We start from the raw sequence: 144179 nt of genomic DNA, 5'->3' as shown, positions 1-144179 counted from the left end.
AAATAAAATAAAAAGGTCATTTTTCCGTGAGAAAAACGAAGGTTTGTCCAGTTGAGACATTAGGAAGAATGATTGACATTTACTTTGAATGGATGGCTGCCTGGATCATGGTGCTATCTTACTCATAAATAGCATAGGTGTATGTAGACAGAGTAGACAGTCACTGGATGAAGTAAGTGTTACTTTGAAGAGTATGTAACACCGCACCCGCACGTCCGTTCCAGTGTAGCAAAGGCGATGAAAATAAGTTGTCATTTTTCAGAATATTACCATGACTAGTAACAGTAGGTTGCAAGCACAGCATATATCCTGCAATTACGGGGGCCACTCACTATCTCTGTTAATTATTTTATTACAACTCTGTCATTCATGTGTGGCCTATCAGTGTTCACTCAATAAAAAACAAAGCACCTAAAGTCATCCGATATGTAAGCAAATATCCTGTGAAGGGATAGATAATCATACATTTATTTATCTTCTTCATTTTCCTTTTCTAGTAGTCATTGGCACTGCAGGGTGAAAGTTAAATTAATGAAGCAGTAGCCCTTGTTACAGAGTATGGCCAGTGCCACCCGTAATAGAAAAGTAAGAGCTTCACCACCTGCATGTACTAGAGTGGTACAGTAACGCAAGTCTGTGTCATCATGGCTTGCGTCTGTTTTTCTCGGGTGCAAGTCGACTGCGCTGGCATTATGCCAGCTTCCAGAAGTTTACGTACCAATTTCGCTAAACAAGAGAGAAGAAGAAGACTGGTGTACTGTCTGAGTCTAATGTAGTGAGTGCTAGTAGAATTGATTCCTGAAACTCCCACTAATGTTAGAGCAGAGGCCGATGAAGTGGGAGGTTAGATGGATACAGGCCACAAATGTTATGTACTGTGCTTGCAAGTTGCTAGTGCTACTGTGACACAACTTTCTGCTGAATTATTTTGTGTTAATCTTAAAGAGCATTGGTTACAGTATGTTTTTCTTTCTTCATATAGATGCTCCTTCCAAACCAACACGGAAAGAGCTGGCTAGACGGGCCCGGCAAAGGAAGATGGAGGCGATTGCCGCCGAAAATCGGCGGCTGGTGGGCCAGGAGGAGGAGGACACGCAGTCTCAGTCCACAACATCCACCATGACAGCTGCATCCTCCTCCACGCACCCTGGGTCAGCCAGTCAGCGCAAGCCTCCAGCGGTACGGAGCTGTGGTACCGCACCCACCCACCACCGCCAAGCAGCCAAAAAATCAGCTGCCCCCCACAGCAGGTGCAAGGCACACATCCACCGCCTAACCCTCATGGTGTCCAACCTTGAGCAGGAGATGGAGAGAGTTAAAACCTTGCAACCTTGCTCAAGAACCTCCGCAGGGAGCAACAGGACCACCTGGCCAAAGGACACCGCCGGCGGCAGTAGAGGAGGAGAGACTGTTGCTTGCCCCTTTTTTAAAGACTTTTGGGGGGGTGGGAATTGGGAGTTGGGTTTTTTGGACTTTGGGGACTTTTTATTTCACGGACATTCTTTGGGGTTAGGGAGGGGGGTGGGTCGGGTCTTGCGGGATAGTTCATTTTTGTTAGGGATAAAAATAATTATTTACTTTCAACTTAAACATAGCATACGCGTTTTTACTGTTTTGTGGGGAGGCGGGGGGGGGGGGGGTTAACTGTACGTTAGTTTTCCTGAAACTTAACTGGCTGCTTGCTTCAAATTGTCTACGTAATCGCCCAAATGTTTACAAAAGTAAGTGCCACTCACAGAATTAGTGAATTCAATTGTCCTACTACTTTACTAGTACTACCGTCAGTCTCTCCTCTCTCCTTGTGGCGTTCTAATCTAGGACCCAATCAATACTGTGACCTTATGCCCCTATACGGCTATAATCCATTCATACCCCTATAATGGCATAAACGATCAAGAGTGATATTTCAGAAACTCATCTCTGGCCTAACACGATCAGAGCCACATTTCAGAATCTCTTCCTCTGCAGCTCATTAGAGCAAATGACACAGCAGAAGCCACTATCTAAGATTCATAGATTACACTCCGAGTTCTTCAACAAGATAAAACTCAGCAACCTGGGAATTTATTTATTTATTTATTTTGTCAATTTATAGGGCGCAACAGCTACCCAAGAAGGGTTTCCCGGCGCCTAGACACAGCTAGAAAAAAGACAGAAACGGAGGGAGATTTTGAGGTGGTTATTGTTCGTACAGCCAGGTCTTTACAAGCTTTCTAAAACTATGGTAGTTATCTTCCTTCTGAATGCCTGGAGGAAGTGTGTTCCACAGGGAGGGTCCAAGGTAGGCAAAAGATCTGCCCCCTGATCTTGCACGTTTAAATCTTGGTATACAGAAGCATGCTGCTGTCTGGGACCGGAGGTTTCTCTTTGGCGTGTAGAGGCAAGCAAGGGATTGGAGGTATTTTGGGGCTCCTCCTGTTTTTATTTTGAACATGTAGTTCAAGGCCTTGAAGCGAACTCTGCTCTCTATCCTGAGCCAATGAAGGTCTCGGCGATGGTTCGAGACTCCAGCGTTCCTAGGAATCTTACACAGGAGTCTGAACGCAGCGTTTTGCGCTACTTGTAGTCGTCCAATGGCGGATTTATTTGCGCCTAAATATAGGATGTTGCCGTAGTCAAGCCTTGATGTGATAAGGGCATTGACTACGGTCTTCTGTGTTGACATAGGCAACATCCACAGGATTTTCCTCAACCATCTAGCTATGGTGAGACACAATCCAGTAACTTTGCTGGCCTGCTTGTCCATGGATAAGGCGTTGTCTAGTACAAAGCCGAGATTTCGAGCATGGGACACTGGGGTAGGAAGGATGCCCATCTGTTCTGGCCAATGCGCGGGGTTCCAGAGATCTTTGTCTTTACCCAAAATCAGAATTTCCGTCTTGTCGCCGTTCAGTTTTAACTGGTTTGCTGTCATTCAGTTCAATATTTTTAGTAATCCTTCCTTGAGTAACGACGGGGAGTGGGGACAAGAATTCGACAGGGAAAAAATGATTTGGGTGTCATCGGCGTAGTTCATGAGCGTTAGCCCTAGCTTTTCAACAAGTTCTACCAGCGGTTTGAGATAGATATTAAAAAACAGAGGGCTCAGGATGGACCCCTGCGGCACTCCATGAGCTGCAGGTAAGGTGTCTGACTCGGCCTGTGCTGATGCGATCTGAAAGGTTCTGTTTGCCAGGAAGGATTTGATCCACTCCAGAGCCTTTCCTCTTATGCCATTTGTGTGTAGTTCTCTAATGAGCGTTTCGTGGGAGATGGTATCGAACGCCGCACTTAGATCCAATAGCACGAGTGCTACCGTCTGGCCTTGGTCAAGAAGTTTTCTGATATTTTCAGTGACACCTAACAGGGCGGTCTCCGTCGAGAACCCAGCCCTGAAACCAGATTGCGAAGGATGGAGTAAGGAGTTTTCTTCTGCAAAAGTGGCTAACGTGGAATGAACGTGTCTCTCGAGGCACTTTGAAAACGCAGGAAGCAGAGATATAGGCCTATAGTTGGCCAGTATTTCTGGGTTAGCATTTGGCTTTTTCAAGAGGGGTGTCACCATGGCGTGCTTCCATAAGGCCGGGACAGTGGCGAGGTCGAGGGACAAGTTTAGGAGGTTGGCTATGATATTCAAGGACTGGTCATCCAGTTTTTTTATAATTTTAATAGGGATGGGGTCCCTAGGGGAACCAGATTTAACAGATTTTAGGATTCCTTTGAGATTCTCTAATGAGAGACTCGGCCAGGATTCCAGTAGGTTTTCGCCTAAAGCAGTAGGTTGAGGCAGGATAGGGTTAGATGGAGGGGGTGGGTCAGCGCCAGATATTTTAGTATTGATGTCTGAGATAATTTTGTCGATTTTCTCAGTAAAGAAGCAAGCTAACGCCTGACATTGTTGAGCGCTTAGGGGGGGTGTAGCGGCTGTAGTATGTGCCCCGCTTGCTATGTTTTGATTAGTAATAGAACTCTAATGAGCACTGAGAGACGATCACTTCCTAGTGACATCTTTATTGACGTCTTATGTCCAAAAACCTACGTCAAACAAGGCACCTTTCAGGTATAAATATTACCAACCTTGCCCTAAGCAAACGCTGCCTCAACGACATCGATGATAGCGATGGTGTGGTGAATACAGGAGCAGAACAGCTGTCCCTTACAGAGCCCAGCAGATGCAAGCTGCCCACGGACGCTGCCCCTCCTCCTCCTCGACGCGCTGAGAGAGACGCTGTCTTTTCTCCTGCCGAGAGAATCCAGCTCCGGCGTTTCCAGCCTACTCTTGCGAGTGACTGGGATATCGAGTCCTGGAAGGAGATACAAGACCTCCAACATTCTATTCCAGAGGTATGGTGTTGACTAAACCCTTGGAGAGAATTCTTGAAGCAAACCTTGGCAAAACCAACCTAACGTAAACTGCTACTTCCTTACTCCCTCCCAAGTATTAGGCTTAGGTCAGGTACACTGGGGTAGGCGTAGTTAGAAGCACCAGTTGAGTACGTTAGCTAAATGTATATATGAATGTATATATTTTATTCATTTTAACCATTGTATGGCTAAGAAACCATATCAATGATTTTACAGTATTATTTCGCAATCCTCATTTTACTGTACGCACTTTTTATAATAACAAGTCTTGCAATTGTGGCAATTCATTTCTCTTGCATGAGAAGAAAGACTGTTCAATAAACAATACCTTTTATTGAAAACGCCCGTCTCTCTGTTCTCTGCATCTTGGTGAAAGTAATCTTCACAACTGACTGAGTAAAATAACTGTCTATTGTTTCACACGACTCTAGAGATTGACTCTTATTCTAAGGAGCAAGGTTGTCATGTTTATGCGGTTGTTGGAAAACTGAATCCCTTCTTGTCTGTACCAGGGAAGCTGATCACTTCCTATTCAGTCAAGAAAGTTTCCAGTGACCTCTGAGCTAGTTGGTAACAAACCCAATTAAGTTTAGCATAGTCAGTAGAGACCTGGAAGACCGCACTTCTACGTCAAAACTGCTGTTTATGTTATTCCAATGCGCAGGGCCTATTGGGAAAATAGGAACTACACTACATGGCGCCCAACGATTGGTAAGGCGATAAAACTAACGCAAGACGTTAGAGTAACTCAGTCGTGCATTTTTCACACAGACCCTTTCTACCGTAAATACTCCAATAGACGTCTGGAGTGGGTGAAAGGTTAAAATCCGCCCGAACTTAGTAGGAAGAGATTCCTATGTAAAGCTCTGGTTTATTCAACGTTGAAGGATACAGTGTTCCAAATTATTGTGCACCTAATCTTTGTCTCCTTAAAGACCTGCTCTGCAAAACCTTTCTGACAATAAAATGTCAGACACTGAAAACGGAATCGTTGATGCCGCAGTAAATGCGACTCAGCAGGGTCCCGGCGAAATTACTGAACCGGGTGCAATAATCATTCCGGCACATTTAACAAAATCTATAACGTTAAAGCTTATAGAAAATGGACTGACCACACAAGGTGGCACAGTCGTCTTCGTGATAGAGGCACACGAATATCAGCAGACAGAGGTATTCTATTGTTGGATAAAATTTCCAGCGGCAAACACCGCAACACATGAGTTCCACTATTACAAAATAGGGGATCCACCGGAAGAGTATGCTCCTTTCAAGGAGATTGAAATCCCATTAAAATTCCAAGAGCATCTGCTCTGGTTTAAAGGCGCCCTAAAACACAATAATCATATTACCAGGCTCCGTCCACTAGGTAGACCAGGAGCAACGTGGCCGGTTCTAGCCAGCTACACACCACATCCGGACATTGCAAAAATGTCTAGTGAAGAACTCTTAGTTAAAATAAGAGAATTAACAAAGGCATATAGAGAGTTAGTTCAATTGGCAATGGAGGATAAAACGATCCGCCAGAAGTTGAAGGAAACAGATATAACAGATCAACCAATTGAGCTTGCCAGAATTATAGAAAAATGTTATGAAGAACTAGGTAGGGACAGCTTGGGTGGAAAACCAGTAAAGCCCCAACTGCTCGAAAATCCTGAAAAATTATTTATTAAAAATAATTCAAACACTCCTAAAAAGAGCTGGGATGGAAATTAGCAATCCACTCCCAAAGAAAAAGTTTTCCAGCCCAGAGGAAGGTCTCCTCGATGGAGGGAAAGAACTCCGACTCGAGAACACCAGTCTCCCCAGAGGGAGCCCTCTGAGAAAAGATACAACCTTAGAAATAGGGATAATTTGAAGAAACCTGATAGATATCAAAGTATTGATACACGTCCCTCTCGATCTTTTTCGCAGAAATCGGAAAGAAGAGGACGGTCAGACCCAGGAGAGCACACCAAGTCCAAAGACAAGGAACCTGCTCAAAGTAAAAAATCTCAATTTCCAAGAAAGAAGGTAGCCAGTATTAGAGTAATCGAACATGCCGAGAATACTGAGGACACAGTTGAAAAACAGGGAGTGGGCACAGACAATGCTAGACAGTGCAGCAGAAATCACCATAGCTCGCAAGATCCTGATGAGTCATCTGGAGACAGTGGACACGAATGAATACATTCAGGTAGAAACTGCCGACACCAGAGTTAGCGAACCTCATAAGATATACGAAATAACATTGCGTATAGAGGGTGATAAGACTAGGAAAATAAGGGGTCTATTTTGGGATAAACTCTCAAAAGGCTATAACATTCTGTTAGCTGAAAAAGATTGGCCCCCAGAGTTTGTCAGGGAGTGCCCTCGTGGCGAAGAAATGATTATGCCTGCCTTCTCGAATCACATTCCGATTCACAAAAAATATACTTATGCAAGGAAATGGGCAGTAGCCCAGGCACCGGCATTATATAAAAATCATGTAGGATGGGATGAGGACTCTCCTCCTCACAAAATCCAGTTAAAAAGCCAACCGACTGCACAAAGGCAGTATCCAATTAAGCAAGAAGCTAAAAAACAAGTCAGGGAGATTTTAGATCAACTTGAATACCAGGGGGTGATTGAAACATGCACCTCTCAAATGAAAAATCCTTTGTTTCCTGTCTCCAAACCAGACAATTCATATCGTCTAGTTTTGGACTACAGACACCTTAACGCATGTTGCAAAACATTTGCAGTACAAAATTCGCATAGTGCTGCACTAATGAATAACATAGTTAGGAAAAAATATAAAACAACATTAGATATATCTAATGGTTTCTTTTGTCAAAATATTGCACCAGAAAGCAGATACTTGACCGCTTTCTCAGTAATGGGGTCACAGAAAAATTTCTGTAGGCTCCCACAGGGATTCAAGAACAGCCCAGGACTATTCTCAGCCAGAGTAACAGAGTTACTACAAATGTATGATGATGAGGCATTATCTTATGTAGATGATATCTATCTCACAGACGACGACTTGGAGACTCACTTGAAAAGAGTGAACACCATTATACTTGGGTTCGCAGCAGAGGGTTACAAATTCAACTTTAAAAAGTCTTGAATTGCCCATCTAACAGTATTATTTTTAGGATACGAATTATCAAGTGATGGAAAAAGCCTAGCGGACAACTTCTTAGAGAAGTGCGCTGTACTCCAAGCACCAAAAACGCTGAAGAACTTACAATCGATTCTAGGCTTCCTGAAATTCGGTAGAACTTACATTCTAAATTACGCAGAGAGGGTTAAACCTCTCTACGAACTAATTAAACCTGATTTTAAACCAATCAACTGGACTCAAAAACACACAGAAATTTTGAGATCACTGCAAACAGACATGTTAGCAAAAACAAAATTAGATACACGTGACAACACACACAATCTTGTAATCCGAGTCATCCCAGGAAGATGCGGATTCGCGTACCTGACCTCTAATGAGGGAGAAAAGGTACCTATAGCTTACAAATCACACTTGTACACACAAGCAGAAAAAACATTCAGTCCAACAGAAAATACTGTGAAAGCAGTAGAAACTGCATTAGCGAATGAACGAGAACTAGCACATGGCAAAAGGATCAATATCCTCACAGCGGAATCCGCCTTCGAGGCGCTATTCAGCCCAGTAAACCGGCCTACAGTGTCACTGGATCCGAAATGGATACAGTGTGTAAATTCTCTTGGAGCGGAAGATGTGAAATACTATTTCGCCCGCAATTCGAAAAACTGAATGATTTGACTTATGAAGAAGAATATCCTCTGCCAATCGAATTTCTGCCTCTCCAACAATACTCCTGTATAATCTATACAGATAGATTTGTACAGCATTTCAACGTAGAGAACAAATCCTACGATGCAGCCTGTGCGATTGTTAAAGGTCGTTGGCTGTGTGGTAAATGCAGACCGAAAATAACAAAAACTGAATCAGTAAGAAACTGTTCGGCTCAGAGAGCTGAAATCAGATTTTTAAAGATGGCGCTTGAAAAGGCAGAACGTGAATTCCCGACACTAATCGTGTGCGATTCGCATTTTTGCGTCAACTCTTACAATAATAAGTTGCAGAGCTGGATTAAAAATGATTACAAACATGACACAGGTGCCACAATCAAGCATAAAATGCTTTGGAAACAAGTAGCTCTTTTACAGAAAGAACTACAAAAGACTCACGTGATACACACTCTGAGTCATCAACGTGATGGCGTTCACGTTGCAGGGAATTCATTGGCTAAAACAGCCACAGCGGAAGCAACTAAACAGGCTTCCGTAGCCACAAAAAAGCGTTCAGAAAAACACATAGACGGGGAAACCATGTTGGCAGTAAAAATGTCCGTAAAAGGCGACTGTGCAGCGCTACCCGTGAATTATCCACTCAATTATGCATACGTAATTGATGCAAACTCTGTTCCTTTTGCTCGAATCCCTGGAGTGGGGGATAGGGTAATTCCAAACACGAACCGGAGAGGTTTCCTTACACAGGAAGCACATATGGGGTTGGGTCTGAGACACCAAACAATCAGGGACTCTCTGAAAGAATTACAGTCAGAGAACTGGTGGCCGGGAATGAGCATAGATATTCATGATTTTGCAAAAAATTGTGAAGACTGCAACAGAGATCGCAGTGGAGAACCGGCCAGCGTAGTGTCAGGAACCCTAATAGAAAGCATAAGGCGATCTATTCGCATAATCAAAAAAGTGAAATGCGTCCCATTATATATAATTCAAGACTAAACTCACTTAAAAAATGTGGCCCCAGCGCTCGGCTGACGCCAGAACTGTTATAAAAGATCTGCGAGTCTTTATCGGCACATACGCAATTGCCATGTTCCATTCCGACCAGGGTCCTGCTTTCAGCTCTCGAGCTTATAAGGAGGCCATTGCCAGCATGGGCGTTGGCTTGCGGTATTCTTGTCCGTCACACCCCGAAGGGAACAGAGTGGGAGAAAGAAAAAACCGGGACATAAAGCAATCTATAACAGTGAAGGTATTAGGTTCGGGTGATGGGTGGGTCAAACATTTAATAAGTGTCCAGTTAAGTCTTAACAATTTGCCAATAAATTCTCTAAAAGGTTTCAGCCCATACAAACTATTGTTCGGAACTAGAATGCACATTCAGGACTTAGATAGTCAGGTATCAGTGGTAAAAGATAAGAATACAGACTTTGACACCAAAGATCGTTTGGCTGTTTTACAGGACTTGAATGAAACAAGAAAATCCTTAAGCAACATAAAGTTAAAGCAACAGCCAACTACCACTGACGAGGCACCACCAGCCCCAGCAAGGCCTGTCTGGATTCCAAAGATTGGAGATCTAGTCACAGAAAAAATAGCGGTGAAGAAGGAATTTGGGCCTTCTTACAGAAAAGCAGTACCTGTCTTAGCAGTCAACGGAACAAGATCAGTAGTACTACCGCCCCTTGCTGGTAAAAAGGAGAACAGAGTTGTATCAATAGACCTGGTAAAACCACAAGCATGTGGCCTATAATCAACAGTAGGCCCAGTGGACTCCCGAGAAACAACAGAATACCCAAACTTGCAACAATCCAAGAGGTTCAAACTGAAAGACTAATCACATTTGATAAGCCTGCAGTGCGCAGAGAGGGACTATGCAATAATGCCATGGAACTCGTGCCTCTTGAAACACAGATTGAAACAGTTTGTTAAGAAACACCAGTCTACAATGATGTGGCATCAGAATGTGCTACCGAAAGACAAATTGAGAGAACAATCCCAACAATTGACAGAACTGCCTCTGGCTACTTCATCAATTTCGATAACTTTTCTGAAGATCCAAACGACCCCGAAGTGATGCCAGAAACAAAAAAGACTTTTAAAGAAAAAGCAACAGAACTCTTTCATCAACTCAAGGAAATTTACCTTGTTTCTCCATGGTTAGAGTTCTGGTTCAGTCTAGGTGTATTTTTCCTCCTGCTTTGGCTCATCATGGTACTTTGTTTGGGAAAATTCATTGAGGGAAAATACAGTTCAATGGAACCGGCAAGTCAGAACATCAACTTAGTCCTAAAACCACACAGATCATCCCACGTGAAGAAAAGAGAACTGTCAACAGTAAATGTCACAGCCATTCCAATACCCGGCGGGGTAGTATGGGACAAAACTGACTATGAAGTATATGGTCCGGTCGAAATCCTGAAGTATCCTCACCAGTTCAAGGTTTCATTAAGTGACTTTGTAAAACCTAGTACATTCTCTGATGATTGGGATTTTGAAAGTATTAATAATATGATGTCTGATTTAGTGTTGTCAGCAAGATTTACAGATCATGATTATTTAAAGGTTCATCTAGTTATGAACAGATGTATTGCTTCTCACATTATGGAGATCATTACTTGCATAAATCTGCACAACCTAGAAATGTTTTTAAATATAACCAATGGGAACATTGTGCTACTCCACCTAAAAGCAGTTCTAAAACATTCTATGAGAAATTTCAGTACTTCTCAGGGTTTAACACCAGTGATGCAGAAACATTTTATTATAAACTGTTAGATAAAACAGGGTTGAAAACAATGCTGACAAATACTAAATTGATATATTCAAAAGCATTTTTATGAAAAAAAGGATGACATTAGGTTTTGATTATTGGAAAAATAACATTGAAACAAAAACCATCTGGGGTACAAAAGATTGGCAGGTACAAGGCCTAGAAGCATTATTTCGAGCCTGCATGATCCCAGAGCAAATAATGTTTTTAAATGACACAATTCACCAAACAACCTGTCTTGGCATAGCTAAGATTAAAGACCTTAACAAACTGTCTATTCCAAAGCCAATACCTGATAATGCAACAACAGATATTGAAATAGACGTATCGAAAATTTTACATCTAAACAGAACACATCCTGATTGGAAAAAGTGGTTAATCTGGCCTATTGACACAAATAACTGTCAAGATAGATTCCTGAATAAAACACAGGGGTTAACAATGACCAGACCAGACCCTAGATACTCCCAGAGACAACATCCAGGGATAGTAACAACATACAGTGTAGGGAAGCTGTGCCTTGAATGGCTAGAAACATCCACACTGGCAGAAATTAAGCAACACTTATCTTTACTTAAAGATGGTGCTGATTTGCGCGATTTCATTCTGGGACCACGCAAACAGCGTCAAAAAACGTTTCATAGCGACCAGTATATATGCAGCTTACAACGAGGCTTTGAAAGTAACTCAAATTGAAACAGCTGAAAAAATACGAGAAATTGATCGTATTAATTTGGAAAAATCACTTTCTGTTGTGGACAATGGGTTAATGACTCTGTCCTCCAGAATATATTCGCTGGACAATATTGTATCATCTGCCATAGATATAATAGACAAAGACTTGCTAATGTTACAGCATGGCCAGTCACAATTGCGTTCTATTGTACAGTTAGGCTGGACGCTGCAAAATCTTCGTTCAGGCTATGCGCCATGGCGTTTAATCAATACAACGTCATTGTTTTCCATCTTTAACCTTACTGATAAACAAATCAGCTTGGCACAGAAAGGAGCAGACTATACAATCCTGAGCATCGAAAAACTTGAGAGATTATCTTTGACAATGTCAGAAAGTCCTGTCATTGAATGGATAATACACGGGATTATCACAATTCCGATAACAACTTTCCGATTTAAAAATTGCCTTGAATACATACCTACTGGCCAGTATGAACGATTGGTTAAAGGGTACATTAAGTCAGCATGGAAATTACCATACACACACACATGCTATAGTGACAGCAACAAAAATGTATTTCTTAGTGGTGAAAACTGCAAACATTCACTAAGCGGTATACTTTTGTGCCAGGTTATTAATTTACACGGAGCCTGTGAAGGAAATTCAAACAACCTTTCATGCCACCAACATGTCACACCTGCAACACAGATAGAGCCTTTCTTTAAGCAACTCTCGAACGGGAGTTACATTCTAATAACGGATCACAGATGTTGTGGCCTTTTGCCAGGGAAAGCATATCTCGCAAGCGTAACTTCCATGGTCAAATGCTGTATGCAAGCATTGTTTCCAAACGGCCCTGGAGACACGGAGACTCCCATATGGCCTCGTTTGAATGTCTCTTCTATACGAATTGATACTTTAAGCAGAATGAAGTCTGTGCTTTTGCAGACAACAGTGCCCATCAATTCATCATAAGAGACGTATGATCTCCTAGTTGCAAGGACAACATCAGAGATTCATGACCTTTTATCAACAAATTGCCCCGTGCATTTCACAGAAATGCTTAGCCAAATTCTTAACATGTCTGGTGCCATAGGCATCCCAGGCATATTTAAGACCATTTTTACGGGACTGTTAACACCATTCAAATCAATTCTAGGAATCATTCCTAATTTTGTCCATTCAGTCTTTGGCGGCATAACCCTACTTTTGGGACTTGTAGCAGGCATTTTATTTTTGACCCTCCTGCTCCGATATGGCAAGCCAAAATACAAACCTGACTCCGGCAGGAATGGAAGAAACGTTCCTAGCAATACGCTACCGGGACCGAATAACTACAGTCCTTGGATTGGCCAGGCTGAGAGATCTGAACATGACCTGGTTTCTTTCATTCAGACCTATATGGCAGACCTGCATCTTACCTGTGCTTCGATGTATGCTATGCAGAGATGAGTGCGTGTTGGACATCTGTCTTGCACTTCCATCAGCAGTACCAATGGATATCGATACTTTGCTAAGTCCTATAACGGCTCACGCATTGTGCTGTCCCCAGCGGCTACCAATCCTGATGACGGCATTCGTTGAGACTCCTGTGCTACGACTAGGTGGTAACAGTGGAGCGAGAAATAAAAGCAACATCACCCAGGTACGACCTTCTGTGAGCATTGCTGATCCAGACTTTGATGATAGCAATCATTCTCACACCTGCCAAGTTACAGCACTATCGAACTTGGTCGAACTGTCACCTGATTTTGTAGACCAATTTTTTGAGAGCCTGTCTGATATGATGTTCTCCCCTGAACAGAAACAATAATTTTTGAAAAGCATTCCGACACAGCGTTCCCATGAACTCTAAATTCGGCCTTCAGTTTTGATCAACAAAAACTACTGAAAATCGTTGGAACTCTATTCCCCCGTTCGCCAAGAATTTTTTTTTTTTAATTGAACATTTTCTCAAAATATTTACCTTTTTTCTGGCACTAAAATTCTTTGCTTAAAGTAGACCTATTCATAAAGAACAGAACTTCTATTTTTAGGTAATTCTAGAGACATAATAACTTTACATCAGCCTCTAGCAAATGTTACAGCAATTGCATTTCTATGTGATGAAATTATCTCGCCCTTCTTTTCTGTATAAAGAGATATTTCATGTGTAATTTTTTGCAAAATCGTTCACTGATTACATATGCTATAATTTTTAATGATTTCTATGCTTAAAGACGTACAGTACAATCCATGTATTTCAAATACGCCATTTCAAATGCGAATATGTATTTTGGGGTGGGTAATGTTACACATGCATCTTTTGCTATAGTTTTTAGTAATTTGATGGACATAAATTCGTGGAGTGGGTATCACGTTCTAATCTAGGACCCCGATCAATACTGTGACCTTATGCCCCTATACGGCTATAATTCTTTCATACCCCTATAATGGCATAAACGATCAAGAGTGATATTTCAGAAACTCGTCTCTGGCCTAACACGATCAGAGCCACATTTCAGAATCTCTTCCTCTGCAGCTCATTAGAGCAAATGACACAGCAGAAGCCAGTATCTAAGATTCCTAGATTACACTCCGAGTTCTTCAACAAGATAAAACTCAGCAACCTGGGAAAACCCCGCTTGCTATGTTTTGATTAGTAATAGAACTCTAATGACCACTGAGAGACGATCACTTGCTAGTGACATCTTTATTGACGTCTTATGTCCAAAAACTTACGTCAAACAAGGCACCTTTCAGGTATAAATATTACCAACGTTGCCTTAAGCAAACGCTGCCTCAACACATCGATGATAGCGATGATGTGGTGAATACAGGAGCAGAACAGCTGTCCCTTACAGAGCCCAGCAGATGCAAGCTGCCCACGGACGCTGCCCCTCCTCCTCCTCGACGCGCTGAGAAAGACGCTGTCTTTACTCCTGCCGAGAAAATCCAGCTCCGGCGTTTCCAGCCTACTCTTGCGAGTGACTGGGATAGCGAGTCCTGGAAGGAGATACAAGACCTCCAACATTCTAGTCCAGAGGTCTGGTTTTGACTAAACCCTTGGAGAGAATTCTTGAAGCAAACCTTGGCAAAACCAACTTAACGTAAACTGCTACTTCCTTACTCCCTCCCAAGTATTAGGCTTAGGTCAAGTACACTGGGGTAGGCGTAGTTAGAAGCACCAGTTGAGCACGTTAGCTAAATGTATATATGAATGTATATATTTTATTCATTTTAACCATTGTATGGCTAAGAAACCATATCAATGCTTTTACAGTATTATTTCGCAATCCTCATTTTACTGTACGCACTTTTTATAATAACAAGTCTTGCAATTGTGGCAATTCATTTCTCTTGCATGAGAAGAAAGACTGTTCAATAAATAATACCTTTTATTGAAAACGCCCGTCTCTCTGTTCTCTGCATCTTGGTGAAAGTAATCTGCACAACTGACTGAGTAAAATAACTGTCTATTGTTTCACACGACTCTAGAGATTGACTCTTATTCTAAGGAGCAAAGTTGTCATGTTTATGCGGTTGTTGGAAAACTGAATCCCTTCTTGTCTGTACCAGGGAAGCTGATCACCTCCTATTCAGTCAAGAAAGTTTCCAGTGACCTCTGAGCTAGTTGGTAACAAACCCAATTAAGTTTAGCATAGTCAGTAGAGTCCTGGAAGACCGCACTTCTACGTCAAAACTGCTGTTTATGTTGTTCCAATGCGCAGGACCTATTGGGAAAATAGGAACTACACTACATCCTCCTACTCCATTATTCTTCCTACCCCCAAACGCTTATCTTACCTGTGATTCATGTTTGAGAATAGGGCTAGGCACAGGACTGGCTGCATGGCAAATGGCGATTAAGGTTGGCAATCCTGGGCGGATAAAATGGCATCGTTGTGGTGGTAGTAGTGGTGGTACACAGTGGCAGTAGCAGCATATGAAAAAAAAGAAAATGAAACCTTGAGTGGCCTGAGTGGAGCATTAGAACAGTACGATAAATAGCACAGTACACAAGAACAGTGTCAAAATTTAGCCTAACAAATGCTAAAGTATTTAAAGTATAACTACTAGTTGCGTGGAGTTTGGCTTTGGCTACTACAAGAAATAGTACTGAAGGTGAAGGACACAGCAGTGTAATCATTCGCCACGTGTAGGAGGAGGATGCTCTTGATGATCAATCCAGTTGATGGCGCCCATGAAAATCAGATTTGATTTGCAAATAGTCAGTGGTCTGTGTCAAGCTGAGTAAGAATATATCCTCGGATTCCTTCACCAGCCTTGAAATTGATTTTCTGTTGCTTTGACCTTATCCTCCCCAGCAAGTGTGTGGAATTATTGTTGTCATTTAGTCACACCTCAATGAAAACCACACAGCCCAGGGGAAGAGGGTTAGCGTTTGAAAATTGGATGGGAATGGAGTTTTTAGGGAGAGTTTTGTGGAGAGAGGAAAAAAAACACAGCATGGACCAACAACAAATGAGGATAAACAAATCTTTGGATACAAAGATATCCATAAATCTTTTAAGGGACATAAATGAAGTGCATGCACTACTGCATGCATGAAGTTGATTGCTAAATGGATGGTTAGGTTACTTAAACTAAGTAGTACTTTCTACAACTTACTAACTATGAAGAAACAATGTGACAGTACAGGGCTGCAGTAATTACGCAATTTCACTTGCCTATCTGCCCTCAGAGAGAATAAACAACACTTAGAACATGAAATTAGTTTTAAAAATAGCATAGAAAAACGTATACAATGGCTGAAGGGATGAATTTGAAGCAGAGAGAAAACAAATGCAAAGAGTCGCACTCATAGAAGTTCACAACAATAACATTATTTAAAAGATAAGGAGAAGTGAAGAGGATACTGTAACTGCATGTTGTAGTTGTCCTGTTGAATTTGGGAAATTGCGTGCATCCAGCCGTTCCTCTTATTCGCGGTACTCCTCCATTCCATCAAACGCTCCATCATTAAATCTTGGTGACCAGACACACTGTCCACTGCCTGACTGGCGGATGCGGAGTTGCGGATCGCTATTGGTAAGCCTGAGTTAATCGTTTTTTCAATCGCACAGGGTAAAAGCCTGCCTGTAATTGTTGATGGAAAAACAGGAAGTGATATTGAAACACCACGGAGAAAAAAATATAAGGTACGCTGTGTAGTGCAAAAATAACACTTTCCGTTTCACAGAGGCGACAGTATTACATACAAGCATCATTTCTAAAGTGTGTACTCTGAGTCTCCTTTTCAAGGATAGTAATTAGTAAGTATGGGCAAATTGTGCGGATCTGCGGTCCGTGAATTTGTGCGAAATCGCAAAAAAAATGTGAATTTGCGGATTTTCCTGCAAACTCGCGGATTTTTTTTATATTTGCATAACTATTATTGGAGTACTTTCTACTGGCTAATTCAGTAAGTGCTACCTCGTTGGGTAAATGTATAGTACTTTTCCTACAATACAGCTGCGTAAAGTGCCAGAAGAGTTGTCTCCAGTGACATCTGCAATAACGCATTACCGGCAATGTTAGCCTATGGGCCAGAATGCACCTTGGAAACAGGACCAAATCACCTTTCCCCTCAACTTACAGACAAACTACTATTTTTCCCCTAAATGAGACCTTTCCACCGTGCCTCCCAAACCCCTAAACCCAGCCCCAAAAATCTAGAACACCCTCAAATAGCCCCCCAAAAACATGCAATACTGACCTTGCAGGCCGCCAATGTAAGCCAATGGTGATAATGCACCTCAGAAACAGGGCCTAATTCCCCTTTCCCCTCAACCACAACCAAACTGCTCTTTTGACACAAAATTATACCTTCCCAGCAGTGCTCCCAGACCCCTAAACCCACTCCCCAAAATCTAGAACACCCCAAATTACCCTCTCAAAAGCGTGCATTACCGTGACCTCGCACAGGCCTAAGTTAAAATTGTGCCAAAACGCACTCTGAAACTAGGCCCAAAACACCCCTTTTCCACCATGCATTTTCTTCAAACCACTTGCAATCAAAATTAGACCTTCCCAGCAGTGCTCCCAGACCCCTAAACCCACTCACAAAAATATAGAATACCCCCAAATAGCCCCCCAAAAACATGCAATACTGCTACCTTGCAGGCCGCCAATGTAAGCCAATGGCAAAAATGCACCTCAGAAACAGGGCCTAATTACCCTTTCCCCTCAACCTACGACCAAACGGCTCTTTTGACACAAAATTAGACCTTCCCAGAAGTGCTCCCAGACCCCTAAACCCATTCCCATAAATCTAGAACACCCCATATTACCCTCCCAAAAACGTGTATTACCTTGACCTCGCAGAGGCCCAAGTTAAAATCGTGCCAAAACGCACTCTGAAACTAGGCCCAAAACACCCCTTTTCCACCATGGATTTTATTCAAACGACTTGCAATCAAAATTAGACCTTCCCAGCAGTGCTCCCAGACCCCGAAACCCACTCCCAAAAATCTAGAACACCCCCAAATAGCCCCCCAAAAACATGCAATACTGCTACCTTGCAGGCCGCCAATGTAAGCCAATGGCAAAAATGTACCTCAGAAACAGGGCCTAATTCCCCTTTCCCCTCAACCTACGACCAAACTGCTCTTTTGACACAAAATTAGACCCTCCCAGCAGTGCTCCCAGACCCCTAAACCCACTCCCAAAAATCTAAAACACCCCACATTACCCTCCCAAAAACGTGCAGTACCGTGACCTCGCAGGGGCCTAAGTTAAAATCGTGCCAAAACGCACTCTGAAACTAGGCCTAAAACATCCCTTTTCCACCATGGATTTTCTTCAAACCACTTGCAATCAAAACAATAAATTCCCAACTCTCATACCAGCTAAGCAAATCCACTAAGAACCACCTACAACACACTCCAATTGTACCCTAAAAACACACAATAATCGAAAATTAACATAGGCGCCTATGGCAGCGGTTTCCCTTCCTCGACTTAGCCTAAACACACCCTTCCCATCAATCAATTCCTCCCAAATTTCCTGCAAAACCACCAATTCCCCCTCCCTCGCACTCACAAAAGCCTCGTTCCCCTAGCTCAATTGGAACACCCCAAACACACTTTCTCCTTTTGCCCCCAAACCGCCCATTGGATAACATGGCAAATCGCGCCTTGACAAAAAATTGCTGTTTTCAGCACTTCCACTACTTCGATCCTCTTAAAACTGACCAGGACACTTGTTCCAGCTATCCCAAGAATCTCAGCAAGGCAGAACAAAATCGATCCACTGGAAGGTGTACAACTTTACCCGAACACAAGCGCCTGCAAAACACAAAAAAAGGCCAAAATTCTGCCAATTCTGGACCAAAAAACGCCAAACCCCCTAAAACCTTGCCAACATCATTATGAACAAGCCTGCATCGGGCCCTGAGCCCTAGACTCCGGGAACCCTACCAAATTCAACCCAAAAACCCTAGTACACAGCACTGAACCCCCAAAACAGCCTTAAACCCTAAAAAACACCCAAATTCCCGCAAAACCTAGCCCTCAACCCTACACTGAGCTGGCCTAAAAAAAAAAGTATTTTTAGAAAAAAAGCAAAGTTAGCACCGGGTTTTGTGCATATTTTAGCACATCTTATAGACGTCTATATGTGTTCAATGTAATTCAACTGACACTAATTATTTCTGATTACCGTTTTTTTAATATAAAATATTTTTTCTTTTTTCTTATTTCTTATATCTTATATATTGTTATTTGTTCTGTGCAAATTATCAAATCTTAAATACATTTCCAAATCCAGAATTAATTAGATACAATACTTTTGTTCACAATTATATACAGAAAAATTTCTTTAGACGCGTTTCGGCAGTGCCTTCCTCAGGAATTCTGTATATATTCTGTATCAATGATAACTGTGCATTAATGATATAGAATCCGACTCCACAGTAGGCCAAAAAACGCCTTCGTTACTGCGTGTTAAAAGATGTATTCTTATTTAGCCAGGGTACATGTGAATATTAACATCATATTAGAATCTATGACGTGAAAATACGGATACGTCCTCACTACGCAAAAATTGCAGTGCAGAAGCGGGACTTTTAATATTCCTGCCGGCCTTAGTTCCTTGTTCAAGCTGTTGATCACTCAGTTGATGCCCATTAGTCCAAGGTTATTTCAAATTCAAAACGTGAAACTTTAATGTTGTATGTTTTAGTTGGAAATGGATGGATTAGCGTCCCGAGGCATAGCTGCGTATAGGCGTCTAAAAAAAAAAGTATCCGCAGATTGCGACTTTGTCGGCGAAAATCCGCTATTTTCGCGAGCGGAACGGATTTTTGGCCCATGCTTGCGGCAGGGCCATGCAGACGGTCAAGGCAGGCACCACTGAGTGAAGCAACCTAATGTAGCATACCTAGCCTCTATGACACAGACAGACAAAGCATATTTAATTGTATGCAGCAAGCCACATAGCCCCAATTTTACATGAACTGCTGTCTGGACGCTGTTTGGCATAACAACACTACACTGCCTCGACTACTCCATACCACGACTAGACAGACATGTAGTTCTGCTGTAGTAGTTGTTGTAGACTGGTTTACCTGTTTGCCACTCATGAATTGGCCATAGCTCTTCCGTAAATCGACGATGATGATCCATACATCCCAGTGAGTGACTGTAAAGAAAAAAGATATATTATTTAACTTTGATCATCAACACTCATCATCAATCATCATGGTATATTGGCAAACAGTGAGTCCAAGGACATTTTGCATATTGGAAAATGCAACGTAGTGGCCCCTGCAGTTGAAGTACAATTAGAATTAAACAAGGTAAAAAAAGCAGAGTAGACTTGAGTTACATTTAGTGTGTAAAAGATTAAATAATAACAGAAGATATATGATTCATTTCATGCACAACAAATAAACAGCAATTGCTTTCATCAGAGCCAGACAGCCATTGCTGTCCACTGCATGCCATCTTCTCATTATTCATTACCTGTTCCACTTATTGTCCGAATCTTCTTCTGAAAGTGAAGGCCCACAGGGCAGCCTCTCCTGTCAATTTTCAGAAGTAACTCTCAGCAATCAGCATGTAGTCAGTAATTCCAGTCCCACTTGAGGGGACTCGTCTACGAAGACAAAGTTTCTTGATTCTGCATAATCCAGCCATCTGCCTTGAGGGAAATGGATAGGAGGAGTCTGGAGGAGGAGGATAGAGGAGCATGATTGAGTTGTGAACTTGTGAACCTCAGGAATGCAGACTGCGGCACCTTCAAATCAATAAGGAAATAAATGAAGACAGTGCTGCTGATGGACTTGTTGTGATTAGGTGATTAGAGTTTTGTTGTGGTAAACGTTCCATAACAACGAAAGACACACAGTAATAAAAGTGAATAAGGACGGAAAAAAAAACGAAGTCATTTTCAGACCTCTGTGTCGGGGAAGTAGAGCCCATCCTCAAACTCTGTGAATTGAGACGGAAGTAGGTTAGCTAAGAGAAAAGAACTTCCGTCACCTAAGTCGGCGTCCTTTTCTTCCTGCGTGCATTCACGTATTTTGTAATCTGGTGGTATGAAGTGCTGATTAATCTTGATCATTGTTAACCTCTCCACATTTTTGGGCGAGAGGCGGGTCCTTTTTGAAGTTACAATGGCACCAGCAGCACTGAAAACACGTTCAGAAGACACGCTTGCGAGTGGGCAAGACAAATAATTTAGAGCCAGGTTGGTGATCAGTCGCCATAGAGGCCTTTTCCCATATCAATACAGCAATGGGTTCTGATTAACAAAGACCTCTGTTGGGTCATCCAGATAGGCCTGCACCATCGACTCAAGGTTCTCCAGGGTTGCTCCACTTTGCGTACCATCTGTGGCCTTTGCATCACTCGAAGGAGCAAACCCTTGATGATCTGGCCAATCCGCTTCCGACAATATTATGGCTGGGCCTGGTGCAGATGAGGATGATGATACAGTTGCTGGTGTCGTTAATAGCTGTGAGGGAAAGTGACTCCCTTCGGCCACAGATTCAGAAACAGACCTTGACGCCGGATGGCCTGCTGATTCAGTAGTACATCTGCCGGTTCCTTCAATATTCTGCCGCTCTTTTTCGAACCGAGTGGCTGAAAGAGCTAGCCAATGTTTGTACTTTGAAACATCTGCTTCATTAAAAGGAATGAATGCTTTGCTGGCCACCGCCTTTTTGTACCGTGGATCCAGATTAGTGGCACACACGTAATGTTCTGTATGTATTTTTTTAAGCCTTTCATTGTCAACTAGGCGGCTTAATAACCTCTTCACCAACTGATATGCATCTTGCTTTTCAGCATCATCTCGGAACGTTGAAGACACCACCTTCAGTTGGTGCTCTAGCATTTGCAACAATGGGATAGCTTTGCCCAAAGTACAGTCCTCCCTGCTACCTTCATGCGTGAAGACCTTAAAAGGACGAAGCATGTCTGTCAGGCTTTTAACTAGCTTCCATTCCTCCAACTCTAGCCACATGTCTTTCATAGTAAAACCCAGTGCAAAGACATACTGATTGATTACCACCCACTGGTCAGACAGACGCTCAAGCATGTAGAAGGTTGAGTTCCAACGTGTTAACACCTCCTAGATGAGTCCTCTGACTGGCAGTCTACGTTCACGTTGCATGTTCCTCAGCTGCTTCCGGGCCTTAAAAGAATGGCTGAAATGTGTGCAGATTCTTTGGCAGGTTGTCAGTAACTTGCTGACTGTGTTTTATTTTTTCAAGAAATCTTGCACAACAATGTTAATACTGTGCGCCAAACACGGCACTCTGAAATAGCCACCCTCAAGCATGGCCTTCACTATATTACTGCCATTATCCGAGGAAACGTAACCAATCATGCACTTTCTTGGATGCAGCCATTCATAGACCTTACTCTGAACTCATCCAAAATGTTTTGTGCAGTATGAGATTTCTCCATGGCAAACATGGCTACTGTTGCATGTTTCCGAGTAGCTTGAAAAACTGTGTCCGGGTCAACACCTGCATTTAACTTGTCTCTAACCCCTGCAAAAGAGACCCAGTGTGCAGTGATGCACATGTAATCAAGGGCTTGGCAACTGGTCCACATGTCTGTTGTCAGGTGGATAGTGTGAACAGCACTCTTCTGCAAAGCTGCCCCAATCACCTCAGCACATCTTGATGTAGTGCTGGAACCGCAACTCTGGCAAAATAGGACCGGCTAGGAACCTTCCATTTAGGGCAGACAGTTGCCACAAATTCTAGAAAACCCACCCCTTCCACGAAAGTAAAAGGGAGAAGGTACAGCGCTAGCATTTTAGCAAGCTTTGCGTTATACAGATGTGCCGTTAGGTGGTTGCGTTCAAATGGCGCCTCCGACCAAAACATGCTTCTAATGGTGGTCTGGACCGTTTTACGTGATGATGATGATGATGCAGACTTCTTCAAACCAGTTAGGCTCATTGATGTACTTTTTCGCATTGGTGTCTCTCCCAGACTCTTAGTGTGGCTCATACATGTTGCTGGGGTAGAGGGTGTGGGCGCTACCACTGCAGTGCTGCTGCCAGGGGTACTGGGTGTACCAGAAAACATGTCTGTCGCTTCTTCACTTCCCCTGCACGATCAGCCCCTCGTCATTATCAGATGCAATATGAATGGATACATTTCGATTTGTTGTACTTTTGCATTCCCGGATTTTCCTTAGGTGCACCTCTCAAATGATAGTGTGGTGTTTTTGGAGCTGACCTCTCTGGCCTCCGGTACCATAGTTGGTACCAAGCTTACCCCGACTAACTACAGTTTTACAAATCGAACAAACGACCATGTTTTCCGCCTTTGTGCTAACACTAAAGAAGTCCCAAACTGGAGACTACAGATCTCTGCTGGTGGTGGAGGTGCTACTTTCAATGCCAGATGAAGTGGAGGATGGCCGTGACTGAATTTGACTCTGTTGTGCACTTACAGCACCACTACTTGAGGTAATGGAGGTCGAGCTGGATGGAGGTCCCTGCCGGCCCTTCTGACGAGAAAATATGGAAGCTGTAGGTTGTATTGGTGTAGTAGTTAACTGCGTTGGTGGTGGTACCAGTGCCACGCCGCCCACATCCCGCTGAGCAGCAATTCGGGATAGGGTAAAAATGTCGGTCTGCTGCATACCTGCTGGGGCTGGAGTGACGACTGTGATGACTGGGTCGTCGTCAGACTGTTCATCAGCAGCAGAATAATACACCACTTCTTGTTCGTCATCATCATCACCCATAATTGAAAGCCTTGCGGGAACCTTCCTTTTAGGCTTAGCTACCTTTGTCGGCTCATGGCGTGCCTCCCTCTCAGACTGCATTGCTGGGTTCCAATCAACATCAAGATCATCAGAAGGAAGGGGGCTTGAAGAAGAACTTGTAGTAGCCCTCTTTGACCTTTTTCTTGCTGGGGATCTGGAAGACAATGGATCATCATCAGGAGGAGTGGCCTCCTCGGCTGATACCTCTGCTTGAATCTCGATTTCCTGATGTGCCCCTACTTCTGGAGGAACAAGCATTGTGGGCAGTTGTGCCGCTCCATGCGCCTCTAGTTGCACCTCTCCATGCGCCTCTCCATGCGCCTCTCCATGCGCCTCTCCTTGCGCCTCTCTTTGCGCCTCTACTTGCACCTCTACTTGCGCCTCTACTTGCGCCTCTACTTGCGCCTCTCCTTGCGCATGTACTTGCGCTTGTACTAGTTGCACCTGTGGTTGTCGTTGCGGCTGTGGTTGTTGAACACTCGTCAGATGAGTTACACCCTGCATTGCTATTTTCTTTCTATGAGCCAACATCACTGGTCGATGTTGATTGAGCAATTAAAGTGGCTGCCGCTGCAGCACTCATTGGCTTGGACCTAACTCGGTGTGGGGGCACTGAGCCCAATGAAGCGGAGGTGCTGCTCCCAGCTTGGTCCCTGGCGGACACCGCTGCTGCTGCAGGCATAGTTTTTTCCCAAAACAGGTGTCTGTGGGCACACCAGTCTCCTTGCTAGGTAGTGCCACTTGCTTCTTCTGCTCCTTCTTACTGGCAGTGGCACTGGCAACTTTTTTCGTAGAGGCGCTCCGGCCACCTTTCTTTGGGCCCATCTTCTTCAGATGTCAGAACAGCAGGCCGCAGTTGCACGAGTTGCAGAGTTGTCTGTGGCCACACGTGACATCACGTGACGTTGTGCTGCACACACAGCTGCAGGATTTCTTCCTGGCACTGATGATGAACGATGACTGAGGTGATTCTCTTGTGCACCTAAAAGCAAAGGAAGCCAGAGGAACATCAGTTAAATAAATGTTGCATATGTTGTGCTTCAATTAATATTTTAAGTAGGCATTGCATTTATTATTATTACAACAACACACCCAAAAACAGAAAGACACAAAATAAAAATTGCAAATCTAATCCAAAATGGATGTTTAAATTAATAGAAGAGAGACCACACAGCGACAGTTGGTCCATGCACCAGTGAGTACCCCTGGGCCTAATGGATGAAAGCAAGTCAAACTGGGTGCAGGCCTGAGCACACTGCCTGGCTTCAAAATGGCCCCTTGACCCCCACCCACATGGGCAGGCCCTGCCTGGACCAGTCCTCAAAATGGCCCCCACCCACATGGCCTAGCCCCAACACCACCCCAAAAAGTTGAAAAACGCACAAAATTCACTACAATCCTATGCCATCCATGCCCTCAATGATGTTTAAATTCAAGACACCCCACAGAAAGACTTGGTCCATGCACCACTCACTACCCCTGGGCCTAATGGATGATAGAAAGTCAAACTGGGTGCAGGCCTGAGCACACTGCCTGGCTTCAAAATGGCCCCTTGACCCCCAGCCACATGGCCAGACCCTGCCTGGACCAGGCCTCAAAATGGCCCCCACCCACATGGCCAGGCCCCAACACCACCCCAAAAAGTCAAAAAACACACAAAAATCCCCACAATCCAATGCCATCCATGCCCTCAATGATGTTTAAATTCAAGACACCCCACAGAAAGACTTGGTCCCTGCACCACTCCCTACCCCTGGGCCTACTGGCTAGTGTGGCTTTACAGGCACCCCAAAATTAAAAAAGATCCACATATAGTGAGCTAAAATTCAATAACATAAATGAGATTTAAGTTCAACAAAACTCACAGAAACAGTTGTATCATGCGCCCACGACTAACCTGGGCCTACTGGATACTGTGGCTACGGACAATATATTTTTTTAAAGTTGTGAAAAAGTTTTAAAATTGTAGTTGCAGCAACTGCAATGCCTCAAACAAACAACACCAACTTACTTGTAAAATCTCAAGTCCAAAAGTGAATCAAAGTCCAAAAAGTCCTCAAATACAAATATCCAGCAGCAGCCACAAAGAATAATCCTTCCAGCTTCAGATCCAAATGAAAAGTGACCAGGACATGGACAAAGCACTGGGAGGAGCCTGCTGGACACAAACAGGAAGTTGGAGACTCTGGGGCACTTCCTTCCTCCCACCCCACCCCCCAAAAATGGACTCCTTGCACCAAGAATTGCAGCCAAATGTCAATCTGAGGAGTTATTCTGATCAAAATCATAATTTTCAGAAGGTTTATGCTGCCTGTGGTGGATTTCTTGTGCAGAATTGCAATTTTTGCAAGTTCGGGAAAGCGAGCTGTTCAAATCTCCCGTCGGAAGTCAGCTGCGCGCCGCATCTACGTGTTCGCAATTGTTTACTCCCGCGATACGTGGTCGCGGGCCCTTAAGACGTACTCGCGTTGTCAAACTCTCGCTGTGCAAGATAGCGGGCTGCGATGACGTGCACGCGGTCGAAAAACTCTTGCGCGATCACGCAGCAAGATCCAAAATGGCGCAACACACAAACCGGGAGAAAAACAACTCGGCGGACTCAGAATCACAGTAAGTCAATGCAGCGCGCGCGATATTGTATTTTTTAAGCGCGACCAAGCAAAAAAATCTGACAGCTTGCAAATTGTGGGTTTTTGAGCAAATTTGCGCGATTCGCGAACCGCAAATTTGCCAAAAATCCCCAAATTCCACGAACTAAAGGGATTTTCAGCCTATACTTAGGCTGAAACCACCAATCTAAGTAATTTGCCACTCCATAATCAGGAACCAGACTTTTGGGTATGTGTATCTTTTCCTCTAAGTGTACTGAAGACATGCTGCCACATATGTGCTGGATTCAGCCCTTATTGTTTTTAAACCCAGCTCCTTCATGCTCAGCTCCTAAGCCCAAAGCATTTTCCTTTTCTCCATAGCCATTTTATCCTTTTCCATTGCCAGCTTCTGCTTTTCTACATCCAGATTGAGTTTTGCCAGGTCCAACTGGAGCTTCATTTCTTCCTGCCTGTGTTTCAACTCTGCTGCAGGCTCACTTTTAGATGAATCTAATGCAAGCTCTGGAGGGAGCTCTTCCATCGTTCAGGCTGGCCCCCTGCCTCATGGGCAATCCTGGCTCATCCAGACATTCCAGATGCAAGTGTTGTTCCTCCTCCTCCTCAACAACATTCTTATACTCTGGGTGCACAGCTTCATCCCTGGCTACTAACCAGGCCATCAACGCCTTTAGCTGCTTCTCCCTTTTAGTGAGGTCTTTAAAAGAACATTTGAGCTCCCTGCAGAAACCTTTGAGCTGGCACACAGTGTAGGTTTTCAGCTTCTCCTGCTCAAACTCCAGTACTGCATGTACAGCTGATAGCTCTCCAGAATGAGACTTGGTTGTTGTCAGAACTCCAAAAGGTTGCAAAATATGAAATATGAAAAAAGACAAAAACAGTATGCTGGTACATAATAGTCTCAGATATGGAAGTAGTGTACACCAATCAGTGTATGTAATGCACAAATTCATGTCCTATCCTCAACGCTGATCACCAGTGTTAGAAATGGGGTCTCTTGTTGTCAGAGGTATGCACCCTGTCCAAGTGGTCTAGTCAGAGTAAGTGTACTACACATTAAGTTTACCTGTGTTCACCCTATGGTAGCTTGGCTTAGAGCAGTCAGGCTAAACTAAAGAGGCAATGTGTAAAATATTTGTGCACATACACATACAATAACACATCGATTGCTCATTTGTGAATTTAATTATTGTTGCCTTGTTGTGCCTGTGCCACTGCCCACAGCGTGATCCCAATTTGTGCCCCCAGCCTGTTTCGGTTTTGCTTTTGCTGTCATCCATTTTGTTTGTTGTGCCTCGGAGCCCCTCCTCTCCACCCCGCTCCCGCCTCCCAGCTGCTCCTCCCTCGCTCCGCCCCCCCTATCCACTTATGTTAGAACAGCTGACGCGCAGCGTTCACGTGCAGCGGACGCGCCCCATGCGCGCCGAAGGTGCGCCAAAGGTAAGCCCGTCTACGCCCGTCCGCGCCTGGACCGCGCCCAGCACCAGACCCCCTGGCCCCCGCAAATTCCACTCCACCCGCATAACGTACAACGCCGCATCCCTCTCAGCCCTTAACCCCGGCCGAACACCAAACTGCTACCAAGCTGCCCCAGGACACACCCATGGACACTTCACCTGCCACTCCTGCAAGTTCGACTGCATCATGACCCACACCAAATCCATAAACTCCAACCAAACAGAGCTCCGACACTAACCACCTGAAGTGCATCCTACTCAACACCCGCTCGGTCCACAGTCACGCCATTGAACTTTGGACCACACGCCGACATCGCCTTTCTTACAGAAACCTGGATGAACGCCTCATCAACGCCCGACATCGCCATAGCCATCCCGGCCGGATACAAAATTATCCGAAAGGACCGCATCAACCAAACAGGAGGAGGCATCGCCATTGTCCATAAGAATACCATCCGCATCACGACCAGTTCCGACGATCACCTTGCAGCCGCCGAACACCTTCACCTCCAGATCCACACCGACCCCAAGACCACACTCAGAGGCACCCTCATCTACAGGCCACCAGGACCCCGCACACAATTCAGCGAAGACATCACTTACTTCATCAGCCCACATGCCCTCCCCTCCGAGGACTACATTCTACTGGGAGACCTCAACTTCCACTTGGAAAAGAACAATGACAGCAACACCACCACCCTTCTGGACAACCTCGCCAATCTCGGACTCAAGTCAAGTCAAGTCAGATAATTTATATAGCGCACTACCTACCCAGAGGGTCTCAAGGCGCTTAGAAATGGGAGGAGGATTACTTGTCAAATATCCACGTTTTAAGTTGCTTTCTGAATGCTAGGTGGTTCTGGGTGAGGCGAAGGTAAGCGGGGAGTGAGTTCCATGTTTTAGCAGCCAGGTATGAGAAGGATCTGCCTCCCATGGTGGTCTTGTTGATGCGAGGTACAGTGGCGAGGGCTTGGCTGGAAGAGCGAAGTTTGCGGGAGGGGGTGTAGAAGGATAGTCGTGAGTTGAGGCATTCTGGTCCGATGTCGTAGAGTGATTTGTGTGCGTGGGTTAGCAGTCGGAAGGTGATTCTCTTATTGACGGGTAGCCAGTGGAGGTCTTTCAGGTGACCAGAGATGTGTTCGTTGCGCGGGATGTCTAATATGATCCTGGCTGAGGCGTTTTGGATTCGTTGGAGTTTCTTCTGGAGTTTAGCGGACGTACCTGCGTAGAGGGTATTTCCGTAGTCCAGTCGGCTCGTGACTAGAGCATGGGTGACTGTTTTCCTTGTTTCGGTGGGGATCCAGCGAAATGTTTTTCTGAGCATGCGAAGAATGTTGAAGCAGGATGAGGAAACGGCGCTGACTTGTCTGTTCATTGAGAGTGAAGAATCCAGGATGACGCCTAGGTTCCGTGCGTGGTCTGTCGGGATGGGTGCTTTTCCAAGGGCTTCCGGCCACCAAGAGTCGTCCCATGCAGAGGGGGATGTACCTAAGATGAGGACTTCTGTTTTGTCTGAGTTCAGTTTCAGACGGCTTTGTTTCATCCATTCGGCAACTTCTTTCATTCCTTCGTGTAGGTTAGTTTTGGCGGTGCTAGGGTCATTGGTGAGAGAAAGGATCAGTTGAGTGTCATCCGCGTAAGAGATGATGTTGAGGTTGTGTTGGCGGGCGATGGCCGCGAGGGGGCTCATGTAAACGTTGAAGAGGGTGGGGCTGAGTGAGGATCCTTAAGGTACGCCACAGATGACTTCAGTGGCCTCGGACTTGAATGGTGGGAGGCGGACTCTCTGGGTTCTTCCGGTGAGGAACGAGGTGATCCATTCAAGTGCTTTTCCTTGTATTCCGATGTTATTGAGGCGTTGTAACAGGGTGCTGTGGCAAACTGTGTCGAATGCTGCCGAGAGGTCGAGGAGGATGAGGGCGACTGTGTCTCCATTGTCCAATAGAGTTCAAATGTCGTCTGTTGCTGCGATGAGGGCGGTCTCAGTGCTGTGTTTTGCTCGGAAGCCGGATTGTGAGGGGTCGAGGGATTTGTTGGCTTCGAGGAAAGCGGCGAGCTGGTTGTTGACGGCTTTCTCGATGACTTTGGCCGGGAATGGAAGGAGCGAAATGGGGCGGTAATTTTTGAGTTCGGTGGGGTCCGCTGTGGGTTTTTTCAGAAGGGCGGTGAGTTCAGCGTGTTTCCAGCTTTCCGGGAAGGTGGCGGAGTTGAAGGAGCAGTTGATGACGTCTCGGAGGTGCGGTGCTATGACGGAGTCTGCTTTGTTGAGGATGTGATGAGGACATGGGTCTGTGGGGGAACCTGAGTGGATGGAATTCATAAGGCGGATTGTGTCCTCAGTAGAGATTGGGTTCCAGTCGTTGAGGGTGTTCACGGGGGGAGAGTGTTCAGCAAATGGTTGGGTGGGTTGGTCTCCGGGTTGGTTGTCGAATCTGTTGTGGATGTCTGCAATCTTGTTGTGGAAGAATGAGGCTAGGGAGTCGCAGAGGGCTTGAGAGGGGGTGATGTCGTTGGAGTTGACTGAGGGGTTGAAAAATTCCTTGACGATGTTGAAAAGTTCCTTGCTGTTGTGGGCGTTGTTGTCAAGTCGATCCTTGAATGCTGTTTTCTTGGCCTTTCGGATTAGTTGGTGGTGAGTGCGGGTGGCGTTTTTGAAGGCGTCCTTGGTGCTAGTGGTTGGGTCTTTTTTCCAGGCCTTTTCAAGGGAGCGGCAGAGTTTCTTGGACTTCTTAAGATCATCGTTGAACCATGAGGCCTTCTTGCTGCCAGGTTTGCTTTGACGTATTTTCAGTGGTGCTAAGGTGTCGGCGGTGTTGGATAGCCATAGGGAGAGGTTGGCGGCGGCTTGGTTTGGGTTAGAAGAGTGGGCTGGGGTGTTTAGAAGGAGCGAAGCGGAGGTCTGGTCGGTGGTGATCTTTTTCCAGTTTCTTTGCAGAGTTGGTTGGAGGTGGTTAGTGGGTTTTGGCTTGCTGTAGGTGAAGTGAACGCAGCTGTGGTCAGTCCAGAGGAGATCCGTAGTGTGGCTGAAGGAGACATGATTGCTGGAGGTGAAGATGGGGTCGAGTGTGTGACCTGCGATGTGGGTGGGGGAAGTGACTAGTTGTTTAAGTCCGAGGTTGGCGAGGTTGTCCAAGAGGGTGGTGGTGTTGCAGTCGTTGATCTTTTCGAGGTGAAAGTTGAGGTCTCCCAGAAGGATGTAGTCTTTGGAGGGGAGCGCGTGTGGAGTGATGAAGTCCGTGATGTCTTCACTGAATTTTGCGCGGGGTCCTGGTGGTCTGTAGAGGAGGGTGCCTCTGAGTGTGGTCTTGGGGTCGATGTGTATTTGGAAGTGAAGGTGTTCGGAGTTGGCGAGGTTGGTGTCAGAGCTGGTTGAGATGCGGATTGATTTCTTATGGACGATGGCGATGCCTCCTCCTGTGTGGCTGGTACGGTACTTGCGTGTGATCTTATAATCTTCAGGGATGGCAATGGTGATGTCTGGGGCGGAGGAAGCGTTTATCCATGTTTCCGTTAGGAAGGCGACGTCTGGAGAGATGGTGTCTAGTAGGTTCCATAGGTCAATGGCGTGCCTGTGCACCGAGCGGGTGTTGAGAAGGATGCATTGTAGGTGGTTGGGGTCGGGAATCTGTGGTGTGGTCGTAGCGGAGATGTTGACGGTGCCGCTGAATTTGCAGGAGTAGCAGGAGAAAGGTGCATGGGTGTGTCCAGGAGCGGCTTGGACGCAGTTGGGGGCGCGACCGGGGTTGAGGGCTAGGAGGGTGGCGGCATCGTAGGTGATGCGGGAGGGCTGGGCAGTGCGAGGGGCAGGGGGTCTGGCGCTGGGCGCGGGCCAGGCGCGGACGGGCGTAGACGGGCTTACCTTTGGCGCACCTTCGGCGCGGATTGGGCGCGGTCGCTGCGCGTGGACGCTGCGCGCGGGAACTACTGTCATATATGGAGAGAGGAGGGGGAGGGGCGAGGGCGACTCAGCTGGGAGGCGGGGCGGGCACACGAGGACAACAACAAGCAAAATGGAGGCGGAGGGGGGAGCAAACTAGAGGTGAACGCGCTGGCAGACTTTCAATAGCGCTATAACATACACAGAGCGCAAATTAAACAAAGCGTTAAAGCAGCACACAGTAAGCAAAATTGAATGGCAATATAGAGGAGAAGCAAAGGAGGCAATGCAGCGTTACGATACCAGATACACTGGGAGCGACCACTCAGCTCTGGCGAGAGGAGCGAGTCACGGCGCTTACAGGGAGAGGAGCGCTATTTCAGCTCAGTGGGAGGGCGACTCAGCTGGGAGGCGGGGCGGGCACACGAGGTCAACAACAAGCAAAATGGAGGCGGAGGGGGGAGCAAACTAGAGGTGAACGCGCTGGCAGACTTTCAATAGCGCTATAACATACACAGAGCGCAAATTAAACAAAGCGTTAAAGCAGCACACAGTAAGCAAAATTGAATGGCAATATAGAGGAGAAGCAAAGGAGGCAATGCAGCGTTACGATACCAGATACACTGGGAGCGACCACTCAGCTCTGGCGAGAGGAGCGAGTCACGGCGCTTACAGGGAGAGGAGCGCTATTTCAGCTCAGTGGGAGGGCGACTCAGCTGGGAGGCGGGGCGGGCACACGAGGACAACAAAAAGCAAAATGGAGGTGGAGGGGGGAGCAAACTAGAGGTGAACGCGCTGGCAGACTTTCAATAGCGCTATAACATACACAGAGCGCAAATTAAACAAAGCGTTAAAGCAGCACACAGTAAGCAAAATTGAATGACAATATAGAGGAGAAGCAAAGGAGGCAATGCAGCGTTACGATACCAGATACACTGGGAGCGACCACTCAGCTCTGGCGAGAGTAGTAAACACCCCCACCCACTACGCCGGACACACACTCGACCCAATCTTCACTTCCAGCAAGGACATCTCCTTCAATCACACCACAGCTCTCCATTGGACAGACCACAGCTGCGTTCACTTCAACTACAAAAAGACTATGACCCACAACCACCCACAACCAATTCCCCGCAGAAACTGGAACAAAATTACCACCGACCAACTCTTCACATCGCTTCACCAAAACCCTCCTATAAAATCATCGGACCCAAACCTTGCAGCCACCAACCTCACACAATGTATCACTCATAGCGCTGACGAATTAGCACCTTTGAAAAAACATCAAATAAAGCAAGGTAGCAAAAAAGCCCCCTGGTTCAACGATGACCTTAAGAAATCCAAGAAGTTCTGTCGCACCCTCGAGAAAGCCTGGAGAAAAAACCCAACCACTGACAACCTGGCCACCTTCAAGAACGCCACCCGCAAACACCACCAACTAATCCGATCCACCAAGAAATCAGCATTCAAGGATTGACTCGACAACAACGCCCACAACAGCAAGGAACTATTCAACATCGTCAAAGAATTTACTAACCCCACCGCCGGCACCAACAACATCACTCCCTCCCAAGACCTCTGCGACTCCCTAGCCTCATTCTTCCACAACAAAATCGCTGACATACATAACAGCTTTGAAAATCAGTCCGGAGACCAGTCCACCCCACCCACCTCCGAACTAAAACCCCCCTCCAACAACCTTTATGCCTGGAACCCAATCACCACTGAAGACACCATCCGCCTGATGAACACCATCCACTCAGGATCGCCAACCGACCCTTGTCCCCACCACATTTTCAACAAAGCGGACTCCATCATCGCTCCCCATCTCCGAGACGTCATCAACTGCTCTCTCAACTCCGCTACCTTCCCGGAAAGCTGGAAACATGCCGAACTCAGCGCCCTTTTGAAGAAACCCACAGCAGACCCCACTGAACTTAAAAACTACCATCCCATCTCGCTCCTCCCATTCCCTGCCAAAGTCCTTGAGAAAGCCGTCAACAGTCAGCTCGCCGCCTTCCTCGAATCCAACAAATCCCTCGACCCTTCACAGTCCGGCTTCCGAGCCAAACACAGCCCCGAGACCGCCCTCATCGCAGCAACAGACGACATTCGAACACTACTGGACAACGGAGAAACAGCTGCCCTCATCCTACTTGACCTCTCCGCAGCCTTCGACACAGTCTGTCATAGCACCCTTATACAACGCCTCAGCAACGTCGGAATACAAGGAAAAGCATTGGACTGGTTCATCTCGTTCCTCGACAGAAGAACCCAGAGAGTCCGCCTCCTTCCTTTTAGATCAGAGGCCACCAAAGTCATCTGCGGCGTACCACAAGGATCATCACTCAGTCCCACCCTCTTCAACATATACATGAGTCCCCTCGCATCCATCGCGCGCCAACACAACCTCAACATCATCTCCTACGCAGACGACACCCAGCTGATCCTCTCCCTCACCAAAGACCCAAACACCGCAAAAACCAACCTACATGAAGGGATGAAAGAAGTAGCCGAGTGGATGAATAACAGCAGTTTAAAACTGAACTCAGACAAAACGGAAGTCCTCATCTTAGGTTCATCCCCCTCCGCCTGGGATGACTCATGGTGGCCACCGGCCCTAGGAAACGCACCCATACCTACGGACCACGCACGTAACCTGGGCTTCATCCTGGACTCCTCCCTCTCGATGACCAGACAAGTCAACGCCGTCTCATCATCATGCTTCAACATCCTACGCATGCTCAAAAAAATCTTCCGTTGGATCCCCACCGAAACTAGAAAGACGGTCACCCACGCTCTGGTCACAAGCCGACTATACTACGGAAACACCCTTTACGCCGGAACCACAGCCAAACTACAGAAAAAACTCCAACGCATCCAAAACGCCTCAGCCAGACTCATACTAGACATCCCCTGCCAAGCTCACATTTCCGGCCACCTGAAAGACCTCCACTGGCTCCCCGTCAACAAGAGAATAACGTTCCGTCTCCTCACCCACGCACACAAAGCCCTCTACGACCTAGGACCCGAATGCCTCAACACGCGCCTGTCCTTTTACAGCCCCACCCGCCAACTTCGATCGTCCAATCAAGCCCTCGCCGCAATCCCACGCATCCATAGATCCACCATGGGGGAAAGATCCTTCTCCTACTTAGCGGCCAAAACCTGGAATTCTCTCCCCACCCACCTCCGCCTTACACAGAACCACCTCTCCTTCAGAAAACAACTAAAAACTTGGATATTCGATAAGTAAAGTTCCCCCCCCCCCCAAGCGCCTTGAGACCCTCTGGGTGAGTAGTGCGCTATACAAATGTTAAACTTGAAACTTGAAACTTATCTGAGCAAAACAAGACCAAAATTACAAAAATCAAACATACACATGTCAAGATATGAATTTATTAAAGATGACATCAGAATGCAATGCTTAGAAGTCTATAGCTCCAACTGGGGTTATCCGGTCGCGCCTGACTGGGACAAATCTAAAAGTACAGTCCGGAGTGCAGGCTGAATACAGAAATCATGCAGGCCCCCTTACAGTACCTTGGATGCGTAGGAAATCAAAGACGATGATTGGCGCAGAGGAGGCGAGGTGTTACGAATGCAGGTGATGCGTCGGTTCCTTATAGCCGGTGCAAGGTCGTTGAAACTTCAATGCCCTGGGATGATGCGTTGCACAGAGGAGGTGATGCGTCGGTTTCTGGTTCAAACTTTAACGCCCATTGTTGATGTGCTGCACACAAGATGTGATGCGTCGGTTGCTGGTTCAAGCCCTCGCTTCCTGAAGTGGACGCAGCGTTGAATATGCATTGATGCCAAGAGCCTGGTGCGTTGAAGTTGAACTGTTGGGCTGAAGGTGATGCATTGGTTGGAACGCCACACAGGGCCTGGGATGGATTAGAGTCAGGATGGTGCATCACAAACGTTGGTGGTGCGGTGTCCAAGACTCCCGCTGCAGCAGTTTTTCAGAGGTGCTGCAGCAAATTTGGGGTTGTATTGAGAATCAAGGTTGTTGCATCACACAATCAGCGAGCAGTGTCCACGGCTTTGGTGCAGGCAGAAGTGATAGTGCAGGGATGCACTGGTTCCGAATTGACGTTTTGGAGTCTATGCATCTGTTTTTTCGTTGCAGCACAAACTTCACCGTCAAGGGCCCTGGACTGGATTTTGCACAATTTGGCAGGAAAGGGTTCACCGCAGAGCAGCCCAGGAGCTGGTAGCAAGATGCAGGTGAAGTCTCTGATGTCCCTGAGGGAAGCTGTATCAGGACCTGGTGACAGGGAGGCCGATACCCACTCGTAAGCGTTATCCCGAAAATCTGGAAGGAATAGAACGCGAGCTGGTAGAATGGAATGAAACATATATGAATGCCTCTACATAAGACAAGTTGGAAATCTATCCACACTATACTATAAAAGTTACATGTTGTAAAGCTGAAAAGATATACGGTGGTCACCCCTGATACAGCACTGACCACACATATGAATTTTAATATCCAGTATTGCAAAATTCCATCCAATGAAGAAAGGTCTATGAGAGGCAGATTAATGATTGAAAAAACTGCATCTTCATGATATCTCATATGCCCCGAATCCCTCAAAATTTCTGAGAGATTTAAAAAAAAAAACCCCGTCCTGAAGAAGGTGTTATCATCGATACAAGACACCGAAACGCCGCGTCGACTTTTGGTTTTTAAAATGTGTATTTGATTGTAATATTTTCTCTTAAATGTAAACTAAAATTGTATTGTTTTTAATAAACTGTTGTTTTTTAACACTGGTGAAGATTATAGTCTCTTAACTAATGTGGTGAATTGTATACAGGGTTCCTACACTGACTGTTGGCCTCTATTTGAGTTATTGTATGTTGATTCTATTAATATAATTTTGTCTCTGAAAGCGTAGATACCCCCCAAGTCCTGTTGGCAGGGTTATCTTACGCCCTAGGGTATACTCCCACCATCTAGGGACGTTTTGCTTGTTTTTTCACACTTGTTAACCCGGTCCCTTATTGGTTCCTAGGGTACCTCCCTCCTTGTGTTGTGTCCCTGAGACTTCAGCAACAGGAGGCAAGCTCAGTCAAGCCCTTGGCGAACCTTAGAAAGCAGGATGCAGATGGTAAAGTCCAGTCCTCTGACTCCAAGGCAAGAAGCAGCAGGCTAACACAGCAAAGCAAGCAGCAAAGTGGCAGTGCCTCCTGTCAGCCCAGCAACTCTTCTTCCCTGCAAAATGCCCTTAGTCCAGAAGTGTTTTGAATATATTATTCCAGAGGTCCAGTACTTATACCCATTTTGGCCATTAAAGTAGGGAGACTTCAAAGAAAGGTCTTTGTAGAGAACAAGACCCTGCCTTTCCTGGCCCTGGTTCCAAACACAGTACAGGGGGCATGTTGCTCTTTGTGTGGGGACAGGCACAACCCTATTTGAGTGCAAATGTAAGCTCCTCCCACCACTGTAGCTCAGAAAGGCTCACCAGCCTGGTGATGGGCCATCAGGTTATGCAGGGCGCACCTCAGCTTCCTTTGTGTGTGACTGTCTAGAGTAAATTCACAAATCCCAACTATCAACCAACCTATACATGTAGTCTAAAACAGGCAGAGGCACAAAATGGTGAAAGGAAGAAAATTGTAACTTTCTAAAAGTGGCATTTTCAGATCTGCAATTTAAAAACCAACCTTACTCAAAAATGTTTTTTGAAATTGCGAGTTCAGAGGCACCAAACTCCAATTTTTCATCTGCTCCCAATTGGAAGTTACACTTGTAAAGTGTTACAAGGCAGCTCCAGTGTTAACCTATGGGAGAGATAGACCTTTCGGTAGCGCAAAACACCTTTTGCTGTTTTTCACTACCAGGACATGTAAAACTCAACACCATATGTCCTACCATTTGAATACACTGCACCCTGCTCATGGGGCTAACTTGGGTCTTCAACTCAAAATGGGGGGACACTGTTCTGTAGGTGGGGGTGCCAGGAGTCACCCACTCAACCCAATGAAAAAGAGAAAAAGACAGAAAAAGGCAAGAGGTAGTCCTAGGTCTAGAACCCACTGGTCTGAGGCAAGAATAAGTCTTGTCTCTTGTTGCCCTCACACTCCCCGAAGGATGTCATGCTTCATCATTGGGCATTTGCTCCTCATCAGGCCGGCGCTGCAATGCCCTACAGGTCCCCTGAAGGGTCACTTTAGCGGAGATCTTTTGAGAACTGCCGTCAGATGGGTGCGGGTGTGTGGGATGAGTCCTATGAGGAGGGTGAGAGAGTGTGCGTAAGTTAAAACTGGCTAAGAATTACCAAAAGGGGATATTTAATGTGGCGGTACCCTTGTCAGAATAAAAAACCAGAAGGTGATGTGTTACTCCAGTAGGCGTAATGTGCCCAGGTAGCTAAAAGGTCAACATGTTTCACGCCTGGTTGGTCACAAAGATCCGTGGCGCTTTATCAGGACCAAAAAAAAGTTGTGGTGTTAAAGTGCTAGTGAGTAAAAGGGAAAAAACGACCCTCTGTGAGGTCAGGGTGGGCCATATCTGTGTACCCTACAGTTAGGCTGCAACTGAATAGTTGAAGTGCTCCTGATGTGACCTAATGTCAAATGGAGCCGGTCGGTTACAGAATGGGGGATGCAACACAAGAGAACACAAGGCAAAGGGAGAAGCACCTAGGTGAGAGATGCCCACAGACAAGAAAGGAATACAGCAAGTGGGGCAGAAATGTACATGGGCAAGAAAGAGGAACACGGGGAGCAGTGGCAGAGAATCAAAAGGGCAGATGGTGCATGAAAAGCACATGGTCAAGAGAAGCACATATACAAGAGAGAGCAACACTAGCACAGGAGTGGGAAGAGAAACACATAGGCAAGAGAAAAAAACCACACACAGCAGGTGGCAGAGGAGCATATGGGCGAGAGACTAAACGGAGAGCTGGGTCCAAAAAGCACACAAGATCTGTGGGTGGTTGAGAAGCACACGGGTGAGAGAGCCACACAAGCACTGGTGAGGGAAAAGAGGAACACAGACGATAGAGCAACACAGATAGCAGGGTTGGTAGAAATGCACATGATCGAGATGAACAGAGTTAGGGGCAGAATATCGCACGGGCGAGAGTGCACATCAAAGCAGAGGAGAACAGAGGCAAGTAAGAATGACAAGTGCGGATGGGGGAAAAGCAAGCACACAGATGAGAGAGAAATGTGGAGCATGCAGGGTAGCACACGGGCGAGAGGGGATTACGGAACAAAGAGACCCTCCCGGGTGAGTAGTGCGCTATACAAATGATGTGATTGATTGATTGATTGATAGAGTAGAAACATGCTATCAAGGCAACTGGAAAACACATGCACTCGCATTGAGTGCTTAAACTACAAAAATCCAAAGGCTCTAGATTAGTCGCGTCAAATCACCAGAATATTGGGTCGGCACTGATCTGGGCTTTAAATAATTCCCTGTCGGCATTGACTTATTAAATGTAATCACGTAAATGGAAACAAGATAGCTAGCATTCTGCGACAACCCACTTAGTCTTCGTAAACCTACAAACACTTTACTCCATGACAACTTTTGCTATGACAGCTTCTGCCACAACACTGTTTAGTTTGCAAGACAATGCTGCTCTCTCACCGTCACCGCTGCCAACTCCTGCTGATCCACCGCCTGAGCCCAGGAATCCGACATTTTTAGTTTGCAAGCGGCAAAGAGCCTGCAATCTTCTGCCGAGCCTGGTATCAGTGCAGTCACTCGGGCTAGGCAGGGTACAAGAGTGGCAAGCTCCGGAAGTTCTTTGTGGTAGAAATTAAAACGTGGAGCCAACCGAAAGTTACTCTCAGAAAGAGAGGACTGGGAAGGAGCGCCACCGTAAGTAAAAGAGTGAGAAAACATAGGGGAGAGTGGCGCAGCCATAGGCTCTTGCTAACCACAGTGGGTTGTAACCGAATCGTGATGTGTGTTTACCGGAGACTGCGAGTTAGACTTAGCGGTGCCTTTCACGGAGGGCACAGTAGAATGTGGCTGCCCGAGGCCACCCGGTGGCCATCAGGAGGGCGGCCCCTTAGTCTCAGAGGGCTGCCCCCTGCCCCATGCTGTGGTCAGCCACTCCTCCCAGGGCAGGCGTTGCCCGGCTGGAGGTGGGCGGGACGGTGACGGGCATCCGGGGAGGCAGGCAGGGAGAGGGGGTATATCTTTCCCCCTCGCCATTGTTTAGGCCTCTTTGCCGCTCCGGACGTCGCGCGTACTACTTCGGGACACTCTTTTTCCTCCCTACCTCTAACCCAGATTGTCAGCTAGGGGGGGGGGCTCCTGAGGGAGCTTTAATGTGTTCCTTTTTTCGTTGCAGGCGGAGTTACAGGGCGATCCGGAAGCAGAGAGGTGCAACACTGTACTTCAGCGGGCACATAGGGGTGCCAGAGCCTAACCTAGAACCTCATGGGAGGTCCAGGAACCCGTGTCGGTGCCCCAGTAGTCCTTCGGGTGGTTGTGGGCCTGTGCAACCGGGGGTTTGCCTAGATACGCCCCGCAAGGGGCGTGAGTAGTGTGATTACCATAATGGTGCAGCAGTTGGGTGGTTCGCCACTGTGCTGATTGGCTCATCAGGCGGGCAGGTGGTGAGAATGCGGCCTGCCCTTGGATCGCCCGTAAGATAACCCACCGTGATTACATAATGTTGTATGTAATAAACCTGAGCAAATTTTCCCAATCTTAACAATTGTGTCTGTGCGTTATTTGCGGGATGTTGGGTATGTTGGGGCGGGGGGTTTCCTGCTTCCCTGATGTGACTAAGGGAACAGTGCTCAGGCTGAAAGCATTTACATTTTTTAATTAGTAAATTGTTAATATTAGGTACAAATGACAAAACACAAGATTAAGGGAAAAGGAACGTTCTTTACGGAAACGCTTGAACATCATGTAATATCGTAAACATGCATTCTCTTCAGTTATTTGCAGTATTTCGATGTGCGTTTACATTCTTGATAAGGGCACAGCAAGACCCTAGCCTCGGAGCTAACAGGCCAAACGATGGAGGCGGAGCCATGCTTACAGTAATTACAATACAAGTGCCCCCATTCCCGCTGTTTCTTTTTGCATCGTGCTTTCACTTAAGCGCGATGCAAAAATAGTTTTTGCCCCACTATGGGACTCTAAATAGAGGCCAGCTTTTTGTCAAACACCCCTAACTGCCTGATGGGATCCGACTTTACGCAATACAAACCACCTCGACCATTTTCGGTTTATTTTGGCTTGGTCTGTAGGACGCAGCTCGAGCCCCAAAGCATGGAGCGATGCGAAAATAAACACAACAACTTTTTGACTCTGCTGCACTTTCTGGTGGCTGCACCGGGATTACTGTTTGGGCTCGCTGCAGTATCCAATAGCTATTCGTTATTGATAAATTCTTTGAAGGATGAGGCCTGATTTAGATTACCTCTATTCTCGGGAGCAGAATGGATGCTCAGCAAACAAGCACGGTACCGTAAAGGCACCTGCATGTTTATTTTCCCATTGCGCTTTCACTTTAAGTGAACGCGCGATGAGAAAATAAACACACGGCTGACTTTACCAAAGCGGAATGTGGAAAAAAAGTGCATACCGGCTAATTAAGCAGTGTGTGTACTGCCGCCGGTAAAAGAGCCAATCCCTGTGGGCGGGGCCAAAAGGAGACAAGGCAGCAACAAGGAGGGACTAAGAAGCCTCCTTTACAATCAGAAGGCTGTGTTTTGCATGGGAGATGAAGCTACCCAATTAAAAAGATGGGCGGGGCTTCAACTCCGCCTTCGAGAGTTTCGGAATCAGTATTGATCCCAAGAAGCTCGGGTATGATGAGAACAGCGCAAGCTCGCTGCTTTCGCCAGCCGAGACCTAAAAACAGCTTTCAGAAGTGTGGAAGGTGTAAAGCTTGCCAACATGGCAAAAATATAACACAATACTCCTCAACACTAACATCCCGTATGAAACACATCAAGAGGCAGTACAGCTGCAAAACTAAGTACGCCGTCTATAGGATCAAGATTCCATGCCATGTAGCCTATATAGGGAGCACCATTTTGGCAGTACCCAAAGTGATTTTACAGCATCTTAGAGCTTTCAGGAACAACAATAGGACATATCCAGTAGCCCAACACTTTGAAGAACATCACAATGGCAAAGTGGCGGGACTAAATGCTCTACCAGTAAACATATGGGGAGGTGAGAGGGAAAGAAAGATAAGGCAATTGGAGTCGACATATATTATTGAAATGAACATCAAAACCCTGAGGGGTCTCAATACAGAAAAAGATCTGCATACGCACCTGTAATTAGCGTTATTATATTGAATTAGGAATAACAAACCCTCCACCTGAAATGTATAGAGTTCTTTAGGTTTGAAAGTGCAAAGGTTTTTTTCTATGTCAAACTAGGTTAAGAAACACAATAGTGGTGTTACAGACTGGAATTTAGTATATATAGTGAGTTGATGAACATAGTTTAAATATAGTAAGCTATTAGACCATTAACCATTTCTCACTTCGGCCTAATTCTAACATTTTAATCATTTCATGTTTGCATTTGAATAATAATATGTATAAGGTACATGATTTTAGTCAATACGTGATCAATTGATAAGAACTAATGGAAACATTATTTTAAATATATGCGTCGATGTATCTGTCAAAGACATTTTAGAATTGTAAAGAATTTTAAAAGAACTGATGAATATGTCGACGTTTTCATATATTATTTATATATTCTCTTTATATTTTATATATATAGATATATTCACTAAAAAAACATAGATTTCAGGGACATTATAGTAAGTTGGACATTTCACTCGTACAAAACCATAGAAATTCCCCCGTTATAGTTAGTTCAGCTAACTAGAACTCTCGCCCCTGCAATGCACTGCTGATGACGTCGCATATTACATCATTCATGACATGGTCAGTGACATCACTGATGACATTTCAAATGACATCACTGATGACATCAATGATGACATCATCCATGTCAAAATCTGATGCACCTCCTCACACTCTAATTTAACCTTTGAAACACCCACTGTAAAATAGACTTCCATTCTCGAACATATTATAACATGGATGAAGAACTGAGTGTACGTCTACATGAAGAATAGTGTCTCTTAAGAAAATAGAATATTTCTGTATAGGATGGACAGGATATATATATTACAATGTGTAAGAGATATTGAACTATGTACTCTTCTAATCTACGTGTTTTATTTTCTTCTTTTCTTCTCTCTTCTCTCACAGGAAGAAAGGGAGAGACACTGTCTCAGGCTTACGGTACTTGTACCTGTACCCTAATCCTTTCTCCCTGCTCCCTCTTCTATTCTTCTCCGTTTATGTAATGTAAATTGCATATTTTATTTAATGTATACACATGTGCACATATATTTTTTCATATTTACACGTTGCACTTTAGGAGAATGAGGCTAACTCCCTTTAACCCTTTTTTTCGCATTTTGTCTCAGCATATCAGAGTCAGTATCACTGATTGTGGTTCTTTTGATATATGTATCCCACTAATCAGGGTACATTCATTTGAACTGGACTGTCTGTCAGCTCTTTTGAGATAACACATAGGCCCCCCCCCTTAATCGCACCTACCCTTCATGTGATCTACTCGACCCCCTACTATTGCACTAACCAGCAATTAAGACAAATAAGTAATTTCATGTTGACTTATTGTGGGGACCCGATCATAACATCATGTTGACAGAATGAGGTTGCGGCTAACAGTTCAATTTTTGTATTGATCTACGATATACCATACGTAGCTACACTGGGAAGATCATTACCGCTGTTAATCTTCTTTCCATTAATACACGTTAGCGGCTCAGTTGATAGGAGAGGTTTGATTGACTACATCTCCCATAACACACCATATTGTTGTGTGTCCGCATGACATGGCATAGAATCCTATGTGCCATAAATAATCTCCTATACATTTTGTAATCAATACCTGCCAGCTACTTAGGGAAAGGATCAACTGTTCACATTTTCCGTATATACCAGAATGCGGTGCAGTCGCGCAAAAAAAGTACATACATTTCAGTACAGTCTGCACCTAAACAACATGTAGGGATATAAGAGTTGGGACATGCTAATGTTATCTAAGCCAATATAATTGTTGCATTTAATACGCATGATTATATTTATGATTGATGATGTTCGACTGTAATTGGGATTCTTTTGACTATGCCAACATGGCGATGTAACATTGATGACGGTGTCCTCTTTCTAATATCATGCATTACGGAAAGAACTGACTTTAAATAGACAGACTTTATTGAAATCTGTTGTGTGATCAGGTGCTTTTTGGAGCGCAAAATGCGTCACGGAAGGTTTATGGAGTGAATAAACCTCTTTACCTTGGGTACTATGCGGATGCTGTGTCGTTATTTCCAACATGAGTGCTAGTTTGGAACTCCGTTTTGTTGTGATATATATATATATATATATATATAAACAAATTCTTCAAACAGCACACTCCTGCCAGAAATGAAGACACGGACCACGTAGGCTGCAGTAAGGGAGATTTTAATCCAAACCTCTCAGGTTACGCGTTTCGAGCAACTTGTGCTCTTGGTCACACACCGCGCACCTGGTCAGCAAACAAATTTATACACATTTTTTTACGTGATGCTCCACCTATTCAGTGAGTCACATGGTGTATAGACATCAAAAACACACTATAGTGGTTTTGTATAAGTGCACACCGTTAAACAAATATAAAACAGTGAGAAGGGCACTGGAACAAAATAGCTGCATGAATGCAGAAACTTTGACTGTAACATCCTGTACATAAATGGTATAAAGTCATGTTCATATTGATTATGTTGGAAAAAAGGATCCAACTTCAATACGAAATAAAGTATAAACATATAGAAAAATATAATATCTATATATACTCATTTCCTATGTACAAAAATATATATATGCACACCATCTATCTATTTACAATACTATATACATATTCACAAATCATGACTCGATAGACCTGTACCATCATATTAGGTACCTCTCCTAGTCTCACAGTTCATTTATGTGCTATATCCTCATGACTAGGCTTAAAGAATGTACATTATAAGTGCCTCAACTCATATACCAAGACCCAGAGTGATTCCTACAAATAAGTAATAATGTGATTTAGTGAAAGCAAAGAAAATCCGTGTTGATATCAATAACTCACTTATCAACAGTATATACATAAAGTTTGTACAAGAGACATATATTTACAGGGAACAATTATATTCAAATCAAGATCTTATAAGATAAAGAGTCTTAATATGATTTCGACTTGGTGCAACTTCAGCGCAGTTAGAATTTTCTTTACAAGAACCAGTTATTTAGTTCAGCAGGACCTTGAAAAGAGTAAATATGAAAGACCACATGTGAATACTCTCTAGATCTAATAAGAGAAATATAATCAGATAACCATGCACATGATGGTAATAATATGCAGTATCACAACAAATGATGCAAATCTTCCGTTGTATTTAACCCATTAGGGTACTTGCTGTCCAGCTCCATTATGTACTCAGTTTCTTTTTTTTTTTTTCTTTTTTCCTTAGCAGTCTTTCTCTATCACCTCCTCGAGTGAGGGGTGCTACCACATCAATGACATAGTACGTTAAATTGGACAAGTCATTGTTGTGGGTGGACTTGAAGTGGCGTGCTACCGGGTAGGTATTATCATTGTTCACTATCGCACGTAAGTGCTGCAAGATCCTGACGTGCACCTGTAGTTTGGTACTGCCCACATAACGAAGGCCACAGGTGCACGTCAGGACATATATTGCATACTCACTGTGACAGTTGTAGTATCCCCGGATGGTTTTCCTGATGGAACTAAATGGTGTATGATAATGAGAGGTGTTAACACTGAATTTGCACGCCCTACAAGAGGAACATTTGAAGAAACCTTTTTGTTTGAGCCAGGCACTGCCACTGCCTAGCTCAGGGCTACTTCTAACTAGACAGTTGTGCATACTGGGGGCCCTTTTGTAGGTTATGGTAGGGGCACTGGGAAGTATGTCACTCAAGAAACTATCCGTCTTGAGGATAGACCAGTGCTTCCTAACAATAGACCTGATTTGTCTCTCCTGTTTGCTATAAGTCAGTATCAGGCGAGGGGCAGTGTTGTCAGATTCTGGCTCAGATGTTTCAGATCTCAGTAGAGCTTCCCTAGGTTTATCTCGGCTACGTCTAAGGGCACTGTTTAAAATATTGTCCTTGTAGCCTCTCGCTCTGAGTCTGCTGATGGTATTTTGGGCCTCTTGCTCAAATATCTCAGGAGTGCTGCTGATCCTCTTAACACGCAGCAACTCACCGTATGGAATGTTCACAATAACATGCTGAGGGTGTTTGCTACTGGCTTGAAGTATACTGTTACCTGCCGTAGGTTTACGGTATAATGAAGTAATAACAGTATTATTGTCAACGGTTACATGGACGTCTAAAATGTCTGCCTGCACTTTGCTGATGTTGGCCGTGAAGAAAAGATTTTCATTATTCGTATTAAGTGCTTCAACAAAGGAACGAGCACTTTCCTCATCCCCCTCCCATATGCAGAACACGTCATCAATAAACCGTTTCCAGTATTGAACATGTTGAAATCCCGGTGTGTTGATGAGACCGCGCTCCTCCCACCAGCCTACGTGTAAACACGCATAACTGGGGGAGAAGCACGATCCCATCGCCAACATAGCAAACATGAAGTAGTTATTGTGAAGGCACCAATGCACTAATTCACATAACATTTTGTTGTGCGCATAGTATTCACAGGATCGTAGACCAAGATAGTGTTTGATAGCATCCAAACCCTTAGAGTGATCTATTGAAGTGTACAATGACTCGATTTCTAGGGTTAATAAACACCAATTTTCTTGCCACTGAATGGAGTTCAACTTGTTTAAAAAGTCCCCTGTATCTTTAAGATAACTAGGTAAGTCTTTCACAATGTCCTGCAGAAAATAATCAATATATCGAGAAATGTTTTCTCCAACACTATTGATAGCCGCTATGATGGGTCGGCCTGGTGTAGGAATTTTCTGTTTGTGTATTTTAGGGATCAAATACAAAATAGGTATCACTGGATGTTCAATGTGCAGATAGTCAAATTCAGTTTGTGAGATCGAATTGTTTCTTTTAAACGAGATAAGCATTTTTTTCAATTCATCTTTAGCTCTCTTGTATGCCATCCCATTCGATCTTTCATAACACCTGGGGTCATTTAGTTGTCTCATGGCTTCAGCCGTGTATTCATCCTTCTTCCACAAGACAATGTTCCCACCTTTGTCAGATTTATTTATTACCACTTCCTGATTTTGACTCAATTTTTTCATTAGTATATTGTATTGATTGACCCTGGCATTGTCTTTATATGTTTGTGCCTGCACAATACGGTTTAACTTTTTTAGATCTTCCGTAACACATTTGTGGTATATGTCTACCGCATCTTTTGGCATAACAGGCATAAACGTGCTTACCGGTTTAAAAGGACTTTCTCCGGCTCCTTTTTGGCATATATCCACACTCAACAGTTCTCTCTGAGTGTTCGGAATAACTCCATCGCTTGATGTTGAATCAACAGCCTCCCCCAGATCACATAGGGTGAGTAGCAGCCTGGCATCACGTGCTGCTGGGGCTGTAACGCTGGTCGCGGTCTTTGTATTCCGTTTGGCATTACTTTCCTTTTGTTTGGATAAAGTCTTGGAAGAAAAAAACTTTTTAAGTTTTAATTTGCGAATAAATTTGAAAACATCCGCTCTGGTGTTGGTATAATTAAATGAACTTTCAGGACAAAAATTTAGTCCTAAAGCTAGTAATTGTTCCTCCGCTGTTGTTAAAGTTATATCGGAAAGATTAGTAATGGTGCAATCCTTCATTGTTTCTTTTTGTTGAACCATTGCTTCTTCTTTTTTTGCTGTTGCGGCTGCTGTTGCTTTTCTTTTTTTGCGTCTTGCGTGGCGTCTTGCATTGCGCCTTTTGCGTTTTGATTCTTTTTCAGTCTGGGACGCAGTGTTTGCAGCCGGTCCTCCACTAAAAAATCAATCTCTTCACCGAGATCTAGAATTCTTCCTGCTTGGCCGTCTACATTGCTGATTTCCGAGAGGGATGTACTGGATGTGCTGGCCAGCGAAATTGTTTCAGTATCAGAGTTTTCATTCAACTCCTCCTGCTGATTAATTCTAACCATGCCGCCACCTCCACTCGCTGCTTGTTTGGTTAGTTTAACTTGCTTGGCTCTGTCATGTTTGCGGGCGAATGTGTAAATCTGCCCGGTTTCATAATCCTTTAAATCCCTCGCGAACTTGTGCACTTTTCTAATTTTGATACGTTCTTCATGTTTGTGCAATCTCTCGCTAATCTCCTTGCGAGTAGTTGTTATCAGCAGTTTGGTTTCAGGATCGATAATGGCATCCAGCTGCTCATTCAAGCCCTTGATATCCTCCAACAGCTTTTCCCGATCTATAATCGCATATTTTATGAGGACTTTTACTAGGTTCATTGATGCGTCCAGGTTTAACTCTCCCCATTCCTTTAACATCGCCGGATTGGGGTCTTCAAAGCTGGGTGCCAACATGATCCGCAGACCACGCGGAACCCGACCTGCTTCGACATATTTGGTGAGCGACTTGTGCTCCCACCATTTGGTGATTTCCGACTTGGTCTTCTTTTCGAGGACTTTCAATAATTGTTTAGCGTCCTGTTGTGCTCCACTCGATTGAATGCTTGCCGCGTTGGTGGTTGCTGCGCTTTTCCGTATGTTGCTGAAAAGCGTCTCCGCGGCGTCCTCCCTTTCTCTCTCCAAACTTGCTGACATGGTGCTGTTTCGAGAGGGTTTATATTTTTTTAATGTAGCACCGATGGCAAACGCCACTGCCGGTCTCCTTACTGCATGCCTGGCTCTCGTCACCTGAGAATCCCGGAATAAGAACCCCGCTGCGGTTGGACGCCACTCACTCTCAGCTCGCCTACCAGACCAGCCGTTAGTGGGTCTTCGTCCGCCGCCTCCAGAGGCTACTGCTTCGGCTCAGGGGGTCAGGCAGATTTTCCTCCACGGAAACGAAAAATGCATTCAGCTGTTGAAAGCCAGACCTCTTGCTGACGAGCGGGTACCGTGAACGAGGACAGCTGCTCCCCGTGTAACGTACAAACAAATTCTTCAAACAGCACACTCCTGCCAGAAATGAAGACACTGACCACGTAGGCTGCAGTAAGGGAGATTTTAATCCAAACCTCTCAGGTTACGCGTTTCGAGCAACTTGTGCTCTTGGTCACACACCGCGCACCTGGTCAGCAAACAAATTTATACACATTTTTTTACGTGATGCTCCACCTATTCAGTGAGTCACATGGTGTAGAGACATCAAAAACACACTATAGTGGTTTTGTATAAGTGCACACCGTTAAACAAATATATATTGGCAAAGCCAAGGAAGGGTTAAAGTAACGTTATAATTAGGTGAATTGAATTTGTCAGTGCCAACACTAACATTTTGAACAAAAAAAAACCACAGAAATTCACCAGTTATAATTAGCAGAGCTAACTATAACTTGCACCCCTGCCATGCACTGCTTATGACTTCCCATTTTACATCACTGATGACATCACTGATGCCATCGTTCTATGAGTGTTAGTTTTTTTTTACAGTTTACATAGTGATGGGTAGCTATATTACTTTTTTACCTAATTGTGTACAGCCTGTGTTCAGCTAATGGGTGTACATGTTTACAAAACATATATGCTGCTAATGCATCATAGGTGTGCAGAGGTATTGAACATGTTACAAATGTTTGCATTGAAGAGTAACCTTGTGTGCAGGTGACTGTTGACATCTTGTGTCAAGCATGTTCCACAAACGTTTTTAGGCTCTGCAGGAAATGTTTGCAACAGGGCAATGATTCTAAATGCAATATACTAAGCATTGTAAGCAGCATTGAGTTATTAGACAGAATCGTTTCAGCATGACAATTTCTACATAACATAAAAGACTGTGTGCACCAGGTATTATGCTATGTAGGTATGCTTGTTTTGCTTCAGAAAATGGGTTATCTGTAAAGTTTTCTCCACAGTATGAAGGCTGCAGGTAGTATAATCTTTAGCACCTTCAGACGTTGCTTATTTTAAGCAAATAGTGTCTTTTTTACAAAGCGTTGCATGGAATGTACACTGTTCTTAGTAGATGCTTTTTAATACTCTGTAGTATATTTCTCATGAGAGTTTAACTGTCTGCAAACAGACTGGTACATGATAAGCTATCCCCATAGAGTGAATAATGTTTACAGTACCCACTTCTCTACTCATATCAAATTAATTTCTCAATGTTGGTTCGGTGACTGTCAGGGGTCTGATACATATAAAAGCTGTCCATAGTAGAGCATTCGTTTTGGAACTGACTTTCAGTATTTTTAGGAACTTGGCTTTCTTTGAACAGCTGAATGCAGATTGAACACTGTATGCAATGAGTGTCTCCCATATATCTGTGGTTGACTGTTAATGTGAACTATGCTATGCGTGAGGTGTATGGAATAGGATCAATGTGGCACATAAGCTATGCTTTCTACACTTAAGGGAGTTGATTCTGTGATGGCATTAATGATGCCTCATATACTTCTGAGCATTTTTTAACTTTCAGAGCTCTAATGTTATACCCGTTTATAGAGAAATGTGAACAGACGAAGCGTGGACGATGCTGTCATTGATGTCATCAATGAAGTCATAGAACATGTCATGAGGGATGTAATATGTGAGGTCATAAGCATTGCATGCCAGGGGTGCAAATTATAGTTAGCTCTGCTAACTATAACTGGTGCATTTCTGTGTCTTTTTTTTGTTCAAAACATTAATGTTGTCACTGACAAATTCATCTAACTATAACATTACTTTAACCTTTGTCTTTTCCGCGAATTTCAAGGGTTTTAAAAAAAAGAAAAACAGATATTTATATCACACCTAACCATAACAGTAATTCAACCTTTGTTTTTTTCTGTGAATTTCCAAGTTTTTTTATTGTAAAGTAATATTTTATTACCATATGTAAAGCCAACCCCCAAGAAGGGCCACGTGGCATCCCTCCCCGAGCTTAATTAAGCCCATTTGGCCCTTGGCCAAGGGGATGGGGTCCCTGGGGCAACTGGATCCTAGGCGAGAGGGCCTGCATGCTGCTCTTTCCCTTTTTTTCAAATTTCAGCACCTGTGGTGGGCTCCCTGGGGCCTTTAATGGCTCAGGGGGGAGGGCTGCACAGCACCCCTTCCCTCTTTTCATGATTTCGGCCCCAAGGGTAGACTTCCCAGGGATTACAGTTAATGAATGCTGCCTGGCCATTGTTTTCTTTTTTTCCAATCCTATGTGAGCCCTATGGTATTGCAGTGTTTTTTTGCCAATCTGATTTTGATTTTGGCTTTGGGGGATCAGGATCCTTCTGGGTCCCTCCATGGGTCCTAGGGAGTCAGAGTATCCCATACTGCCCCCCCCTATATTCCTATAACGGCTGCCAGTAACCTTTTTCTCAAGTAACTGGCAGCCAATCAGAGTTATTTCTCCTGCGGGAATATGATTCCTGCCCGATCTTGATGGCCCAGGGTAAATAAAGCTCCCTAGGCCAATCAGAACTCTACATTTGTAATTGGCGCTCCCATGGGAAATTCTCGAGCCCCTTGCTGATCCAACCATCCAGCTATGCAATTATATTTAACGCTTAATTGCTCAAAAGCTGCTGAACAGATTTACACCTTAGGACTCCTCTTTTTTCTCTGTGCCCACTTGATGGATCACCCTGAAATGTTCCATGCCCAAACTAGTCAATAATGTGCGTCTTTTTGGAAATGTATGTGGGGGTTCCAGGGTTATGAGCAACACAAAAAAATGCTTTTTCTATGGAATAGCTGACCTATTCTTTTCTCTCGAAGATAATCCCGGTCACTCAAGGTTTAGCATATCATACATATATATCTTTTTTTTCAATCTATGGATTTAACACCTTAAGTGCTGCGCCCGTCCAACGGCCGACAGCACCACTACCTCGGGAGTGCTGCCGTCGGCCGTTGGACGTTCCAACTGCACCTGCGCAATGGAACGTCCAGCATTGGAGCTGGACGTTCCATAGCTGCTAAGGTGTTAAAATTACTGTGTCAATATATTTTTGTAGACTAAATTTCATCATACAACCATATGGTGGTAGCTATGACAGCAGAGAGAGAACGCTCTAATCTGGGAAGGAACCCTTTCTGGGCAAAATCTGTTCAGTTTGATATGTGGCACATTTGTAATACTTATTGCATTCATGTGCTGTGTGAATGGTGTCCTTGGTGAGGACAACTAATGCTTTTCCCAGATGTATATTCCCTTTCATGTTGCCTTGTAGGCGTGATTTACCACTTGTAGTGTTCAATCTATGAGGGTTTGAGTAATCCATATGTATCCCTGCCGGGCATAAACCCTGTTGGCGAACAAAATACTAATTGAAACTAATGTCTACATTTGGCAGCAATGCCTGCAGGTCTGCCCAACAAAAAGCTAACTATATATGAAGTGCCTGGCCCCTCATGCCTTGAATCCACATCCTGTGGCCATGTGTTATCCATGCATTTTGTTCTGCATCAGGGCTCTGTACAAAGCACAAGAAGTCTCTCTTTTCTAATTTACAGCTTTCTTTGACACCCTGTTTGCCTTCCATGGAGAAAGCTGTGGAAGATGTGAACCTAGTAATGGATTTTGACCCTCCAACTTGTTTGACTGGTCCTGGATTTCTGCCAAAGCCACCCTTTACTGAATAACAGCAGGTGCTTCAGGACCAATTCCTTGAATTTGTCTAGACTTCTGTGAGATCTGGTGAGGCTCAGGATTCTTGCGATAGCTGTTCCCCTGTCGCTTCCGAAGCTGGTACCAAGACTGTGGCTCTGGAGGAAACCCTGCTTTTGTCACTGCCATGGAAGAAGGAGTCACTTTATTGCCTTCTGTGAACAGAAGCTTACTCCTAGCCATTTGAACAAGAGCAAGGCCCAGAAAATGTAAATCAGTGTCTGTGTCATTGCAAGAAGCAAGCCACAGGCTTGAGACTAATGCACCGTATCTACTTTGCAAGCGGATTGAGGATCTACGTGAAACATGCTAGATCTGCAAATATAATGAAACTGCATCAGTTTGTCTTATCCAGGAGCACCCTTGAGTTTGTGTGTTCTTATATTCTTCCTTTTCTGCATGAAAGGGGCATGGAGGAAAGTCCCCTTCTACCTCAGTCCTTAGAGTATGTCCCAATTGGAATGGCTGAAGCACTGATTCGTCAGCCATGTAGCATCATATATCTACTTTTGGGGATTCAAGTGTACAAAGACAGTAATTTGGTAATCCAGTTCGAGATGTGTCTGGAGCTGGGACACTAGTGGTATCAGACAGTACCCTTTGCCCCAGCAGTTCTTTCCCATTATTCACTGACCGTCCCAGGGCACAGAGCAAACTGTCTCACTAACATAATGCTAAAGTACGTTTTAAATAATTTAGTGACGTCCGGTAACTGGAATGGAGGAAGTATAATCTACAGGTCAACCACTCCACTAAAAAAATAAAAGACTCAAAGAATTGCTGTTTCTTTCAGTTCTCCTTCCATAGCATAGTTTACAGGCCGCAAATTTCATGAGTAAATCTATTCATTGGACGATAAAATAATAATTGATGCAAATCAATAAGAGATTATTGCAGTTAAGAAAAAACTCTGGCTACTAATGAATAAGTGAGTAACATGTATATAGAACACTATGATAGTCGGATCAGACTTTTTACCGTGGAGTCAGCCTTAGTTGGGCTTGTAAGTGAAGCCTCCTTGCGCTATCAGTGGCTGGCACTGACTAACCTCTCTTTCGTCACAATCAGCACTCCTGTTTCACTTTGTACCCTATGGTATCTTCATATTGGCATATCTAGCTAATATTTATTAGTGAGATATTTGGGTGCAGATGATGTGAGTCTGGTGGGTCAGGTAGTAGCAATGACATGCCCTAGGACCGGTGAAGGGATAGTATTGCAGGAACAGCCCATAGCTGAAATCGGGGTGCTACAAACAAATGACTGCAACAAAAATTGCAATTTATGAAAAACAGCTCCAATTTCACTCGTCTTCAGATCACGCATAGAATGAAAGTCAAAGCCCGAAGCTGCACACATTATAGCTTACTCAAAAAATAAGAGGGTTGCCTAAAAATGGTGTCACATTATAGCCCGTGCTAAATTACTAGAGTGATGCCATTTTTAGGTCTTGCCTGCACAGCACATGCACTGTGCTTGCAAGGGGCATTGTTCACAATAAAGGGCTTGGAGCCCACCCATTGCTTACCATTTGCTGGCTTCTTTGTCACTCTTTTATGTTGCCTCCTTATTGGCCAGTGCACACTAGGAGTCACTTACATTTCTATGTATGGAGCATGGACCAAGCACAAATTGATTAAATTAGTGTCCTACTGTTGATCTCTCTGTGATTCCAGTACTAGTTCTTTCACTGCTGTCATCTGGCTCCATCACTTTTATTGCCAAGTGGTATGAAATATGCTGCTTCTTCGCCCTCTAGCCCCTTGTGGTCGAACATGCATTTATTGTAAAAACAGTTATTGCAGAAGCATTGTACATACCAACAAGCTCCTGCATCAGATGTTTACATGGATCATAGGTTGAGACAAATGGTAATGTATTGTATTGTATTATAATTGCATTTATATAGCACTTATTAGCCCCGACCAGTCTTTGAAGTGCTATAGGGCAACTCAGTGGCATCTTGGGCAACCTTCCCTACTACACAATGCCACTCCACTTCACACCATGTCACACAATGGCACTTCACTTTATGTGTCACAATGCCACTCCAATCCACACAATGCCACTCCACTCCACGCCACACAGTGGCACTCCAATCCACGCCACACAGTGCCATTCCACTCAAAACCACACAATGCCACAGCACTTCACTCTGTCACTCTATGCCACTCCGCTCTACTCTATGCAACTCTACTCTATTCTATGCCACTCTACTCTACTCCACTCCACGCTCGCCACACCCTCCATGCCACTCTACACCACGCCACTGCACGCTACTCTATGCCACTCTACTGTGTACAATAACATTTTCTCACCCCAGTCTTTGTCCCTCTACTCTATGCCACTCTACTCTACGCCAGTCTACCCAAAACCACTCTATTCTAGTCGCTCCAATCCAGTCTATGCCGCTATACTCTACACCACTCCACTGCACACACTTGCCATCACTTTACTCTAGGCACTCTGCTCTATGCTACTCCACTCTACAGCACTCTATTCTACGGCACTCCACTTTACTCACTCTACTCTACGCTACTCTACGCCACTCCACTTTACACTATGCCATTCAACTCTACGCCATGCCACTCTACTCTACTCTACTCTACAGCACTCCACTCTACTCTGTGCTAGTCCACTGTACTCTACACCACTCTACTCCACTGTGATCTATGCCACTCCACATTCTACTCTACACCACTTCATTCCACTCTGCGCTGTGCCACTCTACTCTACTCCATACAACTCTAATCTATGCCAGTCCATGCTACTCTATCCCACTTCTCTCCACCCCAGGCCACTCTACGCCAATCTATTCTATGCACTCTACTCTATGGCACTCTACTCCACTCTACACTACTCCAGTATACTCTGTGCCATTATAGTCTACACCACTCCACTGTGCGCCAATTCCCTGTACTCAATGCCATACCATTCCACTCTAATCCATGCCACTCCACACCATTCCCCTCCACTCCATCCTATGTCACTCTACTCCTTGCTACTCTAGACCACTCTAATTAATGCTAATCTACTATAAACTACTTTACTCTATGCCACTTCACTCTACTCTACACCACTCTACTCTATGCCACTCTACTCTATGCCACACCTCTGTACTCTATTCGACTCTACCCTATGCCAATCAACTCCACTGTACATCACTCCACGCTATTCACCACCACTGCACTCTTACTCTATGCCACTCAACACCACTTTACTCTACGTCACCCTAGCCTATGCCAGTTCACTCCGCTCCACCTACCCTATTCCACTCCATGCCACTCCACTCTACACCACTCTACGCCATGCCTCCACTGTATGCCACTCCACTTGACTCTGCACTACTGTGCTTCTCTTCTCCATGCCACTGTACACCACTCCACTCTACGCCACTCTACTATACATCACTCTTCTCTTACTCTACGCCACTCTACTCTATGCTACGCCACTCCACTCTACTCTAGGCCAAATCTATTCTACTGTAAGCCACAATTTGCCCCTCTGCATGACTCTCAACATCACTGTACTCTATGCTTCTCTACTCTACGCCACTTTACTCTTTGCCACTCTACTCCTCTTCACTCCACTCAACTTGATGACACTTTACACCACTCCATGCCGTTTCTACTCTATGCCACTCTACTGTATGCCACTTTATGCCACTCCACTCTACGCCACTCAAAGCTACTCTGGCACTCTACTCTACACCACTCTACTGTATACCACTCCACTCTAGGCCACTCCACCCCACTGTCCACCACTCTCCTTTACACCATTTTCCTCTGTGCTACCCTTCTCTACAGTATTCCACTCTACACTACACTACTCTATGCCATGCCACTAAATTTTAGCCATGCTGAACAGCATCCACGCTGCTGTAAAACATGGCTAAAAGACATTGGCATACCCAATGGCACTCGCCTAGGCAAGACCTACTGGCTTTGCCAAGGCTTGCTCTTATTACACGTGAATAGTGGTATCACAATTCTGTTATTGCATGTGAATAGCGATATCACTACTAGTCTGTAATACCGAAATTACAGACAGGTTTGCGTACAGTTCTTGCAGTCTCCCATGTATTATTGCATCATGATTTGAAGCAATGGGGCACGGTGCTCAGCACCACACCTAACCTCCCTGAGGCCGCTGCCCGAGCACGAGCAGACCTAGCCGGTGGCCCCGCGCGGCGGCTGTAGTTACTGCTCAGGGAGGACGCTCGGGGTGGCAGCTCCACGAGGCAGAACGCTTCCGCGCGCCAGATGTCGAGTGACAGTGGAGAGTCTGGGACAGCCGCGACTTTCAAGCTGACATCAAATAGAGAATGATGGCCGACAACATATTGCCTTTAATTGAAGAGAGATGAACCCCAGTTGCAAACAAATACATGAATATAATTATCTCTCTTCGCCAGCTGGAGGTGCAGAGCCAGATGGCAGTCGGTTCGCCAACTCAGGCTGTGTCTTCCATTCAAAAAACATGACATTTTTCCCCTCTGTTTGCCCCGGTGCCGGCGCAGCACGTGAAAAACAATCAACCTCTCGTCTAACAACCTGGGATTCTGTTGAAGTGGGCTTTGTAGGATTGCATGTGGTAGTCTAGTGGTTGGGGTGGAGCTAAGAGGGAGGAGCAGGAACGGGAGGAGCCAGGGACAGGAACCGAGTCAGTTAGAGTAGGGACAGGGACTAAGAAAGAAGTAAGCAATAAAGCTCCTGTAAGAATAACACATTTGCATGTCTTCCTTGGACCAGGACATGACAACTGGCGACGAGGGTGGGATGGGAAAATAATCACCCTACACCCCAGAAGAAGCGTCCTGTCCCTGGGCACCACGAAGGAAAGAAATCGTGTTTGCAGGACACGTGTGCCCTGACGCCGCCGCCGCCGCCTATAGCATTAGGCCAGCGGTGAATGAATTGCTCCACGATCAGATGATCGTGTAGAGCCCCTCCAGGACAGCGTGAGAGTAGCGCTGCCTTCTCTGACACCCGACGCGATCCTTCGCGCCATACAAAAAAAAAAAAAAAAGTTGCGTGTGCTCCTGGGCGATCGCGCCAAAATAGAGGGAACTGAGAGCCCACCTCAGCCCTCCTGAAGTGCCCTGAAGGAGTGGGGAGCGTCCGGAGGAGCGAGGAATCCCAGAGAAGGCGCCGGAAGAAAGCGCCGATTTTACCGGCATCGGGTCTCACCCCCGATGCGTGAGGAACGGCACGCAGCTGCCGGGAGGAACCGGAGCTCGCCCCTGACCTACCTGAGTGGCCTGGAAGTGAGCGCTGAGCTGCCTAATCCCTGCCGTGTGGAGAAGACATCCTCGGTGAGTGGTTGATGGAGCCGAGTGAGCTGCAGAATGAATGGAGCTTCAAACCTCGTGGGTGCTAGGTGGCGGCCATCTTAAAGTCAGGCGGCTACTAAGGACACCCCTATGAGATACATGAGCGGCCATCTTGAAGTCAGGCAGCTCCAGTGAAAAGAAGAAAAAAAAAAACAAGCATTGACAGATGAAAACAAGCTTTGGTAAATGCAAGTGAAAGAAAGCACTGAAAAGGAAAAACAAGCATTGGAAAGCCAAGACAAGCACTGACACATGCAAACAAGCATTGGCAAATGCAAGTGAAGAAGAAAAGCACTGGAAAGACAAAAAACAAGCATTGGCGACTGTGCAAAAAATAAACATTGGCAACTGTAAAAGAAACAAGCACTAGTAGATGGAAACAAACAAACACTGACAAGCACAAAGTTGCAGCAATCCAACAAGCACTGGCAAATGCAAGAGACAGATAAAGGCAATAGTAAAGCCACAACAGTGCAACAAGCACAAGCAAGTGCAAGAGTTCACAATAAATAATCACGAGCAAGTATAAAGAGAAAACAAGCACGAGCCAACGCAAGAAGCTAAACAAGTAAATAAGCACGAGTAAATGCAAGAAGTGCAATATGAAGACAAGCAGATGCTGGAAACACTAATGAAACAAGCATTAGTACGGGAAATAAAACAAGCATCGGTAACAGAAATGAAACGAGCATTGATACCTGCGAGTGAACAATAAGGGACCAGCCTTGGCAAGTTAGAGGAACAAGCACTGGCAAATCTAAATGAACAGATATTGGCAAACGTGAAGGAGCAAACATTGATACACGGAAGCGAACAAGCCGTGGCAAAAGTAATAAAAGAGTATGCATCAGCCAGATGAAATGAGCATCAGCAAATGCCAGAGACAAGCAAAGTAAACGGGGAACACAAACACACATTAATACAGGTGACAAGAAAAGGAGTGAACAGAAGTAACTGTTAGCAACGAACACTGGCACATGCACGATTCGTAGCGCGTCAGGCACAAGCCAATGTCGGAAATAAGCGAAGACTGCACTGCATATGACCAAGCACGGACGACCACAAGCTCCGAAATCAGCGAGTGTAACGAGCACGAGCAAAGACAAGCGCCTATCGAGATAGTTGCAAAACTTACCAACCTCAGAGGAAACAACCAGACGAAGGATCTCGGCAGAAGGTGGTTAGCAAATAAGACGGGAAGCAAAGTGAACAATCCGGCGACGGTAGCAGACGAAAACTTTCCTCTCTCATGGCGGTGGGTACAGCAACCCGTCGGTCCAGTCCCTGCATTGAAGTACCGCCCCCAGTGACACAGATTGACAGTCAGAGTTTGGGCCCCAGATGGAACCGGTGGCTGGAATCATTGGATGATTTCCTCGACGCAATTGGTGAACGAAGAGATAGAAAATGTCTGACACTACTTCTCCAGCTGATAGGTCATGAGGGCCGACGTTTAGTCAGAACATTCCCTGAAAAGGATACAGAGACCTATGAGAGACTCCAAAAGAAACTACGTACCCATTTCCATACACCGGTAGACGTGGATCATGCTCGCATCGCCTTCACCACCGCACGGCAGGAACCAGGAGAACCACTGCCAAAATTCATTGCCCGATTACAAGGATTGGTACCCTGCTGCTACTTCAATACATTTACGAATGAAGAAGCAGTTCGGCTCCAAATAATCGAAGGCTGTTCAAGCGCAGACACGAAGCGCAAGATTCTTCAGGAGCAGTGGTCGCTAAAGAGAATCATCAGAGGGGCCGAGGCTGGAGTGCGGGTAAAAGCAAAAGACTTATCGAAAGACGTGCACTCGAATGCAAGACACATGGATGTCTGGAAAGAGGCACCCCTTATGTCTAGGGGCAAGGCCCAGGAAACAAACAAGGCTGAAAAGAGGGAGGGTGAATCAGAGCCAAGACGAAACAAGAGACAGAGCGTCATGGAACACTCCAAGTCACCATCACAAAAGACCTGGATGAATCAGGATTGCGAAAGCGGCACTGATACAACCTCATGGAGTCATTCAACCTCAAGGAGTCAGTCAACAGATGATGATGATACTGATGCAACCTCATGGAGTTATTCAACCTCAAGGAGTCAGTCAACAGATGATGATACTGATACAACCTCACGGAGTTACTCAACCTCAAGGAGTCAGTCAACCGATGATGAAAATGATTATGAAGCAAATGAAGTGTCAAGTGGGACAGATTACACCCATGGACAAGATGGCAGATTACTCAACAAGAAGGCAAGAAAGACGAACTACGGAAGACGGGACCCATCCCGTCAATGCCGGAAATCAGCACACAAACAACCTCGGGCATCCTCCCGCTATGCACCAAAGTCTATAGATGAGTCTGAGGAAGCATCAAGCAGTGAGACACATCACCTCAATAGCACGGACGTTAACACAAACAACAAGCGAGAAGAAGAAACCAACCACATGAGGAGTGGCAAGCCACTCAGACACCGAAAAGGGAGGGGCATGGGCACTTCAGACAGTTGTGTCAACGAGAAAACGGAGAAGGGACAATTGATGTCCCGTGAAAAGGGTAAAGACCAAATGCTCCGAGACCAAACTAAAGACGGACAATTGATGTCCCGTGAAAAGGGTAAAGACCAAATGCTCCGAGACCAAACTAAAGAAGTAAACGACCCCTCCACCGCAACAACACAGAAGACACATAAAGAGACATACCCAAGGAGATACTCCATAGATAGCTCCGACTCCAGGAGCACGTCATCCCAGACTACCAACTCAATAAACTTATCAGTCACGACGCCCTCAAAAGAACGTTCTCAAAGGGAATCGGTAACCGACTCCTCCGAGTCGGAAAACATGTCTGTCCGATCATTCGGGTCAACAAAATCATGGCCCCGACCACGGCCATGGCATCAATCACCAGAACGCACAACAGAACCAAAGGACAACAAGTCACATCAGTCATCGCCACATCAAGACATAAATAATATACCGTCACCCCTGAAGGGCTCAGAGAGGCTGACTCAAAGAACTGACGGAAGGAGAGCACAGGACTGGGACAGTATCTACCAAGTGGTAAAGGATCATCCCGTCACCCCGCGGGGAGGATCGAACGTGGTGACAGAGATGAACAGTCACCGAATGAGAGACAAACAGGCACCTGACCGGGTGGTCAAGGGTTTCGCCAGTCTCAGACACGAGTGGGAAGAGAAGAAACAAACAGAGGCAGCAAACGAGTCCAAGAATCAAGACAGGACACTCATGTCAGATAATACACTTGTGTCTGGCATGCCTGACGTTGAACAGAAGAACAGTGCTGTTCCCAACCTGACCGATGGTGAACAGAAGAACAGTGCGGTCCCCAACCGGACGAGACAAAGAGAAACAACCTTACTGGTGGGAGCTCAGAAGAAGACCAGCACACTGTCCGCTCCCGAAGGAGATAAATCGGCAATAGACCAAGAGTCACCAAGGAAGGCAGACTGCCACTGCCGAGCTGAGCCCATAGCAGTCACCCAACAAGAAAGAACCACGATAACTGCGAAACCGAATAATAAGCAGCCCGCATGCAATGGGTTGCAATCTCAAAAATGCATTCCCGCAGTTAAGGACGTCTTGGCTAAGACATCGGAAAGATTGATCAAAGTCAAGATCACCAAGGATTCGACATTACTGATGCTTGAAGAACAAGCTGTCCGTCCACCCGTGTGGTGGATTGAAGAATTGCAAACACTGTGGAAACTAAGTTCATTTTGTTAAGAAGGGGGGAGATGTAGGATTGCATGTGGTAGTCTAGTGGTTGGGGTGGAGCTAAGAGGGAGGAGCAGGAACGGGAGGAGCCAGGGACAGGAACCGAGTCAGTTAGAGTAGGGACAGGGACTAAGAAAGAAGTAAGCAATAAAGCTCCTGTAAGAATAACACATTTGCATGTCTTCCTTGGACCAGGACATGACAGGCTTGACTTTCTGCGTTGTGCTCCGCACGGAACATCTACGCTCTAATCCTTCCTGGTCACTGACCTTGGGCTCCAAATCGAACAGAATTCATTTCAGATGAAGTTCGTCTGAACCCTGACTCGGGTTTTTCTTTTTCATTTACAGCGACATTCTTGCGTACTGACTGAGGTCTAATCCGCACCTATGCGCCCCTGTCCCCTCATTATGCAAGTAGGCGGCTAAATTTCATGAAGTACAGGCGGCCGCGTGAACGACAGGTGGGATAATGTTCCGAATCCTGCAGCCGCTCAAATTACCTGAGGTGGAGCACCGCCAGACACTGATGCTGTCCACGCTGCTGTCTAATTAAAACTATGTAACTATGGCACGTCAGGCCCCCGTTTCTCAAACATATATAAGTATAAAAAAAATAGGACCCCTAACAAGCCAAAGTCACCTTTCATTTGTAGGTTAATTCTCATGCGACGAATTCCATCCACATACTTGAGAATATCAAAGAAAATGATCCCGCAGGCTGTTAAGAAATTGCAAGCCACAGAGGAGATAAGGCCGATGTGCTAACAAGCGCTTACAAAATTAATCTTAAACGCAAATCGCACACCGACTGGTTTCAGGAGGCTATTTGTGACGCACTAGGAATGTAGCGATGATGGCCTCCTTGGGAAAGCGACCGCCAGGAGGACGAAAGGTGGTGGTGTCTCTGGATAGCTTGAGGCTGGCGGGCTGCCCCGATCCCCCTGCAGGTATGGCATGGGGAATGGCGGGGGTGGGAGGGGGGGGGGGTGGGGGGGGCTTCGGTGACTGGCGAGAGAAAAGGAGCTGGGGTTAAGGGCAGGGGAAGGCAGAGGACTTAAGCGAGGAGTCTGAAGACATGGATGGGACAGGTAAGAGAAGGGGCAGAGGGAACGAATCAGATACGGAGAGAGTGTCAGTCTGTAATGCAACAGGTCCTGATACCTCCGGGTCGAGTTCGCTGTACATAAACTGCAAAAAAACAAAAAACAAGAAATTAAAGTGCAAAGATAAATAAATAGGGGCAACATACTTTGCATGGATTCATGTTCAATAGGCGAATGCCTCTCATTAGTGCAGCAGGTTCTGTGGCACCAGGGCCCACTGCACCCCATTTACGGATGCCTTGTATTACCCAATCAAGAGGTAGTGGGCCCAGTTGTTTTGTTTACATTAGAGCACCCAGTCAGCACAGGGTACTTTAACTGCACCACTGGTGTTGAAGAGCAGACCGTCACCGAGGCACTGTCCCAGTGTTTAAACTAAAATAAGGGCCATTGCTGAAGAGCCCTATCCAGGCGGCCCGGAATGAATTAATTGTTTTCACCAAACTGCCTTGCTACAACCTGTATCGAGCCAAGAAGAGAACGTGCAGGCATGGCAGGGTTTCCTACTTGTTTACATACTGCACTACCTAGATTACCTTAACAATTTACTGTGCTGTGCAGGTGGTAGCCACAAAAATACAGTGCAGTATTATCGTACGAGTAGATCTACCAATCGATACAGTGCTATGAGACCCTGTTTAGACTGAAGTAATTGCTTTTTATCCTCATAAGTTCTTGCTGGCACCAATGAATTCAAAGCAAAACCATTTTATATAAACAGCAATATTGCTGAAAAATATTTTTCATGCTGGTTATATGCATCCCTGTGATTCCCTTTCAGCGGGATCGTAGCTTTGAATGAGGTGGCGTCTGTTGTTCTTCCAGGGATCCCCTTCATAGATGAAGTGAAAATGCAGCATTTGCCCTCATTCCCATGGCTTACCAGAGGGTAGTAAGGAATGGAGATAGGGCTCTCCCCTGAAATTCAATGAGGGCCTAGTTGGGGAGGGGCTTGAAGAACCGTTTTTACCCACTTACTGGGTCTCGGTGGCGGGGTAACTGCCCAAGTCTTCCATACCCTCCTTATATAGAAAAGAGAAGACACAAGAGTCTTCGTCTGAAAGAGGGACCAAGTTTTATCCGAATAGCCCGGGCTATGGAACAGAGTCACAAGCTCGTCGGAGACAAGACAGAGGAGGATGCCACTTCACTCCACAGCTTACATGTCTTATATACACATTTACCACTTTAAGAAACCAGTTTGGATGGGGACCTGGCACCCCCGAGTCAGAATGCAGTTACGCCATTCTTTGTTCAGGCAGGACGGTGCTGCAACAGATGGTGCAAAAGATTACGGACAGGTCTTGCAAAACAGCATATGTACGTGAGAGAACAGACAGCTCTTGAACAGGAGGATATGTGAAAGAAACAAGTTCTGGGACGGTGGTGTGACCAAGTCTTGCAAAACAGGGTGGGCGTGTGCAGGAGTTCAGTCTGAGGGTAGTGAGGACAATTCTTTGTTCCCTTTTTTCGAAATTTGCTCAACCACAAGAAGCAGGAAGGGCAGGGTGGTCGTGACAGAGTTTCATCAGACATCAGCAGAAACAACCAGGAGGGTCATGCAGAGGTGTTTGACACGAAATGGAGATGCAAAAATAATGGAGTCCTGACACAAAATAAATACCGACAAGAAGGACACTTTTCCTTAGGCTGCTGATTACTTGTTCTTCATGAGCACTGCAGGTTTGGGAGATAGGAAGTGTGAAGGGCAGGGTTGCAGTTTCTACTGCTCAGCTGTCGAAGTTTCTAGGTAGGGTTTTTTCTTTTGTGTGTCAGATGACTGCTACAGGAAGATTGAATGACAGTCAGATGCAGGATCTCACACTTCATTGTGCCTATGTTGTGGGTGCTTCAGACTGGAGACAGCCTAGTGATACCTGCCTTGAAAAGCATTACTTTTACACAAATTCACTAAAACGAACTGTTTTCCTTTATCCCACCCTAACATCAGACAAAATGGAGGTACATCTCCAGCACAAACATTTAAAATACAACGGGCTCGATTCACAAAGGTAAACTTAGACGAAAGTCTAACTTTATGACTTTCGGTATTCTCAACGGGCATTTACGAGTAGTAAAGTTAGACTTTTGTCTCAGTTTTGGTCTGAGTTAAACTTAAGACCAAAACGTATGTTTAACTGAGACAAACGTCTAACTTTACAACCAGTAGCGGCCCGTTGTGGGAGTGCATTTGGCGATGCAGCATGCGCAACAAAATTAGTTTTATTCATTTATATGTTTACTTACCTCTAATCGGCCATAATCCATAGTTTATTCCCCACACCCTGCCCTTCCCCTTCTACATGTCAGTGCCCAGCAGCACTCCCACCATGGGCCGCTACTGTTTACTACTCATAACTGCCCTTTGTGAATACTGAAAGTCGTAAAGTTAGACTTTCGTCTCAGTTTACCTTTATGAGTCGGGCCCCATAATCCTGTTTTGTGGTTTCCTTCCATCGGTTTCATGGGAAAATTAAATCATACTTATTTAAATGTATTTAACAAATGAGTTATGGTGGTGTGTGTGGCCGATGGGGTTCTCATGACATACAGTGGTATTATAACAATTCAAAATAATGTTGTTTCCTTCTACAGTTTTGCATGCTATCAGAGAAAGCCTTCACAATATTCCTAAAAGCCCTGCATGAAAAATCAGCCTTCATTTAAAACATTTGATTCTCGACTCCTTTTTCTTTCAAACAACAATCTCTCTTCTTTCCTTACTTTACATGAATCCTCTCTCTGAGTACCGTCTACTCTAAATCAATTGCATGTTTGCCTTGATCCTTATTATTTTATCTCTGCAAATTGCCCACATTTTATTTCAAAGATCACAACCTCTCCTTTAAAAGTAATACCCCCTGCAGCCTAGCAACATCTAATCTCTTGTAGCTTGTCTATTAATATCGCCAACCAATGAATTAAGTTCCCCTACTCACCCTCTCCCTCTGAAGATCACACCTAGTGACCTAATGCCATCTACCAGATAGAAACTGGAGTAAAGGCATGGAATGGTTCCTGTAGAACACAAGACTAATCCCACTAACCAACAATAACAACAACAAAAATGAACCCTGGAACCCAGAGGATCACGCTGCCCTGCGTAAAACAAAACAATGCTTCGTCAGGGGTAGAAAGCACTATACAATGCAATCACAATACAACATATAATCCACTTTAAATAAATACCCTAACACTCAACAGTCAGTCAATTGTAGTATGTTTTATTGGCATTTAATGATAATGGTAGATTGTCTTACATAAGAGCATTTTGTTACATAATATAAGTCAGACTCAGGATCATTCATCTTTCATATATTCAACAGTGGAATTTAAACCAGATACAGTACACAATGAATGTAGGTGGTTTGTAAATTCTAAAAGAAGTGGTATGCACAGCACAGATTAAACATCAATCTGGGACAGGATTGCCAACACTACTTTTGTCTATATTGACCTTGTTCATCCCATGCTTCCAAACAGCGAATTAGTCTATTAATCTTTGCATCCAATCCCATATAATCATATTCTCAGGAATTGCTTCCTATATATATTTCCTAATGGAAGTGATATGGTAAATCTACCATCGCCAATATGCCTAGCAATGTAATCAATAGGATGTAGGTTAAAATGGGGAAAAAAGGCAAAACGTATAACAAAGAATCATCCCTGGGGGCTGAATACCAGTCAAATGTGTTAGAACTCACCGTGGTGTACCTACCCCAGTGGTTCACATGTCATTTAGTCAAACATGTCAGAGGGGAAGGGGAGGCTCCACAGAGCAACCCATCTCTCAGGGTAACCCAGCTATCATACACAAAAAGCCATCTATCGCAGCCACCGCCAGAGGGAGTGGAGAAAAACAAGCATCGCCTTTCATTCAGGATTTCTATACCCCATATCTGCTAGGGGTTTCACTCCTAGCCTCCTGAGAGCCTGTACCTGAAACTTTCAGCGAGCAGTATCTACTGTTCTCCCAGGTGATCTCGAGATACACCCTCATTATCCATATGTGGCATGGAGTCACTTCTGGCCCCCTCCCTTTGGTCCTCTCGTCTACTATCCCGAGCCTTGAGCACCTCCGCCCGTAAGTCCACCAATGGGTGTCGTCTTATCCCACGTGAATCCTCTGATCAATGCTCGCTCCTTTGCTCTGGCCTACACGCCCACATCTTTTGTCCACAGGGCCACCGATGGACTAATCTTGGCATTCCAGCGCATTGTTCTCCATCATCTGGCCAACACTATAGCTAAGTCTGCAAACCTAAAACCAATCTTACGTGCTTTATGTCTTGGGAATAATCCCAGAAGGTACACTTCAACAGTGCAGTGGAGCAAACGGGCCAACACCCCATTGAACGTAGTTATCGCAGAGTCCCAGAAGGAGCCCTACCCTGGACAGCTACACGTCATGTGTCCAAAGTCTCCCCCCGCAGAAACCCACACCTGGGGCAAGCCCCTGGCTCAACCCCATACATGATCTGCAATCGATGCGGGGTCAAATAAGTCGTGTGAACATAGGTACATTGTACATATTTACATTGTGTGTTTCTGGATATACACCTGGGGCTAGCCATAATCTTACAATTCTCTGGGTCTGAGAGATCCTTGCCCAGCAATACCTCCCACCTGTCACACGTTCTCACCAGTGGGTTCATGGCCAAACCCAGTTGCGCCTGGTAGAGCCACTTCCTGAGGTGACGTGCGGTGCCCAGTGTCACCAATGCCTGAAGCACCATATGTGTCTCGAGTCCCTGCTGGCAGTCAGGTCTCAATGCCCAAAACACTCGCATTAAGGCATGGTACTTCAGGAATTGTCCAGGGCTAACTCACCCTATGCCACCATGTCCCCCTATGGGATAAGCTCCCCCGTTGGTAACAATCCCCAACTGTGATCAGGCCCACTGTGGATCTTTCGGCTAACTTGCCCTGGGAATGGAAAGGAGGATCACCATGTGGCAGCCTCACCAGTGGCAAAGCCAGAGCATACTAGGAGCCCCAGCCATCCTCTTCAGACATCTCTGCCAGCTGTGCAACACCGCCTTCAGCAACACTCCTGACTGTGTAACCTTCTCTTTTGGGTTAAGGAGCCTTGCTATTAACATACACCTATTACTTGCCAACCCTGTGGGACTCAGCTCCTCAAGATTCTCACCATCCAACCATTAAGTTATCCATTGAAGCTGGGCTCCCAAGAAATATAATTAAAAAACGGGGGCACCCAAGCCCTCGTCATTCGGAGGTCTCTAAAGTACGGCCACAGACATTTCATTGCGTCCCCCATCCAATATCAGTTCCCAAAGCAATGTATCCAATTGATTATACCAAGAGCATGTTATCTGTACAGGGAGATTAACAAAGAAATACAGCAACTGGGGCTGCATAACCATTTTGAATCAAGATATTCTCGCCATCACTGGTAGTTTCAGGAAACGCCAAAACTAGACACAAGACATGAGAGAGCGAATCGCTGGTCCAAAATTACCTTCTTTAAGGTCTTTTAAATCGTTGTGGGAGTGCATTTGGCGATGCAGCATGCGCAACAAAATTAGTTTTATTCATTTATATGTTTACTTACCTCTAATCGGCCATAATCCATAGTTTATTCCCCACACCCTGCCCTTCCCCTTCTACATGTCAGTGCCCAGCAGCACTCCCACCATGGGCCGCTACTGTTTACTACTCATAACTGCCCTTTGTGAATACTGAAAGTCGTAAAGTTAGACTTTCGTCTCAGTTTACCTTTATGAGTCGGGCCCCATAATCCTGTTTTGTGGTTTCCTTCCATCGGTTTCATGGGAAAATTAAATCATACTTATTTAAATGTATTTAACAAATGAGTTATGGTGGTGTGTGTGGCCGATGGGGTTCTCATGACATACAGTGGTATTATAACAATTCAAAATAATGTTGTTTCCTTCTACAGTTTTGCATGCTATCAGAGAAAGCCTTCACAATATTCCTAAAAGCCCTGCATGAAAAATCAGCCTTCATTTAAAACATTTGATTCTCGACTCCTTTTTCTTTCAAACAACAATCTCTCTTCTTTCCTTACTTTACATGAATCCTCTCTCTGAGTACCGTCTACTCTAAATCAATTGCATGTTTGCCTTGATCCTTATTATTTTATCTCTGCAAATTGCCCACATTTTATTTCAAAGATCACAACCTCTCCTTTAAAAGTAATACCCCCTGCAGCCTAGCAACATCTAATCTCTTGTAGCTTGTCTATTAATATCGCCAACCAATGAATTAAGTTCCCCTACTCACCCTCTCCCTCTGAAGATCACACCTAGTGACCTAATGCCATCTACCAGATAGAAACTGGAGTAAAGGCATGGAATGGTTCCTGTAGAACACAAGACTAATCCCACTAACCAACAATAACAACAACAAAAATGAACCCTGGAACCCAGAGGATCACGCTGCCCTGCGTAAAACAAAACAATGCTTCGTCAGGGGTAGAAAGCACTATACAATGCAATCACAATACAACATATAATCCACTTTAAATAAATACCCTAACACTCAACAGTCAGTCAATTGTAGTATGTTTTATTGGCATTTAATGATAATGGTAGATTGTCTTACATAAGAGCATTTTGTTACATAATATAAGTCAGACTCAGGATCATTCATCTTTCATATATTCAACAGTGGAATTTAAACCAGATACAGTACACAATGAATGTAGGTGGTTTGTAAATTCTAAAAGAAGTGGTATGCACAGCACAGATTAAACATCAATCTGGGACAGGATTGCCAACACTACTTTTGTCTATATTGACCTTGTTCATCCCATGCTTCCAAACAGCGAATTAGTCTATTAATCTTTGCATCCAATCCCATATAATCATATTCTCAGGAATTGCTTCCTATATATATTTCCTAATGGAAGTGATATGGTAAATCTACCATCGCCAATATGCCTAGCAATGTAATCAATAGGATGTAGGTTAAAATGGGGAAAAAAGGCAAAACGTATAACAAAGAATCATCCCTGGGGGCTGAATACCAGTCAAATGTGTTAGAACTCACCGTGGTGTACCTACCCCAGTGGTTCACATGTCATTTAGTCAAACATGTCAGAGGGGAAGGGGAGGCTCCACAGAGCAACCCATCTCTCAGGGTAACCCAGCTATCATACACAAAAAGCCATCTATCGCAGCCACCGCCAGAGGGAGTGGAGAAAAACAAGCATCGCCTTTCATTCAGGATTTCTATACCCCATATCTGCTAGGGGTTTCACTCCTAGCCTCCTGAGAGCCTGTACCTGAAACTTTCAGCGAGCAGTATCTACTGTTCTCCCAGGTGATCTCGAGATACACCCTCATTATCCATATGTGGCATGGAGTCACTTCTGGCCCCCTCCCTTTGGTCCTCTCGTCTACTATCCCGAGCCTTGAGCACCTCCGCCCGTAAGTCCACCAATGGGTGTCGTCTTATCCCACGTGAATCCTCTGATCAATGCTCGCTCCTTTGCTCTGGCCTACACGCCCACATCTTTTGTCCACAGGGCCACCGATGGACTAATCTTGGCACTCCAGCGCATTGTTCTCCATCATCTGGCCAACACTATAGCTAAGTCTGCAAACCTAAAACCAATCTTACGTGCTTTATGTCTTGGGAATAATCCCAGAAGGTACACTTCAACAGTGCAGTGGAGCAAACGGGCCAACACCCCATTGAACGTAGTTATCGCAGAGTCCCAGAAGGAGCCCTACCCTGGACAGCTACACGTCATGTGTCCAAAGTCTCCCCCCGCAGAAACCCACACCTGGGGCAAGCCCCTGGCTCAACCCCATACATGATCTGCAATCGATGCGGGGTCAAATAAGTCGTGTGAACATAGGTACATTGTACATATTTACATTTTGTGTTTCTGGATATACACCTGGGGCTAGCCATAATCTTACAATTCTCTGGGTCTGAGAGATCCTTGCCCAGCAATACCTCCCACCTGTCACACGTTCTCACCAGTGGGTTCATGGCCAAACCCAGTTGCGCCTGGTAGAGCCACTTCCTGAGGTGACGTGCGGTGCCCAGTGTCACCAATGCCTGAAGCACCATATGTGTCTCGAGTCCCTGCTGGCAGTCAGGTCTCAATGCCCAAAACACTCGCATTAAGGCATGGTACTTCAGGAATTGTCCAGGGCTAACTCACCCTATGCCACCATGTCCCCCTATGGGATAAGCTCCCCCGTTGGTAACAATCCCCAACTGTGATCAGGCCCACTGTGGATCTTTCGGCTAACTTGCCCTGGGAATGGAAAGGAGGATCACCATGTGGCAGCCTCACCAGTGGCAAAGCCAGAGCATACTAGGAGCCCCAGCCATCCTCTTCAGACATCTCTGCCAGCTGTGCAACACCGCCTTCAGCAACACTCCTGACTGTGTAACCTTCTCTTTTGGGTTAAGGAGCCTTGCTATTAACATACACCTATTACTTGCCAACCCTGTGGGACTCAGCTCCTCAAGATTCTCACCATCCAACCATTAAGTTATCCATTGAAGCTGGGCTCCCAAGAAATATAATTAAAAAACGGGGGCACCCAAGCCCTCGTCATTCGGAGGTCTCTAAAGTACGGCCACAGACATTTCATTGCGTCCCCCATCCAATATCAGTTCCCAAAGCAATGTATCCAATTGATTATACCAAGAGCATGTTATCTGTACAGGGAGATTAACAAAGAAATACAGCAACTGGGGCTGCATAACCATTTTGAATCAAGATATTCTCGCCATCACTGGTAGTTTCAGGAAACGCCAAAACTAGACACAAGACATGAGAGAGCGAATCGCTGGTCCAAAATTACCTTCTTTAAGGTCTTTTAAATCGTTGTGGGAGTGCATTTGGCGATGCAGCATGCGCAACAAAATTAGTTTTATTCATTTATATGTTTACTTACCTCTAATCGGCCATAATCCATAGTTTATTCCCCACACCCTGCCCTTCCCCTTCTACATGTCAGTGCCCAGCAGCACTCCCACCATGGGCCGCTACTGTTTACTACTCATAACTGCCCTTTGTGAATACTGAAAGTCGTAAAGTTAGACTTTCGTCTCAGTTTACCTTTATGAGTCGGGCCCCATAATCCTGTTTTGTGGTTTCCTTCCATCGGTTTCATGGGAAAATTAAATCATACTTATTTAAATGTATTTAACAAATGAGTTATGGTGGTGTGTGTGGCCGATGGGGTTCTCATGACATACAGTGGTATTATAACAATTCAAAATAATGTTGTTTCCTTCTACAGTTTTGCATGCTATCAGAGAAAGCCTTCACAATATTCCTAAAAGCCCTGCATGAAAAATCAGCCTTCATTTAAAACATTTGATTCTCGACTCCTTTTTCTTTCAAACAACAATCTCTCTTCTTTCCTTACTTTACATGAATCCTCTCTCTGAGTACCGTCTACTCTAAATCAATTGCATGTTTGCCTTGATCCTTATTATTTTATCTCTGCAAATTGCCCACATTTTATTTCAAAGATCACAACCTCTCCTTTAAAAGTAATACCCCCTGCAGCCTAGCAACATCTAATCTCTTGTAGCTTGTCTATTAATATCGCCAACCAATGAATTAAGTTCCCCTACTCACCCTCTCCCTCTGAAGATCACACCTAGTGACCTAATGCCATCTACCAGATAGAAACTGGAGTAAAGGCATGGAATGGTTCCTGTAGAACACAAGACTAATCCCACTAACCAACAATAACAACAACAAAAATGAACCCTGGAACCCAGAGGATCACGCTGCCCTGCGTAAAACAAAACAATGCTTCGTCAGGGGTAGAAAGCACTATACAATGCAATCACAATACAACATATAATCCACTTTAAATAAATACCCTAACACTCAACAGTCAGTCAATTGTAGTATGTTTTATTGGCATTTAATGATAATGGTAGATTGTCTTACATAAGAGCATTTTGTTACATAATATAAGTCAGACTCAGGATCATTCATCTTTCATATATTCAACAGTGGAATTTAAACCAGATACAGTACACAATGAATGTAGGTGGTTTGTAAATTCTAAAAGAAGTGGTATGCACAGCACAGATTAAACATCAATCTGGGACAGGATTGCCAACACTACTTTTGTCTATATTGACCTTGTTCATCCCATGCTTCCAAACAGCGAATTAGTCTATTAATCTTTGCATCCAATCCCATATAATCATATTCTCAGGAATTGCTTCCTATATATATTTCCTAATGGAAGTGATATGGTAAATCTACCATCGCCAATATGCCTAGCAATGTAATCAATAGGATGTAGGTTAAAATGGGGAAAAAAGGCAAAACGTATAACAAAGAATCATCCCTGGGGGCTGAATACCAGTCAAATGTGTTAGAACTCACCGTGGTGTACCTACCCCAGTGGTTCACATGTCATTTAGTCAAACATGTCAGAGGGGAAGGGGAGGCTCCACAGAGCAACCCATCTCTCAGGGTAACCCAGCTATCATACACAAAAAGCCATCTATCGCAGCCACCGCCAGAGGGAGTGGAGAAAAACAAGCATCGCCTTTCATTCAGGATTTCTATACCCCATATCTGCTAGGGGTTTCACTCCTAGCCTCCTGAGAGCCTGTACCTGAAACTTTCAGCGAGCAGTATCTACTGTTCTCCCAGGTGATCTCGAGATACACCCTCATTATCCATATGTGGCATGGAGTCACTTCTGGCCCCCTCCCTTTGGTCCTCTCGTCTACTATCCCGAGCCTTGAGCACCTCCGCCCGTAAGTCCACCAATGGGTGTCGTCTTATCCCACGTGAATCCTCTGATCAATGCTCGCTCCTTTGCTCTGGCCTACACGCCCACATCTTTTGTCCACAGGGCCACCGATGGACTAATCTTGGCACTCCAGCGCATTGTTCTCCATCATCTGGCCAACACTATAGCTAAGTCTGCAAACCTAAAACCAATCTTACGTGCTTTATGTCTTGGGAATAATCCCAGAAGGTACACTTCAACAGTGCAGTGGAGCAAACGGGCCAACACCCCATTGAACGTAGTTATCGCAGAGTCCCAGAAGGAGCCCTACCCTGGACAGCTACACGTCATGTGTCCAAAGTCTCCCCCCGCAGAAACCCACACCTGGGGCAAGCCCCTGGCTCAACCCCATACATGATCTGCAATCGATGCGGGGTCAAATAAGTCGTGTGAACATAGGTACATTGTACATATTTACATTTTGTGTTTCTGGATATACACCTGGGGCTAGCCATAATCTTACAATTCTCTGGGTCTGAGAGATCCTTGCCCAGCAATACCTCCCACCTGTCACACGTTCTCACCAGTGGGTTCATGGCCAAACCCAGTTGCGCCTGGTAGAGCCACTTCCTGAGGTGACGTGCGGTGCCCAGTGTCACCAATGCCTGAAGCACCATATGTGTCTCGAGTCCCTGCTGGCAGTCAGGTCTCAATGCCCAAAACACTCGCATTAAGGCATGGTACTTCAGGAATTGTCCAGGGCTAACTCACCCTATGCCACCATGTCCCCCTATGGGATAAGCTCCCCCGTTGGTAACAATCCCCAACTGTGATCAGGCCCACTGTGGATCTTTCGGCTAACTTGCCCTGGGAATGGAAAGGAGGATCACCATGTGGCAGCCTCACCAGTGGCAAAGCCAGAGCATACTAGGAGCCCCAGCCATCCTCTTCAGACATCTCTGCCAGCTGTGCAACACCGCCTTCAGCAACACTCCTGACTGTGTAACCTTCTCTTTTGGGTTAAGGAGCCTTGCTATTAACATACACCTATTACTTGCCAACCCTGTGGGACTCAGCTCCTCAAGATTCTCACCATCCAACCATTAAGTTATCCATTGAAGCTGGGCTCCCAAGAAATATAATTAAAAAACGGGGGCACCCAAGCCCTCGTCATTCGGAGGTCTCTAAAGTACGGCCACAGACATTTCATTGCGTCCCCCATCCAATATCAGTTCCCAAAGCAATGTATCCAATTGATTATACCAAGAGCGTGTTATCTGTACAGGGAGATTAACAAAGAAATACAGCAACTGGGGCAGCATAACCATTTTGAATCAAGATATTCTCGCCATCACTGGTAGTTTCAGGAAACGCCAAAACTAGACACAAGACATGAGAGAGCGAATCGCTGGTCCAAAATTACCTTCTTTAAGGTCTTTTAAATCATAAAACACCTGGATACCCAAATATTTGAAGGACTTTGGCAACCACTACAACCTGGAGGACAAGCCCATTGGGTGGGATGCTCCCGCTGTCTTAGGGAATAAGTATGTTTTAAGTTTATTAATCCGAGTCTGACCAGGATCGCATAGTCCCCATGCAGAGTCAGTGCGTTCTTGACTACCCAGTAGCCATCCATTAAGCCCAGCAGCAGGTCGTCGTCATAGAGAGAAATAACATGTTTCCTTTTCTCTATTACAATACTGTGACCCACTCTTTTCTGTCAGAAAAGCTCTGCCACTGACTCTATGGCCTGGGAAAACAGAAGGGAAGAGAGAGGGCACCCCTGGCTAGTTCCCCAGAAGATCCCTTCTGTGGCAGAGATAACGCAACTAGTCTTAACTCTTGCCGTGGGGTATGTGTACAATAGCCAAACCCATATTATCCAACCAACACTCAGTTTCACCTATGCCATGACTATGTAGAGGAAATCCCATCTTATTGAGTTGAAAGCCTTTTCCAGGTCCACAGACATGATGAAGACATTTGGTCAGAGGCCAATATCCGATGATATAGGACATGATGTAGTCGCTGAAGCTTCAGTGAGGTTGACCTATGGGGAATAAATCCATTCTGACCACTGTGGGCAAGACTAGGCATATGTGGGAGCAACTGCAGCACCAACACTTTGCTAAGGATTTTAAAGTCCATGTTCAACATGGACAGGGGTGAAAGTCGGAGGTACGTGCTCCCAATATTTTTGACTTTGGATAGGGTACAACCAGAACATCTCTAGTTGAGTCCGGTAATGCACCCAGTTGCAGCGACTCGGCGTACAGGGACTCTATTCAAGGACAAAAACAACAGTTGATGGACAGAATGCAGAACAATGTCATGCATTCACCCCAGTACGGAGATCTGGGCCTAAATCCATCGTTTTTTTGCACCCCACACCACCCCAGTTCAGACATGGCCATATGCAAATCAGCCTTGACCCTGTGCCTCATGGGAACAGTCCAGCCCGAACTTCCAAGCCATGTCTTTCCTGGACCGGAATCAAGCATCCTAGGACCGGTTTCTGGCTATCAGACGTCTTCAGTCAGGATAGCTTGACTCCAGTGGTGTGGAGAGCATGGGACTCATGTCTGAGCATACCCATCCCACTCGGGGTGACAAATGCAAAAACAACAATTGGACAGAATGCAGAACAATGTCATACATTCACCCCAGTACAGAGATTTGGGCCTAAATCCATTGTTTTTTTGTACTCCTCACCACCCCAGTTCAGACATTGCCATATGCAAATCAGCCTTGACCCTGTGCTTCATGGGAACAGTCCAGCCCGAACTGCCAAGCCATGTCTTTCTTGGACCGGAATCAAGCATCCTAGGACCGGTTTCTGGCTATCAGCCGTCTTCAGCCAGGATAGCTTGACTCCAGTGGTGTGGAGAGCATGGGACTCACGTCTGAGCATACCCATCCCACTCGGGGTGACAAATGCAAAAACAACAATTGATGGTCAGAATGCAGAACAATGTCATACATTCACCCCTAGTACAGAGATCTGGGCCTAGATCCATCGTTTTTGTGCACTCCACACCACCCCAGTTCAGACATGGCCATATGCAAATCAGCCTTGACCCTGTGCCTCATGGGAACAGTCCAGCCCGAACTGCCAAGCCATGTCTTTCCTGGACCGGAATCAAGCATCCTAGGACCGGTTTCTGACTATCAGCCGTCTTCAGCCAGGATAGCTTTACTCCAGTGGTGTGGAGAGTATGGGACTCACGTCTGAGCATACGCATCCCACTCGGGGTGACAAATGTAAAAACAACAATTGATGGACAGAATGCAGAACAGTGTCATGCATTCACCCCAGTACAGAGATCTGGGCCTAAATTCATCGTTTTTTTGCACCCCACACCACCCCAGTTCAGACATGGCCATATGCAAATCAGCCTTGACCCTGTGCCTCATGGGAACAGTCCAGCCCGAACTTCCAAGCCATGTCTTTCCTGGACCGGAATCAAGCATCCTAGGACCGGTTTCTGGCTATCAGACGTCTTCAGTCAGGATAGCTTGACTCCAGTGGTGTGGAGAGCATGGGACTCATGTCTGAGCATACCCATCCCACTCAGGGTGACAAATGCAAAAACAACAATTGGACAGAATGCAGAACAATGTCATACGTTCACCCCTAGTACAGAGATCTGGGCCTAAATCCATTGTTTTTGTGCACTCCACACCACCCCAGTTCAGACATGGCCATATGCAAATCAGCCTTGACCCTGTGCCTCATGGGAACAGTCCAGCCCGAACTGCCAAGCCATGTCTTTCCTGGACCGGAATCAAGCATCCTAGGACCGGTTTCTGAGACTATCAGCCGTCTTCAGCCAGGATAGCTTGACTCCAGTGGTGTGGAGAGTATGGGACTCACGTCTAAGCATACGCATCCCACTCGGGGTGACAAATGTAAAAACAACAATTGATGGACAGAATGCAGAACAATGTCATACATGCACCCCAGTATAGAGATATGGGCCTAAATCTATGGATTTTTTGTACTCCACACCACCCCAGTTCAGACATGGCCATATGCAAATCAGCCTTGACCCTGTGCCTCATGGGAACAGTCCAGCCCGAACTGCCAAGCCATGTCTTTCCTGGACTGGAATCAAGCATCCTAGGACCGGTTTCTGGCTATCAGCAGTCTTCAGCCAGGATAGCTTGACTCCAGTGGTGTGGAGAGCATAGGACTCACGTCTGAGCATACCCATCCCACTCGGGGTGACAAATGCAAAAACAACAATTGATGGTCAAAAAAGTATTTAATCTTTTATCAAATTAAGTTAAAATGTTGGGTACAAGATGAACAACAATGGCGTAGAAGGGAAAATACATTAGTCTACACAGCCCTTACTACATCAATTGCTCAAGCTTTTCTACCTATCACAGAATTAATTAAACATTCAATGGTAGATAAAGCCACAGTCGACGTTTCGGTCTCTATTCTTTCATGTGAGAGACCATCCAAAGGACATGGATTTCATATCTTGAGTACCCTTGTTCATATAAGCGCACGGATCAGAGACTCGATTGCCTAGCGCTGCTGCCGGTTGAGTAATTAGCGGTTTACGGTGACGTGCCCTTATGGGAGCCAGCAGGTGTCCCGGGCAGGTAGGATGATTTGCACCGCAAAGGCTAAGAATTGCCGTAAGGAAGCCTTACACATTAGAAGGTATAATGGCATCTTCTTGCCAATGTTTCTCGGTAAGGTAGTTTGCTCTGGAAAAATGAGTCCGTAGAAAGTACTGCCATGCAAGGTGTCAGACATTGAACTTACTGAATGAAAGACATGCTTTCCAAAAGAGACCCACTCACATAATTATTGCATCTTCTTTTATTTATTCATTGTCTCAAATTGACTCAGCTCACTGACATATTTGGCTCGAAAGACTTGATCACAGATGACAAATGTCATATGCAATATATGATACGTGGTATTTTCCCAATATCCCTCCCGATTCATTGTTATGACAGCTGTATATGGGATTCAATCTGATCTAATTTCATTATAGTACTCTTTGTACTCTGGTGTGAAGCTGATGTTATGTTATATTAGCGGCATTTGTAAAGCACAACTGTTACCCGAGAGTGTTCTGGTGCTAACTACAGTCCTCCAGATGAAGCATTCATATGAGACCAAGGCTATACGTCAAAAAGCCAGGTTTTTAAAGCCTTCCTGAATGCCAGTAAATCAGTAATGTTTCTAAGGTGGAAAGGGAGGCCATTACATGCCTTGCTGCACCAGCCACAAAACTCCTGCCTTCCCAACTGTCTTTTTTTGAAATTGGAACTATTACCAATTTTGCTCCAAGGGAGAGAAATGGTCTTTTAGGCACATACCACTGAAATTGCCACTTCAGGTGGTCAGGACCTATACCCTGAAGGGCCTTGTAAACAGTACAAAGTGATTTAAACTGCATCCGTTTCTTAACTGGTACCCAGTGACGTCTTCCGATATCCCCATATTTAGAAGTCCCGGTGAGTAGTCTGGCGGCCGTGTTCTGTAAGAGTTGGAGTCTATGCAGAAACCGCTCCTGCATGTTCAGGTATGGACTATTGCAATAGTCTAACCTTGACATTGTTAATGTTCCTGAAACTGAAGCATAGCCATATTTAAGTAACTTCATATAATGACGGAACCTGCTTCCCTATTGCCTTGTACATATGTGTTCTCTAATAGGCTTAGTTTCTACATTTGTATATTATGCAACTGGGATATATTAAATCATTATCAATATTCTGCAGTTCTGAGCAATAAAACAATTTCCTAAATACCACCAGCTCTAACACATACACACATATAATGAATATTCAGCAGTCTTTGATGAATGGATCCTTTCTGTTTCCTCACGAGAGTATACCCAAACTTTATATGAAGAGTATTCTTTAACATCTTTGGGTATACTAGAGCCACTGTTCAAATAGTTCATATTTTGCTTCCCAAACACTACTTAATTTTCAGAATTCTTCTCTGTATTCCCAAGCTGTCCTCCAGTAAAATGTTAAGGAAAAAACAGCAGCTCTCCAAACAATTAACAAATCCAAGTAGCTAAGTCCTTGCTACAGAAACATAAGCTCACAATTGGCTAGCAAGAATGCCATGGGACAAGAGGAAACTTGCACCCAAAGAGCCACCACCTCCATATATGTGAGCATTCAAGAATTAATTGAAAATGTTTTGTTGTCAGGTGCTGTAGCATAGTACTTTCTCACAGACATGACGCCTTTTACCACGCGACATTCGCATTCTGTGAACACCACCAGCCTTTCCTTTCTCTGGATGAGCTTAGGGCAAGCATGTTTGTAGTACTACATCCACACACTAGTCGAGCTATGAAAGATGAGCCATGATTTTATTATTTTCCGTGTCCAGGAATGAGCAGGTCCAGGGGATCAGTTGGGTTCTTTGGGGTGTTATATTATTTGGTAAACTTATTAAAGTCTACTATATGTATTACTTCTAATCTATGTTCATTATCATCTCTTACTAGTTGGTAGACGACCTTGCTAGATGTCAAGTTTTATGCAGGAATCTGTGGCTACCTGAAAACCATTCCCTGTTCTTTTTCCAGTGTTTCATTATCTCATAGGCCTTTGCCACTACTACTGTAATCAAGGCAGCTTCAGAAATGAGAGGGTTTTGGGAGCACTCACCACTTGCCTTCATAACTGGTTGAACGACCTGAAAACTGCAGACTCCTCATCTCCTGAGAAGTGAATCCTGTAAATGGGAGTAGAGTGCATCTCACCACTGTTTGAAGAATAGGGATGGCATCCACTGTAGCCAAAGGCTGATAGAGGAATTGGCTGGATCCCATTATTGTGAGGTGAGCAGTGGTCTAACCTTGTGTCCCATTACCATGACGGAACATATTTAATTTATATATTTATTTATTTTCGTGATTTCATGTAGCACGGACATGGCCCATAGGCATCGTGGCACTTTATAAAAAGCAGAATCTATCAAGAACAATAGGAAATATATATGTAACATTAAAGGTGGAGAGAACACCAGGTTAGCCTTTCCATGATGTTGAACGCTTCACACATATTCATTGTAAAACATAGCAGAAACAATAGACGGTACAAAACGAGCACTTTTTGAAGGTGACCTGATACGTGGTTAGGCGGGGGATCAGCAAGAGAGAGTTCCATAATGTTGTGCCGCCTCTGGAGAAGGATTGGCTCATGTATTGCTCGTGCTTAAAGGTTAAAGGTGGGGGTTCGAGGAGGAGCAATTTAGCGTTTCATGAATTTTGGCGTGTACCTGAGATTTACAGTTTCTTGGAGATGGTACGAGGATAAAGGGCAGGGCAGAGCTTGATGAGTGATTCAGAGCGTTTTAAATTTAAGTCTCGCTTCTATGGGAAGCCGCTGAAGGGAGTGTAAAATGGGGGAGATTTGGTCAAATTTCTTGTGTCCTGCACGAAGTGGGCTGCTACATGTGGGACTGCTCTGAGAAGACCTAGGTTGGGGATGCTATAAATGAGTGCAATTCTATAGTCAAGTCTGGACAGCACAAGTGCCTGGACAATAGATTTAAGGTTGTGTGCTGGGATGAGTTTTTGATTCCGCAAACAAGCCTTAGTTGGAATTGGGTGCCCAATCCCATGTGAAATATGGTTTTGGCCGTTGAGACATTTGTCGAGGGTGAATTCCAGAGATCTGACATTCTATATGATGGAAGGGTGGCTGTCCATGTCCGGGAGGAGATCCATCTAGTCTTGGATCGGAAAGTTAACTTTCTCTCGAGAGATTAGAAGAAATTTAGTTTTCACTGGGTTTAGTTCGAAGTGGGTGCAGTCTTCAGGCATGAGACCTTCAAGTAGATGGGTGTCATCAGCGTGTAGGTGGAAGAGAACTCCTGAGTTCATAAGAATTGTGCAGAGAGATTCGAGGTAGAGGTTGAAAAGGGCCAGTGAGAGAATTGAATCTTGTTGGACCCCTTGTTGCAGGCTGACTTGATCTAAGATGGCATTCTTAATTTGTACAGTTTTATAAGGAATAGTTTACCATTTAAGTATGACACCATCAATACCATTCAATGCTTCAGGTTATCTTGCAGTGCCTGGTGGTTGAATGTTTCAAATGCCACGGAGATGTCAAGGAGCTCAAATAGACAGGAGCACCTTGTGTCTAGGATGCAGAGCACTTTGTCCACAATCCAAAGAATTGTAGTCTCAGTGCTGTGGGCCTGATGTTATTTTTCATATAGGTACCCCAATATAGGCTCAGGTAGCAACCTAACGTCTCACCTATATGTCCCCTGCCATTACACTACACAACAGTTCTTGGGGCTGACTTTTTACCTAGTTACGGTACTGCTAACAGGATGTGGGGTTTTCCCTGAAAACTAGCCTCATTCATTATGCATGAGTATTCTTGGAAACTCAGCAGGACTACCATCACCTGCATAATAACTATGTATAAGGGTCATTCCTTCTGTCATCCTAAGTCTGACATGACACAGCAAGGTAGATCCCCCGAGGGTACCACTTTGGGTATATAAACACCATGTGATTGCTGAGGCAGGGAGAGGAGAAAAAGGACTTCCATGACGACACAATGACGCAAGATGCTGAGGTTCCTGCACCTAGACACTCCAGCTCGCAGTGGTCTGATATCCCTCGCGGGTTGTCCATCTCAAGACCAAGACGTGGTCCCACAGTCTCTCACTTCAGGTAATGGGGTTGACTTTATCCTAGTGGGATTCTTGGCTTTACACCTACATACATGCTAGGTACAATTAGGTACAGCTAGTTAGGGTCGCATCGTAGGAGTACGCATTATTACTGTCATGTATTTTGGTTTAAAAATGTATCTTTATTACATTTTGTTTGCACAGTAATAACAAACAGGCAGGATAATACATTTTCCAAAGGTCTTCGGATATTTCTTCTTTGCAGCTAATTCGTAGTTACAGAGTCATTCAAGGGATCCGTCAACATAATCGGAACCAGCATATTTCCCGTATTATCTGCAAATCTGAGCATGGTCTTTGTCAGGCTTAATTGCATGTAAAGTTGGAGTATATTCTGGACTGTTACAACAAAACTCAGGTGATTCATCTGGTAACAGAATATATATCCTACATGGACTAAAGTTGGTGGCATTAATACAAAGCACAACACCCTGTACCCTTCCCTGACTGAGGTGTGACAGTGTAGATACAGTTTCCGATAGTGTAAAGGCATAACGTGCAGCCTATAACCTTAGCGTAAGCATTCAGTCCACCTTTGTGCTCATGACCGTTAGCAACTTGAACCCTGCCAACGTGGAGGGTAACATATCCCTAAATAAAGAAAACACTCTCCCTCCCCCTAAACCAAAATAAAGTAGAATGGTGGTGGTGTCAGATGTGCAGTGTATTGGACTAGTATGCCAGATTGGAGCAGAGGCACATGTTTCCGTATGGGTGGTGTCTATCTTCACCATGGAGCCAGCTGGGTGTGTTACGCAGAGCATTGCTGTAGTGTTGGTGATGTATGAACTAGAATGGAAAGAGATGCATATCTCTGATGGAAGGTGGGCACACTGCTAGGGGAAGCCCCTGAGCCAGATAGGAAACTAGTGGACCCCATTTATATTCAAAATGTTTGTAGTCGTCTCTGAAGATATCCGTCACTATCTCTAGACAAAGTATTCTCCAGATGCGAGCTTGCCACATCGGAAGGGTGGGGGCCGCTGCGATTTTGGCCGCCCTCGAACAGGACCATAGAATGGCCTTGTCCGCTTTGGTCTGGTGTGTCAGAGAAGGGTCCCTGATTCCCAGAAGCACCCTCTCAATAGTAGTTGGTATGGGATATCCCAAAATAGTTTTGATATGGGCTAGTATCTCCTCCCTGAAGGGTCTAAGCACAGGGCAGTCCCACCAAATATGTTGAAAGTTGCCAAGGAGGCCACAGCCCCTCCAGCACATATCAGATGTGTTTGGGAATATTCTTTTAAGCTTGGTTGGGTAGAGGTACCAATCCATCACAGTTTTTAGGTGAGCCTCCCGCAATTCCAGGGAGTGGTTGAATTTAGCTGTGTCTGACCATATCTCTGCCCATTCCCTTTCTTTTATGTCTCTCTGAGTTATTCCTTCCCACACGGCCATGTATCTCGGTCTCCGTGAAGGGGTGGAAGCAAGTAGCATCTTATATAGAAAAGAGATTGCCCCTTTCATAGAGAATACATTTTTCAAATTTAGTCTTCTCTCGTGTGGCAGCGTCATGGATCTGAGGTGTGAGAGCCCAGTGCTTGAGTTGAAGGTAGAGATAGTTCCTCCAGGCCTAAATGAAATTCTCTCTGACAGGTCTCAAAGGTTAAGATGTCATAGTTGTGAAATACATCTTGTAACATGAGGCATCCCCCCTCCTTCCAAGCATCAAGGGCCCTTCGCTGAGAGCTGGTGGGAATACCAGATTTAAGTGTATTGGCCTGTGTGGTGAGGGAAACTTAGTCTATTCAGCCCCCCCAGAAATGGACTCCCAAACCTTCAAAACAGTGCAGGTAGTGGTGCTAATATAGGCTTTGGCTGGCCTATCTTTTTTGGATTTCCATAATAAATCCTATATCGACCTCTCCGTAATGGCCCTATCCATATGTAACCAATGTTTTTCCGAAGCTCGTTTGGACCATTCCGTCGCTATCCGGAGTTGCACGGCCTTGCAGTAGAGGTCAAGATCAGGTAGTCCCACACCTCCCTTGTCTCTCGGTCGCCGTAGCATGTGAAACGATAGGCGCGCTCGTCCACCTTGCCAGACGAAGTGAGTAATTAGGGATTGCAGTTTAGGGAGGAGGTCTCTGTCAAGTTGTATAGGCAGTGCTTGGAAAAGATATAAGAATTTTGGGAGCACTGTCATTTTGATTGCGTGTATGCGGCCTAGCCAGGAAATGAACATTGGCTTCCATCGCTTGAGGTCCCCCTGGAGTTGGTGGAGGAGAGGAGGAAAATTGGCCTTATAGAGACCTTCCACAGTCGGATTCAACTGTACTCCCAAATGTTGAAGGGAACGCTTCGCCCACTGGAATGGGGTGCATTTCTTCAGTGTCTCCACCTCAGGTGTTGGTACTGTTAGGTTAAGGATAAGGGATTTGTCCACATAAATTTTGAAACCACCACTTGTTCAAATCTAGTTAATTCTAAATGTAATGCCGGGAGGGAGGATGTTGTTTTGGTCAGATAAAAAAGAATATCGTCTGCAAAGAGCAATAGTTTGTGATAGTCCCCTCCAAAGGGGAGCCCCGTTATCTTGGTGTTCTCCCGTATGTACATTGTGAGCGGCTTGATACTCCGGGCAAATAGTAAGGGTGACAGCAGGCACACTTGTCGCGTCACTCTAGTAAGGGAGAAGAAGTCGGACAGTGTACCATTTACCTGCACTTGAGAGCGGGGCGTAACATAATTGGCCCTGAGCATATTGATAAATGTATCTGCAAAGCCAAATCATTTAAGAGGAGCAAAAAGGAATGTCCAGTCCACCCTGTCAAGGCCTTTTCGGCATCCAGCCCTACTAACACTGCCGATATATTAGGTTTGGACACTTTCTCAATCAGGTGGATGGTTTGTCGAATGTTCTCGTGGGTTTGCCTGCCCTTTATAAAACCTGATTGGTCTGGGTGGATTAGGTCTGGCAGTAGTTCGTTCAGTTATTCGGCAAGTATGGCTGAGTATAGTTTTGCATCCAAGTGTAAGAGAGCAATAGGGCAATAGGAAGCGCATAAATGGGTCTTTTTCCGGCCTTAGGGATTGTTGAAGAGTTGCGTAAGGTGGGGGATGATTTTGGCCGCAAAGGCTTTATAAATAAGAGCTGTTATGCCATCGGGTCCTGGTGCTTTATTGGGCATAAGCAATTTAATTGCTTTACACACTTCGTCTCGCGTGATAGGGCCGTAAGGGTGTCATTATGGCTCTGAGTGACCTGTGGAAAAGACAGTGCCTGCAAATAGTCATGTTGTGCTGTGGGGTCTAGTCTTTCCTCTGTATGTAAATGCTCATAAAACCTTATAAAAATATTGGCCTTTCCTGCATCTGTAGACTCCAATCCCCCTTCTCTATCCTGTATATTCCCAATGAACTCCTGTTCCCACTTTTCCCTGAGTTACCTCGCTAGGTGTGTGCCAATTTTATTTCCCTGTGTGTAGGATATTTGGTGGAGTCGCAAAAGGGTGTATTCTGTTCTGTTATTATAGATCGCTTTAAGTTTCCCTCTCAAGGTGGTGAGTTTGCGTTTCTTGTCCCTGGTAGGGGTATTCTTGTGTGCCTTCTCCACCTAGTTCCGCCTCTAGGTCCACCCTTTCCTTGATTCTCTGTCTATTAAGTGTAGTGTTAAGCTTGAGGCATTTGCCCCTTATAATTTCTTTAAATGTATCGCAATTGTTGAAGATAGATGTGTCCTGTGGGAGTTATGATAAAAAAAATCTGTAATGGAGGTTCTCAGGGTGTCCCGCATCAGCCTATCTCTTTTGAGGGAAGCAGAGAAATACCATTTAGCTGTCTTTGGCGATGTGTTACTCCATCTAAGGCAGATTCAGACTGGGCAATGATCTGAACTTTAAATGTATCGCAATTGTTGAAGATAGATGTGTCTTGAGGGTAGTTAAGACTGAAAAATTCCGTGATGGAGGTTCTCAGGGCGTCCCGCTTCAGCCTATCTCTTGTGAGGGAGCCGGGGAGTACCATTTAGCGTTCTTGGGTGATGTGTTCTCCATCTAAGGCAGATTGAGGCTGTGCAATGATCTGAGATAGAAAGCGGAAAGATTTTCGCATCCTGGAGGGAACTCAACAGGCTCTGACTAGTAATAAAATAGTCTAACCTGGAGTAGGTGCGGTGTACATGAGAAAAAAGGTGTAATCTTTAGTTGTAGGGTAAAGTGTGTGCCTAGCGTCCCTGAGACCTAGGTCGTGTGTGGTCTGTTTCACTGCTGTAAGGGAAAGAGCTTGTCGAGGCTCTATGGGTATGTGTACTGTCTAGGTCTGCCTGCCAAGTGAGATTGAAATCCCCCATGAGGATTGACCGCCTTCTGCAAATTCTCCGATCTGTTTTAAAAGTGTAGTTAGGAAGGCCGGTTGGTCCACGTTGGGGTCATATGCTTTTATAAAAGTGAATATCTTTTCATTCAGCTTGCCCTTCACCATGATTAGGCGCCCATCTTTGTCGGCATGAACTGTCTCTGGTTGAAATTTGGTAGTTGTATGAAAAAGTAGAGCCACCCCTCGCTGCTTCGTCCCCTCTGAGGCTCTATAAATAAGGGGATATTGTTTGTGCTGCAACCGCATCTCTTCATCCCTTTTTAAATGTGTCTCTTAAAGGGCCACAATGTAAAAGTGGTGGTCAATAATTTACTACCAAACCTTTTGACGCTTAAGTGGAGAATTCAACCCCTTAACGTTCCAGGAATCTACTGTAATCACCATGACTCAGTGATTCCCCTCCTCCCTCCGTGTTCATGTCTGCTCCACCTCGGAGCCCGCCCCTGGCTCAGATCGCTAGTGGAGATTGCGCCCCACCCCTTTTGCTATCTCATATGCATGGCTGTATCTTAAACAGGTGTATGCTGATGCCCAATGCCTGACGTTCACCAACCACCATTTATACATGAAAACAACCCCCCTCCCCAAATAAATCAAAAAGAAAAACCCGAACAATACCAACATCAGCGAGAGTCAGGTATATGTAACGCCCTGATTGTAAACGGCGTTACCCTTGCGGGCTAGGCGGTGGAGATCGGAGCCGAAGTCCCTCTCCTATCCTCTCTTGAGTGTTCAAAGGGAAAGTTCACTATCTTCACATAATCTTTAAGGAGTGTGCGGATGCTCCCATCCTTAATGTATTAAGTCACTAACCTCTGATTCGCCATATTCAGGAGGGCCGTATGCTAACTTTGTGCTATGGTGATGCGGTCCCTTAATGGCTAGGTAAATATAGATCGGTGGGTGCCATCTCTACTGTCACTTGTGAGCCCCCCTCGAGGTCGTAGCACATTGGGATCTTCTTGGAGCGCTACTGTCCTTTCCCCCTGGTAGCCCCGGTGGGTAGACCTCCTCAACTGGGGGAAGGACCAACAGACCAAGACCCTCGTTGAGGTCAGTGACATGGCGAGTTTTATTGTCAAGTTAAAAGCTCAGGCCAAACGGGTAGGTCCATTTATATTTCACATGAGCCTCTTGAAGTTTTGTTGTTAGGAGTCGAAATTGGTGTCTTTGTGCCAACGTTGCCGGCGCTAGGTCCTGATATAGAGTGCATTTGTGTCCTTGGAATGAAACTTCTTCCTTCTTCCTGGCCCTCTGTAGGAGTGTTTCTTTGACTTTGAAGGAGTGAAATTTAACCAACACGTTGCGTGTCCTTCGCCTCTTATTCTCAGTCGGTCCCTCAACTCAGTGAACGCATTCCAATTTAATCTTGACCTGGCGCTGGCTAACAATCTCGGCAAAAAGACCTTTGAGGAACCCCTCAAGGTCCCGTCCCTCCACTCCCTCTGCTAGGTCTCATATCCGTATGTTGTCGCACCAAGCCCTATTTTCAAGATCTTCGGCTTTCAGCTGAGCCAGAGAGAGTTGTTGTTGAAGGTCTTGTAGCTTTTCGTGCGCTTCCATTGCATGCTTTTCCAATCCCTGGGTTTGTGTTTCCAGGTCTACCACCCTTGTGCCCACTGAATCAACATCTTGCTGCAGCGTGGTCATACGCGCGGATAGCTCAGTTCGGAGCTGATTGATGGAGGCTTTCATGTCTTGGTTTAGTTCAGCATGAAGCTCAGCCTTAAAATCGTGCAGGGAGGACAACAGTTCGTCTTTGGCGAGGGCCATGTTGGTCGTGGTTTCTCCCTGGTCAGGTGGCTGCCATTTGTCTGAGGGGTGGAAAAAAGTAGTGAACTTGGGTGGTGGTGGCATCTTCTTTGGTGGCATAGGTGCTTTCTCCTTGGCACCCTTTGAGTAGTAGAGCGTAGCATCTGAGTTGGAGGATAGGGGCCTCTTTACAAGCCGTAGTGGACACCTGAAATTTAGTTTGGCTACATCGAGGCTCTTCTGGTTCTTCTTTCCCGTTTTAGAGGCATATCAGTGCAGTGGCCGAGTGAGGGAGCTTCTACTGCAGGAAGTGCTGGTTGTACAGGGCCACATCAGGAGGTTCGCTTGTCCCCATAAGGCGCCAGCAGATAAGTGGTGTTGGGTTAGAGGGGCGTGACCTAGAGTTGTGTACTTCAGGGAACCATTAGCAGTTCGTGCCATCTGGCATCTTGATCATTGGGTAGCCACCATCTTAAAGTCAGGCAGGAGCAGGCGAATAGTTGGGGATTGACAATGCTTCACCTGAAAGCTTCAGGGGCACACCTCCAACAGTTGAGCCCCATGGGCTTCCCTCACAGGCCCTCCACTGTGGGTCTAATTCACCGGGGAACAGCAGCCCTCCCCCACTCATCTCCCCTCGCGCTGGTCGCGCAGCTTCCCGCCCGTCTGTAGCGCTTTGCAGTTGCTTTGATTGCTCACCATTTTGGAAGCCTGGAGTTGCAGGATGCCCGTAGGGTCGTGGATGCGCTGGGGAAGATGTCGATGGTCCCCCGCGGAGGAGCGCCCGCAGTTGATCGCCGCTGCCGATTCCATCAGGCGGACGCCATTTTGTTTGATCTGGCGGTCAGCATCGGCGGGATTCAACCAAGCTCACCAAGGCTGGAAAACGGTGTCATGGGGCCCCCTCGACTCCGCTGGTAGGTCTGGGAGCACTAGTGCATAGTGTGAGCGTGTTTGGCGTGCTCAGGAGTTTGCTGGACACTCAAGTCACCGGCGTGGGTCGGGAGTCGAGACGATTTACATCTGCTTGGTCATCTTGCCCGGCCACGGCCCCCCTGTCATATATTTTTATACCTGCCTGTATTTATTGTTTTAGCACTATGGTAGAAATCTACCATCCTTTTACTCTGTTGGTGCTTATAATAATTTATATCTATTTCTATCTAACGGTTGTTTCAGCACACCTATTTTACACTAGAATAACACTGGTTCAATAAATGCTTATTGAAAACGTCCCCACCGATTATTCTGGGTATCTCTCTGCGACAAAGCGAGCACAAATGACTGAGCGAAAAGTACTGTACTGTTTCCACGATCCCTGATGGGACAGAGTTGTCATGTTCGATAGTTGCCAAGAACTATTCTCTACTTAGTAAGAGGGGTTTCTAGTGGCACTGTGAGCTAGCTGGTATACAGGCAAACATACCCAGTGGGGGTGTCTGAAATCAGTCTGGACACCAAATCCCACAGTCTATGTTGGCTAAACATGCAGATCCTATATAGGTTTATAGGAACTACAAGACCTGGCGCCCAGCGTTGGTTTGGTACTTATTTAAGGGTCAAATCTGAGTAGTTCTGTTGTGCTAGTCTTAGAGACCCTAACTCACATTTTCCAAGAGATGTCTGGAGTGGGAAGGGAACTATCCGCCACAGCTGAATAGGCATATCCTAGGTATTGGCTGTAGGTTTATCAAGCTTGAAGGACAAATAGGTCCTATTATGCATAAAAACTTATCTCAGCTTCCTTGAAACTTTTTCCTTCTTCAAAATAATGGCTGACGAAGACACCGCTGCACCTGCACAACGTGCGGCTGCAGCAAGGGAGGGAGAAGATGAAATAAACATTTCAGAAAATGTCAGAATTGCCCTTACTTTAAAACTAGCAGACTATAGAGAGACAGCTAGGGGTGGGACAGTATCATTCGTGTTTGAGGCACACGAATCATACAGAACAGAGGTATTCTATTCATGGGTTAAATTCAAACAAGCAGATGCACAGACAAATACATTTCATTTTTATACTGAAGTTGAAGCACCAAATGAATACTGTCCGTATGGGTAAAATGCCCACTAAGAAAAGTGTTTTCTTATCTGCGCACTCCCTTATCTAGTACAAATTTGCAATTAATCAAACGTTTGCACAATGTTTGTGTGCTGCTTGGTTGTAAGGCAGCCAGCCCAAAATAACAATCAACCTCTGGTGGAAAATTCCACTAGTTTACCAAGCGCACTCCTGTGTATTTAAAGTATAACAAATATAAACAATTGATAACCTGAAGTATTATAATTAATCACTCAAAAAGAGAATTCTTCTTCCAAACCATATCTTTATGTAATCTTTTGCATGTAAATCTTATTTGTTTCAACAGGTCAATCTTAAATTGAATCAATACAAAATTTGAAAATTAACAGCTTGATATCACCAGAATACAAAATTACTGTGATGACTATAATGCGGAGAAATGTTTTGATGCCGTTGAAAACATAGTTGAGAAATAGGCCCAATGCATTTCGGGGGGTTCCCTTCTTCAGGGGCACTGCAAAAATAAGACAATATATAAATAATTCACATTTACCTTCCTTGTGTTTAACTAAAACTTCAAAAAACAGTTGATTAAATTGTATGCGAAGGCAGTTCATGAAAAACCAATGGTAGTACATATGCTTGTTCAGACATCTGATTTAACCAATTACTTTTGTGAAAGGTATAGACTGTAGACATCTTATCCAGGTCAAAAATAGAAAGAAAAGAGAGGTGAGAAATAAACTTGAGAGACTCCTCTACCGCAATTAATAGATGTTACAATAAGATGTTGTTTGCAAAAATCGGAGAGCAGCAAAATATGAACTCAATGCTGATAGCAAGAATATGCCACCATGCTGCTTGTATTATAAAGACAAAATTGTAGCTGTTGTACTCACATCTCAACTACTCGGTGTTATATAGAAGTATTCTGGTGCTCCGACATGTAGAATGATCAAATATGAGTCTTTCAGCTAAAAACCAGAACGACAAGATCCGTCTGTGTCAATAACTTGACTTCAATATATTCAGAGACCAGATGGAAAATCTACTCCTATGAGTATACACTTACTTGGTGCTATTATAGCTGTAACTGAAAATAGCTGAGCTCAGTGGAGTAGTATATGGAGACTGTATTCAGTCGTGCATGAACGCTAGAGCCATCTTTATTCAAGCGTGGACCAACCGCTGCGGGGAAACTCTTGGTACTCTACTATCTGTAGTACAAAAAGGAACAAAAGCACATGAGGAACTTCCCTTACAAGCTAAAAATTGTTAGTCCGGGAACCTACTACATAAATTAGACAAGAGAAGGTTCTTTCTGTCATGAGTGTCAGTGGTATCATTCTTAAATGCTGTCTAACTGTAACCAACATATAGCCATTAAGATATGTTCTTATGTTCTATGACCATGTTTTTCTATTATTTTGTCTACGGCGTTCACGCGCAATAGTGGATTACATCATGTAGTCCGGTTCCACTGTTTATTAAACCAACATGAACATAGTTGTACGCTTCTGATGTTTTACCATTCCAAGATGGGTGATCATTTTTAGTCCTATTACTCTGTCAACGGAGCTCACGCGGACGCACAATAGTGGACGACACAATGTGGTCTTGTTTCACTGTTTACCAAACAAACGTGGGTATATAACATCGCCGCACGCTACTTGAATTTTAATCCGTGGTGGAGTTTGGAGGTGCAATAGGTGTGAATTTGTGCAGCTAGAGGTGAGTCGATGTTCGGTTGAGTTAGTATTAGCATAGAGTTTGTGCAACTTTGCATTTTACAAGTAGATTTGCTTACTTTGCAGATTGAAACTAAGAAGCTTAGATTCCTACTGGTGAGGATCCACATAATTTTGGTGAGCGTACATATTTAAAGGGGCTCAGCCCAAAGGAGCATTTAAGATTAACACAGAGTTCTAGAACGTTTGGTTTTAAGCACTTGTTTTAGTGTTACATTTCAAGCTCAGCAGACTTATTTATAAAGAGGACATAATAGTAAATGGTTATCGAGAAATTTGGAAATTAGACTCTTTTGAAGCAACAGGAGGCGTTCTGTTCATTTGGGTAGGAGTCGACGTTTAGGTGTCTAATTACGATATAATAGTAGAACATATCTTAATGGCTACATGTTGGTTACAGTTAGACAGCATTTAAGAATGATACCACTGACACTCATGACAGAAAGAACCTTCTCTTGTCTAATTTATGTAGTAGGTTCCTGGACTAACAATTTTTAGCTTGTAAGGGAAGTTCCTCAAGTGCTTTTGTTCCTTTTTGTACTACAGATAGTAGAGTACCAAGAGTTTTTCCCGCAGCGGTTGGTCCACGCTTGAATAAAGATGGCTCTAGCGTTCATGCACGACTGAATACAGTCTCCATATACTACTCCACTGAGCTCAGCTATTTTCAGTTACAGCTATAATAGCACCAAGTAAGTGTATACTCATAGGAGTAGATTTTCCATCTGGTCTCTGAATATATTGAAGTCAAGTTATTGACACAGACGGATCTTGTCGTTTTGGTTTTTAGCTGAAAGACTCATATTTGATAATTCTACATGTCGGAGCACCGGAATACTTCTATATAACACCGAGTAGTTGAGATGTGAGTACAACAGCTACAATTTTGTCTTTATAATACAAGCAGCATGGTGGCATATTCTTGCTATCAGCATTGAGTTCATATTTTGCTGCTCTCCGATTTTTGCAAACAACATCTTATCGTAACATCTATTAATTGCGGTAGAGGAGTCTCTCAAGTTTATTTCTCACCTCTCTTTTCTTTCTATTTTTGACCTGGATAAGATGTCTACAGTCTATACCTTTCACAAAAGTAATTGGTTAAATCAGATGTCTGAACAAGCATATGTACTACCATTGTTTTTTCATGAACTGCCTTCGCATACAATTTAATCAACTGTTTTTTGAAGTTTTAGTTAAACACAAGGAAGGTAAATGTGAATTATTTATATATTGTCTTATTTTTGCAGTTCCACTGAAGAAGGGAACCCCCCGAAATGCATTGGGCCTATTTCTCAACTATGTTTTCAACGGCATCAAAACATTTCTCAGCATTATAGTCATCACAGTAATTTTGTATTCTGGTGATATCAAGCTGTTAATTTTCAACTTTTGTATTGATTCAATTTAAGATTGACATGTTGAAACAAATAAGATTTACATGCAAAAGATTACATAAAGATATGGTTTGGAAGAAGAATTCTCTTTTTGACTGATTAATTATAATACTTCAGGTTATCAATTGTTTATATTTGTTATACTTTAAACACACAGGAGTGCGCTTGGTAAACTAGTGGAATTTTCCACCAGAGGTTGATTGTAAAATGCCCACTAGACATGAGCAAATGCCATTCTGAATAGCTCAAAAAATAACACAGTTAGAGGCAGTGTTTCCACAAACAAGCCCTCAAGAAAAACACAGAATGCTAACAATCTGCTTGCCAAAGGGGATAGCTACCCAGATAGAAGATTGTACTGCTTGGGTTACAGTTTTCACTGCCATATAAACCAGAACTCATGGTATCTCTTCAGCAACAGTAATACCAGATGTATTAAGACTAATGCAGAATGAGTTTGGAGAGGATCCTGCTCTGAACTTAGGGATGAAATTGTTAGTAAATGTTGCCCAGGTATCAACTATTATATTAGCAAACATAAATGGGGAGGCAGCAGCAGTGGCAATACACCAACGCCCGAGCGATGTCACTCCTTTACAACAGGAACGTGAATTACCCAAAATTATCAACGATACCTATGCTGTATTAGGTAGGGATAGTTTGGGAGCTAGAGCAACAAAATCTCAACTCATGGGTGGTCCTGAAAAAGAGAACACCAAGCATGCACCTGATTCTTCCAAGAAGAAATGGGATAACGATAAAAAACAAAAGAATGGAGAAAATAGATCACAATCCAGGGGTGGGTCTCCTCAACAGGAGCCCTCTAAAAGGAGGTACAACCTTAGGAATCGTGATAACATTAAAAAACTTGACAGGTGTCAGGATATTGATACACGTTCCTCTCGTTCCTTTCAGGGTTCATAAAAAAACTCAGAGAAGGAAGGACAGTCAGTACACAGACAAGAAGAGAGTACAAAGTCCAGAGACATGCAACGTGCATCAGACTATACTTCCAGAAAAGAAGAGAAACCAAAATCAAAACCTCAATTTTATGGTTTAAATCTTTTATTGAAGTTTCAAAACAGGAAAAACATACAGACCACATTTCCCCCTCGGATGGAACAAAGTCAAGCTATTCTTGTGGGACCCGGTCAGAGATGTGTGGCAGTGAGAGTGACAAGTCCAGACATGTAGGGTCTCTGCAAAGGGGAAAAAAAGTCCAACCCCCCCCCCCACAAAACCTCCATTTTAAAAGAAGAAAGTAGCATGTCTTAAAGTTAGACATGCCCATAATTCTGAGGACTCAACTTCTGAATGGGGAATGGGCTCTGACGAGGCTACACAGTGCAGCAGAAGTAACAATAGCTCACCAGAACCTGATGGAATTTCTGGTGGCAGCGGATTTGAATGAACATATAACGGTGGAGACATCTGATACGAGGGTAAGTGTCCCACACAGGTTAGGTGAAATAACACTCCAAATGGAGGGGCACGAACCCAGAAAAATTAAAGATCTCTTTTGGGTGAACCTGACTCATGGCTATGACATCCTTTCAGCTGAAAAAGATTGGCCGCCTGAAATTGTTATGTATTGCCCAAAGGGAAAAACAGTAATTTTACCTGCTTTTTTTGTCCTCACTCCAATACTTAAAACATACATATATACAGGAGTGGGTGATCACACTTGCTCCAGCATTATATCGCAACTATGTTGGGTGGGATGCTGAATCACGTCACCATGTAATCCCAGTAAAAACTACTCCAACTCCACAGAGACAGTACCCAATACAACAAGTAGTGAAAAAAAAGGTCAGGCAGATCTTAGATCAACTTGAATACCAGGGTGTAATTGAAAGTTGCACCTCTTCAATGAATAATCTTTTGTTTCCTGTAATGAAACCAGACGATTGATACCGTCTAGTTTTAGATTACAGACATCTGAAAGCATGCACTAAAACATTTGCAGTACAGAATGCCCACAGTGCCGCATTAATGAATACCGTTGTGCGAAAGAAATACAAAACCACATATGATATCTCAAATGGATTTTTCTGCCAAAATATTGCACCTGAGAGCAGGTATTTGACAGCATTCTCAGCGCTCAGTTCCCAGCGTCAATTTTGTGAGCTCCCCCAAGGTATAAGAATAGCCCTGGGTGTTTTTCCGCTAGGGCAACAGAGTTACTCCAGAATTTGGATGAAGAGGCATTGTTCTATGAAGATTATATTTATCTGACGGATGGGATTTAAAGGATCACTTGACCAGGGTGAACAATATAATTGTGGGGTTCACCTCTGAGGGCTACAAATTTATTTGAAAAAATTCTAAAATAGCCCACCTCAATGTCCTATTTTAGGGGTATGAGCTTTCACGTGAAGAGACAAGCCTGGCACCTGAATTTTTAGAAAAGTGCCTGCTGCTCCAACTTCCTAAATATTTAAAAAACTTAAAATCCATATTGGGATTCTTGAATTTGGCAGAACATACATAAAACAAAAGTGAAACCTTTTTACAACCTAGTAAGACCTGATATTTCAGTTAGGCATTGGACACAGGAACACGCAGATATCCTTCATTCTCTACAAGCTGACATGATAGCTTCAAAACATCTACACACAATTGTAAACACCACAAAATTTGGTGATCAGTGTTATGGCGGGTCAATCAGGGTATACATACATAACCTTCAATGAAGACGAAACAGTACCCATAGCATACAAATTACCCTTGTACACAAACGCTGAAATGCATTTTGCTTCTACAGATAAAATTCTGACAGCAGTACAGACTGCTGTAGTGAGAGAAAGCAGTACAAAAGGGGGGTGCTGATGGACGGAGCATCTGAACCAATCAAACACCCACACCCAGTCAAGAGATCTGGGTTTAATCCATCACCGTTCTTTAGCCCACTCTGCCACCCCAGTTCAGACATGGCCGTATGCAAATCAGTCTGACCCTGTGCCTCATAGGAACAGTCCAGCCCGAACTGCCAAGTCATGCCTTCCCTGGACCAGAAACAAGCTTCAGAGGACCAATTTCTGGCATTTCAGTCGTCTTCAGCCCGGCTTGCTTGAATCCAGTGGCAAAGGGAGCAAGGGATTCACGTCTGAGCATACCCTGCCAATTTCTCCAGTATTCAATCTTTCATAGATTCACATGCTTGTATCTTCCCCGTCGTCATGGTGGGAGTCTCCCGGTAAATAATAAACATAGCAGTAGAAGAAAAACTGCCTGAAACCATAGAGTAGAGAAACCAGAGGGTAACCTCTCCTCCTCGTTATGTGGCCCAAACTACAGCCAATCAGCAACCAGCCCCAGCCTACACCATTCCCAGCAGAGCCACCATACCTCAGATTTCTAACCGCCTTCGTGTGAGAAGGAGTCTCCCTGAGCTCTGCTCAGTTTTTTCTCTCTCTTCACTGAACTTTTGACCTTTGTCAGTTGGAATCAGGTACTGTTTTTTCTTGTTGAAATTACTTCAGTCACGATGTCTGAAAGCTCTAAGAAGAGTCTTTTCAGAGCTTGCAGATCCTGTGGCAAGGCCAGACTTTTTTCTGAGGATCCTCACAAGGAATGCTTGTACTGCCTGTACCCCAAGCATATCCCTAAGGACTGCAAGTACTGCCAGAACTTCCCTCCCAAGACTCTGAGGGATAGGGAAGGGCGCCTCCTGATATGGCTTCAGAAAAGGAAGGTTCATGACTCTGAATCTGAAGGAGAAGCCATGGGACACTCCTCTAAGAAGTTAAGAGGGTCCTCTGAGGAAAAGGGAGATGTGAGGCAAAAAGCAGGAAAATCTAAGGAAGGTGGACCTTCTACTTCACTCCCTCCAACTCCTCTCAAGCCTTCCTCAGAAAAGAGGGCTCCGTCGTCGCTTCCGTCAACGAAATCTGTTAAAAATCCAGTCAGATCGACGACGAGATCGTCGACGACGGCGGCGAAGACCGTTCCGTCGACGATGGCGGCGACGACCGTTCCGTCGACGACCAGGACTAGTCCGTCGTCGACGACGACGACAACAGTCTCGATGTCGACAGCTTCGTCGACGACGATGACAACGATGACTCCGTCGACGGTGAGTGTTAAATCTTCGTCGACGGCGAGATCTTCGTCGACGAGCATCCCGTCGACGGCCCCGTCGACGATCCCGTCGACGGCGAATAAATCATTGAAGATGTCATCTCCAACGAAAATAACGTCAACTTACATTTCTGTTAAAAGGATTGCTCCGTCGACGGGGGTGTTAACGAGCAGGAAAGGAGAATTTTCCACGCCAAAGATATCACCTCTGCTGCCCTCCACCATTCTGGATGGCCAGGAATCAGAAGAAGAAGGATCTTTTGGAGCGGCGTACAGTCCTTCGCAGCTCCATATTAAGCATCAGGACACTGATGAGGAAGATCAACGGGAGGATTTTACCTTTACAGACCGGCCAGTCAGGGGCCAGATGAGATATGAGTCTTTTCACCAGGCCTATCACTATGATGATGATGAGGAGGAAGTGGATACGCCTGCGCGAGAGGAGGCAATGTCGGTGCCAATCTCTTTAATATCCGACTTAAGGAGCATGATAGACAGCTATTATCGTCGCTTTCCAGAAGATAATGCTTCCGCGGCCTCTGAGAAAGGCTCTCAACCTGTTAAAGAGGCGCCTATAACTCATCCACCTCCCCCTCCTCGGAAGGAGGTTCAAAACGTAATTACGATTCGCGATGACCTGAATGAGTCTGATCATGAGGAGGAAGAAGGAGAAATTAATCAGGATGAGGAAGTGGGAGACGAATGGAACCAGTATATTGCTCCAACGTCCCCGGCGTCACCCTTACCTCAGTCAAGTTCTCCCCCGGAGGATATAGCCAGCTTCCATGACCTGATGGAGAAAGCGGCTAAAAGGTTCAAGCTTTCTATGCCAGTCAAGGAAAACGATTGTTTCCTTTATGACTTTAAGGAGTCCTCCAGGAAATCGGTAAGAGCGATTCCTATCATTGAACATATCTGGGAGGAAGGACTCAAATTGATGAAGAATCCAGCTTCAGTCTCAGCATCCATACCCAAGCTGGACAAGAAGTATCGTGCTGTAGAGAAGGCTCCAGCATGTCTTATTGGACATCCTCGTCCAGACTCGGTGGTGACTCAGGCAGCCCAGAAGCGCTCCAAGAACCCGATGGCCACATGCGTGGCGCCCCCGATAAGGAGGGCAAGAAGATGGATGGCATAGGTAAGCGCTTTGCGGTGATGGCAGCGGCTTCCATCAAAGCTACCAACGCAATGGCTCTGCTGAGCCGGTTCAATAGACAGATGTGGTCGGACATCGCACCTTTCCTGTCGCACCTTCCGGAGGGCAAGAAAGAGGAGGCAACTACCATTCTTCAAGATGGAGCCAGAGCAGCGTCGGAGTCCATAGATGTGGCAATGGACATATCGTCTATAGCCTTTCGCCAGATGGCAGGGGCGGTAACCCTACGGAGGCAGGGATGGCTCAAGGCTACGTCTTTTCGACCGGAAGTCCAGTCTAAGATATTGGATATGCCATTTGATGGAGAAAGCCTTTTTGGAAAGCAGATTGATGAGGCATTACAGGGTATAAAAGCAGATACCGACACTGCTAGATCCTTGGGATCATTGCAACAAGGCCGTTATCAGTCCTTTCGCGGCCGAGGATCCAGAGGACACTTTCAAAAACAACGTTCCTCTTATCAATCTAATCGATACCAACCTTATAACCAGCAGGGTTACCGTCAGTATCCCTCCAACCAGCAATATCGGTCCTCAAACACTTCCTTCCAACAACAAGGAAGGAGAAAGTCCGCAGCCAGAGGGAAGCAAGACTCTGGTCGCAGACAGTGATGTTCCGCAGGCGCCTCCATTGCCGCTTCAGATCGACCAGTTCCACTACCTCTCTCAGTTTCTCCCGCATTGGCAGTCCATAACATCGGACAGATGGGTATTGGACATTATTACACAGGGTCACACCCTGGAATTCTCGCAAAAACCTCCAAATCGTCCACCCCTCTGCAGAGTTCATCAACACCTAACGGCTCTCAAAGCAGAGGTCTTATCACTCATTCTGAAAGGAGCGATAGAGGAAGTACCACCAGACCAGCGGGGAACAGGTTTTTATTCACACTTCTTCCTTATAAGGAAAAAGCAGTCATCAAAATGGAGACAGGTGCTGGACCTCAGAGATCTGAACATGTACATAAAAAAGATTTCTTTCCGTATGCTATCCTTGCAGGAAATTCTGCTACTGCTTCGCAAAGGAGACTACATGGTCTCTCTAGACCTGCTGGAGGCATACTTCCACATTCCGATACACGAAAAGCACAAAAAATATCTACGATTCATGGTGGCGGGGCGCCATTACCAGTTCAGAGTTTTACCTTTCGGACTGAAGTCCGCCCCCAGAGTCTTCACGAAATGCATGGCCCCTATAGCGGCGCACTTAAGGCAGCAAGGTCTACAGGTGTTCCCATACTTGGACGACTGGTTAGTAAAAGGACCATCGTTCCAAGCAACGCGGAGATCTCTACAGAAGTGCACGGAACTCTTCCAAAGACTAGGTCTACGAATAAACAAGGAAAAATCATCCTTTGTTCCGACCTGTGCTCTACAGTTCTTAGGAGCAATCCTGAAAACTCAGGAATTGAAGGCTTACCCCTCAGAGGAAAGGGTAACGACAATCTTGAAGCTGACTGCATCCCTAGCAGCAAAAAAGTTCACTTCCATCAGGATATTCAAATCATTACTGGGAATGATGTCCTCTTGCATTCCGCTGATCCCCAACTGCCGTTTACAAATGAGACCGTTACAGGAAGCCCTGGACAAGCAATGGGTCCAAGCCCTGGGTTCCTTCGACGACAAGCTGGTCATAACAGGTCAGATCAAGCGGGCATGTCATGGTGGGGTATCAGGGGCAACCTAACAAAGGGCCTCACATTCGAACCACAATCACCAAGCTACGTCATGACGTCAGACGCTTCATTGCGAGGCTGGGGGGCTCATTTGCAAGACCTGGAAATTCAAGGCCTTTGGTCTCCTCAAGAGGCGAAACGTCACATCAATCTCTTGGAATTGGAAGCAGTCTTCCTAGGCCTCCAGGCTTTCCTTCCCAGGATCCAAGGTTCATCAGTTTTAGTGCGGACAGACAGCACAACAACAATGTTTTACCTGCGCAAACAGGGTGGAACGAGATCAAAACCCTTGTCGATTCTAGCACAAAGAATCTGGAAATGGCTATTGTGCCAGAAAATAACACTGCAAGTAGAACATGTCCCAGGAGTAGACAACACAAAAGCGGATCGGTTAAGCAGGTCATCCGACATTTGCCACGAGTGGGAAATCAACCAGATCCAGCTGAATCGGATTTTCAAAGTGTGGGGCAAACCAGGTCTGGACCTGTTTGCAACTCAGAGCAACAAAAAATGCAGTCATTATGCCAGCAGGTTCCCTCAGCAGGATTCAAGGGGGAACGCTCTTCACCTCCGATGGACAGGGATGTTTGCCTATGCCTTCCCTCCTTTTCCCTTAATTCCCAGACTACTAAGGAAAATGAGAGCAGAACCTTGCCAGATAATACTGATAGCCCCGGCATGGCCGAGGCAGTTTTGGTATACAGAGCTTCTGCAGTTGTCGGTAGAACCGAGAATACAGCTCCCGATAACCAGAGATCTGATTTCAATGAACAGAGGCCAAGTACTTCATCCGCAACTGACCTCGCTAAGATTGTCTGCTTGGAACCTTTTGAGCACGAATTCCAGTCCCTAGATATCACCCCAGAATGTCGTGAAATACTGCAAAGTTCCGTGGCGCTGTCTACCAACAGGACTTATGTGGCAAAATGGAAGCGATTCTGTAGTTGGTGCGTGGCTAATGCACTGCATCCCTTAACGTCCTCGGCTGAGCAAATCCTTCCTTATTTACTGCATTTAGCCAGATCAGGACTGGCGCACTCATCTATAAAAGTTCATCTAGCTGCAATTTCCAGGTATAGAAGATCACCTGGATGCCCTTCCTTGTGGTCTAACAGACTAGTCAAGGAATTCTTGAAAGGGCTGTTCAGGAAGTTTCCTCCTGTCAAGCATCCTCCACCTTCATGGCAGCTTAACACAGTTTTGTCGCAGCTGATGAAAGCTCCCTTCGAGCCCATACACAAATCAGAATTGCAATTCTTGTCATGGAAAGTGGCTTTGCTATTGGCGCTCACGTCAGCCAGAAGAGTGAGTGAGATACAAGCCTTTTCCATATTGGACCCCTTCATTCAGTTCAGGCCGGATAAGGTGATGCTAAGAACTAACCCTAAATTTGTGCCTAAAATACCCTCTTATTTTCATTTGAATGAACCTATCATCCTGCCTACATATTTTAAGAATCCATCCACGGCGGCTGAAAAAGCTCTGCATACTTTGGATATTGGCAGATGCCTAAAATTTTACATTGAAAAGACAAAAAGCTTTCGCAAATCAAACCAACTGTTTGTTGCTTACTCAGGGGTCAGAAAAGGGCTGGCCCTTTCACGTTCCTCCATATCCAGATGGATTGCTTCCGCTATTTGCTTCTGTCATGAGAAAGCAGGAAGACCTCTCGACAGAAAAGTCCGTGCCCATGATACACGGAAAATGGCGACGTCTTCTGCATGGCTAGCAGGAGTACCCCTTCCAGACATATGTAGAGCAGCAACCTGGTCGACTGCTCATACATTCACCAAACATTACTGTCTGGACACGGAATGGACAGCAGACGCAGCAGTGGGACAGGCAGTCCTGCGACATCTCTTTAAATAAGGTACATCTTTATGAATTGTATTCTGCAATTTTCTTTTTACTGTATAATATGCTTTTCTCTTTACGCAAATAATTATAAGGACAATGTTTAATTGAACATGCCTTGGTATTGTGAAAAGTTCTTTTTAATAGAAGCAATTTATGGCACACAGCCCCGAGATAGGAAAGGGGTCTAGCCTAGAAACGCTCTAACTACAGGAACTGCTATCTAATCTGATACAAGCATGTGAATCTATGAAAGATTGAATACTGGAGAAAGAACTAGTTACTTACCTGTACACTATGGTTCTCCAGTATTATCTTTCATAGATTCACATGCGCCCGCCCGCCTCCCCGTTTCCTTTAGGTAGACCGCCTTTTATCTCTGGTTTTCCTGTATAGCTCACTCTTGGGCGGTAGGAAATCTGAGGTATGGTGGCTCTGCTGGGAATGGTGTAGGCTGGGGCTGGTTGCTGATTGGCTGTAGTTTGGGCCACATAACGAGGAGGAGAGGTTACCCTCTGGTTTCTCTACTCTATGGTTTCAGGCAGTTTTTCTTCTACTGCTATGTTTATTATTTACCGGGAGACTACGGGGGGGGGAAGATACAAGCATGTGAATCTATGAAAGATAATACTGGAGAACCATAGTGTACAGGTAAGTAACTAGTTCTTTAGGCGAACAAAGCGGTACAAAAGGGGGGTGGTGATGGACGGAGCATCTGAATCAATCAAACACTCACACCCAGTCAAGAGATCTGGGTTTAATCCATCACCGTTCTTTAGCCCACTCTCCCATCCCAGTTCAGACATGGCCATATGCAAACCAGTCTGACCCTGCGCCTCATGGGAACAGCCCAGTCCGAAATGCCAAGCGATGCCTTCCCAGGACCGGAAACAAGCTTCCGAGGACCGGTTTCTGGCATTTCAGCCGTCTTCAGCCCGTCTTGCTTGAATCCAGTGGCAAAGTGAGCTAGGGACTCACGTCTGAGCTTACCCTGCCAACTTATGGCGAACAAAGCGGTACAAAAGGGAGGTGGTGATGGACGGAGCATCTGAACCAATCAAACACTCACACTCAGTCAAGAGATCTGGGTTTAATCCATCACTGTTCTTTAGCCCACTCTGCCACCCCAGTTCAGACATGGCCATATGCAAATCAGTCTGACCCTGTGCCTCATGAGAACAGTCCAGCCCGAACAGCCGAGCCATGCCTTCCCTGGACCAGAAATAAGCTTCCGAGGACCGGTTTCTGGCATTTCAGCCGTCTTCAGCCCAGCTTGCTTGCATCCAGTGGCAAAGTGAGCAAGGGACTCAAGTCTGAGCATACCCTGCCAACTTATGGCGAACAAAGCGGTACAAAAGGGGGGTGGTGATGGACGGAGCATCTGAACCAATCAAACACTCACACCCAGTCAAGACATCTGGGTTTAATCCATCACCGTTCTTTAGCCCACTCTGCCACCCCAGTTCAGACATGACCATAGCAAATCAGTCTGACCCTGTGCCTCATGGGAACAGTCCAGCCCGAACTGCCAAGCCATGCCTTCCCTGGACCGGAAACAAGCTTCCGAGGACTGGTTTCTGGTATTTCAGCCGTCTTCAGCCCGGCTTGCTTGAATGTGAGAGAAAGAGCACTGGCTCAGGGGAAACTAGAAACTGTCATAAATTGAGTACCGACCTTAGACGCCTTTGCAAAAGCAAGCGTTCTGAATGATAAAGCTTTACATACAAGATGAATACAATGGGATAATTCTCTCACTGCAACAGATGTAGATTACAACTTTGACTCTACACTTAAGACACAAGCATTTCTGCAATATGAACAAGAATATTCTCTCCCGAATTAAATAATGCCTCTAAATCAATATGAATATATTATTTACACTGACGGTTCTGCTCAGCCGGCCATAGGTAGTAAACAACAAAACAGCACCACATGTGCTATTGTGAAGTGTCGTATGCAGGAAGGCAAGTTCCATCCTAGCAGTACGAAGACACAGGGCCAGATGTACGACCCTTTTTTTGCATCCGCAAATAGGAGAACCTCCCATTTGAGGCCACAAAAAGGGTAATAGCATGTACAAATGCTATTTTGCAAGTCCCAGACTCGCAAAATAGCATTTGTGACTCTCGCTATTAGGAAGGGGCATCCCTTCCTAATAGCAAGTCAATATTCTATGTACTAGTGTTTTGCAAATGCATTTGCGGCTGCAAAATACTCACACTTTACCACCTACTTCAAGTAGGTGGTAAACCACTCGCAAAGGGGAAGGGGTCTCCAGGGAACCCCTTCCTCTTTGTGAGTATGTTGGAAATTATTTATTTTTTAAGAACAGGCAGTGGCCCCAGAGACCACTGCCTGCCCTTAAAAAAATGAAACTGAAAAGTCTCATTTTCCTTTTTTAAATGCATCCCGTCTTCCTTTAAGAAAAATGAGCTCCATTTAAAAAAAAAGCTGCTTTATTAAAAAGCAGTCCCAGACATGCTGGTCTGCTGAGCCCAGCAGGCCACCATCCCATGGAGGGCTGTCACTCCCAATTGCCTCGCAAATTGCGAACGGCTCATTAATATTAATGAGCTTCGCAATTTACGACCACATTTGGAATCGCAAACAGTGTGAAATACACTATTGTACATCGGAAATTGCGCCTCACAAATTGCGACTCGCAAAAGAGTTGCAATTTGCGATGCACAATTTTCTTGGTGGTACATCTGGCCCACAGTCTTTAGGAGACTGCACAGCGCAGCTGGCAGAATTAAAAGCCCTGTTACTGGCACTAAGAAATACAGATCGAGAATTTCCCACACTGATTGTGTGCGATTCTTTTTACTGGGTCTGGTCATACAATCAATATCTATGGGAGACTGCGTTTACACGCTGGCAATACCACGCAGGTACAGAACAACGTGGTTGTTACAACGACCACGTTGTTACCACGCGTGCCTTTACATCGCAAGACGTTTCAACGACTTGCGCTAGGTGGCGTGCAACAACAGGGAATGTGTTGGATTTAAAATTCAACTCCTTCCCTGCTGTTGCGCTAACTAAAGTAAGAATAGTAATTGCTACTATTCCTAAGTCCTATACCTCGCGCAAGTTGTTGAAATGACTTGCGATGTAATGCCACGCGTAGTAACAATGTGGGCATTGTAACAACTGAGTTGTTACCTACCGTGTGGCAAAAGCACGCGTTTCTAATGTTCTACATTAATATCTACACTACTGGGGGTCAAAATGGGTTTAAAGACTCAAAAAGGTGGCACAATTAAGCATAAAATGCTAGGCGAACATGTAGCTAAGCTGAAAAATGAACTACAGAGAGCTCACGTGATACACACGCTGAGTCGTCAATGTGATGGCGTTCATGTTGAAGGGAATTCATTGGCCGATGAATCCGCAAAAGGGGCAGTACGAACTGCTGCCGTAGCTGCAATCAATCATTCCAAAATGAGAAGAAACAGACAGATAATGGTAGCTGTCATTGCCTTATGTAAATTCAGCACAGCCTTACGAAAGGCTTTCCACTCAAGAAATCCTACGAGTTAAATGCAAAAAATATTCTGTATGCAAAAATTCCAGGAGTAGGGGATAGAGTAAAGGTGCTAAAAACTGGAGTATGGATAATTGAAGGTAAGTAAATGATTTAATAAATAAAATGAATTTCGTAGCGCACCCTGTATCACATTTTGCGATGCAGGGTGCGCTATGAAATTCATTTTATTTATTAAATTGTTTACTTACCTTCAATTATCCATACTCCAGTTTTTAGCAGACCCCCCTGCCCACCCCCCCCCCACCCCGCCTCTCTGCCCCACTGAAACTCCCTGGCGGGCTGCGGCTGCCTACAATCGGATGAGACTTACAAGTACATTGTGGTGGCAATGGATTCACGCTCTAGATTTCTGTGGGTTTAGCCCCAGCACTCGGCTGACGCTCGAACTGTTAAGAAAGATTTGCGAGTCTTTAAAGGAACATATGCAGTTGGCATATTACATTCTGATCGCGGCCCCACATTTAGCTCTAGGGCTTACAAGGAAGCCACGAGAATTTTGGGTTTTTAACTGTGGCACTCCTCTCTGTACCATTCTGAGGGAAATTCGGTTGTGGAGAGGAAAAAGGGCACCTAATAATATGCCAAGAAGTTCCCTAGGTGGTGTTACTTCTTACGAAGTTCTGTTTGGGACGAGAATGTGGGTACTTGCTCTTGATTTGGAAAGCACAGTGGCGGGTGAAAAACCATTTGACATCAATGAACGTTTGGCTGTTTTACAGGATCTCAAAGAATTCCGGGCACTACAAAGCAACGTGCCAGTAAAACGCTCCGCCACTGGGGAAGTCACATCAGTCACTACATGATCTGCCTGGATCCCAAAAGTTAGGGATCTGTTCAGAAAAAATATTGTGGACAAGAAAGAATTTGGGCCGTCATACAGAAAGTCTGTACTTGTCCTGGCTGTCGAAGGTACAAGAACAGTACTTCTTCTGCCTCTTGCCGGAAATAAAGATAAGAGATTCGTCATTCATTGATGTGATCAAACCACACTATGAGGCCGATACTGAATAGTAGGCCTCGTGGGCTTCTGGGCAGCTGATGCTCTCCTCTCCCTACCATGCACGAAGTTCAGACAGAAAGACTCCTAACATTCGAAGAGTCACCAATACAAAGTAATGTGCTTACCAATAGTGAAATGGAACTCGTTCCTGTTGAAACAGAAAATCAAAGCACAAATAAAAGACAAATATCACTTCGGCCTAACACTGAAATCTACATCAACAAAACCTGTGGAGCTACAAAAAATAGATCGAACGACATCTGGCTACTTTGATTTTGATTCCTTCTCTCTGGATCGCACTGAACCTGAAACAACACCAGCTCGAGTTTCCCGTAAGCAACAACTTCATGATTTCTACACTTTTCTGAAAAAGACTTACCTGACCATGGCTACAACTCTAGATAATAACTGGAATGGTGTTTTTTCTATTCTGGATTGGCCTAGTGACTGTCCTCTGCTTTACTCATGAATAGAAACTATCTCCCAGAATGTTCTGCAGTATCAAATGGGAACTTGGTCCTGAAACCTCATACGTCATCTCATCGTGAACAAAGAGACCTGTACTTCATGAACATTACAGCTGTTCCAATTCCTGATGGTATAGTTTGGGACGGAGTTTCATATCATCTATTTGGTCCTACAGAGATTTTGAAAATACCACATGTATTTAAAATTTCTCCAAATTATAACATTACCTCCGGTACATTTTCTGACGATTGGGACAATGAAACTGTAAATAATATGTTGTCTGATTTGGAACAATCCGCTGCATTTTTAAGCACTGAAATGTTAGAGGACACATCTGATTTTTTGATACATGCCACCAATGGGAACATTGCCCAACACCACCAAAAAGTAGTTAGAGAATGTTTGCACAGAAATTTTCTTAGTTTTCAGGGTTTAATACTTCTGACTCGACCCTATTTTATTATAAGGTTGCACCTACAACTGCACAGAAAAATATGCTAACTAACACCAAACAGATTTATTCTGCATCCTTTATTTCCCAACTGTCTGAATAGGGTTTCGACTTATCGAAGAACACTATAGACATAAAATCAGTCTGGTGTTTGAAGGAATGGCAGTTTCAGGGAACAGAAGCACTATTTTGAGCGTGCCTCATTCCACAGCAGATCATATTTCTGAACGACACTGCAACACAAATATTTGAATACACCTCAGATTCCCTCACCATCACACTTTGAGGGGTTGCAAAACTTTACATCACCTGGAGGGGATACAATAGATGACAGCATACATTATAATTTACCAGACCCCAATTGGAAGGGATGGTTAGTTTGGCCTACAGACACAAATAGATGTCAGACAAGATTCAGAGGTACCACCAAAGGGTTTAGCAGCCATAGGCTGGAAAAACGCTATGTACAAAGAGTACATCCCGGGATTATGACATCATACAGTGTTGGGTAGTTATGCCTCGATTGGCTAAAAGCCTCAACACTGTCCCAGGTAAAACCACACTTATCCGTACTATCAGAAGACATGGATCTAAGGGACTTTTCATTAGGTCCCCGAAAGCCACATCAGAAACATTTCTTATACGCTGTTTATAATGAAATATGAAAGATCTCTCAACAAGAAGCCGTGGAGAGACTACATGAAATAGAATTAACCAAGAAAAAGCGTTAGCTGTAGTTGGTAATGGTATGACTACATTAACATCCAGGATTTATTCACTGGGCAACATTGTATCTTCTGCTATAGATACACTAGAACAGGATTTGTCCATACTATAGCACGGCAGTCTCAGCTACATTCTATTATGTTATTAAGCTGTACGCTAAAATCATTGTGTTCCGGTTATGTGCCTTGGCGATTTATCAATAGTATGTCCTTGTTCTCTGCATACAATCTAACTAAAAACCAGATAACTATGGCACAAAGGAGAGCAAAATATACAGTACTGCATATTAAAAAACGGGACTAATTACCTTTTACTGTGGCAGAGTCACCATCCACAGAATGGTTAATTCATAGCCATATAACATTACCGGTCACAACTTTTCAGTTTCAGTATGGCCTAGAACAACAACAGGCAGGCAGATGTGAATCAATGTGTAGGGAATTCATCAAGGAATCTTGGGAACTGCTCTACAGATTTCGATGCAGGAGTGGGGACATGGAAGTGTTTCTAAGCGGTACAAACTGTTAGAACGCTTAAAGTGGAACTTTTACATGCCAGGATATCATGCTTCAACGGGCCTGTAATGGTTCCGTTGTAAACTTATCCTGTCATCTAAAATGGTCTCCAGATGCAGTGATTAATCCAGTGTTCAAATTGCTTTAAAATGGGAGTTACTTGATGCTAAATGCTCAAGGTTGTTGTGGGATGCTTCCGGGCATTGCATATTTTGTCACTGTAGACTCCATGGTTACTTGTTTTAGGCAAGTATTCTTTCCTCTGACCCACACAGTCAGGAAGTTACCGTTATTGCCTTCGTTGAATGTTTCTTTTACACTGTTTGATACCCTGAGCCAGATGAAAGCCATGCTTTTCCAGGAAACGGTATCCTTAACCTCCGCTCAAGAGACTTTTGATCTCCAGGCCGCAAAGTCCTCAGCTGCTGTACTGCCACTAGTATGAACAAACTGCCCTTTCCATTTCACAGAAATGGTACAACTTTTCTTTACCATGTCTGATACAACAGGTATGGTATACCTATTTAAGACCATAGGTTCTGGACTGTTAAGCACCTTTCAGACTGTCTTCGGAGTGATTCCAAACTTCATACACCCCACATTCAGAAGCATTTTTGGAGGACTTCTGCTGATCCTGTTCCCTTAGCAGAAATCCTGATTGTAATTTTTCTGCTACGCAATGGACGTCCCAGTCACCAATGAGATGGAAAAAACTCTCCTGGAGCGCAGATACCGTGATAGCATGGTACTCTATCTGGGTATACCTCGCCTTTGCGAACTGAGCGAGTCTTTGGTCCTGTCATTTAGACCAGTCTGGATCTACTGTGTTTTGCCTGTCCTCAGATGCTGTTGTGAATCTGCTTTTCACAAAAAGGATAGATCCTAACCACAGCCCTCCCCTGGACCAAGGCAAAACCCAACACTACCCCAAGGCGAGGTAATAACACCAATTCAAATGGAATATAACACATATACATTTATCAATACACCACTTCATCAAAGGCAGGCCGAATGCATTAGTTATGGCAGACTCCCAAGTAACAAATGGATAATTGGAATAAACGGTCAAAATAGGATGAAATATGTATATGTAGCAATGAATGGAAAAGGAATAAGAAAAGAGTGGCAAAGAATAGAAAGAAATAAGAAAAGATTTGGCTTAGGATCACCTCACTGACTGATTCAGCAATAGCCTGCCAGCCCAAGCTGAGGGGAGTCCGGTTCTGCAGCCTCGACAAGGGTTCATTCAGGACACAAATTCCTTCGCTGTCTACAGCAATACGTCTATTCTGTGGTGAACTTACATCTGGCCCGTGAAGGCCTCTCGCTTTAATTCTATTTCTAACATAAAATAAAGCTTCTAGAAGGCCTTGCCCCTCTCTCATTGGAAAACCGGGCTGGCTCGTACCAGTCCAGGTCAAGGTCAAGACAGGTGCTGGCCAAGCCTCTGTATTTTGGCTTTGAGGCGGAGTTTGTACATTCCACAAATAATATCCAGTTTGCTCTGGTCAGTGAGGTGCAGAAAACAAGTAAGGAGCAAAACATGCCCTCCTCACCTTGTAATGCACAGAAAATGGCGACAGTCGAGAAAATGGAGTCAGTTATGCAAGCGCTGTCATGCACATAAAGAAGCTTAAAGTAGAGCAAGATTTGTAAGCAAGGTGACATGAGATCATGTCAAAGCCAATAGCAAGCACTGCCTGAAGCAATGACATGAAGCCATGTCAAAATCAATGGTAAGAGCTCATATCAAAAGGTACTATTCTACATAATTGTTCTCACTAGGCAGGTATATATATATATATATATATATATATATATATATATATATATATATATATATATATATATATATATATATATATATATATATATATATATATATATATCCAACACGCAGGAACCCCAAATAAAGAACCACCACAGGAAACTTGATTTGCTCACAATTGTAATGGCAGCTTGCAGACAGGAAACTATACAGAGCACTTCATTTATCATCCGACGCCATACGCGTTTCAGGAGTAAAATCCCTTCTTCAGTGGCGTGTAAAAGGCGCGACGAAAGTGCATGTACGTGCGCACAGTTTAATTAATAGCACCTGGCTGAAATGGGCGTCACCACCCCAATTGCCTTCTGGATGCTGTAGTGCGCACATCGTCATCCCCAGTGGGTGCGCTTTCAAAGTCCCATTACATCAGTATTCATCCTTTCGGCAAATGAAAACCTCAATTAGGCTCCTGCCCCGCTTTTCAACTGTCACTGCTGAGCCTCGGGATGGCAACACCCTGCATGAGTGCCAGCCCGATTTTCCTTCCGTTTCTTGCTTCACCAGATGGTGTTGTCACGGACCCCCACACAGGGTTGGGCAGTTCTTCACGGCCGGGTCAAGCCGTAACAAATCCAACACGCAGGAACCCCAAATAAAGAACCAGGTATATATAGTTAGGATTAATTCCCTATGGGATTTTTGAAAATTCTATGTCTAATAACTTTGGCGTTTGAGGACGGAATCGGCTGAAATTTTCAGGAAAATGGCACATTTTGTTTCTGAGCAGCCCCTGAAAATTTGGTGGGGTTTCGTCAAGGGGGGGCTGAGAAAAAAGGGGGGTCCCAAAACGCGTTTTTCCCATTCATTTTTCCATAGGGCGGTTGGACTCACTTTTAGCTCGAACGGCTGAATGGATTTGCACGAAACTTGGCAAAATTGTAGGGACTGTTAGCCCGATGTGCCTTTGCTAGGTCTCAATATATGTGCTCCAGTAGTTTTTGAGAAATGAACGTTCAAAACAAGATATATATCTGTAACAGCGCTCCGGGCAGCGATCCGGTCCGCTTACTTTTCGCGAAACGGAACTTTGCGCGCAGAAAGCTGATTGGCTCTCCGGTGTCTGTCAACATTCTAAACAGTCCGGAGCGGCCGCCATCTTATCTCTCGGTAGGATCGAGAGAGAAGAAGAGGTGAAAAACGAAGGGGGAATTTATTGAAAGGGGGCAAGGTATACCCCTCTTGACCCCCTAGGAATGTTGTTGGGGTTATTAAAGGGTCCCGTGGGGAAAATAAAAAAAAATGATTTTTCACGGTAGAAGCGCTTCACGGGCCGCGAACTGGGCCGCAAACTGGTAGCGAAACGGGAATTCGCCATTTTGTGCTTCGTTTTAATTGTTTAGAGACAAAAATTATCGCCGCACATCGGCCACAATGCATGAATATCGCTGAAAAGTCAGCGATATTCATGCATTATCCAGCAAATGCTCTTAGCCATGTTATCCACCTTCCATTAGATAACATGGCTAAAAACTGCTCTGTGCGTGAGCTTTTTTTTTTTTTTTTGCTGCGTGACGTTTGTTAACGTTCGATTCGATGGAAATCAGGAAGTGTTGACCACCATTTTGTCACTGCGAGTAAATATTTTGTTATAAATGAATCCTTATTGATAAACATTGTCTGCGCCATCTTGCGTTTTTGTCCAATGCCACAATTTTGTCGTGCACGGCAGCCATTTTAGATGCCTTGACCAGGGCCACTCTCTGCACGCCGCCGATCCTCAGCATGGCTCCCCACCCTCGCAAGCATCTCCCCCACGCACTGGTCACCCCCGCTCTCTCTCTCATGCATGGGACATATACTTCCCCCCATCTGCGCTGCTCTTCTCTGAGAATCACACCCTGTGCCCGCCCGACACCTCCTTTTCACCCTATTCACTACCGCACCCTCTGACACTCCTCTTCCTCTGTGTCCGATTGTCCAGGCCGGACCTAGGCTATCACCTAGCCCTGCGGATGTAGTTTATGGCCCCAGCTGTAGAGTATCCAGACATGCCAACCCTCCCGATTCAGGCGTGAGACTACTGATTTCAGTGCTAGTCTTTCGCTTCCCGATTCCTGCAAGGAAAAACCCGGGGGCATATTACCAACAACTAGCGGTAATTTTTGTCTCTAACTTGTTTAGAGACAAAAATTATCGCCGCACTTCGGCGAATTTTATCGCACATAAACCTTGCTATTAGCAAGGTTTATCGCAAATGCGATAAAAAACGGCCGCAATGCATGAATATCGTTGAAAAGTCAGCGATATTCATGCATTATCCAGCAAATGCTTTTAGCCATGTTATCCACGTCCCATTTTATAACATGGCTAAAACTGCTCAGGGCAGGTGTTAGGTTTTGGTAATAGGAGATAGCGATGGTTAGGGACTGTTTCCAGTCGCTAAAATCTTGGTACGCCCACTTTGCATGTCATTAGTGATAAATATCACTGATATGCAAAGCGGGGCCCAAGATGGTCACTATCTCCTTTTAGCTGTCACTAACTGGTGTTAGCGACAGCTTGGTAATAGGGAGATAATTGTATCTCTTTTTTTTTTGGCTTTTAAAGCCAAAAAAGCGGAAATAAACCCCCTTGATAATATGCCCCATGATTTCTCGGGGGTTTCAGCTGACAGGGCTTGGTATTGTGTTACGTGCTAATTCTTCCAGGAAACGTCAGAGGGTCGATGCAGGGGTTCTAGAAGGGGTGATAAACCATTTAAGCCTCATGAACAAGCGCATGGTCTTTTAAAGATTTGTGAAGTACTCGGGGCGGCGGTGTGTGTGTGCCCTCTTTCAGGAGCGGGCGGGGGGGCACTGCCAGCAACTTGCCAGGCCAGGCAGTGTTCAACACGTGCATCACCCTTTCTCTGCCTGCTATTGCGCTCCATGCTTCGGAAAGGTAAGAAAAAGAACGTGCATTTGAGTTTGAAATGTCCGATCTTGTAGCAGTACACTTGCAAAGCCCACACATGACAATAACCCGATTCAAGGCCCCATTCACCCGATTTTTTAAACATATATAGCACTCCAACAAAGTTAGATTTTAAAACTTTATTAACATTTAAATATAACCAACGCAACAAAAACTGTAAATATATTTAACCATTTTTTGAAATTAACCAGAACTATAACGATAACAACAACAACAACAACAATAATATAACTTTTATGCCTAAATTACGCAAACATTTAGCTAATCTGCTAAAGGGGGGAGTCGACATTTCTTTACAATAATCAATAATGAAAAATCCACATCAATAGGGTTGTCCGTTTTCTCGATGCAGCACTATAGTGCAACATACACAGCACCTGGGGTGTCAAGAGTGAACAGGTCTTTCTTTGTTCCTTAAGATGTTATCTGTGTCAACCTCTTCCGAGAATGCTGATGCGTTAGGATTTCCTTGTGTTTCTTAATAGCATTGGTGTCTGTACACTTCTTTGTCAATTCTGTCAAGATGATAACTGCTTCATAAACAGACGATATCTTTGTTTAGTCATTAGTGTTAAGTGTGTCTGAAACTACAGTGCCCTTCTGTTTTTTTTTCTTCAGGCTCTACAGAGTTTTGTGTGTTGTTCTTTTCAGCGACAATTATTCCAGAGGTTTCAGGTTCACTTGTTTTGTCCTGCAGTGAGTTAACAGCTTTAGAGAGTTCATGTTTATTTGCTATGTCCTGCTGTTCGTCAACTGCTTCAGAGACGTCAGCCTCATTTGTTATGTTTCAGTAGATCCTGGATCTGCCCGGCCGTGCCCAAAATGGCGCCGGTGTAAATGGGACTCGTAACTGCTTGTTGTGTACTGGTTGCCCAACCTTGATATCACGAGATACATATGCAGTTTTGAAGCACATGGCGGAGGCTTGTCTGCTGTAGTGGGGCGCCCCTTTATCGTTTCAGTCGCCATTCCGCCCGCTTTTGCTACTCTGTGCCTTTTCCGCCATTCAGCTGTTTACCGCCCGCTCTTACGGCTACAGCGTCTCGCTCACCATGTAGTTGAGTTGCTCCCACTCTTGCGGTGCAGCGATAGGCGGCTTCCACAGGACTCTTAAAATGGCGGTCGGCTCTTCGGATTTGGGCCTGGTCCAGTAAAATGGCCCTGGGACACCTTGGAACTCGGACGCTTGTCTGCCAGGGCTTGGGTTCCATTCTCGAAAGCGTCCCCTCAGCCTTGAAGATTGTACAAAAGTCTTGGGGGCCGTCGACTCCCGCAGGCTTCCGGTGGGGAGCGGCTGCCATGATTGCTTGCGGAATGGCCACGACGGAGCTACGAGATGGTGGTGCTCTCATGGTGACGCCAGCTTCAGTCTGAAACATCCAGAAACAAGGTGGGGCTTTCATCGTTTGGGAAAAAAAATGTTTTAATCCAATGAAAAGTGTTATTTTTAGGTCACATGACCTAGTCTTACATAATTAGGAAAAGAAAAGTAAAATGAACCAATGAAAAGTTTTATTAACAAGTCACATGACCTGTTATGCTTACGTTACGCGCTGCGCGGCGCGCTCTGGATCGTTTCCGGGAAGCTGCGCCTTGCGCACCGGAGCACTTCCGGGTGCGCTAACGCGTCACGTCATATGACGCATTACGCGACAATGCAGGTCCAGAATATAGTCAAAATGTCTCCACCAACCAGCGGTCGGAATACAACCGCTTTCAGCAGTCCAAAAAGTTCGGTTAAATCTTAAGAGCGGGAGCAACTCAACTACATGGTGAGCGAGACGTTGTAGTCGCAAGAGCGGGCGGTAAACAGCTGAATGGCGGAAGAGGCACAGAGTACCAAAAGCGGGCGGAATGGCAACTAAAACGGTAAAGGGGCGCCCCACGACAGCGTGTCTTCAGGTCAAACGGATTGTGGGACAAGGTCCAGAATGGAAGATTCTTCAAAAGGGAAAAAATTCCGCCGGACCCCGGGAGCCGGCCGCCTATGCCGGGGGCGATCTCAGGCCTCACCAGGGCAACACGACTTGGGGAGGGGGCAGGAGCCAAGCGCCCCCTCTCAGTCCGCGCCATCTCACCGCCCCTCGGGGGCCTCCATCAAGCGGTTTAGGGAGGCACCGTATCACATTGTTTTCCAATGCAGTCAGGTCCACAAATGGACCCCACTTACTTTGAATAGTGAAGCTGCAGCAGGTGCAAATAAGGTTTAAACAGTGTTACAAGAGCTGCTTAGAACTCTGAAGTATGGCACTCAACAACCAGGACTTATGCCATTTATGTAAGGCAGTGACATGGAAGCAACTCAGGGACAAAAAGCATGAACGAACATTCACGTATGAAAATCTTATTTGGGGAAGGGGTAGAATCCAAACGCCCCCTGCCAGTTCGCGCCACTACACCGTATGTGGAAAATCTGAAGCCATCGTTCTACAAACTCTCAACGCTTGTTATCAGTGCATGATTTTCATGCTCGATCGATTGAGCTAGCCGGATCGGGCAATAAAAAGTATAAAATAGTTATGTAAATAGTTATTTAATAAAATGTTTTACTCTGTTTCTTTGCTGGTGTGTTGTGTATATTTATAATATTTGCATAGGGTTTGTCGTTATTTTGGGCGGTGTGGGTGGCGGAGTCGAGCTGTTTTGCAGCCCTCATGGTGTGGAGCTCAGTTCATTTCACTATTTTCGTATTTCTCATGAAGGGTTGTTCCTAATGTTTGTATTTTACCGAGGTCAAAAAGAGATCGAATTAGTGGTCTACTGATTTTGCTCGATTACTTTTATTTTTTTACACGATTTTTCACTATCTGCAAAGACTAAACAGAGTATTGCGACTTTGTGCTTGTTTGTAAATAGAGAACGATCCAAACAGAACCAATTGTAAAACAGTAAATGCTTGGATAATAATCAATCAAATGGAGAGACAAGCAGGTACGACGGATTACAACAGGGGTAAAGGTCTGCGTTAACTACCGTTCACTATCTGCAAAGAGAGAGTACTACTAAGAGAAAAGAGGGGAGTGGGAGGGGCAGCATTCAAAGCACATCAGCGTGCATAAACACGAAAACGTTTTTACCTATCACGTACTTGACATTTGACAGCTTTTGATATTTGCTATTAAAAAACCATTGAAATTCACAGAAAAAACCATAGGTTATAGTCCATATATAGTTAGGAATTTGCATTTACAAAACCTTGAAAATTCAATGAAAAAACCATTGGTTTTAGGCCATATATAGTTAGGGATTTGCATTTAGAAAACCTTGGGGCATATTATCAAGCCTGTGCGCTAAAATTCTCGCCGCTTTATCGGCCGAAAACGGCCGATAAAGCGGCGATAATGGGCTTGATAATATGCTCTACGGAATTCCAATCGAAGCACATGTTAGATGTGAAGACATCTAACATGGGCTTCGATTGGTATTCCACAGAGCATATTATCAAGCCCATTATCGCCGCTTTATCGGACGTTTTCGGCCGATAAAGCGGCGATAATTTTAGCGCACAGGCTTGATAATATGCCCCAATATTTTACTCGCATAAAACCATTGAAATTCCATATATAGTTATAAGCGCTAACTATATATCGCGCACCCGCAATCCACTGCTGATGATGTCACATATTACATCATTCATGACATGGTTAGTGACATCACTGATGACATCACTGATGACATCTCAAATGACATCACTGATGACATCACTGATAACATCTCATTTGACATGACTGATCACATCACTGATGATATCATTCATGTGATAATACCATGAACCTCTTCAGACTCTAATATAACCTTAGATACAATCAGTGTAAACAGACAGTCACAGACTGTCACTCATCCATGGAGTTAATCACACACCTAGTCAGTTATGCCAAAAATCAATCACACCTCCATTTTCTCAACTATACAGTTATACACACCTTATTTATTCAAACATATACTAACACATATTTACTTTACTCTCTTATACAATCTCTGATACATGTTCACAATGATCCATACAGCCACTCACACATTCACTGGCTCTTATGCACAGTTATTTATAGATGTCAACTCTCACATGTACTGTGTTTTACATATGTACTTAATTTGACATGTAGCACTGAGATATCCATTCACTCACTAATACACTCATGCACAGTCAACCGCCCATACAGCTGTTTCCACATGCACTTTTGAATCTATACATATAGTGAATCAACTACTCACACATCTATGTACAGAGTCACACACCTCCCAGCCACCCATACACACACACTCAGTTTCCCATACAAATACTTGGACAACCAATCAATAACCCATACAGTTACTCATATAGCTACTGATCAACATATGCAGCAGTTTGTAGAACAACAGATATAATGATGCACAAATTAAAACAGTTTAGTCACTAACCCATGCACTCAGTGAGACACATTTAATCACTCACTCAATCAGTCAGTCATGCACCTAGTAAATCCTTCATCCAGACACTTATATATCCACTCATTCTTCAATATGTAAAATATATTTTAACTTTACAGAAACATACAGTCACTGGATGTTGTAATCAGTGATGTCATCAGTGATGTCATTTGAGATGTCATCAGTGATGTCATCAGTGATGTCACTAACCATGTCATGAATGATGTAATATGTGACATCATCAGCAGTGGATTGCGGGTGCGCGATATATAGTTAGCGCTTATAACTATATATGGAATTTCAATGGTTTTATGCGAGTAAAATAAGGTTTTCTAAATGCAAATCCCTAACTATATATGGCCTAAAACCAATGGTTTTTTCATTGAATATATATATATATATATATATATATATATATATATATATATATATATATATATATATATATATATATATATATGTGACAATCCCTGCTACCTCTCGCCCGGAGCCCAGTCCTGGATACCGCTGCGCAGGAAGAAGAGAGGAGACCTCAGGTGCAGTGAGCAGTAATTTTTATTTCCTCGAGGAAGCGGCACACCACAGCATCTAAGCACCTAACTATATATACCTACTGGCGACCGCCAGTAGGTAATATATATATATATATATATATATATATATATATATATATATATATATATATATATATATATATATATATATTACCTACTGGCTATCGCCAGTAGGTATATATAGTTAGGATTAATTCCCTATGGGATTTTTGAAAATTCTATGTCTAATAACTTTGGCGTTTGTGGACGGAATCGGCTGAAATTTTCAGGAAAATGGCACATTTTGTTTCTGAGCAGCCCCTGAAAATTTGGTGGGGTTTCGTCAAGGGGGGGCCGAGAAAAAAGGGGGGTCCCAAAACGCGTTTTTCCCATTCATTTTTCCATAGGGCCTTTGGCCTCACTTTTAGCTCGAACGGCTGAATGGATTTGCACGAAACTTGGCAAAATTGTAGGGACTGGTAGCCCGATGTGCCTTTGCTAGGTCTCAATATATGTGCTTCAGTGGATTTTGAGAAATTAACGTTTAAATCAAGATATATATCTGTAACAGCGCTCCGGGCAGCGATCCGGTCCGCTTACTTTTCGCTTATCGGAACTTTGCGCGCAGAAAGCTGATTGGCTCTCCGGTGTCTGTCAACATTCTAAACAGTCCGGAGCGGCCGCCATCTTGTCTCTCGGTAGGATCGAGAGAGAAGAAGAGGTGAAAAACGAAGGGGGAATTTAATGAAAGGGGGCAAGGTATCCCCCTCTTGACCCCCTAGGAATGTTGTTGGGGTTATTAAAGGGTCCCGTGGGGAAAAGGAAAAAAAAATGATTTTTCACGGTAGAAGCGCTTCACGGGCCGCGAACTGGGCCGCAAACTGGTAGCGAAACGGGAATTCGCCATTTTGTGCTTCGTTAATTAAATTACTAGGTATAAGGGGGTGCGGGAGACGTATCCTAATCCCCTATGTTTCCTGAGGGTGGCTGAGGAGGCTGATATATGTTGATACATCTCTTCCAGCGGCTGTGCGTGAGCTTTTTTTTATTTTGCTGCGTGACAGTCCGGAGCGGCCGCCATCTTGTCTCTCGGTAGGATCGAGAGAGAAGAAGAGGTGAAAAACGAAAGGGGAATTTAATGAAAGGGGGCAAGGTATCCCCCTCTTGACCCCCTAGGAATATTGTTGGGGTTATTAAAGGGTCCCGTGGGGAAAAGGAAAAAAAAATGATTTTTCACGGTAGAAGCGCTTCACGGGCCGCGAACTGGGCCGCAAACTGGTAGCGAAACGGGAATTCGCCATTTTGTGCTTCGTTAATTAAATTACTAGGTATAAGGGGGTGCGGGAGACGTATCCTAATCCCCTATGTTTCCTGAGGGTGGCTGAGGAGGCTGATATATGTTGATACATCTCTTCCAGCGGCTGTGCGTGAGCTTTTTTTTATTTTGCTGCGTGACAGTCCGGAGCGGCCGCCATCTTGTCTCTCGGTAGGATCGAGAGAGAAGAAGAGGTGAAAAACTAAGGGGGAATTTAATGAAAGGGGGAAAGGTATCCCCCTCTTGACCCCCTAGGAATGTTGTTGGGGTTATTAAAGGGTCCCGTGGGGAAAAGAAAAAAAAATGATTTTTCACGGTAGAAGCGCTTCACGGGCCGCGAACTGGGCCGCAAACTGGTAGCGAAACGGGAATTCGCCATTTTGTGCTTCGTTAATTAAATTACTAGGTATAAGGGGGTGCGGGAGACGTATCCTAATCCCCTATGTTTCCTGAGGGTGGCTGAGGAGGCTCATATATGTTGATACATCTCTTCCAGCGGCTGCGCCATCTTGCCTTTTTTCCAATGCCACAATTTTGTCGTGCACGGCAGCCATTTTAGATGCCAGGCTGGTCCCAGGCTATCACCTACCCCTGCGGATGTAGTTTATGGCCCCAGCTGTAGAGAATTCAGACATGCCAACCCTCCTGATTCAGGCGTGTGACTACTGATTTCAGTGCTAGTCTCCCGCCTCCCGATTTCTGCAAGCAAAAACCCGGGTGCATATTACGAACAACTAGCGATAATTTTTGTCTCTAACTTGTTTAGAGACAAAAATTATCGCCGCACATCGGCGATTTTTATCGCAGATAAACCTTGCTATTATCGCAGAAAAGTCAGCGATATTCATGTATTATCGAGCAAATGCTCTTAGCCATGTTATCCACCTCCCATTGGATAACATGGCTAAGAACTGCTCAGGGCAGGTGTTAGATTTTGGAGATATTCGCGCTTAGCGCGAATATCTCCAAAAGTTGGTAATAGAAGATAGCGATGTTAGGGACTGTTTCCAGTCGCTAACATCTTGGTACGCCACTTTGCATGTCATTAGTGATAAGTATCACTGACATGCAAAGCGGGGCCCAAGATGGTCGCTATCTCCTTTTAGCTGTCACTAACTGGTGTTAGCGACAGCTTGGTAATAGGGAGATAATTTTATCTCCGCTTTCATGGCTTTTAAAGCCAAAAAAGCGGAGATAAACCCCCTTGATAATATGCCCCACGATTCCTTGGGGGTTTCAGCTGACAGGGCTTGGTATTGTGTTACATGGTAATTTTTCCAGGAAACGTCAGAGGGTCGATGCAGGGGTTCTAGAAGAGGTGATAAACCATTTAAGCCTCATGAACAAGCGCATGGTCTTTTAAAGATTTGTGAAGTACTCGGGGCGGCGGTGTGTGTGTGCCCTCTTTTAGGAGCGGGCGGGGGGGCACTGCCAGCAACTTGCCAGGTCAGGTAGTGTTCAACACGTGCATCACCCTTTCTCTGCCTGCTATTGCGCTCCATGCTTCGGAAAGGTAAGAAAAAGAACGTGCATTTGAGTTTGAAATGTCCGATCCTGCAGCAGCACACTTCCAAAGCCCACACATGACAATAACCCGATTCAAGGCCCCATTCACCCGTTTTTAAAAAAATAGATAACACTCCAACAAAGTAAGATTATAAAACTTTATTAACTATTAACTATAACGAACGGAACAAAAACTAAAAACATTTAAACATTTTTCAACACAAAAAGCAACAATGGTTAGAAGCTGTCTTTTGTGCGAATAGTCCCAAGGCAGCACAACGTGCAGAGTTCTGGACGGCACCCAGGTGATGTCGCCTGGGTGCCGCACTGGTTTTGGGATCCTACAATGCAGCACAGAAAAACAGCGTGGGGCGTCCCGGGTGGTGCGGGGGGAGGCCTCGTCAGTAGCGGTCTGTTGTGCGAATAGTCCCAAGGCAGCAGAACGCGTTGAGATGTTGATGGGACTGTGTCCAGTGTCACATGGCTGACACAACATGTACGACAGGCACCCAGGTGATGTCCAGTAAACTGCCGCACTGGTTTTGGTATCCTACAATGCTGCTCCGAAAATTGGCGTGCGGCGGCCCGGGGGTGGGGGAGGCGGCGTGAACGGGCCTCCCCAGGTGGCGGCCATCTAGCTGAGTTGCGCCCGCTCTTGCGGCTGCAGCGTCTCGCTCACCATGTTGTTGAGTTGCTCCCACTCTTGCAGTGCAGCGATAGGCGGCTGCCACATGGCTCTTAAAATGGCGGACGGCTCCTCGGTTTTGGGCCTGGTCCACTGAAATGGCCCTGGGACACCTTGGAACTCGGACGCTTGCCTGCTAGGGCTTGGGCTCCATTCTCGAAAAGCGTCCCCTCAGCCGTGAAGATTCTACAAAAGTCTTGGGGGCCCCCGACTCCCGCAGGCTTCCGGTGGGGAGCGGCTGCCATGATTGCTCGCGGAATGACCACGACGGAGCCACGAGATGGTGGTGCTCTCATGCTGACGCCAGCTTCAGTCTGAATGATCCAGAAACAAGGTGGGGCTTTCATCGTTTGGGAAAAAAATTTTTTCTAAACCAATGAAAAGTGTTATTTTTAGGTCATATGACCAAGCCTTCCATCTTTAGGAAACCAATAGTAAAATGAACCAATGAAAAGTTTTATAAACAAGTCACATGACCTGTTATGGGACCAAAACCATTAACGTACTTTCACGTATGAAAATCTTACTTGGGGAGGGGGCAGGAGCGAAGCGCCCCCTCCCAGTCAGCGCCACCACACCGTATGTTGAAAATTTGAAGCCATCGTTCTACAAAGTCAACCAAACTTGGATTAAAAATCTAGAAAAATGTACAAACTGAAAACCAGTTTTGGTCTGCATAGCATCAGTAGCAACGCTTGAGTCAGCTTTGTGTCAAGCCGCAAATTTGATTCAACAAAGCACAGACATTGAAAAAGGCTCAAATTCAGAACTCTAAACTATGGCACCCAACATCCAGGAGCTTGCCATCCGGATCTTGGAGCCTTGTGCTGCTTTCGATCTATTCACACATCGGTCCACTACTGACATCATCTTATAAACCAACGTTATGTAAATAGTTTTTTAATAAAATGTTTTACCCTGTTTCTTTGCTGGTGTGTTGTCTATATTTTTAATATTTGCATAGGGTTTGTCGTTATTTTGTGCGGGATGGGTGATGGAGCCGAGCTGTCTTGCAGCCCTCATGGTGTGGAGCTCAGTTCATCTCACTATTTTCGTATTTCTCATGAAGGGTTGTTCCTAATATTTCTATTTTAGCGAGATCAAAAAGAGATCCAATTAGTGGCCTACTGATTTTGCTCGATTACTTTTATTTTTTTTACACGATTTTTCACTATCTGCAAAGACTAAACAGAGTATTGCGACTTTGTGCTTGTTTGTAAATAGAGAATGATCCAAAGAGAACCAATTCTAAAACAGTAAATGCTTGGACAACAATCAATCAAATGGAGAGACAAGCAGCCACGACGGATTACAACGGGGGTAAAGGCCTGCGTTAACTACCCTTCAGTATCTGCAAAGAGAGAGTACTACTAAGACAAAAGAGGGGAGGGGGGGGGGGGTGCAGCGTTCAAAGCACATCAGCGTGCATAAATACGAAAATGTTTTTATTTATCACGTACTTGACATTTTTAAGCTTTTCATATTTGCTATTAAAAAACCAATGAAATTCACAGAAAAACCATAGGTTATAGTGGATATATAGTTAGGAATTTGCATTTACAAAACCTTGAAAATTCAATGAAAAAACCATTGGTTTTAGGCCATATATAGTTAGGGATTTGCATTTACAAAACCTTATTTTACTCGCATAAAACCATTGAAATTCCATATATAGTTATAAGCGCTAACTATATATCGCGCACCCGCAATCCACTGCTGATGATGTCACATATTACATCATTCATGACATGGTTAGTGACATCACTGATGACATCACTGATGACATCTCAAATGACATCACTGATGACATCACTGAAAACATCTCATTTGACATGACTGATAACATCACTGATGATATCATTCATGTGATAATACGATGAACCTCTTCAGACTCTAATATAACCTTAGATACAATCAGTGTAAACAGACACTCACAGACTGTCACTCATCCATGGAGTTACTCACACACCTAGTCAGTCATGCAAAGAATCAATCACACCTCCATTTCCTCAAATATACAGTTATACAAACTTTACTTATTCAAACATATACTAACACATATTTACTCTCTTATACAATCCCTGATACAAGTTCACAATGATCCATACAGCCACTCACACATTCACTGGCTCTTATGCACAGTTATTTATATATGTCAACTCTCACATGTACTGTGTTTTACATATGTACTTACTTTGACATGTAGCACTGAGATATCCATTCACTCACCAATACACTCATGCACACAGTCAACCGCCCATACAGCTGTTTCCACATGCACTTTTGAAACCATACATCTAGTGAATCAACTGCTCACACATCTATGCACAGAGTCACACACCTCCCAGCTACCCACACACACTCACTCAGTATCCCATACAAATACTTGGGCAACCAATCAATAACCCATATAGTTACTCATATAGCTACTTATCAACACATGGAACAGTTTACAGAACAACAGACATAATGATGCACAAATTGAGACAGTTTAGTCATTAACCCATGCACTCAGTGAGGCACATTTAATCACTCACTCATATAGTCAGTCATGCACCTACTAAATCCTTCATCCAGACTTATATATCCACTCATTCTTCAATATGTAAGAGATATTTTAACTTTACAGAAACATACAGTCACTGGATGATGTCATTTGAGATGTCATCAGTGATGTCATCAGTGATGTCACTAACCATGTCATGAATGATGTAATATGTGACATCATCAGCAGTGGATTGCGGGTGCGCGATATATAGTTAGCGCTTATAACTATATATGGAATTTCAATGGTTTTATGCGAGTAAAATAAGGTTTTGTAAATGCAAATCCCTAACTATATATGGCCTAAAACCAATGGTTTTTTCATTGAATTTTCAAGGTTTTGTAAATGCAAATTCCTAACTATATATCCACTATAACCTATGGTTTTTTCTGTGAATATATATATATATATATATATATATATATATATATATATATATATATATATATATATATATATATATATATATATATATATATCTCATTCTACATTAAGACTAGAATAAAATAACACACTAAAGTCAGTTTAAGATGGTGATGGTAGATGGTCTCATTCATAACAGATCCCTGTTCTGCAGACAAGAATGAGTGCTGGATCTCTGTTTAACACTTCCATTGGTTGCGTCACCGGACGTGGATGCTTTACTGGACCCGATAATGGCCCATGTACTGCTGTGTCCTCAGGGTATTCCCACGTTGCTGTCTGCAGTCTTAGAGCCACCACAGGATGCTTCAGCTCCTGTTGGAACGGATACCGCCTCTTCTACAAATACTCAGGCCTTGAATGTCACACAGCCTTCCCCAGCATTGGCTGTGGGTAATACAGAAGATCATCTGTGCTCGATTGACCTGATCTGTGAGGTGTTGCAGGGACCATCGTCCATCTGCGATGGCAAGCAATTGTGATGTTGCGTCTCCTAGCCAGGACACATAAACATTTGGCTCATTGTGTGCTGGAAAAGATTCAGCCTTTTTCAAAATAACCAAATTTGGAATTTTAAACAGCTAACACTGGGGGCGTGACCAAGATGGCGGGCTGAGTGGTCGCACTCGCTGTGAGCTCTGCCGGTCCTGGGCCCTTAACCTACTAATCTAGCGCTGATCTCCCCCCGGGACGCTGCACTTGGCGAGATATAAGCACCAGACATCGGAGTGGCGGCTGTGAGGGCAGAAATCGCCGGGATCGGAGGTTGAACGGTCCCGGAGTCCTCGCCGGGAACGAGGAGGGCCCTAGGCCCGGAGCGGAGGTGGAGCCGGAGCTTAGTTTTGGTGGCCGTCTACCTTGGTGACTGCAGAGGGTCCGCTGTTTCTTCTCACCTGACCCCGACCATCACCACGGCAACCCACCCTGTGGCGAACCCCGAGAAGGCGGGGCGTCGGAGGAGGGAGCCGCGGGGCCGGGCACTACGCGAGGCCGTGGCTTTGGCCTATGCCCCTGGACGGCGGAGGCACTAGAGGTCGCGAGGCGTGGCGCTCGCCCAACAATCCATCGGAAAGACCCCCTGGGTGCAGGACTGCATTCCCGGATTCGCAAGTGCCGAGAAGGGGGTCGAGAGACTTGGTGTTGCTGCCCAGGAAGATCCCGCACATGGCGCCGAGACTGCGGCCTACCTTTCCGGGAGCTCCGGAGGTGCAGTTGTGGGTGTTCTGGCGGAGCTCGGATGCCGATATCCCCCCCCGGGGTCGGCCCCTCACCCGACGCCGACTCATCGCATTTGAAGGGCTGGAAAGGAGGCGTTTGGTGTGATATGACCTGCACAGACTTGGCGGAGTAGCGGTAGCACGCTGAAAGTTGGCGCGGCCCCCCTGCTGAAGTGCCCGAGAAGGATATACCGGACCGGTTCGAGGGAGGCCATCTGAGGAGCAAGAGAGTCGAGAATCGCGCTTGTGGTGTCGGCCGTGGTGGCCGAGGGAACAGGATTAGGCCGGTCGGGCCTGGAGACTCGGGTGGGACGCCAGTCCCCGGGTTGAACGGATCGCGGGCCGCTCCATTGCTCATCGGAGGAGACCTGCTGGCAGTACGGACAGGCCCCCTTGGTTGTTGGTGGTGGGCTACAGAGCAGTAGCGGCCTGGCCTGAGTGTAGACCAGTGGCTTTGACAAGGCCCCACCGAACGTTCCGGAAGGTGACCTAGCAGACTCAATGGCGAACAACAAAGGGTCTAAGAAAGGGGATCGCACCCTGCCGGACATGTTAGGCAGGAACGCCGCGAGACAGGATAGGGGACAGCCATCTCCGAGTCTCTCGGGTGGCTCCCAGGGAGCGAGTGGAGGGGAGCCCCCGGTCACGAGATCCTTCCTTGAGTCCCTCTTCGGCACATTGCGGGACGATTTCCAAACTCTCAAGCAGGAGGTGGCGGGTGAGGTCCGGGAGATACGACGGGAGGTGGATGGCCTGGGAGAGAGAGTAGCAAAGGTGGAAAGCGCTGGCCATGCCAGGGACGAAGAGATCACGCAGTTGCAGCAGGAGGTTCTACGGTTCCGGGACCAGCATCTTGATCTTCAGTCACATACCGAAGACCTTGAAAACCGTTCCCGGAGGAACAACATCCGAGTCCGGGGAGTTCCTTCCCGAGAAGAGGGGGAGGACGTGGCTGCGTACCTACGGGACCTATTCAGAGAGGTGCTGGGTGAATCGGCCGACTTCCCCATTCGGATCGATAGGGCGCACAGAGTGGGCTTGCAGCGCCGGGCTTCGGCACCCCCCCCTGACATTTTGGCCTTCCTGCCGGATTATCCCCTGAAAGAACGAATACTTTGCGAGGCACGGAAGAGATCATCCTTGGAATTTAGGGGTCACCGGGTGGCACTCTACCAGGATCTCGCAGCATCCACCCTGCAGAAACGCAAGGCCTTTAAAATTGCGACTGATTTTCTTCTGGAGCATGGCACTCAATACTCCTGGGGGCACCGGTGGAATGGGACTCTACACCAGCTGCGTTCCCTTCAGGATACATGTGGGGTGCTGGGTATCACTGCTACGGACGACGGAACATTCACACCTCGCCAGCGCCGTATCACCAGGGATGGCTGGTAGACGATCCCTGGCCGGCGGTCCTCGGCCTCCTCAACAAGACCGGGTTTGCCTGCTGCAGCTGCGGACCTGGACGATGCAGCGCGAGATGTAGCCACCGTCACGGCGACAAGTGAAGTCGCGTTGACAGCCTGAATGAACTCCAGGGGGAGATCGGCATCGCCATGACTGTAAGGCAGGTTTGGGGGTTCAGGGGGGCAGGGGGTGGGGAAGTGCGTAGTGGCTGGACGTCCACTTTTTTGACTCTCCACAGGCTTGTCCGCTATGGACCGGACTTGGACAATGGTTTTTGGTGGGTGGTTGGGTGACCGGGGGGGTGGGGTCGGGGTTGTTGGGACAGTCCCAGTTGCGGGTGGGGACTGGGGTCAGTTGGGCAGTTGGAAGGGGGGGAAGCAGTTCTTGGGGGATTTGGAAGAGGGTGGGACAGGCAAGGGGGGGGATCCGGGTGTTGGCGGGGAAGGGGGGGGTCGTCCAGTGCACAATGTGGTTCCTTGTTATTCAGGCAATGTATGGGCTTCTTGGTTTGCTCAGAATTGACTGCTGCAATTACAGCTTTGACTTTATTTTTGATTTGCTGGAGAGTGGGGGAGGGACAGGGTGGGCTGTCCAGTACTTGTTGTGGTCTATAGCTGTCCGGACATTCATTAGGCCTCTAGCTCTGATCGGTCATTTTTGCCCCACACATGATAGCGCTTTGTTCCTTATTGTGTCACCTCTACTACATGGCAGCATTTGTGCCCTTGTTGCCCTGTTGCTAGGGAGCCCCATTGCTTTCTGCTACACCCTTTCACATGCCTCCTGACACTTGCAAGGTAGTGACCCTGAATGTCCGGGGGCTGAATAATCCAGTCAAGAGAAGGGCTGTACTCTCACTTCTGGAGAATATCCAGGCAGACATTTGTCTTCTCCAAGAGACGCACCTCCTATCACAAGACACGCACAGACTCCGTTCTCATAAGTTCCCATCACAGTTCTTTTCCTCTTGTACTACTAAAACGGCTGGGGTGGCGATACTGGTAGCCCGACACTTTAGGGGAGAGGTCCTCCACAAGTTCACTGAACAAAAGGGCAGGCTACTCGCATATCGGTTTAAGATAGGGGGCCTTCTGTTTACGATCGGGTCCCTATATAGTCCTAATGAAAGGCAGGATTGTTTCCTGCAGACCGCGATCGAGGACATTACTTCTTCCCAGGACCGACATATCATACTCGGTGGTGACTTCAACATGGTCTTTAACTCTGCACTGGATAGGTCGGCGCAACGCTCCCCGCAGGTCGGGGAATGCTCCGCGGACCGCAGGGCTCAGTTGGAGGAGGTTGACCTCCTTGATCTGTGGCGACACATGCACCCCGCGGACAGGGACTACTCGTACTATTCCCATGCGCACAAGACGTATGCGAGGTTGGACCACCTTTTAGTTACCTCCCCGGTGCGGGCGCTGACCTCGGGGTCAGAGATAGGTGTGATTTCCCTTTCGGACCATGCCCCAGTTGAAGCTACGTTGTGTTTGCCACCGGCCGTTTCTCGGCCCAGGACGTGGCGTCTACGTGACACGCTGTTACATAGGAAGGAGGTGGTGGCCCGCATTGAGGGGGCGATCCGGGACTATCAATCCCATAATGACAACGCTGACACTAGCCGGGCCACGCAATGGGCGGCGCTAAAGGCGGTGATTCGAGGGGAATTTTTGGCGATTTCCTCGGCTGACAACAAAGAACGGCAGGCCAAGAGAGATGAACTTACGGGTCGGGTTAGAGAACTTGAGCAGATACATCATAGGACTGGGGCTCCCAGGATCTGGAGGCAGCTCAAGGAAGCGAGGAAGCTCCTGGCAGCCCTGGATCTCGACCGGACGGAGTATGCGGCACTCCGGCTGCGTCACACCTTTTATACAGGAGGAGACCGCTGTGGTAAACTGCTGGCCCACAAGCTCCGGGTGACACGTCAGAATCAACTGGTTAAGGAAATTTCCGATCAGGCAGGGAACGTAGAGACGAAGGACGCTCGGATTGCGGCCATTTTCCGCGACTTTTACAAGGACCTCTACACGGGAGAGCCCCCGGACGAGATGGCTATGACTGCTTACTTGGATTTGGTTACGTTGCCGTCACTGGATCCTTTGCAGGCGGAATATTTGGATAGGGACATCCGGATAGAGGAAGTGATCTCTGCTATTGCCAGACTTAAACATGGCAAGGCGCCTGGGCCGGATGGATTCACGGCCCTCTATTATAAAACTTTCTGCACATCTTTAGCCCCCGTGCTTACGCACCTCTTCAATTCCTTTGCTGATCCCGAAGCTATCACACCTGATCTTCTCCGGGCCTCTGTTACGGTTATCCCTAAGCCTGGTAAGGATCCGAAGCACTGTGGGTCTTATCGACCGATCTCTCTTTTAAATATTGATTTGAAGCTGTATACAGGGATTTTAGCCGCGCGCCTAGCTCTTCACTTGCCCGGTCTCATCGACCCTGACCAAGCAGGTTTTGTCCCAGGGAGACAGACGGTGGACAATACGAAACGGATTGTCCACCTTCTGGAGAAGGCTTCCCGGATTCCGGGAGAACGAATGATGCTGGCAGTAGACGCCGAGAAGGCCTTTGACCGAGCCCACTGGCCTTATCTGGAGCGGGTTCTAGTGAAAGCGGGGATAGGGGACAAGTTCCGATCCATGATTCTTAACTGTTACAAACAACCATCAGCAGTGGTCCGGGTTAACAGGTTTATATCTGCGACCTTTGACATTGAACGTGGCACCCGGCAGGGCTGCCCGCTCTCGCCCTTACTCTTTGCTCTTTATATGGAGCCATTCGCTCAACGGGTGCGTGATAATCCTGCGGTGACCGGAATCCGGATGGGGGGTTTCACGCACGCTATCAGCCTCTATGCAGATGATGTCATCCTGTCCATTGACGGACCCCGGACGGCCCTCCCGGCGTGTATAGAGGAATTGGACTCCTTCGGCACGGTAGCGGGGTTTAAAATGAATATGGGGAAGTCGGTGGCTTTAGACGTCTCCCTCAAGCCGGCTACCAGAGCCTATTTGCAACTCAGGTTTCCCATGCTTTGGTCTTTGGGTGCAGTACCTTACCTGGGGATTCAGATTGCTCCCACTTTGTCAGCCATGGTGTCGGCCAACTATCAAGCCCTAGGAGCAAAGATTAGGGAAGAGCTGGGGCGATGGAATCGCGGAACTTTCTCTTGGCTGGGCAGGATAGCTGCTGTCAAAATGACGGTCTTGCCCCAAGTACTTCATCTTTTTCGGGCCTTGCCGCTCCAACCGCCGGTCGGGTGGATACCGCAACTACAAGCGGATGTTTCACGCTTTGTCTGGCAGGGTAAGAAGCCTAGAATGCGCAGAGCCCTCTCGCTGCTGGCCCCTGAAACGGGCGGTTTGGGGATACCAGATTTCCGCAAATACTTCCAGGCTGCGCAGCTCTGTTATCTCTTGGAATGGAGTAGATGGGAGTCCGATAAACATTGGCTCTTTCAAGACCAGGCAGTGGCGGGGAGACCTTTGCTGGAGTTTCCTTTCCTGCGTCGTCCACACAGGCCCAAAAACCTCTACGCCTCCTTTGCTACGAGGGTCCCCCTGCGGGTGTGGGACGCTACTAACCTCCCACACGGTCTCACCACGTTCCCGTCCCCGCTCACACCGCTGGTGGACAACCCAGACTTTACCCCGGGACTGGAGAGAGGAGCGTTCACGCATTGGAGGCAGGCGGGGTGCCGAGCCCTGTGCCATTTGTATAGCCCTGAGGGGGTTATCCCCTTCTCCCAACTCCGTCAGGAGTTTTCACTCCCGGAGAGCGACCGACACCGCTATATGCAGGCTCGCACTTGGCCTTCCAGCCGCAAGTGAGGGAGTCAGCTGACAGGCTTCTTCTTCCTTACGAAAAGTGTCTCTTATCGCGCACATCGGATGCCAAACTGATTACAGATCTCTACAAGCTGCTGCAACCACCTGCAACACACAGTTATCATCCCGGGAGGGAGCGCTGGGAAAGGGAACTGGGGAGGACACTGAGCCCTAAGGAATGGGAGCACATATCTTATAGGGCGAGGCACTCGGCATATCACATGGGGCTCACTGATACTCTGACCAAGGTCTCCACCTACTGGTATTACACACCTGAACGAGTCCACGAATTTGATCACAGCAAGGAGGACACATGTTGGCGGGGGTGCGGGCATCGGGGGACACTCACGCACATTCTATGGGACTGCCCGTTACTGGAGCCTTACTGGAAGGAAGTGTTGGATGATATTGACGCACACTTCAACATTGAATTGCTACGCTTCCCTGCTTATACCTTGTTGGGGCTTCCAAACGGACTGATGTACCCCCTTAGATCCCGTAGGGGCAGACTGATAGCAATAGCTCTAGGCTCTGCAGTCCAAAACATTTTAATACACTGGCACACTGCTACGATACCCTCCATCACAGGTTGGCTCCATAGGCTGTGGCATGTGTTGGGTATGGAGAGAATGTCCCTCACAGTGGCGGAGATGTGGAACAATTCAGGGAGCTCTGGCAACCGTTTCATTCCCTATTGCTCACGGAATTTAGGGAACTTACCTGCCCTAGGTACCTCCGCCTTCTGCGGCTTCCAAGCCCAATAGAGCCTGCCCAATGATTTGTTACTGGACTTCTTCTCCCGGAGAGACATGGCCTTGATGTATTTTCTTTTTGGTTGGGGACTGTGCACTGGACGGGGGATGGGGATGGAGGGGAAGGGGGGTTGGGGGAAGGGAGTTGGGTAGTTGGGGTTTGGGGTAGGGTTGTGCGGGGAAAGTCATTTCATGCTGTGACAGAACATATCATGTATTTCTGTGGGGGCGTAACCCGTCATGATAATCTTGGCTGATGGTGCACCTGAGCGTTGGGGGTTGTTTCTGCCCTGTCGTATCGCTCTTTGAAGATGTGTGTTTGTCCCAACATGTTATGCCGAATAAAATACTTTAAACCTAAACAGCTAACACTGTTCTTTTTACTGAACAGCATGACTTTCAGACACTTATAGTTGTTCGAACTACATATACAAACATATTTTAGTATCACTTATATCGCTTAAAATACATTTTTTGCAGTTTTTCAATTTATAAAAATGTTTACGCACTATTTTATGGACTAATTAGTTGTTTGCGTACAAAGCGAGACCAAGACGGGGTCCCACCGTCTTTATATTCAGGTAATGGGGTTGACTTTATCCTAGACGGATTCATGGTTTTACACCTACATACATGCTAGGTACACATAGGTATATCTAGTTAGGGTCACATCGTAGGAGTATGCATTATTACTGTTATGTATTTGTATACCTGCCTGTATTCATTGTTTTAGCAGGTAGAAATCTACCATCCTTTTACTCTGTTGGTGTTTATAATCATTTATATCTGTTTCTGTCTAATGGTTGTTACAGCACACCTATTTTACACTAGAATAACACTGGTTTAATAAATGCTTATTGAAAACGTCCCCACTGTTTATTCTGTGTATCTCTCTGAGACAAAGTGAGCACGAGTGACTGAGCGAAAAGTACTGTACTGTTTCCACGATCTCTGATGGGTCAGAGTTGCCATGTTCGATAGTTGTCAAGAACTATCCTCTCCTTGGTAAGTGGAATTTCTAGTGGCACTGTGAGCTAGCTGGTATACAGGCAAACATACCCCGTGGGGGTGTCTGGAATCAGTCTGGACACCAATCCCACAGTCTATGTTATCTAAACGGGCAGATCCTATATAGATTTATAGGAACTGTACGACACTGTTGGAATCCGGATTGAAGGGAGTTAAGGAGGTTGTTGTCCTGGATGTGTGATACAAGTTGGGAGGTAACACAGCTTTAAACACCTTGCCCAGCAGAGGCATGGTGTAAATAGGATGCTTGTTGAAATCGTTGGGTTGAGAGATTGTTGTTAGAAGACACCTGTTTAGACAGTCTGGGAACAATCCCTGATCCAAAGTTGTGGTAACTAGGGCTGTCTAAAAGAGAAGAAGTATTTTGGCTAGAGGTTTACTGATATAGCCTGGAATGGCATTGCAAAGATGGTCAGAGGGTTTCACCTTTGATAAAGTTTGTAGTAAATCTGCCTCAGAGACAGGGGAGAGAGAGGACCAGGAACGCAGTTCCTTTTAAGGCAGTACCTCTTTGAGTATGTTGTTGACTTTGGAAGGAAGGGAGATGTTAATGTTTTTGATTTTTTTGTCAAACAACTCTGCAGAGTTACTGCAAAGGATCTCCAATGCCTTAAATGAGGGGTTGGATGGAGGGTTGTTGGCTTGATTAATTGCCTCAAATAGCGTTATTAGTCTCTTCTTAGTCGTATTGAGGAAAGATATGACTTGTGGTGCCGTGGCTATAGAGATGTGGCCTTTGAAATTTTGTCTCGCAAGAGCAAGCTTTGTTAGATTTAATGATGAGGGTGCTCCCTACAAGTCTTTCTCCAATTTCCTGGTGTTTTTCCTTTCTTTGTAGAGAGCTTTGGAATACCAGGGGCAAGAGGGTTTGGCTCTACTGTATTTGCTCTTGATGGGTGTGAATTCCTTGATCAGGAAGTCCATGCAGGAGTTCAAATTGTCTGTGGATAAGTTAATGTCATGTAGAGGTACTATCCAGGTGAAGTTTATAGGACTAGGTTGACCATGGTTTTCATATTGATGTTACTGATATGTCTTTAAACAGATTTTTTCTTTCTTAGATTGTCCAAGGGTTTGCTTGCTTGAAGAGGACACTATGAAGGAACTCTATAGGTGATCTGATCAAACAAGCTGGATGGGGCCACTGGTCAAAAGGCGAAGCGATCTAGAGATGATCAGGTTGAGAGTGGCGTCTTTTGCGGTGTGTTGATTTCTGGCAGTGCTGGTGGAGGTCATTGTCATCTAGAAAATGCGCAAAGTGGTCTAATGATTAATTTCCTTCAGAACCCCAATGGAGGTTGAAGTCATCGAGAAAGATAATGTCAGAGCTGATTAATTGTGCTGTAAAGAATTCCATAAACATTTCGATGAAGGTGTTGATTTGACCGGAAGGGTGGTAGATCACATTTAACCTGGAGTTAGAGTTGGCTGGTTATATGAATTTCAGTTATAAACACTTGAAGGATTTAAAGAGGGTGATGAGGAGTAGTCTGCAGCTTAGAGAGTTTCTGCATATGACTGCTAGACCGCCTCCTTGTTTGCCTTCCCGGTGTTTCTCAGAATGGAGTAGTGGAGGGAAAAGTAGGAGTGGAAGAACGCTGTTTGTGGTATCATTCAGCCAGTTTTTGATTAGGATCAGGATGTCGATGTTGTGTTTGTGTCTAAGAACTCAAGGCAGTGTTTGACTGCAGAGCAACACTTTGCAGCATGCAAGTAAGGGAGGAAGTGGCGGGATTGTGTTGAGTGTGCACAAGAGGAAGGGCGGTGATATGGATCAGGCTAGAGGATAAGTTGCAATTTTTGTTGAAAATCTGTTTTATTTTTGGATAAAGAGTAGAACACAGGTCCAGATGTACACAGCGTCAGGCCCACAACCCTACTTTGGGCCGGCCGCGTTCTATAGGAGAGTCTCCACAAGTAGGAAGAAGCAACAGCAAGGTAACTTGAACACAGCATGTCGCCTACAACCCTTGTTGGGCCGGCCGCATGATACATTATATATAAACAATACTGGTCAGTTGTAGGATTTCGCAGGACCCTTTAAGAATAACAACACTAAAACATGGGCAGGAGGCCAATAGAGAATGAGAAGTAATGAGTGGACAGAAAAGTGCTGGAAAGAGAAATAATAGTAGGAAATACAGATAGAGAGCAGTAAAAGGAAAGACCGTGTGTGCGGACAGGGGGAAGGGTTCAGCAGTGCTTGTTATTGAGAGTCCTAACACTTGTTAAAGGGAGTTACACTCAAAGTTAATGTGACTGCGGGAGTAGTCTGTTGGGAACAGGCGGAAGTATAGCATCTTCGAAAAGTCGTAGTGCTCTAAGCTTGGAGGGGAGGTAGCGTGCATGCTCTGTTTTGCAAAGGCCGTTGACTAGGGGTTGCCAATCAGCGGTGAAGCGAGTGCACGTGACTGTAGTTGCGCTGTAAAGAGTTCCATGGTTTTTACATGCCAAACGCACATACAAAGCTTCCAATTTAACGTGAATCGTGAATCGTGGTCTACACCTGCCCCATATGAAGGTGGTAAGGTCTCGCTGAAGGCCCTGTATCTGGTGCTGTGGGATAGGGGTAGGAAGGCATTGAAATAAATACAACATTTTAGGGAGTATCGACATTTTGATGGCATTAAGTCTGCCCAGCCATGACAGCGTCAGAGGCTTCCACCCTCTCAGGTCTTCTAGTACAGTCCTCCTACATTCCCGCCAATTTACTTGGGTCCACGTGTCAAAGGAGGGAGTCAGTTTAAGTCTGAAATATTGGATGTGATGGGTGGCCCATTGGTATGGAGCGAGCTTTTTCAAGGCAGGTATCTCCTCCACAGGGAATGTAAGATTCAGGGCCCAGGATTTGCCATGATTGATTTTAAAACGGTACAAAAGGGGTGGTGATGGACGGAGCATCTGAACCAATCAAACACTCACACCCAGTCAACAGATCTGGGTTTAATCCATCACCGTTCTTTAGCCCACTCTGCCACCCAGTTCAGACATGGCCACATGCAAATCAATCTGACCGTGTGCCTCAGGGGAACAGTCCAGCCCGAACTGCCAAGCCATGCCTTCCCTGGACCGGAAACAAGCTTCCTAGGACCGGTTTCTGGCATTACAGCCGTCTTCAGCCCAGGCTTGCTTGAATCCAGTGGCAAAGTGAGCAAGGGACTCACGTCTGAGCATACCCTGCCAACTTATGGCGAACAAAGCGGTACAAAAGGGGGTGGTGATGGACGGATCATCTGATCCAATCAAACACTCACATCCAGTCAACATACCTGGGTTTAATCCATCACCGTTCTTTAGCCCAACTCTGCCACCCCAGTTCAGACATGGCAATATGCAAATACGTCTGACCCTGTGCCTCATGGGAACAGTCCAGCCCGAACTGCCAAGCCATGCCTTCCCTGGATGGGAAACAAGCTTCCTAGAACCGGTTTCTGGCATTACAGCTGTCTTCAGCCAGGCTTGCTTGAATCCAGTGGAACAGTGAGCAAGGGACTTACGTCTGAGCATACCCTGCCAACTTATGGCGAACAAAGCGGTACAAAAGGGGGTGGTGATGGACGGAGCATCTGAACCAATCAAACACTCACACCCAGTCAACAGATCTGGGTTTAATCCATCACAGTTCTTTAGCCCACTCTGCCACCTCAGTTCAGGGATGGCCATATGCAAATCAGTCTGACCCTGTGCCTCATGGGAACAGTCCAGCCCGAACTGCCAAGCCATGCCTTCTCTGGACCGGAAACACGCTTCCTAAGACCGGGTTCTGGCATTACAGCCGTCTTCAGCCAGGCTTGCTTGAATCCAGTGGCAAAGTGAGCAAGGGACTCACGTCTGAGCATACCCTGCCAACTTATGGTGAACAAAGCGGTACAAAAGGGGGTGGTGATGGACGGAGCATCTAAAACAATCAAACACTCACACCCAGTCAACAGATCTGGGTTTAATCCCTCACCGTTCTTTAGCCCACTCTGCCACCCCAGTTCAGACATGGCCATATGCAAATCAGTCTGACCCTGTGCCTCATGGGAACAGTCCAGCCTGAGCTGTCAAGCCATACATTCCCTGGACCGGAAACAAGCTTCCTAGGACCGGTTTCTGGCATTACAGCCGTCTTCAGCCACGGAGGGCACGGAGTTGTCCCGGGAGGTTCGTAAGCCGCCACCTAGACGCAAGCGAGGGGTGTTCCTGGTCTCATTTTTCTACTATTTGAATGTCCTTAGAGAGGTTATCCTCTAGGACTCACGTGCCCGCGCAATCACTAGAGTTGTGATGTGGCCGCGGATTGTAGGCTTGAAGGCATCCCACGCCACTGGGAAGGGCGTCTCAGGTATATCATTACTCACGAAATAAGAGTCAATGGCAGTCCGTATGCTTTCCATATCAGCTGGATCCCGCAGGATGCTCGGTGGCAGGCGCACAGCGGGGACCGGGTGGGGCAAGCGGGCGGGTCCTGCAGGAGGAGCTCAACATGGGCATGATCAGAGAGCGATATGGCAGACATGATTCCGCCAGCATGTCCCGTATCAAAATGTGAGATATAAACAGATAGTCGATGAGCGAGTACGAGCAGTGCACATGGGAGTAGTAAGAGAAATCCTGCGCCTTGGGAGAGTGGTATCGCCATGAATCCAGCAAGCCCAGGTCTGCTATCTGCTTCCGGAGAGTGGAAGACATGGCCAACACCCCATTCGAGGAAGCTTCACTGCGGTCTTTCCTAGGGTCCCACACTAGAATAAAATCTCCCACCAGCAACAATGAGGGGTTGCTCTGCGGCACATAATCCCGCAAGAGTGTCCGGAGGTAGGAGTCCTGCATCTGTTTAGGCGCATAAACATTACACAATGTGACTAGGCGTCTCCCAATCCCAACCACCACTCTGATGAAACGTCCATCTGGGCTTCAAAGGACTTTAGGTTCCCACTACCTGATACAATTTCTGCACAGACTTGCCACTCCAGGGTCCACTTCTTCACAGAAAAAGAGGCTATACTCAAGGCAGTGCGAGGTAAACAAGACTTCACCTATGATGGGCACAAGATCCAGATTTTCCAGGACCTAGCACTTAACACCTTGTGACGACGCCGTGTTTTTAAGCCTGTGACGGACAAGCTTCGTATCAGTGGGGGCACCCATTTGCTGTGTTTTTAATGGGAGTCCAAACTAGAGTGATGCGGTCTTACAAAGAAGCGGCTCAACTACTCCGCCTTCTCTCCTCATCGCCACTGAGTCCCACTCGCCATCGCCATCCACCTCCTGCACGGGTGCCCGCCAAACCGTTCTGGTCCACTGTGCGTCGTCGTCGACGCTCGCCGCCCCTTGACGAGCAATCGTATTTGCAGGCCAAACAGGACATTATCAAACACATAAGGTCCCTAGAGGGGGACAAATCAGAGATGGCTTCACGCCCATCAACCCGCTGACGGACAGCTCATACATCTACAGTGGACTGCGAGACCTGCCCCATGAAGTGTGCTCTTTCCCTGCCCGGATTGATGACTGCCCTAGCAAACTGGTCAACACCCCAGCTCACTAATAGCAGTGTAGATGGTGCCGGAGCACCCCCCCCCTGGACGAATCTGAGAGTGACTGTAGACCTAACCCCATCTGTTCTTGAGAGAGTGACATCTCTGGGATCATCCACACCTTGTGGTGCAGGCTGTCCCGTGACTGGAACAGAATAATGTGGCCCAGCTGTAAAGCCATTTGCATGCTCTTGACCTGTTATTCGCGTTGTTCAGCCTGGGACGGCGCCCCCGCCACTCCCCTGTCTGTACCAGGGCTGGATGTGATCACAGAGCCCCCAGGTGCACCAGATCTATCAGCACCGCACCTCGGGAGCGCCTCAGTCCGGCTGTCACAAAATGATGGGCACTTCAGTCGGCAGGCCAATGCCTACCAACACCTTCAAACTGTCCCCCACTCCGCCGGAGACGCCTCTCAATGTCCACCGCTTCCGTCGCTTCCTTGCTCACCACAGCCTGAACACCGCAGTCACCTGTCACCCAGCACCAGGATAATCCCCGCCAGGCCGAGGGGAGGCTGCCCGCAGTGTCCCGCCCAAGGGAATGTCCCCGGTGCGTCTGTTAAGATGGCGCCCCAGGGTCCACCTCCGATCCAGGCACTCACTCTTGGCCAGTGACACACTCCCCGCACTCAGGTGTCTCCCCCGCTTTACCGCCTGCTCCAGTATCGGGCAAGTCCAAGGGGGCCGCAAAGGCACAAGCGCCAGCCCCCATTACAGCTCCGGTAAGGTTTGCTCCAGATATCGGAAAATGGCGGGTGTCCTGCTCTCTAGCAGAGAAGCTGCGGGGACTGCACTGCTTCTGTCGCCTCCAGTCAACTCCCCACTATGCAGGATGTGCCTACCGGCCCCCACCCAGGATCGGCAGCTGTCACCCCCCCAGCTCTGCTGAAATATCTTAATTTTGCAGCAGAAGGCCGGAGCTCCCTCAACGCGTGTCTTACTGCATTGCCAGCGAGACCACCGATAAGTTGCAATTTTGGGATGGGAGCGAATGGTTGGACATAATGGTCGGGATAAGGAGATCATTTTGTGTTTGGCTGGGTAACTGAGTGTTGAAGATAATGATGTTTTCATGACATTTTACAAGATTTTGTTTTGTGTACTGTTTGACTGGTGAGTATGCCCGTTGGGTCTAGGAGAATAATTACCTCGAGCGATCCTGCTGGAGTGTTTGGTAGGTGGATGATTGAAGTTGGAGAGTAGGAGGGTGACTAAGGGTAAGAGGAATAGTGAGAGGTGTTGGAGTTGGCTGATGGTGTGGGAAGTGGAGGAGAAAACAGAGGTGTGAAGTGTAGAATGATGGAGGGAGATGAAGAAGGAAAAGTAGGGTGATCTACCAGAAGGGTTGGCAATGGATGAAGGTGTGTTGAGTGGAGGAGAAGTCAGAGGTGTGAAGTATTGAATGTTTGGGGAAGATGAGGCAAGGGGAGTAGGGTCAGAAGGTGAGCGATCTGAAGGGGTGGGATGCGAATAAGCTGGGAGCAGTTTGAAGACAGGATAGATTGGCAATAAAGGCTAGAATGAGCTTTTCCCATTGTTAACGATGGAAATTGTGACGTTACCAGGTAGGTCAAGGGGGAGATCATTATAGTTTTTCGTCCAAATGGGATGTTTGAAATTGAGAAGGCAGGAAACCTATTTTGTGAACAAATGTACCATGAGTATGTGTTGCGTGTGAATAGGAGAAGGTCTGTTTTAAAGTCCCCTTCCGGTATTTGTCTACAAAGGGATTCTGGGAAGTCTCTCAAAATGTTGTGTTTCGAATTTTTTATCGAGTGTTTAGAGAGGTTAGGAGGGTATGTAATCTTGAAAACGCTTACACCTTAGTTTGAAAAGTGGCTCGAGGGAGCTGTGGTGTCGGGAAGTGACATTGCCATGACTATGCAGGAGGTGGATTGCACTGCAGAGCCTCAAATCTGCATGTCACGAGGGCCGGGGAAGATATGAGGTTTTTCCTCCTCAGGCTCTCCACTAGATGAATGCAGGACACTGGAGGTCCAACATGAGGGTGCAGATGTGTGTAGACAGGGCTGGCTCTCTCTTCTGTATATGCTGCTTCCTTTGCAGGAGGGGGACTTGTCCAAAAAGGGGGGCAGGAGTAGGCAGGTAGAGAGAACAGATGGCATGGCAACTTATTATTATTTTTTTTTAAATATATCCTTTATTCAGGTCACAGGATAAAGCAAGCAAGTATCATACAGAGTATTGTTGCAGTGGTACTCAATAAATGAAGTATGAACATAGATCATGGAGCGAAACAGAAAGTACATTGTGATTTTGTACAAAATAATACAATGGTTAAAGCATTGCTCAATCATGCCATCTCCGTTACCTTATTGTGTCGGGTATGTAAGGATAATTAGAACAAGGAATAACAGGGGTATCAAACTTGGGGTTGTATGGCGTGTGATGAGATGATTAATGGATCCCGCAGTGTGGGGGGAGGGGGGGACACAAGGGGGGAGTTCAGTGGCGGCGCCCCGCTCAGTCTGCGCCGATCCCCGCAGGTCAAAGATGGCAACGCGGGGGCAGTGGCTGGCGCAGCGTGTTAGTGAAGCGGGGGGGGCAAGGCGGGGGGGCACGCAGGGGGCAGCCCTTCCCACCACTATGCGTCTGGTGCATCGACAACTTGTCTAAGGTCCGCGGCACCCGGTACAGGGCACCCATCCCTGCTCCCCCCGCCTGGGGAGGCCCGTACCTCTGATGTCTCTGGTGTCTGGGGTCCGTTGTGGAAGGAATGTAGCATTTCGTCCCAGAGCGCCGCTATGGGGAATTTACGCAATCCTGCTGTTTCCTCGTTATGGAGGGATATGCTTTCTGCTTTTGCCCAGATGTCTAAGGAGGTGTGCCAGTGTTCTACCCTGAGTGGGTCCGCACGCTTCCAGTGCTTGGTGATGAGTCGTTTTGCCGTGATGAGGCTGAGGTCCCAAAAGCGGGAGGGCACCCTATTATGTTTAGTCCTGTGGAAGAGTTCCAGCAGGCACGCATCCCACGTGAGTGGGATCGGCATCGCCGTGCTATGCTCCAGTAGTGGTAACACTGACTGCCAGTACGCTCGGATCTGAGGGCACCACCACAGCACATGTAGGAGGTCTGCTCCCTCCGCGTTGCATCTTGGGCACCCAGCCGCCGCGCCTAGGAAGTATGTGTTTATCTTGTTTGGGGATAGGTATGCCCGGTGTAAGACATAAAATTGTATTTGTTTAAAGCGTGCATTACGGGGGACATTGCGGGGGCCCGCCAGTATCACCGCCCATTCTTTGTCTGTCCATGCCCTCCCTCTGTCCGCCGCCCATTTATCTCGCAGAAGCTGTAGGGTGCATTGTGTATGTGAGAGCAGTGCCTGGGTCAACCAATGTACCACATGTGTCCCATTACCCATGACGTGCATGTATTGGATTAGCTGGTGCGCGGGTGGCTCGTTAGTGATGTTTCCCCATTTCCGTGTGAGAGCCCTGATTATGGAAGCATATTGTAAAAACTGTCCTGCAGGCAGCCCCGTGTCAGCGGCCAGTGTCTCGAAGGGGAGCAGGGTGCCATCTGCATACAGGTCCGCCATGGTCTCTATTCCCGAGTGTGTCCACGGCTCCAGGGCCGCCTCCGTTACAACGGATGTGACTTTGGGAGTGCCCAGGAGTGGTAGCGCCGGGGCATACGGTATAATGGCTCTGGTGAGTCGTAGGCATCTGGAGTAGCATTTCACGGCCACTGCTACGTGTAATTGCGAGTGCTTCCTAGGGCTCGTCAGTGGGTGGAATAAGGAGTGTATCTGCAGCGTGGAGAGAATGTCTGTAGCTGTGGCCGTGTCCTCGCGGTTCCTGCCCGAGATCCAGGCCACCACCCACTGCAGCTGCGCAGCTAAATAGTAGAGCTCAAGGTTCGGGACTGCTAAACCGCCCTCGTTAACCGGATTATACAGTTTTGTTAGTGCTACTCTCGGTCTGCCCGTATTCCAAATCAGGTCTCTGAGCATGCTTTCCAGCTCCCTGAATATGCGGACAGGGATGTATAGCGGGATGTTAGCAAAATAATATAGGAGCCGGGGCAGTACGATCATTTTTGTTAAGGTCACCTTACTTGGCACATTAATGGGAAGAGTTTTCCAAAAGGAGATCTGTGCCCATATGGATGTTATGGCCCGCGTCAAGTTGCCATCTAAAATGTCTGGGGGTGTCCTATAGATGTGGATTCCCAGGTATTTAAACGTGGTTTGATACCATGGTAACCGCACTCCGTTGATACGGAGCTCAGGGTCTGGAGTGTCAGGGGTAAACGGGTATACCCCCGATTTGGCCCAATTGACCCTTAGGCCCTACATCAATTCGAACGTACAGAAGATGTCTGACAGCTCCGGCGGTATGTGTCCTAGGTCATTGACGTACAGGAGCAGATCGTCCGCGTACAGCGACACAACATGTGTGCCGTCCGCCAGTGGAATACCCCATTGTGCGCCGCACCGACGCAGCCGCTCGGCTAAGGGCTCAACCGCCAGTGAGAACAGATGGGGGGAGAGCGGACAGCCTTGCCTGGTGCCTCGCCTAACTCGGATGGCCCCGGACATCAGTCTGCCTGCGCGCACTTCCACTTCGGGCCTCCCGTACAACAATCCCACCAGCTCGACAAAATCGTCTCCTAGGTCAAATTTTCGCAGCACTGTCAATAAATAAGGCCATTCGACGGAGCCGAACGCTTTTTCAAGGTCCAAAACCAGGCAGCCCGATCTCGGCCAGGCCCGGGCCGCATATTCTTGCACGCGGAACAGCCTCCGTATGTTCTGTGAGGTGCATCTCGGCGGAACAAACCCGTTCTGATCCTTATGTACCAAGGCGGGCACCAGGGCGCCAGCCTGCGGGCCAGCGTCGAAGCCAGGATCTTGTAGTCCGTATTTAACAGAGCCAGTGGTCTGTATGAGCCAAGGATCGTACCATCTCTGCCCGGTTTGAGAAGCGACACCAGTACCGCTTCATTCATAGACGCGGGTAAGGATGAATCGTCTAGTGCTGCCGAGTATGTCTTGAGCAGTTCAGGGATGAGAATATCCGAATAGGCCTTGTAATATTCGGCAGGCAGCCCGTCTGGGCCGGGGGTTTTGCCACTGGAGAGGGCGAAGATGGTTTCGCGCAGCTCATCCGCCGTCAACGGTGAGCCAAGATCATCCCGTTGGCTGTCAGTTGAAGTGGGGAGCGTGATCTCCTCAAGGTACGTTGTGATGTCCGGCTGCGGATTGCTCATTTGCGACCGGTACAGTGCCTCGTAGTGTGTCACGAAGGCGGCGTGTATGTCAGTCTGAGCGTGTACCATCGCACCGGCGGTGGGGCTTATTGCAGTTACCGGGGAAGAACGATCTTCCCGTCGTATCAGCCAGGCTAACAGCTTGCCCGGTTTATCGCTGTAGCGATGTGTGCGTGCCGATTGTGCGGCGTAGTTGACATGTTTCAGTCTGC

The sequence above is a fragment of the Lissotriton vulgaris genome, chromosome 4_1 (genome assembly GCF_964263255.1).
Source record: "Lissotriton vulgaris chromosome 4_1, aLisVul1.2, whole genome shotgun sequence".
NCBI lineage: Eukaryota > Metazoa > Chordata > Amphibia > Caudata > Salamandridae > Lissotriton > Lissotriton vulgaris.
This window is presented reverse-complemented; position numbering follows the sequence as displayed.